The following is a 144,179-nucleotide window of genomic DNA, read 5'->3' on the forward strand; positions in this document are numbered from 1 at the left end:
GCCAGCATCCAGTCATGTACAGCTACATGTATGGTCGCCGGGGGTGGTAGAGGTGAATATGGGTCGCTAGAGGATATGTCGTAAGCCTCGTAGACCTGCGCATATATCCCATCCTTGTCATCATCATCAGTATAGGGCATAGGGCTCTGAATCCCTGAGGGTGGGGTAGGAGAGCGAATAGTCGGGTGAGAGTACATCTCTACATCCCTTCAGCCTACGCCATCTCCCTGGGTCATCTCAAAACCATTAGGTATGGGGACAGGAAGGTCAGTCTCCTCCTGTGGGACATCCTCAGTAGGGTCATCATCTGAATCCTCAATTGGTGGGTTCTCTGGCTCAGGAGTAGGGTCACGCTCAGGAACCATAACCTCCTCAACAGGGTCAACCTCCCTCAGAGGCTCTATTGGTACCTGACACAATAGGCAAGGTGTTACTAACTTAGAGTCAGAATTCCCTTCAGGGTAAAATTGTCAAGACTACCCGTGTAGCGCGATGACGAACTCGACTTGAGTTCTAATTGATTATTTTATTATTCCTATGTCTACTTATTTTATATCCTATCGTTTCCAAGATTTGATAACCTAAGGCTCTTATACCATTTCTGTGGCGCCCAAAATCCGGGGTCAGGAATCTCGGAGGCCATGCCATCTAAACTACTACGACCACATAACTCACACTATAATATATAAATACTCACGCTTCACGACCCCACACTTATCACACACAGACACACACTTACAGGTTATTATCTTGGAAACGAACCATTCATAACTAGAGTAATTCAACCATCAAGTGATAATTATTACAACCCAAAAGTGATTAAGTCTTATTGGGGAGTAACCTTTAAGTAAGGCTAGTCCGTCGGACATATATACGTTTCTTCTTTATTACCTTACATAAGTCATACTTATAAATAAGCCGAACTAAAAATAACTGAAAACTAATCCAGCTTATTCGGACTACCTGTGGTACAGCACCAAACAATCTACAGAACAGCTGGCCATTTCCTACCCATTTCCTGACTGTGGTTCTCATTGCAGGCATCTTGATTCACTATTGTGTTGTGTCAAATTTAAGAAAACAAGTGTGAGCTATAATGTACAGTATGAAAATGACTGTATGATAACTTACGTAAAACATCATATATGATAATTATGTTTTATTCGAAAATAGTTTTCCTTGGTGATACATACCTTCTTATGAAAATAATTCTTTAGGGGATTTTATTATCCTGCGAATACCTTAATAGTAAACCCAGCACTTAGGCTTGGATTATGGTATTGCATCACAATTCCAATTGGAAGAATTTGGACACTTGTTGGAGCCACCGTATACGATGATCAGTCATAATACGATAATAGTAACCTTTTCTACTAGCAGAAGGATGACACCTTCGTATCCCGGTTATCACCCTTTCCGCATTCGGGCTACGTGTCCCATTTTTGGGTATACACATACATCACAAGTTCCTGAGTACACAGAGTACCTTCTCCTGCGGTACCTTTGGTAGTCCATCTAGCACACATAGTACCAGAGTCTACCCCTCCCTTATCCTTTAAAAGAATTCAATCAATCTCGAGAACTTGAACCACATCGAAGTTCCCCAAGCATTTTGCTTGTTGATAGAAACAATTTATCTTACTAAGATATAAATATATATATATATATATACGTACTTCCGAGATTTTCGGAGGAAGTACTAAGGATGTGAGTTGACCGTTATCAACAGATAATTAGATAAGGGGGGAAAAAGTTTCTCCTTGAAACTATATTCAAAATATTAAATAAGTCGGGATAATATTTTCCGACAATCTAAAACATTCGAATGATTTTCCGAAGTCAGAAAGTATATTTTAAATCAGGATCTATGATTTTTAAATCAATAATAAACCCTTTAATGAATATTAAATAATTACACGATAATCGATAAATAATTAAACCTCGAATGAGTATACTTTCTAATAAAATATTTAAAATAATATTCCTCAACTAGTTTCTGTCGACGTAGTTAATAATCTTTAATGTTTAATCAGGTTTGAAATAAATAATCGTTGGAGTATACTACTCCCATAATAAAGGATTAGGTATATAGTATTTATTATTCGAGCCATAAAATATAGTTGAGGGAATATGATCGTTGGGAAATCGTTTTAATAAAAGTTCGAGGTATTTTAATGTTTCGTAAGTGGACGTTAAGTCCCTTTAAAACGTACTATTATGGACTTGTAATCGTCCTATAATATCATCGGAATGATTCCCGGGTTTTTATCTTAAAATCTCGACCGACTCTAGGTCTTATAATCATACGTCACACTTAAAGCGAAAATTAAATATTTTACGATATATCCTTATCGTACAACATCGCTACATTATGCGAAAAATTTAATTACTACGTATCATGACAAGCATGGTATTTATGCAATGATAGTAAAACAATCCTCTCACAACACAACAGTAAAATGGAATTGGTTTCGTAAACTTTCTTGGGTATCTCGAGGTGGAGGATGCTCTATGTTCCGCTCGAAAATCTATAATCATAAACACAATTCGTTTTGTTAGGTCCCATTCTAATTTACGGTGACTCGCACTCATGCGCTACTTATTATGCACCCTATCAACTTATATTACCCTTATTATTCTTTTAAGTCCTTATTCACATCATGGTCGCTTCATTTTTCTAAGTATCTTAGGTTCATTTTCATTATCCCCGTCGGCTCCGCTTATGGATTCTACGGTTTCTAATCGCGAGGTCTCGGCTCCGATATTTTTATAAAATTGAAAAATAATTATTTTCACTTGAAATTTTGATGGAAGTTAGAAAACTCAATATTTTAAGTTGTGTAAAAATTTCATGATTTATGAACACTTTTAAGTTGATCCTTTATATTTTCAAAGTACGTAACTCGTAGCAGTCTTTGTCGCATAAATCACTTTTAGTAAATCGGCCATAACTTTTGATCTGTAAATCGGAATCAAGAGATTCAAGTGCCTAAACGATCCTTATAACATTTACATCATAATCAAGAGTTATTTTTCAATAAACTACAGTTTACACCTTCGGGACTTTCTGCAGAAACTTAAAGTTATGATTTATTCATTTTAATGGAATTACGTTTACGATCGTGGTTTCGTTTATGCCCTAACTCTTAACACAACCACCCACAATAATCATCTCATCATCAACACACAAACGCCTCTCAAGAAAATCATGTTCTTGAGGCAACAACAATCAACCTCACATCTACTTATCTAAATATCAAGATTTCATCAATACCACTTCTAAAACTAGGTTTACAACTACATACTAAATGGATCTTGAAAATGAATCTTAAATAAAGTTGGGCCAATGATTTTTACCTTTCTTGAAATCTTGAGATGTGTTCTTGAGGATGGTGGATTCTTGGAAGTGCTTGGTATGATTTTTGGATTCTAAAACCACCATTGAAATCAAGAAACCAAAGAAGAGTTACTATTCCTACTATTCACTAGTAACTTTCTTGATTTTATTTCACCCATCAAACCTTGATAAAAAGAGATAAAAGAATTTTCTTACCTTATTTTGGTTGTTAGGAAGCTTGAGAATTAATGGGATGATTTTACCATGGCTAGAATTTGAGTTTGATTTTGAGTTTCTCCTTTTTTCTTGAAATAGCCGCATGGGAGAATGAAAGAGGGGGTGGGGTTTATGCTTGCTTCCTTGGGTGCTTCTAGGAAATGGGATGGTGATATCTTTATATTGATTGTTATTCTTCCTAATATATAATCCTAGGTTTATTCCTTGTTGCAAATCTTGGGGACAAATCCAAGTAGCTTGCTAGTTTACAAGCTAAACTACCTGTGCTAGCTTCCTAAGCACACTATTTGGCTAGCTTGCTTGATCATCCTATGTTTAGCTCACTATTTGATAAAGTAACCATGGTTACTTTCTTACCATGGTTAGTTAGTGCGTTATGTTTATTTAACCATTTACGCGTTCGCTCGGTCGCTTAAACGTTTTCGTAATACTTCCTCGTAAATGGTTCGCGACGTAATTCCTCTCGTATTTATTCCTTATATTTTAAATTATCATACTTGGATATAACTCTGTAGGGTTTTAATCTTATAATTATATTGGGATTCCCGTAATCCTTGATGAGTCGTAAATATGGTCGTTTTTCAAAGTTCGTTTTCTTCGAAAACTAATAGCGTTTACATACACTCATTTGGTACGTATAATTATAATATCAACTCTGAAACTCATTTTCTCATGCACTACATAGTGTGGGCTCAAAACTTTTTCCCGTTCGTCAGGGTTCCTATTTATTAAACATTTTACAAGTTCTCCAAAAATTCGAGTTATTACAATGTGAAGATTGGAGATATCGACAACTCATTTCTGCATATAGAGAACTCAGAGATATCGACAAGTCAAATGAAGATGTGAAGAATTGGAGATATTGTCAAGTCAATTTGTCATTAAAGATCTCAGAGATATCGACAAGTCAAAATGTGTATGTAGAGATCTCAGAGATCTAGACAAGTAATTTCTACATGTAGAGATCTCAGACATCTGGGCAAGTCATTTACCATGCAAGTATCAAGAGACCTCGATAAGTCAAATATACCTATAGAGAACTCAGAGATATCGACAAGTCATTATACTTATCGAGATGCCACTTCCCTATAGAACAAACTGGAGATCTCGATATGCCTCTCAAATACATAATACAAACAAGTTCAAGATTCAAGATTATCAGTCAACAAACATTCTATCAACTAGATTGAAATGTCTACAAAGTAGCTGGGAGAATACAAGATCAAGGGACACGATTAACTGGACAAAGGATGGTCACAGACCTGCAAGTTTCTGTGCAAATTTGCTAATCTAGAAATGGAAATAGAAAAATGTTGCTTTAGAAAGTAGTTTAGTACATTTTAGTGCAAGTCATGTAAACCCGTGCTGCTAGTGTATAAAGCATGCATTGATCCTTAGTTTAGTGGTAAAAACAGATTCATATTTTCTTATATTCTCTCAAGGAAGAAGCTGAGTTCTTACAATTTTAAGAACACATAATTCGTATCAAGACAAACTAAATTAATACAAATTAAGTGAATTTTGAAATATTGCGCTTGTTATTTATTTTGTTAACACAATATCTCTGCAAATTAGAAACTGCTTTGTTAACCAAATATCCAACTTTTTAAAAAGGCTAAAAATCAAAGAAACATATTCACCACCCCTTTATGTTGTACACAATATCTAAAAAAGTCTCTTCCTTTTCTCAGAAAGCACGCAAATGAATATGCTAGGTCTCTTGTCGAGTGTGTGGACATCCTTCACTTTGGCATTATCAGTTCTTTGCTCAGCTTGCCATCCTCGGGCATGTTTAAGCCCTCTCCGAGTTTTATAGAATCTCTTGTGCTGACTAATTCCCTCTTGAAGACCTTCTTGAGTATCTTTAATCCTCCGATAACCTTTTTCTTGCTCGTAATCGGATCTTATCGTAGAAGAGCATGCTTATCAGCACATAATTCCCCCCTCTTTTTAGGATACATATTGGTAAGTACACGAAGATATTCCTTGAATTGATCTTCATTTATCCGTGTTTTCACAATCAACATCCTTAGATCTTCATCGTCTAATTTCTTACCCAAACGGGATTTTATATGAGAATATGAATATTATTCTTGATTATTAGGAATATGTCATAGGCTTGATGATAAGTTCAGTAAAACACCTTAGTAGATTTAATTTAGTGTTTTTGTAGCTCTCAATGGATGATTTACTTTAACATCCATTGAGAGAGTAGCTTATGTCTTAATAAGTTTTGCAACACATTCCTGCATACTACAATACCTTAGAGATCTAGAAGTTGTAGGATATTCAAAGTCATGTTGACTACTAGATTTATATGCAAAATAAGTTGGCCAATTGTATATATTAGATGCCCTTGTAATTTTACATAAGTGAAATGGAGTTAACTGCTATGGAAGACTTTCAACGGATGATTCTGAAAGTGTTTGTCCTAAATCCAATCATGTATGATGAGTTAGGAAGAACTTTCTTGTATTCCTATTTGATTTCATTTTGAATTAATAAAAGACTTGTTATATTTTTATGGGATTTATCTATTTAAAGTGTATTAAATAAGATGTTCCATAGTTTAGAGTAAAGCTTCTAGAATTATAATGAGATTATAATAATGGGATCTAGAAGATGACAACTCTGGACTTAAACAGTTCCTGATCATAGGATAACTAATCGGATGTTAGTGGATCCGCAAAGATTGGTACATACTATGCTTGCTCCCTTCAGGAGGATGTCTGTTCTCATATGCATTTGTGTGGTGACATTATAGCTGGTATGTAGGTGCTTATTAGGGAATAAGTTTCACTGAACATGACTTGATAAGTTGAACAACTAATGGAGATTACTCACGTGTCAATAGTTATTCACTGAGTGATAGTTGTACAAGTGTCCTTAGACTTGAGATCGTTAAAGGTATCTTATATATAATGAACTGTGCTTTGGTTTAGTCCTTAGTCTCAAGGACATCCATTAGGTCTATTCTGGGCATAGGGATTTGTGTATAGAGATAGTTAACGTCAATAGAGGATCTACCCCTTCCAGTATAGGAAGAGAATATCCTATGTTATTTTTAGTATGCGAGTTCTCGAATCTCTGGCCAGAGTGTATGAAATTAGAAAGGAGTTTCTAATTTGAATTAATATGAACTTTGCATTATGAATAAGAAATCATTTGATTAAATTTGATAGGCTTGACACAAGATCCATGCCTTATATTTAATCGAGATATTATAAGGGTAGAAGGAATTCATTGTACGGTAACTAGTCACTGACAGGTTCTTGATATTCTAAGCAGTGAATTCATATTATCCGGATAGTCGCGATATGTTGAGAAGCATCACTCACGATGTAGAATAAATATAATTAATCAGTTAATTATATTTAGTGAATTTTAATATTCATATAAATAATTAATAAAAAGTTTATTATTATTTATTTCTACTACCGGCATAATATTGAACCTACAGGGTCACACCATAAAAGAATGTTTCCTTTGATGAATAATGAGAGAGAGAATTATTTTTCTAAATAGTTAAGAAAAAGAAATAATGATTAAAATAGTTTTAATTATTATTAAAGCATTTTATGAAGATAAAATGTGGGGGTTAAAATATATAAAGATATATTATAAAACCCTAGGAGAGTCCTATAAATAGAATGAGATGGATGGCTCATTTAGGACAAGATACACAACTTTGGTTTTGTGAAAACCCTAGCCTCCATCTTCTTCTTCTCTCTCTCTCCCAAAAACTCCATTTTATAAAAACTTAGTTTTTATAAAAAGGTTCATCGAAGCGGATTGTTCTTGGTGGATACCGGTAGAGTGCTTCACACACTGAGGAGCAACTGCTAGCACTCCAATTTTATAAAGCTTCAATTCACGAGGTATGGTTTCGATTCCTCAGTTTTTCCCTTTTATACGTTTTTCTATATGTGCGGTATATGGTTTTTACGGAATAAATGTTATTTCGCGCTTCCGCTCATCCGTAAATTCCATTATTGGCATCAGAGCTAGGTTCTGCATATAGAGATTCATATAAAAAATTTCAGATTTTTTAATGCATGTATGGATTTATTATGATTTTTTCAAGTTTATTTGGATTTAATTATGAATTAATTCGAAATAATTTTTGCATGAGATTTTGACTACTGATCTGGGTTCTACAAGTGTTGTAGATCATCTAGATATTTTTTTCATAATTTTGTGATGTGTAGATTATTTGTTATGAATTTTTTAAAATTTTTTTAATTAGAATTCATAAAATAATTATGCATGTGAATAATTATGATTAAAATTTGCACAAGGACCCATGGCTGATCTGGTATTTTTCTGCTACTCCCTGATTTGAGAAATCATATTATTTTGATTTTTGTTAATTTATTAATTAAATGTTAATTAATTTATTATTAATAAAATTAAAATAATAAATTAATAAGGAGTTATTAAGGGAGGGAGTAAAAGGAAAGGGGTTAAAAAAAATTTTGTAACAGCCGGATGGAAGCAAACAGACACGGCTGGTAGCAGGCAAAAAAAAAGGAGGCAAAAAACCTGCTGCGGCTGTGCGGGCGCGTGAGTCGCATGCGCGGGGTGTGTTACACATTCCGTGAATGCGTAACACACTGTTGCGCATTTACGGAATGCGTTACACGCGTAAATGGCTCAACAGTGTTGCAACGCATTACGTACATGCGTTACAGCCCGTATGTCCACATTAAATTTGATTTTTTGGGAGTTTCGTAACTCCGTTTTGGGCGTGCAATATATCGTTGGATTCGTTTTTCTGAGACGGATCTAATGGAGTGGTCAAATATTTTTTATATAAAAGTTTTGAACTGTTTATATACCCGAAAGTGTTTTAAAGCATGTTTTAATTGTTTTGATTGCTTTTAAATGCTATAATAAATCCATACATCATTATATCAATGTGTGACATGATATTACTTGCATGCTTACTTGTTTATTTAATTTTATATATGAGATATATGCCTGTGTTTACCATGCGATGATAGATTTTGGTGAACTTAAATCAATATAAGGCGTGCTCTAGAAAATCTAGAATAAGGAATCGTTTCTTGCCTTGACAATAATATTATGAATACAATCATGAGATTATTGTGTTTATGAAATACGTAATTAAATATGAATTTTCAATTTTGAGAGAAAGGATGATTCTGTCAACAACAGATTTCTATCTGTAAGAAAGGGTTATTAAGTGACGCCTCTTGACAATGCTCCACCCGATCTGGGAGTCATCTGATTATCGATTATTGATTTGAAATATTTAATTTAAAAGTAAGAATCTCTTTATAATATGATTATGATTGTAACGTAATATAATCCCTCTAAAATTAAATAATATCAAGTAGTAATTGGTTAATGACACAACGGGCTTCTATCGGTCATAGCCTTTCAACATGATAGAAAGTGGTTCTTATTTTTTAATTATTGTCATTTCGTGCTACAGCCGAGGGCTTTGATTTTGAAATAAGGAATACTTGTCTATTACATAGAGATGTGTACATTGAATTAGAATCTAAAGGTCGTTACGTGCCACAGCCGTGGGCCGATTGGAGACTGATTCAATTGTACGGAATGTTGGGTTAGACTTGACTTAGAATATTGAGTTTGTCGTGCCACAGCCGTGACTCAATTATTCAAGAGGCTAAAATTATATTAGGGAATAACATAAGATGTAATTGACAAGAGTTGTCTGCCTATTGAACATCACATGACGTTTCGTGCTACAGCCGAGGTTGTGTAATGGAATGTAGGATCCCTATTCCCACTAGCATTATGAATGCCTAATTTTCACTTAGGGGGTGTATAAATTAGATAAACTAGTGGGAGCCACTTATGAATAAAGACCCAATTCATATAGTGTTTTAAAATAAAATTGAATATTTGCTAAGTGTTGTTATGTGTTTATCATTTACAGAATTACTATATTCGTTATGTCTTCTGCACTATCACTCCGGAGTATACTAGATGCTCACAAGTTGACTGGTCCTAATTTTGCTGACTGGCTTCGAAACTTGAGAATTGTTCTCAGGGTGGAGAAGCTGGAATATGTGCTTGACTCACCTAAGCCTACTAAACCTGCTAACGATGCACATAATGATGAACATGTTGTGTATCGTAAGTGGATAGATGATGCAAATGTTGCTCAATGCATCATGCTAGCTTCCATGAACATTGAGCTACAAAAGCAGCATGAGCATATGGATGCTCACACTATCCTTATGCATCTACAAGAGTTGTATGATGTGGCAGGGAGGACAGCTCGATATGAGATATCGAAGGAGCTGTTCGGTTGTAGGATGTCTGAGGGATCATCCGTGAATGACCATGTACTTAAGATGATCAATTTGATTGAACGTCTTGGACAACTTGGTTTTGCCATGGATGGGGAGCTGAGCCAAGACTTGGTCTTGCAATCACTTCCGAGTTCGTTTTCGCAGTTTGTTGTGAACTTTCACATGCATAAGCTGGATGTCAGCCTGGCTGAACTCCACAACATGTTGAAGACTGCGGAATCGAATTTCCCCCCTAAGAAGAGCTCTATTCTTCTAATTGGTGAAGGTTCCAATCCTAAGAAAAGGAAGAAGAACCCTTCCAAGAAGAAGAAAGTAGGTGAGAAAAAGCCTGTTCCACCAAAAGCTGAAGACCCCAAGAGCAAAGCTGTTTGCTTTCACTGTAACAAGGTGGGGCACTGGAAGAGGAACTGCAAGGTTTACCTTGCAGAATTGAAGAAGAAGAAGGGTAGTGAGACTACCACTTCTGCTTCAGGTATGTTCATGATTGAAGTGAATATGTCATTAAATCAAATTTCTACTTGGGTATTAGATACCGCCTGTGGTTCTCATATTTGCAATTCGTTGCAGGGACTAAGGAGAAGTAGGACTCTTGAGGAAGAGGATGTGATTCTACAGATGGGAAATGGAGCAAGAGTTGCTGCTGAAGCTGTAGGATCATTTTATTTATATATGCCTACGGGAAAGACCATTGTTTTAAATAATTGTTATTTTGTTCCTTCGATTGTGAGGAATATTATTTCTATTCCCATGTTAGACTTGGATGGATTTTCGTTTGTTATTCAGAATAATAAATGTTCAATTCTTAGAGATAACGTTCTTTATGAAAGTGGTATTTTAAATAATGGTTTGTATATATGTGACATAGAGCATGATTTACTACAAATTGAACATACCAATAAAAGAAAAAGGATGATGAAAATATCACTTTTTTGTGGCACTGCAGACTTGGTCATATGAGTGGAAATAGACTGCGGACATTGCATAAGGAAGGGTTACTTGACCCATTTGATTTTGAATCATATCCTACATGCGAGTCTTGTCTATTGGGTAAAATGACCAAATCTCCATTTAGTGGACATGGAGAGAGGGCTGCAGATTTGCTAGGATTGGTACATACAGATGTATGTGGACCAATGTCTATGCAAGCCATGGGTGGATTTTCATACTTCATTACTTTCATAGATGATCGATCTAGATTCAGATATGTGTATTTGATGAAACACAAGTCTGAAGCCTTTGAAAAGTTCAAAGAATATAAGCATGAAGTGGAGAAACAAACCAAACATAGTATTATAACTCTTCGATCAGATCGAGGTGGTGAATACTTGAATGGAGAGTTTCTAGATTATCTCAAAGAAAATGGTATAGTCTCCCAATGGGCTCCTCCATATACTCCACAGTTGAATGGGGTATCTGAAAGGAGAAATCGAACTTTGTTAGACATGGTTCGGTCCATGATGAGCTATGCGAATCTTCCAGTATTCCTGTGGGGTTATGCATTGGAAACCTCAGCATATTTACTGAATAAGGTGCCTTCCAAATCTGTCCCTAAAACTCCATATGAGATATGGAAAGAAAGGAAACCGAGTCTTAAACATGTTAAGATTTGGGGATGTCCAGCTTATGTCAAGAAAGTTGACCCAGATAAGCTGGAATCTTGATCCGTAAAATGTAGTTTTGTGGGATATCCTAAAGAGACTTTAGGGTATTACTTTTACACCGATCATAAGGTGTTTGTCTCCAGACATGCTACCTTCTTGGAAAAGCAGTTTAGCCTTGAAGGAAACAGTGGGAGCAAAATTGAACTTGATGAAGTTCAAGAAGCACAAACTACTACGGATCAAATGGAAACACCTGTTCAGACTGAACAACCTTCTGTGGAACAGCCCATTCGTAGGTCAGGGAGAGTGTATCGCCAACCTGAGAGGTATTATGGCCTTGTCATTGAGAATGACAATGAGCTGTCAATCATTGATGATGACGACCCTATGACCTATAATGAGGCTATGAGTAGTGTTGACCTAGAGAAATGGCAAAGTGCCATGAAATCCAAAATGGAATCTATGTATACCAACCAAGTATGGACTTTGGTTGAAGCACCTGAGGGTGTGAAGCCTATTGAGTGCAACTGGGTATACAAAAGAAAGATTGGAGCAGATGGCCAGGTAGAGACCTATAAGGCCAGGCTCGTGGCAAAAGGATTCAAACAAAGACAAGGGATTGACTTTGATGAAACTTTTTTGCCTGTAGCCCTGTTAAAATCAATTCGGATTTTGCTTGCGATTGCTGCTTACTACGACTATGAGATCTGGCAAATGGACGTGAAAACGGCCTTCCTCAATGGGAAACTTAAAGAGGAAGTGTATATGACACAGCCAGAGGGTTTTCTTTCTAAGGGAAATGAACAGCTAGTGTGTAAGCTGCTTCGAACAATATATGGTTTAAAGCAAGCTTCTCGTAGATGGAACATCCGTTTTGATGAGACAATCAAAAAGTTTGGTTTTATCAAAAATATAGATGAAGCATGTGTCTACAAGAAGGTTAGTGAGAGCGCGGTAACATTTCTTGTATTGTATATGGATGACATACTTCTTATAGGAAATGATATACCGATGCTGCAATCAGTCAAAGTGTGGCTATCGAAGAACTTCACTATGAAGGACTTGGGAGAAGCATCCTACATTCTCGGTATGAAGATCTATAGAGATAGATCTAGAAGAATGATAGGTCTTACCCAGGGTACATACATCCAGAAAGTGCTTAAAAGGTTTAGCATGGAAAACTCCAAAAGAGGTCTCATACCGATGAGCCATGGAGTGTCCCTTTACGAAAAGATGTCTCCTAAGACACCTGAGGAAAGAGAACGTATGAGTAAGATTCCTTATGCTTCAGCAATAGGATCTATCATGTACGCGATGTTATGTACTAGGCCTGATGTTGTATATTCAATCAGTGTGACGAGCAGATATCAGTCCAATCCAGGTGAAGACCACTGGAAAGCAGTGAAGAACATCCTTAAGTACTTGCGAAGGACTAAGGATATTTTTCTTGTTTTTGGTGGCGGATCTGAGTTGAAAATAGAGGGTTATACTGACTCTAGTTTTCAATCAGAAAGTGATGATAGCAAATCCATATCAGGGTACGTGTTTACTCTAAACGGTGGTGCGATTAGTTGGAAGAGTTCCAACCAGTCTACAACGGCTGACTCCACAGCGGAAGAAGAATATATAGCTGCAAGTGAGGCTGCAAAAGAAGCCGTTTAGATGAGAAATTTGTTTCTGAGTTGGGAGTTGTTCCTAGCATTGAGGAGCCTATTGTGTTGTATTTTGATAACAACGCAGCAATAGCACAAGCCAAGGAACCTAGGTCTCATAAAAATTCCAAACATGTTTTACGACACTTTCATTTGATTAGGGAAATCATTGAAAGAGGAGATGTCAAGATTGAGAGAGTTGACACACATAACAACGTAGTAGACCCACTCACAAAGTCATTGTCTCAGATTCACTTTGATCATCATAAAGAAAAGATGGGTATTAGATACCAGGGTGATTGGCTTTAGTTCAAGTGGGAGATTGAAAGTGTTCGTCCTAAATCCAATCATGTATGATGAGTTAGGAAGAACTTTCTTGTATTCCTATTTGATTTCATTTTGAATTAATAAAAGACTTGTTATATTTTTATGGGCTTTATCTATTTAAAGTGTATTAAATAAGATGTTCCATAGTTTAGAGTAAAACTTCTAGAATTATAATGAGATTATAATAATGGGATCTAGAAGATGACAACTCTGGACTTAAACAGTTCTTGATCATAGGATAACTAATCGGATGTTAGTGGATCCGCAAAGATTGGTACATACTATGCTTGCTCCCTTCAGGAGGATGTCTGTTCTCATAGGCATTTGTGTGGTGACATTATAGATGGTATGTAGGTGCTTATTAGGGAATAAGTTCACTGAACATGACTTGATAAGTTGAACAACTAATGGAGATTACTCACGTGTCAATAGTTATTCACTGAGTGATAGTTGTACAAGTGTCCTTAGACTTGAGATCGTTAAAGGTATCTTATATATAATGAACTGTGCTTTGGTTTAGTCCTTAGTCTCAAGGACATCCATTAGGTCTATTCTGGGTATAGGGATTTGTGTATAGAGATAGTTAACGTCAATAAAGGATCTACCCCTTCCAGTATAGGAAGAGAATATCCTATGTTATTCTTAGTATGCGAGTTCTCGAATCTCTGGCCAGAGTGTATGAAATTAGAAATGAGTTTCTAATTTGAATTAATATGAACTTTGCATTATGAATAAGAAATCATTTGATTAAATTTGATAGGCTTGACACAAGATCCATGCCTTGTATTTAATCGAGATATTATAAGGGTGGAAGGAATTCATTGTACGGTAACTAGTCACTGACAGGTTCTTGATATTCTAAGTAGTGAATTCATATTATCCGGATAGTCGCGATATATTGAGAAGCATCACTCACGATGTAGAATAAATATAATTAATCAGTTAATTATATTTAGTGAATTTTAATATTCATATAAATAATTAATAAAAAGTTTATTATTATTTATTTCTACTACCGGCATAATATTGAACCTACAGGGTCACACCATAAAAGAATGTTTCCTTTGATGAATAATGAGAGAGAGAATTATTTTTCTAAATAGTTAAGAAAAAGAAATAATGATTAAAATAGTTTTAATTATTATTAAAGCATTTTATGAAGATAAAATGTGGGGGTTAAAATATATAAAGATATATTATAAAACCCTAGGAGAGTCCTATAAATAGAATGAGATGGATGGCTCATTTAGGACAAGATACACAACTTTGGTTTTGTGAAAACCCTAGCCTCCATCTTCTTCTTCTCTCTCTCTCCCAAAAACTCCATTTTATAAAAACTTAGTTTTTATAAAAAGGTTCATCGAAGCGGATTGTTCTTGGTGGATACTGGTAGAGTGCTTCACACACTGAGGAGCAACTGCTAGCACTCCAATTTTATAAAGCTTCAATTCACGAGGTATGGTTTCGATTCCTCAGTTTTTCCCTTTTATACATTTTTCTATATGTGCGGTATATGGTTTTTACGGAATAAATGTTATTTTGCGCTTCCGCTCATCCGTAAATTCCATCAGATGCTACAAGGTTTCAATGGATGATCTAAGTCATTCAACGGATGATCTAATGAAGTTTCAACGGGTGATCCAACATAGTTTCAACGGATGTTCCAATGAAGTTTCAACAGATGTTCTAATTCAAATTGCAGTTGATAGTGACTTGACAATCACATGGGTTGATTATATGCAAATAGAATGTGGTAGCCTATTTACAGGTTTTAGAGAACACAAAAGCATTTCCATTTCCATGCTTACTTGAAGAAAATCATAGATACTTGATGGAGAAATGAAGAAGCATGTGATTAGACAAAGACATATTTTATTTTATTAGTTTGTTTTATTCACTTGAATCTTGGTAATATATAAACCAAGAGTATCTAGTAGTAAAAAGTATTTGAATTATAGAAATAGAAAAGGTGTACTTCTGAATAATTTATGTGTTCTTGTAATTCTACTTGTAAGCCGCTGTGTGCAAACCTTGCATCACAGAGTTCTCAATCTTATATATATCTCTGGTGGAGAAGTTCAATCCACCAGAAAGTTTTTAAATACTTGTGTTTAATTACTTTGTGTTTAATTAGATCAATATTTTCATTCCGCACTTTTTCTTAATCAATCACTGTTATATATTTGAGATAGAGTAGTTCTTGAAATCGAAAAAGAACCAGAATTACATTCAACCCTCCTTCTGTAATTCTTTGTTAGATTTTTTGGGAATAACAATTGGTATCAGAGCAAGCTCTTGAAGTACAAAGAGTTTAAAGATCACAACAACTAACAAGATGAGCAAAAAAGATGCTAGAGTAAAAATTCCATTTCTGGACAAAGACAACTATCACCACTGGAAGGAGAAAATGCACTTGTATCTCCTCTCTCAAGATGAAGCATATGTGGATTGTATTGAGAAAATCTCTCATGTTCCTATAAGAGCTGCTACAGGTAATGAGCAGTCTATCCCAAAGCCTAGGGCAGAATGGTCTGATCCAGATGTTGAGGACAAGAAGGCCATGAACATTTTGTTTAATGGTGTTGATGGTGACATGTTTGACAACATCATCAATTGTAAAACTGCTAAGAATGTCTGGGATAAAATTCAAGTTATATGTGATGGAACTGAGAAAGTAAGGGAAAACAAGATGTAACTCTTGATTCAACAGTATGAGCACTTTCATTATGAAGATAGTGAAACATTAACTGATAATTTTAGTAGATTTCAAAAACTGCTAAATGCTCTAAAGCTGCGTGGAAGAATCTACCATACAAAGGATTCTAATCTCAAATTCCTTAGATCTCTGCCAAAGGAATGGAAGCCTTTAACATTCTCTCTTAGAAATTCCTAAGATTACAAGGAATTCACTTTGGATAGACTGTATGGAATTCTAAAGACCTATGAGGTTGAGATAGAACTTGATGAACAGCTGGAAAAAGGAAGGAAGAATGGAGGATCTATTGCATTGGTTGTGGAGCAAGAGACAGAAAGAGATAAAGGTAGCTAAGGAAAAGGGATAGTAGCTGAACATGAAGACCATCTTAGTCAAGATGATATGGATGACATAGATGAACATCTGGCTTTTCTATCCGGAAGGTTTGCCAAGCTCAAGTTCAAGAAGAATTTTGGAGCATCCAAGACAAACAGAAACATGGTTGACAAGTCAAAATTCAAATATTTCAAGTATGGATTGAGTGGTCATTTTGCAAGTGAATGCAGAAAGTCTGATTCTGATAGAAAGAAGTTTGAGCCTGTGGATTACAAGAAGAAATATTTTGAGTTGCTCAAACAAAAGGAAAGGGCTTTTCTAACTCAGGAAAATGACTGGGTTGCTAATAGATTAGATGAGGATGAGGATAAAAGCTATGTTAATCTAGCACTTATGGCCAAATCAGATGAAACAGAGGTCAGTTCATCCAGTGTTCAGGGAAATAGAAGGAATCTCTGGTATCTGGATAGTGGGTGCTCAAGGCACATGACTGGTGATTCCACCCTGCTCACTAAGTTCAAGGAGAATAGATCTCTTATTGAAGCTGCAAGGATAATGCTGGAAGAATCAAAGTTATCTACATATTTTTGGGCAGAAGCTGTTAATACTGCATGCTACACTCAAAACATTTCCTTGTTCAATCAAGCAAAATGTATGACTCCCTATCAATTGTTCAAGAATAGGAAGCCAACATTAAACTTTCTTCATGTCTTTGGCTGCAAATGCTATATTCTAAAGAATCAAACTGAGCAGCATGAAAAGTTTGATGCCAAAGCAGATGAGGGTATTTTTGTTGGTTATGCAGTTGGAAAAACATAAAGAGTCTACAATCTTAGAACCAACATTGTTATGGAATCTGTACATGTTGTGCTTAATGATAAGAAGATTGAAGGATTACAAGATGAAGGTTTCCATGAAAGCCTCAAATTTGACAATGTTGAGATAATTTGTGATGATAGTGAAGATGATCGTATGTGAAGGTCATGTGAACCCAGTCTATAACTTCGGTATGTCTCCCATCCTTTTTCTAAGTCCATTTTTTATAACATTATCCTCGCTTTGTCTTATGTTTTGTTATTGTTTCGGAACAATGCTTACTTCCAGGCAGCCGTTCGTCAAGCCGAATCTTGGAAGACGGCTTCGGAAAAATACAACAGGGCCTTAAAGAAGAAAAAGATCAAATACTCTTCCATGGAAAAGAAGCTGAAGCATAGGGATGGGGAGCTTTCAAAAGCTAATGCAGATTTGGTCAAGCTTAAAGCAGACCGGGACAGGACCATAGATTCCTATCTGGACACGGATGAGTTCGCTCAATCTATGCGAGTTAGGGATGACACGGTGTTCTCTATATTTTTCAGGACTCGATGGGGCTCGGCCCTTGGAACCGTAAACGATGCTTGTCCCGACATTAACCCGGAAGACTACACTTTCCCGTATGATGAGGCCCTCCTTCAGAGGTTCCGTGCCCGTGTGGTGGTTTCTGAGGACGTCCCTCATACCGAGCTCCTTCCTCTATCTGAGTCATCTTCCAGGGCTTCCATAGAGGAGTCCAGCTCTTCTTCTGGTGCGAGCGGCAGCGAGGGGCTGACCAATGAGAGCGAGGCAGATGATAACATGGATGTGGAGGGCTCTCCAGCTTATTGATATTTTTATTAATCCCTACGTGGCTATTTATTTATTTAGAACTGGCACTTCATATGCATTGAACTATTATCTATTGTCCATTTCTCATTAAATTTATCTTTATTTTTGCAGTTTTATTTTCTTATCACAGTTCCACGTTCCACAGAAACTTAATGTCATATAATGAAAATTTCATAAATCCTTGGGATCCATCCCTTACTTAGATTTTTATAAAACCAAACTTGAAATAGAAATCCTATTGAACTGTAATATAAAATCCTAAGGAGCCAAGGCTCATGATTTGTTTGAACATTATTACTAGTAAGTAAACCTTCCTTTTCTAAGGAACTATATATAATAAGTCTTCAGGTTTTGAGCATGCCAAGTCCTTGGTACTTCATCCACATCCATAGTTTCCAACTTGTAGGATCATCTTTCTTGAACACTTTTAATCTTGTACGGCCCTTCCCAATTTGGGGCTAGTTTTCCTTTCTGTCCTCCTCTAGAGGCTTCCACCTTCTTTAAGACCAAATCACCTTACTTAAAGAATCTTTCTTTCACCCTCAGGTTGTAATAAAAAAAGCTTTCTTTCGATATTCCACAATCTTTGCATGTGCTTCATCTCGCACTTCATCTATTAAATCCAGGGCTAATCTCTGTCCTTCTTCATTTTCCTTAGTATTGTAGGCATGGACTCTCGGAGACGAATGTTATATCTCCACAGGAACGACCGTTTCTGCCCCATATGCTAACATAAAGGGTGTTGCTCCTGTGGTGACTCTACATGTGGTCCTGTAAGCCCAAAATATTGGAAGTATTTCATCTACCTGGTTAATCCTGTACTTCTCAATCCTTTTCTTTAATCCATCTCAGATAATCTAATTTGCCACTTCTGATTGCCCATTGGCTTGAAGGTGGGCTTTGGAAGTGAATCGTAGTTCAATCTCATTCTCCTCACAATACTTCTTGAATTCCTCATTATTTAATTGTGTTCCCTTATCGGTTACTGAGATGCGAGGATTCCATATCTACACATGATATTTTTCTAAAAAAATTGTGCAATCTGCTTAGTCGTAATTTTGGCCAAACGCTTGGCTTCGATCCACTTAGTAAAGTAGTCAATATCCACAATAAAGAACTTCCTCTGCGTTGTGGCCATGGGAAATGGCCCAAGAATATCCACTCCCCTTATGGCAAAGGGAATGGGAGAATTTATGAAAGTTAGCATCTCGGGAGGCTGTCGAACAACTGGTGCATGCTTCTGACAATGATCACACTTCTTCAGATATTATTTAGCATCAACCATCATTTTTGGCCAATAGAAGCCTAAATGAGTTATCTTGTTTGCAAAGGCCCTGCCCCCCAAGTGTTGTTCATAAATACCTTCACGCACTTCTTCGAGGGCCAATCGCGCTTCATTGAACCTAAAGTACCTAAGGCCCACATAAAACCTTTTATATCAGATTATGTCGATCAAAGAGTATCTTAGTGCTTGCACAGCCAAATTTTACGGTTCTATCACATCATTTGGGAGCCAGCCGGTTTGGATATGGGCCTTAATGTGATCTATCCATGATCTCCCAAGCTCTATGGGGGCAACAAGTTTAATATCAATGCTCCGTGTTTTCAAGACACGAAAATACGTACGCCCGAAACTTTCTTCTACCTCCGAAGAAGCAAATTTGGATAACACATCCTCCTTAGCATTTTCTTCTCTCAAAATATGCTCGACATGGCACTCATCGAATTGAGTCATCACAGCTCTCACCAGGCATACATGCTTTACCATGGTTTCGTCTCTCGCTTCGAACTCTCCCTCAACCTGGGATACTACCAGTTTCGAGACTTCATATACTTTCAAATTCTTGACCCTCAATGTCCCAACTAGGCCTAGTCCAGCGATCAGAGCTTCATACTCATCTTCATTATTCGTGATAGGAAAATCTAACTTCATAGCATATTCAATTACTCATCTTCATTATTCGTGATAGGAAAATCTAACTTCATAGCATATTAAATTAGGAACCCGCCAAGGCTTTGTAAAAATAACCCTGCTCCACTTGAATTTGTTTGTGAGTTGGTTTGTGGGGTTTATTCAAACTCTATTTTAAGTTGTTGCATTCTTAGAGGCATTGACTTATTCATTTGGTTATGGTTATTCTAAGGGGATCGATTGCATTATCATTTAGTGGCATTTATGTAGTTATATTCATGCATTAGGTTGTTTTGTAGTTTTGAGTCTGTTTATACTTGGGGGACAAGCAATGATTCAAGTTTGGGGGTGTGATAAGTGGATTTTATATCTACTTAGAATGCTTCATTACAGGCTTAAGTTGGTATTTTGGACTCAATTTATTGGTATTTTTGATGTATTTTTGTGTAATTGCATTGCAGGCATTACTTGGATGAATAAATGAGCTTTTCAAAGAAATATGTTATAAAAAGATCAGAATTGGAAACCTAGGCCATGTTCAAGTTGTAGAGAATCTCGATAGCTTTGTGTGGACGGTTGAATCATCAAATTCCGAGGAATAGAGCTCAAGTTATGGCCAAAAGAAGAATTGCAGTCAAAAGACAAGAAGGCCCACGCGCCCGTGCTCAGAAGGCAGACAAGCCACGCGCCCGTGCCGCGTCCAGCGCTTGCGCCCTAACCCTGTGCCAGAATCCTGATTTGACTTGAAATCGAAGAATTTGAGGGCCCAGATCCACCAGAAGCCTATATAAACCCAGAATAATTTGTTTTTTAGAACAAGGAGCCAAGGGATAGCATTGAGAAGACCTAAAAAGCACAAGACGGCTACGGAGAAGAAGACTTTTGTATTCTTCAATTAGTTGATACTTTGGATTCTTGTTTTCGATTTGTCTTTGAACCCTAGTACTCTTATATTGTTTATTATCATGTTTTTATTGGAACTCATGGTGATGATTAGTTCGATTATGAACTAATCATTGTCATGGGGTTCTAACGGATTTATTTATAGATTTCAATAGTTAATTGTTTCATAATCCTTTATGTGTGGTGATTTATAATTTCCTAGTTTGGGTGTGCTAATTCGTCTTTGATGCGTAGCTAACATCTAAGATTATTTGTTAATCTCTATTAAAGTGATAGTGAATATAGAGGTTTAGAACTTGCCATGCTAGCATAGGTTTAAGTATGAATTGACATGCATAATTCGTAGTGTATTTTAACCATTTTACACACCCTATGTAATCATAATAGATAACTTGCTCTTAAACCATTACGTTTTCAATCTTTATAGACATATTGGGACTAAGCATAACTGGTGTCTATTCAACTTCTATGTTAATTGTGGATGTTTGATAGTATGGTATACGTATAACAAAAGTTAGCATATACTAGTCTCATGTTATCTGATTAGTTATCATCACCATCACATGCTATGGTTAAAGACATAACTTTGAATGAAGTATTTAATAAAGTTAAAATCCCATTTTTATTCTCATATAAGTAATTCAATCTTAATTCTCTTAGTTAATGTTATTTAGTATAATCTCTTAGTTAAATTAAAAGTTAAATTGTTATTTGTCTTAGCAGTGATTGATAACCAAACATTGTTGCATAAGTGCATAATCTGAACTTAACCTAAACCAGTCCCTGTGGGAACGAACTTGACTTATATCTTATACTACTTGTGATTACGTACGCTTGCGTGTATTTTCCCGTTTAAATTATAGCGAACAAGTTTTTGGAGCCGCTGCCGGGTACATTAGTGTTAAATTTTAGTTTATGTGCTACACATCAGTGGTATTTAAAGTTCATTGACTCAGATATTTTACTTATTTGTTTATTTTGTTTGTGTTTCAGGTACTCTAGAGAGCGTGTATGCGAACGTGTTCTCAATCTCGTAAGGAAACACTGGACGAAGTTGAAGAAGTTTTTGAAGAAGTTAAGAAATTTGAAGAAGAAGTTTTTATTACAGTGGGAGAACCAGCAACAAATCCGAAAGCTTTGATGGATTATTCTCAATCAAAGATCAATGACATTCAATCTAGCATTTTTAGACCAGCCATTGCGGTTAATACTTTTGAAATCAAGTCTAGCACGATTCAAATGGTGCAGAATTCAGTCCAGTTTGGGGGTTCTCCTACGGAAGATCCCAACATGCACATTAGAAATTTCATCGAGATCTGCGACACTTTCAAGTTCAACAATGTTTCTGAGGATGATGTGAAGTTGAGGCTTTTCCCATTCTCTCTGAGAGATAAAGCTAGGTGCTGGTTACATTCTCTACCAACAGTTTCTATCACTACTTGGGAGGATCTTTCTCAGAAGTTTCTTACTAAATTCTTCCCTATGGCAAATACATCTACAATCAGGAATGCTCTTACTTAATTTACGCAGCAATCGGGAGAATCTTTAAGTGAAGCTTGGGAGCGCTACAAGGAGATGCTTAGGAAGTGTCCTCTTCATGGAATGCCTGATTGGATGATTATCAATTGCTTTTATAATGGTTTTGGAGCACAGTCCAGACCCATGCTCGATGCAGCATCAGGTGGAGCATTATGGGCTAAGAGCTATGTTGAAGCTTATGAGCTAATTGAATTGATGGATGCTAGTGAATATCAGAACCTAACTCAGAGACTACCTCAAGGCAAGGTAGCAGGAATTCTGGAGGTGGATACAGCTACCACTATAGCTGCTCAGCTAAAGGTTTAAATGATGAAAGTGGATTCTTTGGCTAACTATGGAGTTAATCAGATTACAAGTGTTTTTGAGCTTTGTGCAGGTGCGCATGAGACGGAGCAATGTGTTATATCTAGTGAATCAGCTCAATTCGTGAGCAACTTTCAAAGGTCACAATAACCAGTTCCTGCCACTTATCATCCTAAAAACCGAAACCATCTTAACTTTAGTTGGAGCAACAACCAGAATGCAGTACAACAGCCTTATCAGCATTTTGGAGCAAAGCACTTCAACCCTCCTGGTTTTCAACAACAGTATGCACCATGACAACAACTCTAACTTCAGCAACAACCGCATGGAAGTGTTGGTCAATCTATTAATGAAAAATCTGAATTGGAGGAGTTGAGGCTTATGTGCAAAAGCCAAGCAGTTTCTATCAAGACTCTGGAGAATCCAATAGGGAAAATTGCCAATGCTTTGTTGAACCGTCAACCAGAAACTCTTCCTAGTGATATAGAAGCTAATTCAGGAAAGAGGGAAGTCAAGGAGAAGTTGAAGGCAATCACATTGAGGTTTTGAAGGGTCACGAACCCCCCAATTCAGCAAGATAAAGATTTTGAAAATTCTGTTCAGAATGCAGGTGCATCTGCACCTTTGCCAATTCCAGAAAATGAGATATTAGCTGAAAAAGTGGCGCAGAAGGATGCCGAGGTGGAACCGAAGAAGAAAGCTGTTGAAAAAAATCCTCCTGAGGGTAATACAGGGGATAAACAGGTCTACCCACCTCCGCCATATCCTAAAAGAATTCAGAAGCAGAAGTTCGATAAGCAATTTGCCAAGTTTTTGGAGGTTTTCAAGAAGTTGCACATTAACATACCTTTTGCTGAAGCTCTAGAATGGATGACGAGCTACGCTAAGTTTATGAAGGGTATTCTATCTCGGAAGCTAAAACTTGAGGAGTTGGAAACCGTTGCTATAACGGAAGAGTACAGTGTTGTGCTGCAACATAAACTACCTCCTAAGCTTAAAGATCCAGGAAGCTTCACGATACCTTGCACCATTGGAAATCTATCATTCGACAAGTGTTTGTGTGACTTAGGATCTAGCATAAATCTGATGCCATTGTCCGTTTTTAAGAAACTTGGACTACCTGATCCAAAACCTGTGAACATGTCTTTGCAACTGGCTGGCCATTCCATCACCAATCTGCGAGGAGTAGTGGAGGATCTCTTGGTTAAGGTGGATAAACTCATCTTCCCAGCTGATTTTGTCATTCTAGACTTTGAGGAGGATAAGAAGATTCCCATTATCTTGGGAAGACCATTCTTAGCTACGGGCCAAACTCTTATAGATGTGCAAAAGGGTGAATTAACCATAAGAGTTCAATGTTAGGATGTCACGTTCAATGTCTTCAATGCAATAAAATTCCCTACTGATGAAGAGGAGTGGTTTAAAGTGGAGTTGGTCGACTCCGTAGTGACTTCGGAGCTCGATCACTTGCTAAGGACTGATGCATTAGAAAGAGCCTTAACAGCGGATTTATATAGTGAAGATGAAGAAAGGAAAGAGCAGATGCAGTATTTGAATGCATTCCCATGGAAGAGGAAGTTGGACTTACCGCTCGAGTCTTTTGGATTGAAAAAGCTGAAAAATTCTCCAAAGCGTCTCAAGCCATCTATTGAAGAAGCTCTTACACTTGAGCTCAAACCACTGCCTGATCACTTGAGGTATGCATTTTTAGGTGATGCATCTACTTTGCCTGTTATTATTACATCTAACCTTTCAGGAAGTGATGAAGATAAGCTCTTGATAATTCTGAGAGAGTTTGAATCAACAATTGGATGGACTATAGCAGATATCAAGGGAATCAGCACTTCTTATTGCATGCATAAAATTCTGCTTGAGAAGGAAGCAAGCCAATTATGGAGCAACAAAGTAGGCTAAATCCTATCATGAAGGAGGTTGTGAAGAAAGAAATTCTTAAATGGCTAGATGCAGGAATCGTATATCCTATATCTGATAGTTCGTGGGTGAGCCCGGTGCAGTGTGTGACTAAGAAAGGAAGCATTACCGTTGTAGCAAATGAGAAAAATGAGCTCATCCCTACTCGGACAGTCACATGATGGAGAGTTTGCATGGATTATCGAAAGCTGAATAAAGCCACTAGGAAAGATTACTTTCCGCTTCCATTCATTGATCATATGCTTTACAGGTTGGCTGACCATGAGTACTATTGTCTTCTGGATTGATATTCGGGATATAATCTGATTTGTATTGACCTAGAAGATCAAGAGAAGACCACGTTTACTTGTCCATTTGGCACGTTCGCCTTCCATCGAGTCTCTTTCGGACTTTGTGGTGCGCCTGCTACTTTTCAGAGATGCATGATGGCCATTTTCTCAGACATAATTGGCACTAATATGGAGGTGTTCATGGATGACTTTTCTGTGTTCGGGACTCCTTATGAAGAATGCTTGCATAATCTTTGTTTGGTGCTGAAAAGATGTGTTGAGACCAATTGGGTGCTCAATTGGGAAAAATGTCACTTCATGGTGCAATCGGGTATCATTCTTGGGCACAAGGTATCTAACAAGGGTCTTGAGGTGGATAAGGCCAAGGTCGGGGTAGTTGAAAATCTTCCTCTTCCAATCTCAGTTAAAGGAGTCCGCAGTTTTCTTCGTCATGCGGGTTTTTATCGGCGTTTTATTAAAGACTTCTCCAAAATCTCTAAGCCTTTGTGCAATATGCTGGAAAAGGATATTCCATTTAAATTCGATGAAGAATGTCTAGCTGCTTTTGAAAGCTTGAAAAAGTGTTTGACTACAACATCTGTGATTATTGCACCTGATTGGAATGAGCCCTTCGAGATGATGTGTGATGCTAGTGACTATGTAGTTGGAGCAGTTCTTGGCCAGAGAAAGTAGAACATTTTCCATATAGTTTACTATGCTAGTAAGACCCTTAATGGTGCTCAGCTGAATTACACTACCACAGAGAAGGAGTTACTGGCAATTGTCTACGATTTTGAGAAATTTCAATCTTATTAGCTTGGGACAAAGGTGACAGTTTACACAAATCATGCTGCTATTCGATATATGGTCTCGAAGAAAGATTCAAAACCTCTCTTGATTCGATGAATTCTCTTACTTCAGGAATTCGAGCTAGAAATCAAGGATCAGAAAGGTAAAAAGAATGAGGTAGCTGATCATCTATCACGCTTGGAAGATCAAGGTAAAGCTTCATTGGACAAGACGTTGATCAATGAATCTTTTCCTAATGAGCAACTTTTTGGGGTGTAAGAAGAACCATGGTTTGAAGATGTTGTAAATTATCTTGTGAGTAATGTATTTCCCCCAGAACTCTCTTATGCTCAAAGGAAGAAGTTTCTACATGAGGCAAAGTGGTATCAATGGGATGAATCGTTCTTGTTTAGACAGAGAGCTGACCAGATTATCGGATGATGCATTCTGTATAGTGAGACGGAGGGAATCTTAAGAGACTGTCATTCTACTGTGTATGATGGAAAATCTGGTGGAGAGAAGACAATAGCCCGTATCCTTCAAGCAAGATTCTTCTGGCCTACTTTGTTTAGGGATGCTCATCAGTTTGTTTCAAGATATGATCGTTGCCAACGAATTGGTAATATATCCAAGAGAGATGAGATGCCTCTTAATGTGATGCTCGAAGTTGAGATTTTCAATATTTGGGGAATCGACTTCATGGGGCCATTTGTCTTGTCCTATAATAATCAGTATATTCTGTTGGCGGTGGATTATGTGTCCAAATGGGTCGAGGTGAAAGCGTAACCAACCAATGATGCTAAGGTGGTGATTCACTTCCTTCATAAGCAAATATTCACGCGTTTCGGCACTTCAAGAGTCATAATCAGTGACGAGGGATCGCATTTCTGTAATCAAAAGTTCACTAAACGATGGAGAAGTATCACGTGAATCATCGTATTACCACAGCTTACCATCCTCAAACTAATGGGCAAGCTGAAGTGTCTAATTGGGAGATTAAACTTATCTTGGAAAAGGTGGTGAGTCCATCAAGAAAAGATTGGTCTGTGAAGCTAGATAAAGCTGTATGGGCATATAGAACAACATTCAAGACTCCTCTTGGTATGTCTCCTTTCTAGTTGGTGTATGGGAAGGCGTGTCATTTTCCTGCGAAGTTAGAGCATAAAGCATATTTGTAATATCCCATATTTTCAATATTATTATTATAATTATTTGGAATTATTTATGTGATTTTACGTGAATTTTGGTGAATTATCTGATAAGTGGAATTGATGTTTGGGTGTTTATATGTGATATTATTTGAGTATTTGAATTTTTATATGTTCAGAATAAAATATAGATAATTGTGATATTTTCTGGTAATTTTTGGACTGTTATATGATTTTATATTGATTTATGAATTATTAATTATTTTCTGAGTAATTACCAAAATTATTTTATAAAGCCGGGAATCATTCAACTTCAACCGTTTTTGCGTTTTTACAAGCCGAAACTCTTCCGAAAACTCCTTCCTAACCTAATCTGGTAATTCCGGACATTTTTCGTGTTTTGACTTTTTCAATCCGGATTACGGTTTGACCCGTGCGCGGCCCGGCGCAAGATTTTCGATACGATAGTTATTTCGGTAATCAATAAAACCCGTATTTTCGAGAGACGGGATATTTTTATATTATTCTCGTATATAATGTTTTATAAAAAGCTCGGTTTTGATAATTATCCAATTTTGGTATCGAATCGGATCGTTATTGCAGTTACTTAGCGGCTAAGCAACTAATTTAATGATCCAAAATGATCCAAAACGATCCAGAACGATCTAATATTCCATAAATATAAATAGCCTATTTCTTATTTCGTTTATTCCGTTTATTCATTTGCAACCAGTTAAAACACCGTAAATACAGAGAAAAACCCGAGAAACCGATACGTACCCGAGAATCAAACACACGAACGAAGGCGTTATCGAACTCCGATTCGGGCGTGCAGCATATCAAAACGAAGCTCTCGAAATCTTCTTTCTGAATCAATCATCAATTTTTGTCCAGAAATCATGGTAATTTTCTTATTTATTTATTTATATTCGAATTATTTAATAATTAAATTATGAAAATTTGTTCTTGAGGTTGTTGATATGATTTGATGATTCCATGTTGTAGAGCATGTTTTTCTGGTCAATTTGGTATATTATACTTCCAAAATAGAGTTCAATATCATGTAGTAATTAAGGTTTGATTTTCTGAAAATTCTTTGAATATGTGTTCTTGGTGTTCTTGGAGAATTCCGAGAATCAAAGTCAATTTTTAAGGTGTTATTGAACACCAAATCACAAGTATGAATAACCAAAATGAATTGCAGATCACCCTCTATCATTTTATATCATCAAATCAATTCGAGGATAGATAATTTTTCAATTCATAATTTTAGGGTTTCTAGCTGATTTGGGATTTCTTGTTCTTGAATCGTTTGTTGATTCTGATGTTAGGGATAGCTTTATTACCTGATTTGCAGTTGATTGGTATATAAAATTTTTGATTTTAACCCCCGGAGTAGTATTAACGAGGTATTGAATTTTATTGGTTTTTACTTTTGATTTTCTGAGTTTAATTGTGTTTGTTGGCTTGTTTAAATCGTGGTGTTCGATTCTAAATGTTCTCAGCTTCGATTTAAGCTATCATACGTTGGGTTTAGCTTCGATTTTTGTCAAAATCAAATTTTCCGATCAATGCAATCGGGTTTTGCTTCGATTTGATCGGAATTTGCGATGCAGTGATTGTTTCAGATTTAGGATGTTAGAATCATGACTGGGAAGCTCTCTAGAACTGATTTGGATCAAAAACCGAATCAAACGGAGGTGATTTGACCCTGATTCAGGGCGGTGGTCGTCGCCGGGGTCGGAGTTCCGGTGGCCGGACTTCGATGGTCGGAGTCTGGGAAGTTCCGGCCGGTTTCTGATGGTTCTTCCCGACCCGGTTGACCCGAATCCTTACCCGGAAAATTACCCGACCTTGATCTATTTTTTTCCCAATTCCTTTCCTGAAAACTGTTTGTGCAGTTTTATTTTAAAAATAATTCAAAATTCAATTCTTTTAATTTTAAAAATTCCGAAATTCATTACTTATTATTCTAAAAATTATTTTTAATTCTAAAATAAATCATAATTTGATAATTAATTAATTTTAGTTGATAATTAATTATTTAATTAGTCAATTAATTTAAATAATAATTGATTAATTAATTTAATTAGTTATTAATTAATTTTAATTGATTATTTAATTAGATTTAATTATTTAAAATTGATTTAAAAATTCTGAAAAAATAGTTTCGAGCTTTAAGATATTATTTTAAATTATTTTCCAGGCTCGATAAATCTTATAAAATTATTTTAGGGTGTTCGAACCCTATTATTTTATGATTAAATGATTTGGAGATCGTTTTTATTCCGAAAAATGTTTAAAAATTCATATTAAATAAACCATTCATCTGTTTAATACGAAACGAACGCGTACAGACTCAGAAAAATATTCCGCTTTCATTAAAAATACTTTCGAGACCCAAATTCTTTTGTTTTGAAAGGTCGCTTGTTTTACGAATGATTCTGAGTCGATTATTCATAGATAAATCATATTTTTTTGACCCGATTTCAGTTTTAATCATATCGAGTCGACCCTTCTGATGAACCGAGTCTTATGTGATATGAATTATGTGATATATGAGTTATGTGCTTATGTGCTATGTGAATTACGTGTATATGTGGGTCATAAGTCTTGTGTTTGACTGTTTTCCTTGTGTGTGGGCTATCGTATGGGTAGACGATAGGCTTTTGACGCGTAGTTCGTCGAGTGGTTATCGATTAGACAATTAAAGTTCTATATTTTAATTATAGATGCGGATCATTCGAGTTGATCAAGACAAGATGTTGGATAAAGAGTGAGATGGAATGGAAGTGGATATCTGGCTTCTAGCAATCGCAGGAGCAACATATCAGTAAGGTGTTGAAAAGCAGGACGGAGATGTCTTGAGACAGAATGTCATAATAGATACATGTTTGCGAGTGTGCTAACTGCTAAAAACCCAAAGGCAAGTACCTCTGACTTCACTTATCATTCAAGTGACGTTTATTTCGAATTATATTATGCAAGTATCCCTATCATCACTTATTGTTCAAGTGATATTTATTTTGAAGCTTATTATACAAGTATTGCTTTCCCTACTCTCAGTTCGGAATAGATAAATGTTTTACATATCGCTGAATTAAATAATTCTGTTTATGCAAGTATTCTTCCGCTATTCTATATTCAGAGTAGCTAAGTGATTTTACTTATCCAATTATCGGATTTACAAATGTTTTGGATTTTGATAAAAGTGATTTGGTTGCGAATATTCCTACCCAAGAATTGGGCGAATAAAATTATGTCGGGTGTCGATTATTATGACCCCATTTCAATAAAAGGTTTTAAGATTGGATCATAATTGCGTAAGTGAACGGGACGGACGGTCCATCGGAGGGCTATTTCTAAGTGCCATATGAATATTATGACACCATTTTGCCACAGGCTAGTTATGCCTTTTTGTTTGAGTACTCGTGTTTTTGGGGTCACGTTTCTATGAATCATGACCTTGTGCTATCACACGGGCTGATCAGCATGTGATAGTACGTCCGTCGGAGAATGATCCTAATCTAAATTATGATATTGTTTTGATATTCATAGAATAAATGATTTATCAACTGTTTCTGTTTTGGATTAACGGTGAAATGCAATTTTGATTCAGATTCTGATTTATGCTGATACTTATGTTGTTGTTAAATATCAAATGTGGTATTAGTACAGATGATTGGGGTTGACTTCAGTATGGAATGTTGTTAGCATCAAAGTTCGTATTGATATCTAATTTGATATGACAACAAAATAAGTATTAATCTCAAGAGTTTGGTTTTGAGTAAAGTTTATGATTCAATCCATAATCATTGTTTCATGTTATTGTGGTTTACGATATTTCCGTAAACACTGTTTTACGAGTTTTTATTCTCGTTATGATTCAAAGTATTGCTGAAGCACGTCGCTGGAAAATATAAAAAGGGTTTTTGAATACAATTAAGGAATCAATTCTGGGGTTCCACTACTATAATTTTATGATTCAGCAATTATGATTTTTAAATGTTCTGCGCTGATGCAGATGTCGGTTTTATATCAAAACGACCCTATATATGTTATAATTAACTTGCTGAGCATTTCTTTCGCTCATACTTGCCTGTTTTCAAATTTAACCTCCAGTGAGGATTAGCTTGCGCTGTTTAGCTGCGTAATTCGAGGAAGCAAAGAAGAAGCTTTTGGAAGGTGGTTGGTCCAGGGTTTACGAACTAGTGTAAGTTTTATTGTATAAAGTTGTTTATATTATATTATATATAGTTATATATTTTATTTGGGCCTAGTATACTTCATTTCGAAGTTATACTAGTGGGTTTAGTTTTGAGTTGGAATTTATTGAAAAGAGTTTTAAAAGAAAGTGAAAAAAATTATTTGTGGAATTTGGATATCTTGTTTCTAAAACTGTAACCTTAAAAGATCTTGGATTAGTTTGGGGTCATTTATGCTAAATATCTTCTGCTGGCATTTGTTTATTGATTAAACAGATTGATTTAGATTGAAGTTTTATAGTGACGACCAAATCCCCTGACCCCGGATTTGGGGGCGTTACAATATTGGGCTTTGAAAAGCTAAATCTTGACATGAAAGCTGCTGGAGAGAAAAAAATGCTTCAACTAAATAAACTTGAGGAGTTTTGACTACAGGCTTATGAGAATAACAAAGTGTACAAGGAGAAAGTCAAGAGATGTCATGATAGGAGATTAGTGCGTAAGTCTTTTATGCCCGGTCAGAAGTAACTATTGAACAACTCTCGTCTCCGACTTTTTCCGGGAAAGCTTAAGTCGAGGTGGTCAGGGCCTTTCACGGTCAAAACTGTGTTTCCACATGGAGCTGTGGAGATTTTTGATACGCATCCAGATCAAGCGTTCAAAGTGAATGGGTAGAGATTGAAGCATTACTATGGAGATACGGTGAAACACGAGGTGGTTAGTGCCGTTTTATCAACAACTTGATTCGGAGATTCACGTCAAGCTAGCAACGTAAACTAAGCGCTTCGTGGGAGGTAACCCATGTTTGTTGTATAGTAGGTTCGACAAGGAAAAAAAGTAGTATTTTTTTCCAGAAGCCTGTCGCGCCCGCGCGAGAAGCGTAACGGCCCCGCGGAAGTGGTAGAATTACGGCACGCCCGCGCGGGAGAGCAAGGCGGCCGTGCGGCAGGTCTGGAAAAAGAAGAAGAAAAAAAATAGAAAAATCAAAATAAAACAAACCCCAACCCCAATTTAACCTTTTTTCTACCCTAAATCCAATTCCTGAACACTCCTAACCCAACCCCATATCTATCCTATATATACATACATCCTACATACAATTCTCTCACACATCTTGTTGTGCATATGTTATGTACTTGATGATTTCATAAACAAAACATCTAAGTAGATTTTACTTACTGAAATTATGTAGCACTCGACGGATAAGAATTTTAGTCCCGACGGATAACTCATTATAGTCCGGATGGATGATTAACTTATTATCCATCGAGTGAGTAGCTTATGTAATAATAAGTTTCTAGCACAGTTATGTATGCACCTTTGTATAGAATCTGTAGTAGCATATAAGTCATGTTGACTTTAACTAGATATGCAGAATAGGTTGATTAAGTGTACATAATTGATGTCTTGTAATTGTGCATAAGTGATATAGAGTCAAGTGCCAAAATAGCTACCGACGGATGATTAACAAAGCCATCGACGGATGATCAAATGACTATCAACGGATGTTTAATATAGCAGTCGACGAATGATCAATTAAATCATCAACAGATATTCTAAAAGTCGATGGATGATCATATGAAGAATTCAAACAGCAGTTGAACAATAAAAGCTGACACACAGCCGTCGAGATGGATACAAACACACTGTGGAAGCCCATTAACTGGGTAATAGAGGACGAAAAGCAGCAAAGCTTAAGACTGTTAGATTTTATATTTGTTTAGTCTTTTTGACTTTGTAATCTTGGTATTATATAAACCAAGAGAGTAGCAAATAGAAATATAACTGAGATAGCTGAAAAACACAAAAACAGAGAAATCTTTGTAAGCAGAATCTTTAGCATTTCCTGTATTCTCAGTAGTTCCATTTGTAAGCAGCTGTGAGCATTTCTGCACGCAGAGTCCTCTCGATATATCATATATATCTCTGGTGGAATTGTTTAAATCCACCAAAAAGTTTTTAAAGACTCTTGTTTTTAATTACTTATATTTTGATTCAATCAAGTTTACATTCCGCATTGTGCTAATCAAAATAAATATATCTATAATCGAGTTGAACATTTTTATTTCAAGAAAAAGGTTCAATAATTCCATTCAACCCCCCTTCTATAATTCTTGCTATATTGTTAAGGGACTAACAATTGGTATCAGAGCAAGCTCTTAATCTACAAAGAGTTTAAAGATCAAAACAATTCAGCAAGATGAACAAGAAAGATGTTGGAGTCAAGATTCCTTTTCTTGATAAAGATAATTACCATCATTGGAAGGTAAAGATGCATCTTCATATGCTTTCTCAAGATGAGGCCTATGTGGTCTGCATAGAAAGAGGCCCTCATGTTCCAATGAGAGCTGCTACAGGAAACGAGCCATATGTTCCAAAGCCAAGGCATGAATGGTTTGATCCTGATATTGAACAAGTCAGGAAGGATAAAAAGGCCATGAACATTCTGTTCAATGGTGTTGATGCAGACATGTTTAATAACATCATCAACTGCAAAACTACCAAGGAAGTTTGGGACACAATGCAGATAATTTGTGATGGCACTGAGCAAGTTAGAGAAAATAAATTGCAGCTCCTGATTCAGCAATATGAGCATTTTCACAATGAAGAAAGTGAGTCACTCACTGACATTTTTAGTAGATTCCAAAAACTACTAAATGCTCTTAAGTTGCATGGAAGAGTCTATCAGACTAAATACTCCAATCTGAAATTTCTCAGATCTCTTCCAAAGGAATGGAAACCAATGACAGTCTCATTGAGAAACTCACAAGATTATAAGGAGTTTACTTTGGAGAGACTGTATGGAATTCTGAAGACCTATGAGCTTGAGATAGAGCAGGATGAAAGAATGGAGAGAGGAAAGAAGAAAGGAGGATCCATTGCACTAGTTGCTGATCTGGAAAAGGAGAAGGAAGTAAAGATGAAAGCTGTAGAATCAACTTCAAAGGTCTGTGAGAATAAGGGTAAGGGGCTAGCTGCAGAAAGTGAAGATTCATTGAGCCAAGATGACATGGAGGACATTGATGAGCACCTAGCATTTCTTTCAAGAAGATTTGCCAAGCTCAAGTTCAAGAAGAACTTTGGAGCAGCCAAGCCAAATAGAAACATGGTGGATAAGTCAAAATTCAAATGTTTCAAATGTGGCTTGGCAGGGCATTTTGCAAATGAGTGTAGAAAGTCAGACTCCAGTAAGAAAAGGTTTGAGTCTGTGGATTATAAGCAAAAATACTTTGATCTACTCAAACAGAAGGAAAGGGCTTTTATTACACAAGAGAATGACTGGGCAGCTGATGGTTTGGATGAAGATGAAGATGTCAGCTATGTCAATCTAGCCCTAATGGCCAAGTCTGATGAAACAGATACAAGTTCCTCAAGCAATCAGGTAATCACTACAAATCTTGCGCATTTAGCTAAAGCTGAGTGTAATGATGCAATAAATGACATGTCTACAGAATTGTATCATTTGCGTGTTACACTTAAGTCTCTCACTAAAGAAAATGCTAAAATCAAAGAAAACAACTTGTTTTTAAGTGAGAGGAATAATGTGCTTGAGTCTCAGTTTGTTGAGTTTGTGAAACTAAAAATTGAGTGTAAGATTGCCAAGGAGGAATTAACTGAGTCCTTGAAAAAGGAAGAAATTCTGAAGAAGCAGCTCGAGCGTGAACAAGAGGTGATTAAAGCATGGAAAACATCCAGGGATGTTCATGCTCAAATCACTAAAGTTCAAGGAATTGAGTCTTTTTGTGATGAAGCCTGGAAAAAGAATAAAGAGAAACTATAACCTATTTTGGTAGATGGGTTGCTGACAGATGTAGACTCGACGGATGATGAGGACTATCCGTCGGATAACAAAAAGTGTTATCCGTCGAATGATAAAAATCCTCATCCGTCGGCTGTAAGCAAATCCATTAGCAAAGCCAAATTAATCAAGCTAAATGATAAGTATGGGTCTGTTTCCAAGAACTTTGTTTCAGGAGAGTCAAGTCAAGCTAAGAAAGGGAAAAAGGCTAATGTTGGTCACATGACTGTCAAACAGTTAAGTGACAGACTTGAGAAAATAGAGGTAAAAAAAGAGACTAAAAAGAAAAACAATAGGAATGGTAAAGTAGGGATTAGCAAACACAATAACTACACACGTGATAAATATGCTCCTAGAAAAATCTGTGTCAAGTGTGGTAGTGTAAATAATTTGTCTGTTAATTTTAAATCTGCCATGCCTACTCCCATGTCTATTCAGCCTCAATTTCCTAACATGAATTCCATGCCTCCCATGCCTGTTAATGCTATGCCTACACAGAATATGAATGCACAGTTTGCTAATATACCATTTGCACCTAATCCATATTATGCTGCATACAATATGCCTCAAATGCCATTTAGCATGCCTTACTGGAATAACATGTTTGCACCAAGCATGCCATTCCCTGTTAGCCATAACATGCATGATAATTCTGTTGCATTTAATGGTTTCAAAGGTACAACCCAATTGACTAAGGAAGAATCTGAAATTTCTAAGTCAAATGAGATAAAACCTAAGAAACAGAAGAAGAAAGCTAACAAGGCAGGACCCAAGGAAACTTGGGTACCAAAATCAACTTGATTTGATTTTGATGTGTGCAGGGAAACAGAAAGAATCTTTAGTACTTGGATAGTGGCTGTTCAAGACACATGACTGGTGATTTTACCATGCTCACAGAGTTTAAGGAGAGAGCTGGCCCAAGTATTACTTTTGGAGATGACAACAAGGGTTATACTGTGGGATATGGCTTGATTTCAAAGGATAATTTCATCATTGAAGAGGTTTCCTTAGTGGATGGTCTCAAACACAATCTGTTGAGTATCAGCCAGCTTTGTGATAAAGGCAACTCAGTAACCTTCAATAAAGAAGCCTGTGTTGTGACTAACAATCAAAACAACAAAGTGGTTCTCACTGGTGTGAGAAGAGGAAATGTGTACCTAGCTGACTTCAACTCAACCAAAGTAGAATCTGTAACTTGTCTTCTCAGCAAAGCAAGTCAAGATGAAAGTTGGCTATGGCACAAGAAGCTATCCCATTTAAACTTCAAGACCATGAATGAGCTGGTAAAGAAAGAACTAGTAAGAGGCATTCCTCTAGTGGAGTTTACAAAGGATGGACTGTGTGATGCCTGCCAAAAAGGGAAGCAGATCAAAGCATCATTCAGGAAGAAACTTGATTCAGCAATTGAAGAGCCTCTGCAACTGCTTCACATGGATTTGTTTGGACCTGTCAATGTATTGTCAATTTCAAAGAAAAGATTTTGCCTAGTAATTGTAGATGATTTCTCAAAGTTCTCTTGGACATATTTCCTAAAGTCTAAAGATGAGGCTAGTGAAATCATCATCAATCACATAAGGCAAGTTAACAATCATCCTGATTTCAAAGTTAGAAGAATTAGGAGTGGCAATGGAACTGAGTTCAAGAACTATGTCATGAGAGCATTTTGTGAGGAAAATGGGATCTTGCATGAGTTTTCAGCAGCAAGGACTCCACAACAGAATGGAGTAGTGGAAAGAAAGAACAGATCTCTTATTGAAGCTGCAAGGACAATGCTTGAAGAATCAAAATTACCAACATATTTCTGGGCTGAAGCTGTAAACACTGCATGCTACACTCAGAACATCTCTCTGATTAATCAAGCAAGATGCATGACTTCTTATCAATTATTCAAGAACAAGAAGCCAACTCTAAATTTTCTTCATGTCTTTGGCTGTAAATGCTATATTCTGAGAAATCAAACTGATCAAAATGGGAAGTTTGATGCTAAAGCAGATGAAGGAATTTTTGTTGAATATGCTGTTGGTAAAGCATATAGAGTCTACAATCTAAGAACCAACATTGTTGTGGAATCTATACATGTTGTGTTTGATGATAAAAAGATTGAAGGACTGAAAGATGGAGATTACCATGAGAGCCTCAAATTCGACAATGTTGAGATGGTCAGTGATGGAAGTGATGATGAAAGTGATCAAGAAACAGTGTCTAAGGATAATGCAGACAAATCTACCACCAATGAAGCACAAAACTCAACATCCGTCGAGTTACAAAATGCTTCATTTGTCGGTAGACAACCTGCCTCATCCGTCGGTACTCAAAATTCACCATCCGTCGGGTTATCAAAAGGAGCAGGAAGTCAAGGCAGATCACCCATAGAAAGTACCCCTTTCTCAAATCAAATATCCACAAACTCAGGGGGAGTTTCTAGCAATCAAAACTCAATCACACATCAAGACAACATTGAGGTCTCTTCATCTAGAGCTAATATACCTCAACCAAGGAAATGGACAAAAGATCACCCCTTTGAACTGATTATTAGTGATGTTTCTTCTAGAGTTCAAACCAGGAGAGCAACTCAAGAAGAATGTCTATACAGCAGCTTTATGTCAAAGGAAGAACCAAAGAAGGTAGAAGAAGCCTTGTTAGATCCTGATTGGATTTTAGCTATGCAGGAGGAGCTAAACAAATTAGAAAGGAATAAAATGTGGAAGCTGGTACCCAAGCCTAAAGGAAAGAATCCAATAGACACCAAATGGGTATTCAGAAACAAGATGGATGAAAATGGTATAGTAGTAAGGAACAAAGCCAGATTGGTTGCTAAAGGCTATTGCCAGCAAGAAGGAATAGATTTTGATGAAAAATTTGCTCATGTTGCAAGACTTGAAGCCATCAGAATCTTCTTAGCCTATGCAGCCTATGCCAATTTCAAGGTCTATCAAATGGATGTCAAAAGTGCCTTTCTGAATGGAGATTTGGAGGAAGAAGTGTATGTTAGTCAACCTCCTGGCTTTGAAGATCCAAATTTTGCAGAGTATGTCTATTTTCTACTGAAAGCACTTTATGGACTGAAGCAAGCACCTAGAGCCTGGTATGACACTTTATCAAAGTTCCTTTTGGAAAATCACTTCACAAGAGGTACTGTAGATAAAACTTTATTTTTCAGAAATGTTAATGGCTCTAGCATACTTGTTCAAATTTATGTAGATGATATTATTTTTGGCTCTACAGATGAGAAACTTTGTAAAAAGTTTGCCAAACTGATGCAAAGTAAGTATGAAATGAGTATGATGGGAGAACTAACTTACTTTCTTGGTTTACAAGTTAAGCAAGTTAGTGATGGAATATTCATTAGTCAAACTAAATATATTTTTGATCTCTAAAAGAAGTTTGATCTAATGGATTGCACATCTGCAAAAACTCCCATGGCCACTGCAACTAAGCTTGAACTAAACACTACTGAAAAGTCTGTGGATATTTCAAGCTATAGAGGCATCGTTGGCTCACTTCTGTACTTAACAGCTAGTAGGCCAGATATAATGTTTGCTACATGTTTATGTGCTAGATTTCAGACTGATCCTAGAGAGTCTTACTTGATAGCTATTAAGAGAATTTTCAGATATCTCAAGGAAACACCAAAACTTGGAATTTGGTATCCTAGAGATTCTGGTTTTGATCTAACTGGTTATTCAGATGCAGATTATGCAGGTTGCAGAATTGACAGAAAAAGCACAACAGAAACTTGTCAATTTCTAGGAAACAAGCTTGTGTCTTGGTTCAGTAAAAAGCAAAATTCAGTTTCTACTTCTACAGCTAAAGCTGAGTATATTGCTGCTGGCAGTTGCTGTGCACAGATTTTATGGATGAAAAATCAATTGCTAGACTATAGTTTGCAAGTTGAGAGGATTCCTATTTTCTGTGATAACACAAGTGCAATTTCCATCACTGAAAATCCAGTGCAACATTCAAGGACAAAGCACATAGACATCAAGTACCATTTCATAAGGGAACATGTAATGAATGGTACTGTAGAGTTACATTTTGTTCTAAGTGAGAAGCAACTTGCAGATATTTTTACCAAGCCACTGGATGAATCCACCTTTTCTAGGTTGGTAAGTGAGTTAGGTATGCTTAATTACTCTTGAATTTATCTGAGTTATTTTGCAAGTTGAAATGTAGCCAGAAATTTAACTGATTTTTAGTCATGGATGAAATTTTGGCTAAGTCAAAATTTGCATCTCGACAGATGACCATTATCCATCGAGTTGAGTCATCCGTCGATATACAATGTGCAAATAAAAATCAATTACTTTTCTGGAATCTTTTAAAACTCGACGGATAACAGTTTATCCTCATCCGTCGAATTGTCTAAATCTTAACCGTTAATTCCCTGAACATTATCCATCGAGTATACTTACAGCTTGTAAGTATTACACGACGGATAATGGGTGGAATTTTTACAGTTTATTTTTAAACGGCTATTTTAGGCAATTTCGATTGGGTAATTTACTTTTCTTTATTATTTTCATCCGCTGTTTTTCAGAAAGTATAAAAGCTTATTTCATTCCAATTATTTTCTTTTATCATTCTCAAATTCAACTGCTTTTATTTTATTCTCTCTCAAGCAAATATCCTCTTTCTCTTCAAACGTTTCATTCTCTAACAATGGCACCTGTAGTAAAGATCATGTCTCAGACTGGGTTCATTTATGAGAAGAACAACTTCACTGCTTTGGTCAATAAGAGTATTCAGCAATCAGAAGACTATCACAAGATGATGGACTTCGTGAAGAACTGCAAGTTAAGTTATGCCATGCTTGAATCACCCACAATTTACTGTGAAGTTGTTGAAGAGATGTGGACCACTGCAATCTACAACTCTATTGACAAAACCATCACTCTAACTATCAAAGGTAATGAGTTATGTATCAATAGTGATGTGATAAAAGCATGTTTCAAAATTCCTGATGATAATGTAACTTCACCACACACTGACACTGATATTATCAATATGCTTAATTCCATGCATTATGCACTTCCTACAACTAAGCTAAGTGAGATTAGAAGATTAGGTCTTAGGAAGGAATGGAGTTTCATGTGTGATGTTGTGACTAAAGTTTTCTCTAGAAAAGTCAGTAGTTTTGATTCTGTGAACATTTCCATGCTTAACATGCTTTACATGCTAGTCATAGATAAATTTTATAATTTCAGTGACCTTGTCTTGTATGAGTTAGGTTTTAAACTAGGTGAGTTAGCCAAAAGGGGAAAGAATGTATATTATGCTAGATTTTTCATGATATTGGCTAACCATCTTTGTCAAGAGATTGTACTTGAGAACCCAAACAATAAATTAGCTTGTTGGGTTCAAGAGAGAAGAATCATTGCAGATTTGAATAGAGCCAACCATCATAGGGATGTGCCAATGTTCTACTTCCCTGTAATGTAGACACCTCAGGTAAGTGAGGTAAGTTCATCCATACCCTCAACTATTCCAATCTCCTCAAATTCTTTGAGTTCAGGTGTAGCTATGGCAACTGTGACAATGACCAAAGAGCTGCCTACCAAAGCTGCCAAAACAACAGTAATTTCCAAATCCAAGTCAAAGAAAACCCCCCTGGTATCTCTCAAAAGGTACCAGTTGAAAAATCTACCAAAGCCAAAGAGGGGAGTGTGAAGGAGGGTCAGTTAGGTGAGGGTAGGGGTGAACATCAAAGAAACCCCAAGGATAAGGTTGGAGAGTTGAGTGAATCCCAGCCTAGCCACACTGCAGTTTCCCAATAAACTACAGTGCTTAAAAAGGACAAAAGCTCACTTCTAGCTGCATCCTCCCAAAAGGATGTGGCTATTGAACAAAGCTCTCAGCCAAGAGCACAGGCCAAAAGGGTTAGGGACACAAGCTCACCCCAAACTTACACAAGAAAGAAGAAATCCAAAATAACTGGGGATGCACAGGGCACACACACAGTGCAAACTGGTGCTAAAGACACAGTCCCTGTACTTTCTCAAATTCAGATTGATGTGGCTCCAATAAATGTGGAGTCACGGCCAAAATCTCTTATAATAGAAGCCTCTGAAACACCATACTCACCAACAAACTCTCTGGAAATGGATATGATAAACACTTCAATTCCTGATTCCCCTTCTTTAACTCTGTTGGGGAAGCCAAAATCTAGTGCAAGTGAGCATCATCTTTTAGATGATTTGTTGGCTCACTTGCCAATTCTTTCAGATACTATTGTGACATCTGTGCCTCAAATAACTTCAATCAACACAGAGTCAACAATAGTTTCTCTTCCCACCTCATTCATTTCTACTCTCTCGATGGATATTGCTCATCCGTCGAGTAGTGATTGTATCCCGACGGATAAGCTTAACAGTAGTTATCCGTCGGATAGCTTTACCACTCACCCGATGGATATCACTTATTCGTCGAGTGTCTCTGCACAACTTCAAACTTCAATTATTTCTAGTGCAGAAGATTTAGTGGTAATATAGTCACTCTTAGGACTGAGAGAGGAGAGTGCTTTGAGTGAGAGGCTGGGTTGCTCCCAGGGAAAAGGAGATTAAAAGAGTGAATCTCAGCAATCCATTTATTCAGGATTGGCAAAAGTGAGTGAGAGGAGTCCCACCTTAGTAGGTGAAGGTGAGAGTGTGAGGGTGGGGAGCCAGGGTGAGACCCTGATGCAACAAAAGAGAGATTATGAGAGAAAGGCAGGTACAGGAGAAATAAGGGTGGATCCAGCCATTGCTAGTGAGTCAACGATTGTGGATGATGCTGAAAAGGGAAGACAATTTCACCAACATTACAAAGCTGAAATTGATAACATTTCCTTGGATGCTGACACTTTTACGCATCCTGTGTCAGCCTATCAATTGTTGGCTGTTCAGGGCAATGTGGAGGCAAAATAGACTTTGAATTTAGTACACACCTCAGAATCTCTTCAAAGAGATAAAGTTGCTGTCAATAGGATGCCTTCTCAAGCTGGTGAGCCATCTGAAGAATTTGGAGTAAATTCTAATGATGATGACTCTGTTTCTTTGGATGGAAGCATGAACTTAGGGGGAGATGAAGGCCCAAGTTCTGTTTTAAATTTACCTGGATGGGCATGGACAAAGGAATTTACGCCAGGACAATTTGATGTGTCTTTGGTCAAGCAAGTGGTGGCTATTCAAAAGGCCCTTCAGGAGACTTCAGATGCTGGTACCAAGGCTATTCTTCAAGCTCACCTGGACTCTCTACATCTCATGAAGATCCAACACTTAAGACAGAATATGAGTGTGGATGAACTAAAAAGAGATATAGCTGACTTGAAGACATACAATTCTGAGAAGCTGGATTCTGTAATGCCATATGGTACCATGTAAGATCTACTACTGAGATTAAGGAGAGAATAAGATTTTGAAAAGAAGCTAGCCAAACTGGAAAATAGAGTTCAAGTTATTGAGAATTCAGTGGCTATCCTTCTTCAAAATCAACAGACTCAGACAAATCTTCTTATGCAACTAGTTAAAGCACAAGGCCTAACCCCTCAACTTGATGATAACAAAAAGGGGGAGAGAGAATCAAGTAAGGGGGAAAAAGGACCAGCTGAGGGGGAGAAACTTCAAGTACAAATCAGCAAAGTAATTGTACCTTCAATTACAATCTCCAAGCCAACAGTTGCAGATGGTATAGATCTAATTAATGCAGCAGCAGCAGCAAATTTGAAAGTTACTGAAAAAGGAAAGTTGAGTTTGATCAACTGGAATAAGATTGATGAGGAGATACAGAAAAAGTTTGAACTAGTCAAGTAGCCAGTTCAGTCAGCCATCCATCACTCTCATGTCAAGCCAATCAGTGTGAATAAGATGAGCATGAACTATCTGGAAAAAGAACAATCTTCCTGCATCAAGTCTACAAAGGCTGAAACAATTCTTAAACCAAGGGCAAATTATCCAAAGTCATCTTGGAAGAACCCTATGGACACTGTGTATGAGACACCCAAGCCTGATGAAAAGAAGCTTCTGTCAAGATCTATTGTCTTCTATAAAGATCCAGCTGATTCAACTTAAAAAGGAGAATTGCTAAGATATTCAGAAATGGAAAGGAAATTTGTGTGGTAGCTGGACATCCACAGTTTGCTCAAGTAAAGAAAGAAGAAAAAGCCAGATTAAAGCAGGGAAGGAGGCAAGCTGCTCTAGATACAAAGAAGTCTAAACAAAAGAAAGAACAGATTGCTATCCTGGCCAAGCTACAGGCTGTGAATTCTTCTCAACAAATTCCCTCTCAACCATCTGAAGCTGCTGAATTAAAGAAGAAGATTGAAGAACAGAAGAAATCCCCAAGGAAGAAAGAATTGGCTAGAAGAACAAAAAGGAAACTGGATGTTGTTGACAAGGAATTGGAAGATCAATTTCCTAAGGAATCCACACCAGCTACAACTCAAGCATCAAAGCCCTATATGGTATTTGAAGACATAAGGGTGGTGGATCCCTACAAGAACATACATGGTGAACCTATTGTGCCAAAGGATGAGCCAATAGAGTGGGATAACATACCAATTCCTGACTTCAACTTACCAATCCTTAGCAAGCCAAAAAGGACAAAGTCAAGGGCAGTCAAGAAAGTGAAGCTGTCACCTCTCAAATCCAAGTCAGTAGTTAAAGCTCAACCCAAGGTCAACAGGGGAGACTACTTGTACTTGTATGACATCAAAGAATTTTCAGATCTAAACCTTTATCTGGATGAACTGGATGAAGTAAGGGCAATTGATGCATACAGAAACCTACCTGAAAGGTTGGTATTCAAGTACAAAGGAGGAAGGGAGATTCAGTGGCCACTTCACAGGATTCTTCAAGAAAGCCAAGCTGTGCTGATTAAAGTTTATTCATCCTTCAAGAAAAACTTTGGGTTCAATGTAACTGCAAGAAGACTAGTATTGAAGAAGATTGAAGAGCTGAGGAATGTTAGAGCTAAAGATGCACTCCCAAAGACTCTAATCATCCCATACACAGGGAGAAGAGTGTATCTAAGGCCCTACTGGCTGATGGAATTCATGGATGACAAGGGTGTGAGAAGATTCTTCAGATTAGAAGACCAACTGAGTATCTCTAGCAAGGAGACTCTCTTGGAAATGCAAGAAAAGCTAGATCTCTCAGAATCTGATGAACTAGAATTCCATAGGCAGCTCCAGAATCAAATTGAAGAAAATAACAGAAAGCTTGGAAGAAGATCCAGACCTTCAAGGAACTAGAAAAATCTGCTCTGGCTAGAGGAGCATCTTGAATTGACTGTGAGCCAAACCTTGCACATTTTAATTAATTGAAGCACTTTCAGTTTATCTACTTATCTTTAAAGATATATGTTCAGGATGTTTTGTTATCATCAAGTATCTCTTAATTTATGGCTACAATTCCAGTAGATATAAATTGGGGGAGATTGTTGTGCATATGTTGTGTACTTGATGATTTCATAAACAAAACATCTAAGTAGATTTTACTTAGTGAAATTATGTAGCACTCGACGAATAAGAATTTTAGTCCCGACGGATAACTCATTATAGTCCCGACGGATGATTAACTTATTATCCATCGAGTGATTAGCTTATGTAATAATAAGTTTGTAGCACAGTTATGTATGCACCTTTGTATAGAATCTGTAGTAGCATATAAGTCATGTTGACTTTAACTAGATATGCAAAATAGGTTGATTAAGTGTACATAATTGATGTCTTGTAATTCTGCATAAGTGATATAGAGTCAAGTGCCAAAATAGCTACCGACGGATGATTAACAAAGCCATCGACGGATGATCAAATGACTATCAACGGATGTTTAATATAACAGTCGACGGATGATCAATTAAATCATCAACGGATATTCTGAAAGTCGACGGATGATCATATGAAGAATTCAAACAGCAGTTGAACAGTGAAAGCTGACACACAGCCGTCGAGATGGATACAAACACACTGTGGAAGCCCATTAACTGGGTAATAGAGGACGAAAAGCAGCAAAGCTTAAGACTGTTAGATTTTATATTTGTTCAGTCTTTTTGACTTTGTAATCTTGGTATTATATAAACCAAGAGAGTAGCAAATAGAAATATAACTGAGATAGCTGAAAAACACAAAAATAGAGAAATCTTTGTAAGCAGAATCTTTAGCATTTCCTGTATTCTCAGTAGTTCCATTTGTAAGCAGTTGTGAGCATTTCTGCACACAGAGTCCTCTCGATATATTATATATATCTCTGGTGGAATTGTTTAAATCCACCAGAAAGTTTTTAAAGACTCTTGTTTTTAATTACTTATGTTTTGATTCAATCAAGTTTACATTCCGCATTGTGCTAATCAAAACAAATATATCTATAATCGAGTTGAACATTTTTATTTTAAGAAAAAGGTTCAAGAATTCCATTCAACCCCCTTCTGTAATTCTTGCTATATTGTTAAGGGACTAACACATCTATTTCAATTGCAAAACCCTAGCTTCTCCTATACACTACTTACACACAACATCTCTCTCTATTGTTCTAATGGCACCCAAAAGAGCAAGAACCGATGGGAGTAGTAGCACTCATCCCTCGGATACCAGGGATTCTAGCATGGGTGGTGCAGTGGCTAGATTTTCTTCTCCGGAGACACAAGCTGAGTTTACGAGATTGATGTCCAAATCAAATGCTAAGGAGAGGGGTTTTTTACCCACAACGAAAGATGGAAAGCTCTTGGAGATGGTTACGGAGTTGGGATGGCAAACTTTCTGTGAGGTACCTACCGCAGTCCCGATGAGCATTGTTTGGGAGTTCTATGTAAATGTTAGAGCGGACATGAACGGGTTTTCTATGGTTCGTGGATTGACGGTGGATTACACACCCGCGGCTATTCGTCGGGTCATTAATCAACTAGCGAGAAAGCCGACGCAGGAGGACTGGGTGAACAAGTCTAGGGATGACTTGGATCTTGATTATATTGTGGCTGAGTTATGTGTTCCGGAATACAGTGGAGGTGCAAGAAGGACACGAATGAGCCGCTCACTTTTCCGGCTGCATACATGAACAGGTATGCTCGGGCATGAAATGCGTTTGTATGCGTCAATACTATGCCTTCTTTGCATCAGCATGATGTTACTGTTGATCGTGCTATTTTACTTTGGGGGATCTTGAATGAGGAGTATGTGGATCTCGACCATGTGATATATCAGAATATGTTGCGATTTCTGCAGAGCAAGACATCAGGGGCGATTCCTCATGCCTCTATTGTGATGAAGATTTTTGTTTCGGTTGGTGTTCGTTGGCCCGAGTTAGAGCAGTTACAGATGTCGAGCGCTCCTATTGATAGCTCCACGATCGCAGTGATGCAAAAATGGTATGGTTGAAAAGCTGATGAGAAGGGCATGGGTTACACTTATGACTATCTGCCAGAAGGCCATCCAGCCGATTATACTTATGCTTGTGGATCTTCTTCGGCTAGGCGTGGAGCTTGGAGAGTTGCTCGTGGAGAGGTTAGTTCCTCGCATGCTCAGCAGGAGTCAGGGGATGGTTCTGGGCTTGGTGATGCACAGTTTCGGAGATTGGCCAGACGCATGGATACGATACATGACATGCACAATCATTTTGTGGCTGACTTAACACAGGCTTTGGGTACTGCTTTCCGAGCCACTGGTGTTGAGGTTGATTGGCCGGTGTTTGGTGTTGATTCTGTGTATCCGCCACTTGATACTCCACCTGAGGAGGGTGATCTTTCTGATAACTAGGTATGCCTGAAATCCTCATTATTACCTTCAATGAGGACATTGAAAATTTTATGTTTAGGGGGTGATAATATAAAGATTATTTTATGTGTGTCCATATAGATTCATATAGATTCATGTTGCATATTTAGTTCTATTTATAGTTGCATGTTTAGTTCTATTTATAGTTGTATATTTGTATGATTGTTCATATAGGATATATTTGTTTGTGTTTTTATGTGAGTTCATATAGTTGCATTTGCATGCATATAACATGATCCCTTAGGTTGAGCTGTTTCTGATTGATAAGTTGATGTTAATTTGAGTGTGGTGATGACGAATAGAGGGATGTTTAAGTCTTAATGAATTGATTTGCATGCCCATAAAAAAATCACAAGTCATATAAGATTGCTTTTGATCTAGATCATATTTGTTTATTTGTTGAGATTTAATCACTTGTTTATATCTAGAATTTTTGGTATTCTCTTAATGGCAAAAGAACACTGAATTTTAATATGGAGAAAAGCTAGGATTTCAATGCTAGTTATGAATAAGGCTAGGCGTCAAATGGCTAGTAGCTGGCTCATACATTTATGAGTAGTTCATGGTTGAATGAGATTGAGCGAAACGCACTCATTCAGAAATTATTGAAAAAAAGAAAAAAAATAGTATGTGTTTATGCATAAATGATCAAGGGTAAGCTCTTTAATACTCGAGTTATTAAGTTCTAGGGAACTTTGTGCCTAGTGACCTAAGGCTTTGATAGTCTGGGATCCGCTAACCTAACGCTCGCTACATGTATATTTTTGAATAAGTCTTTTGGGACCTCATTCATTGCACGGTCAAGTAAACATATTTGTTATGTGTTCAATAATAGCGTGAATCCTTGTATAACTCTAGTAAAAATGAGGTGTTGTGAGTCATTATACGTTTAATGTTTATTCTATTTATAAACTTGTGATTATTTTGATGATAGATAAGTTATGGTTATTGATCTATTATCGAGAGTATATTTGTTAAGCTTCCACATACGCACGTTTCTAGTTTGTGAGTCGGTTTATGGGGTTTATTCAAACTCTACTTTAAGTCGTTGCATTCTTAGAGGCATTGACTTGTTCATTTGGTTATGGTTATTCTAAGGGGATCGATTGCATTATCATTTAGTGACATTCATGTAGTTGCATTCATGCATTAGGTTGTTTTGTAGTTTTGAGTCTGTTTATACTTGGGGACAATCAACAATTCAAGTTTGGGGGTGTGATAAGTGGATTTTATATCTACTTCGAATGCTTCATTACAGGCTTGGTTGGTATTTTGGACTCAAGTTATTGGTATTTTGATGTGTTTTGTGTAATTGCATTGCAGGCATTACTTGGATGAATAAATGAGCTTTTCAAAGAAATATGCTGAAAAGAGATCAAAATTGGAATCCTAGGCCATGTTCAAGTTGTAGAGAATCTCGATAGTTTCGCGTGGACTGTTGAATCGTCAAATTCCGATGAATAGATCTCAAGTTATGGCCAAAAGAAGAATTGCAGTCAAAAGACCAGAAGGCCCGTGCGCCCGCACCCAGAAGGCAGACAAGCCGCACGCCCGCGCCGCATCCCACGCTTGCGCCCTAACCATGTGCTAGAATCCTGATTTAACTTGAAATCGAAGAATTTGAGGGCCCAGATCCACCAGAAGCATATATAAACCCAGAATAATTCGTTTTAAGAACAAGGAGCCAAGGGAGAGCATTGAGAAGACCTAGAAAGCACAAGACAGCTACGGAGAAGAAGACTTTTGTATTCTTCAATATAGTTGATACTTTGGATGCCTGTTTTCAATTTATCTTTGAACCCTAGTACTCTTATATTGTTTATTATCATGTTTTCATTGGAACCCATGGTGACGATTAGTTTGATTATGAACTTATCGTTGTCATGGGGTTCTAACAGATTTATTTATAGATTTCAATAGTTAATTATTTTATAATCCTTTATGTGTGGTGATTTATGATTTCCTAGTTTGGGTGTGCTAATTCGTCTTTGATGCGTAGCTAACATCTAAGATTGTTTGTTAATCTCTATTGAAGTGATAGTGAATATAGAGGTTTAGAACTTGCCATGCTAGCATAGGTTTATGTATAAATTGACCTGCATAATTTGTAGTTTATTTTAACCATCTTACACACCCTATATAATCACAATAGATAACTTGCTCTTAAACCTTTATGTTTTCAAACTTTATAGACATATAGGGACTAAGCATAATTGGTGTCTATTCAACTTCTATCTTAGTTGTGGATGTTTGATAGTAGGGTGTATGTATAACGAAAGTTAACGTATACTAGTTTCGTCTTATCTAATTAGTTGTCATCACCATCAAATGCTAGGGTTAAAGACATAACTTTGAATGAAGTATTAAATGAAGTTAGAATCCCATGTTTATTCTCGTGTAAGTAATTCAATCTTAATTCTCTTAGTTAATGTTATTTGGTATAGTCTCTTAGCTAAATCAAAACTCAAATTGTTATTTGTCTTAGCAGTGATTGATAACCATACATTGTTGCATAAGTGCATAATCTGAACTTAACCTAAACCAGTCCCTGTGAGAACGAACTTGACTTATATCTTATACTACTTGTGATCGCGTACGCTTGCGTGTATTTTTGCGTTTAAATTATAGCGAACAGTGGCTGCGATTCAGATCAGGGATTCAAATGATTCGTTGTCCCTTGCGAGTAAGTTGAGTGAAGGGGAATCTCAATGGCAGATGAAATTATCTGGGTTGTCCCAGCGGGTGTTCCTTCAGGGGCTTTGTTTCTGCTCCATGTGTTCACCATGGTTGTTGTTAGTTTCCCACAGACGGCGCCAAATGTTATGAGTTAAAAATGAGGGTGTATTTAATACTAGGGTTCGTGAGCTCAATGCTCTATTTCACTGCTCTCGTATTTCCTAACTTAATCTGCCTTCGCAAGATGCCTACGTACCTTGCTGTGTGCTAAGGCTCAAGTCAAAAAATGTGGTTCTGATTTGTGGGGTGAGGCCTCTTATATTGGAATGGGATGCCCTTGAATTCTATTAGTGTTAGGAGACTTGTGGGCAAGTTATAACGACTCGTATATTTCCAATTATTTTAAAAGTGTAATAATTGAATAAATAATTAAATGAAATGTGTATATTGATTTTTGGCAGCAGTCTGTTGATTATTATTTATTTAATTGTGATCTATTGGTATATGGATTGGATTTTCTGATTTATTATTGAGATATGTGGTTTTGTTATGCTTTTAAAAGTGATTTTATTACAGTTTTAATTCCATAAATATTTGGATTGTCTCTAATTATTTATCTTTAAATGATTTTCTGAGTGTGTTTATTTGTAAATTACGTATCTAATTCTAGAATTCTTCAAAAATCACGAAACTCATATTTTATTAAGTTCATAATATTCTGAGAATTTCAATATTATTTCGGGAATTTTTGGGATTTATTTCACCCGCGCGGTGTTTCGTTTAATTGCTAAAAGCGGGTATAACTTGCATTTCAAAAATTGTTTTAAAATTACGAAACTTATGTTTTTATAAACTTCAAGATATTTATGACATTTTAATACTATTTTCATAATTTTTAAAGATTATTTTATGCGCACCTCGGTCCGATAATTTCAAATTTTCGGAGCAAATCGTTATTTCAGTACACGTGTTCATTTCTCGTTATTTGTTTGATACATGGCAGATGTACAAAAATTGAAAAAATAAATAAATAACAAAACAACCCCCCCCCTTTCTTCACCCCTGTGCTCGGTTGTTTCTCTCTTCTCTTATCTCGGTCTCTCTCTCTCTCGCGCGCGTTTTCTCTCGGTTCCTTGCTCCATCTGTTCCTGCTCTTCATTTTTCCTTCGTCCCGGTGAGCTTGGTAGTTCAATCAATTGTGTGTATTTATATATACATATGTGTGTGTGTCTCTGTGTGTGTGTGTTGTGTGAGCGCGTGTGTGTGTTTTTGTGCCGTGTGTGTGTGTCGATGGTCTGTGTTGTTGGTGGTGTTGTCGTCCCTGTATTTCCAGCTTTGGTTTCGGTTCTGTGTGTGCAGCGCGTGTATACGCGTGTGTTGGTGATGGAATTTTAATTAATTATTATTATTTTGCAGGAATTATTTTTGAATAATATTCATGATATGAATATTTCATGCAGAATATATTTCTAATAATCGGTAAAATTTTCGCGTTGGAATTCGAGTAATCGAGTGTCCCGAGAATTTTGCCGCCGTCCACGATGACTTTGTACGAGCAGACGGTGGACGGTGATGACGTTGTTCTGAGTGCTATTTTTTATAAATAAATAAAACGATTTACGTAAAATATTTTTGAACTTAAATAATTATTTATTTGTACTAGGAGTTGTATTGAGATGCAAGTGGTATGAAATTATGGATCGTTGGGATTGACGTCGATCGTAAGCGACGGGTAGGCTTATAAATAAAAGAGTTGCTGCCAAAATTGTCTAAAATATATTTTCAAACGTACTTTAGTATATTAAACGTTTACCCCTATTTGTATACAGACTATGTGACTACGTGATTGTGTGTATAACAACTATACGAGTCGGTTTATCGGATTGGGTTATTAGGGTTTGAGGATATCAAGCATGTCGGTATAACTGATGAGGGTATTCTGTATTTATAGATCCCAGTCGAGTTTCGCCATAAACAACAAAAGTAAATAAGGAATTATTAAGAAGAAGTTCACGTTGAACACGACCAATATCTTCCAGAACATCCTTGTTATCGTTTCCCAATTTAGGCAATAAAAGCGGATAACCGTTGTTATCTTTTGGAGGCCATATTGATTGACCTCATTTTGAATACAGATGTTATTGTGAAATTCAGCATATACTATCGAGGTGGGAATGATTGAATAAGACACCCTTATCAGGGATATATGACTTGATTATCCATAGAAGGATGCATGTACCTTCTTAAAGGTGGAATTAAGGATAGAACATCGGTAACTTAAAATGAATCCTAGGGGAATGCATAAAGGTTGGCATTTCACCCTTAATTGGGATAGTATGAGTTTTGACAAGTATGAATTGGAAAGGATCAAGGTAACAACAACCTTTAAAGATCAGTAAAGAAATTTTTCAGAAGTACATAGACAATGGTTCTAGTATTAGTAAATGGTATTTTGATATGCCCTGTATCTAGGGGATACAGGAGGAACGATTTAAAGATAACCTTAGAGGTTTTACAAGGAGAGAGGTAATATTAAAAATTCTCAAGAATAGAAATGTTGATAAAGGAAATATGACGTAATTATAATGATGCCAAGTGGGGCACGTGTTAAACCGCGAGAAAGTATAGATTGAACCCAACGAAGGTCAAGAATGGTGAAAACAAGAAGGACCCAAGATAAGAGACGTCCTAAGTATGATCGAGAGCCAGTCATGACAATGATTAACCTCAAAAAAACTGAGGCAATAACTTATGGAAAAATGGTGATATTTTTTTTTACTCATCAGATTTTAAGGAAAACATCTTCACACAAGCAGTGATGGGAAATGAGGTAGAAAATTTAGTGAAAGTGGTTAAGATGACATTGATTGTAAGGAAATTTTACTATCAGGAAAGGCCAAAGAGGTGGCCGACACTTTAAAGGTAAGAGGATAATTATAGGCGCTTGTGCCAAAGGAATACAGTGATGATGGTAAAAGCTGTGAAGGTTGTATTATGGTTTGGAAGATTGACATTCCTTCTGATGACTGTGCAATACCCAACCGTAATAGTAGTTTGGTAAAGGTTTAATTCATAAAAATTGCCATGAGCGGGCTATCTATCTTAGAAGAAACTATCCTGAGAATAATCCAGGACCATGTTTCAAAAAGGACTAAACAAACCTTCGAGTTAAGTTTTCTATTGAAGGTATATGATTAAGAATGGTATTAACCTGCTATCGGTGCTTTGATTGAAGCTCTTCTGCAATTTTATATGCTTCATGTCATGTATGTATGTCAGGATCAGGAGTGTTCTTCATGAATTATGAATGGTGATTATGTTAACTCCTTAGAAGAATTCTATACTACATGTATGGACTCCGTATGGTTAGATATTAAGATTTCATGGAAAGTGAATGACGGCAGTAGGTCAGTGGTGGACCATAGTAATGCAGCAATGATTCTGCGAGTAATGAGCTGATTACAACCGTGAGAGTTGTATTGGAATGGATGTTGAGATTGAGTACCACTAATCGCGTCGTGTTAACGTATAAGTTATCATTTGATAGACTAATTAAGTAGATTATCTACCTATTGAATACTTATTCCTTCTTATCAATAGAGAGTCATATTACTATACGAGGAAGGTTGCGGTGCAAGCATATAATTCTAGTAACGATGATGTATAAAATGAGATTCCAGATTCGATTTTCGATGTCGAGGGAGTTTCAAAGGTGATTGAGTATAAGCTCGAGGAAGAGCATGGGTCCATAGAATGATGGACGGAATATCAAAAATATTTAAGCATGTGAAATGTGATGCGATAATACTTGATATATATACATATATGTTTTGTTCTCCTATGACAAACCTCTATAGTTCAGAGGTAGGTTCCAAGCCAGATATTTTGTGGCAGTATATTTTTTTTCATATACATAATTCTCTTCATTTCGTTCTTTTCTCTCCTTTTCATTTTGTATAAGCTGAGAAGAACAACCCTTCCAGAAGGGGAGGTATTGCCGAATGACTATCTATCTGTGTGATAGAAGCCTAGTAGGATACCACATGTTGTTTAATTGCTTGTCAAGTACTAAAGGCTGGCCACCTTCTGTACTAACTATGCAATATAACAAGTGTTCATGATCATAGTGATCTCTCAACAAATTCCTTTACTTCTATATGATTGATCAAATTTTGGAAAACGGAAACAGCTGAAAAAGGAGTAGTAAAGTTATGGTGGTATTCAGAATGGAAACACATTCGTGATACTAAGGTTGGCGTGGTTATTAAAAGGTTATAGAATGCTAACGAGCAAAGGTGTAACCAGTATAATATTAGGAACGGAAGATAGTAGCGATTACGAACTGGAAAAGAATGGGTATTGAGAAGCAAGAGCTATAATGCTAAAAGCTATGATGAGAGTCTGTGCAATAGACTTGAAAGAATTTGGAATGATCACTTAACGCGGATTGAGTTTTCTCACGACAATAGATCATGTCATTATCGAGATGTCGCCTTATGAGATCCTTGAGGGAAGACAATGTCGATCTTCCTTATGATAGGATGAAGTTGTAGAGCACAAGATGCTCGGACCCGCAGTAGTCCAAAGGACCAAGGATATCATAGATCTAATCAGAGGATGGCTGGTATTAGCCCAAGATGGGACATAAGAAGTATGTTGATTTGACACGAAAGGACAAAGAATAGGAAGTAGGGGACCTAGTGTTTTTAAAGGTATCCCCTTGGAAACCCTTGGAAAGGATTGATGAGGTTCGGAAAGAAAGGAAAGCTAAGTCCGCAATTTGTCGGACCCTTGGATATACAAAAACATATTGGGAAGTTAGCATACGAGCTAGCCCTACCCCCGAACCTGTAGCAAGTTCATAACATGTTCCACGTATCAATGTTAAGGAAGTGTAATTCGGATGCCAGATAAATAGGGGCATATGAGCGCATAGACATGCAACCCGACGTAACCTATATGGAGCAACCAGGAAGGGTTATAGAGTGAAAAGGAACAAGTGCTTAGGAGTAGGGTTATCAAACTATTCAGAGTTTGATGCAAGAACCACAATGTGGGAAAATTTACTTGAGAGTTTGAAAGTGCAATGCTAAGAAAGTATCCCTATTCATTTTCTATCTGATTCCGGGATAGAATCCTTTTAAGGAGGGGAGACTGTAATAACCCCAATTTTTTTGGAATTTTTGAAACCCTTATGAATAGTGCTTTTTGTTGATTATGCTGAATAAGAAAACTTTTCATACCACACTATGTAGGGGTTCTTTTATTGATCTTCTGAGATCTTATTAGTACTCTATATGGTATATAAGTGTATGTAAAGATCGTCAGAATCCAAATTCGAACACTTTGATTTTTTCCCAAAAATCCACCAGATACCGAAAGAATTGAGTATAAGGTAACAGGATAAAAAGGATTTAAATTCAAGGATTATAAGAGAGGATCATAAAAGGAATATAATGTATTGAGAAAGGTTAAGGGAACCCAAGTAATAAGATCCCGGGTATGATCCCTCAGACGATAAACGAAAACGAAAATTAAGCGAACCGTATAACAGATCAGCGGTCATTAGCCAAGTAATTAGAAGCTAATCAAAGAGGTTAGTGAGGATGATGTCATCAAACCAATAAGAGGAGGACATGTGGGGGATGATGACATAACAAGGTGACATAAGCATGACTAAAGCAAAGTGTGTTGTTGGTTGATTAAGAACCACACAAAAGTTACCATGGTTAAAAGTAATAAATCAAAACAAAAGCCAAAAACAACCAACCAACAATTCATTTCACCAAAACACAAGTTGACTTCCCCTTTTTGCAAGCAAAGCTCTCGGCCTTTTGCATTATTTCAAGAAGGAAAATTCAAAATCTAATATCCAAGCCTTGTTAATTAGTGAGGTAATTATCTAATACTCCTTATGCATAGATATAGCTATCCTATAAGTTTGAGCTTCAAATTCATTCACAATCTCTTCCTAAAATTCATGGAAGAAGAGGGTGAATAGTGTTTTTCAAGAACTTAAATTTTTGTTCTTGAATTTTTGTTTAGATTAAGCTTGGATAAGGACTTTCAAGGGTGATTCCAAGCTAATTAGTTACTCCCACTCACAAGGAAGGTATAATCTCTTAACCTAGCTTTGTTATTGAATGTTAAGAACATAATATGAGTATTATAGTTCATGAGAGGCTTGATTATTGTGTATGTAGAGATTAGTTGGTTTTGTGGTGTTTTTGGAGTTGTAAATCTTGATAATTAGTTAAAGAACTTAAGTAAGCTTTTAGTTCATGATTGGGAAGTAGTATAAGTTGATAATATTGAGTTGTTGGGGCTGTTATGGTGAAGTATGGATGGATTTTGGTTGTGATGTTGATTGTGGGTTGATTGTGGGTTGATTTGGAGTGGTATAAATTTGGGTAATCGCGTAAACATAGCCGTCGTAATGCCCGATTTACCGTAGACTGTTTTTGTTCCTAACATCAGAACCCTTGAACTCACTGTTAGGTTTTGACCATTGCCATGATTAGATAGTTCATGTTACGAGCTTCGTTTTGATATGTGGTTCGTTTGAATCCGATCTACGGTTTAGGAGAAACGACCGTTTTAAGTAACGGCGTTTCGCGACCGAACCATTACCCCTCGCCTTACTTTGAAACCTTGGTTAAGGACTTTAAATGACTAATTGGGGTATGAAACAATAATTTTAAGTGGATTAGGCAGTTGGTAAGGTACCCGTGAAAGAATCGCTTTAAAACCCTTAATGGTTAATTTATTAAAAATGGTGGAGCCGAGGGTACTCGAGCGACTTAAGTAAATCGTTAAGCGCGAATGCGAAAGTTAGGACTCTAAATGGTTAAAGTCTAGTTTCTTAAGCGACCGGGGTTTAATTCCGACTTATGTTGTTGTTCATAGGTTATCGGACCCACTCTAAGCTTAAGTCTATCCGGGAGCACTCAGGCAAGTTTTCTACCCGTATAACTGTTGTTGTGATGTATATGTGTATATGCATGATCTTGTGATAAATCCATATTTGTTATTAGAAAATTCTTGCGATATATTGTAGCATGTGATATGGTATATATGCATGCCTGTTTCGTATTCTTGATTTATATATATGTTGGTTCAAATGCTTATTAGTTGCATAATACCTATGCTAGAGATAAGCGGTATTTGAGTATACCCTTAGTATAGGGGATCAAAAGGTGAACTTTTTCTAAAAACCGGGAGGCGAGGCTCCCGAGTATAATATATATATATATATATGCATAGTTTTTAAAACTATTAATCGAATAAGGTTTATTTGATAACTTTATATTATTTAATGAATATTACTTGAATATTCATTCGAGGACTTATGACTCAGTTTATATTATTTAATGAATATTAATTTGAATATTCATTCAAGGACTTATGACTCCGTTTATTTTATTAATGAATATTATTTTGAATATTTATTCGAGGGCTTATGACTCCGCTTATTTTATTAAATAATATTCTTTATTTTGTTAAAGAATAATGTTTCGATAATCAAACTTACTTTTGATTATTCAAATAAAGATAGTACTTTTGTATAAGTATATCTTTGGTTATTTAATATTCATTTCAAGTATGAGTTTTAACACTTCTACTTCGATTATTTTTATAAGGATTATCCTTATTTGAATATTATTTAAATGATAATATTCAAATATTTTCTAATATATCGGGACTGATTTACTTTATTAAATCAGCATTACTCCAAATATTCTTAAAAATGTTTTCGAGTCTTCAAAATGATTTTAAAAGTTAGAGCGGATCCCAAAACTCATTTTTATAGTTAAGATCTTCCTTTCGAAGGGGATTTAAATACTCGCTCAAAACTTGAGGGATCCGGCTCAGTGGTGTATTTTACATTCGCAACGAGGTTGCTGTTTTGATAAATGAATTAATTACTTACCCAACATTCGGGAAGTAAGTCCATCTATTGAGTCGGCATAAGCAATATGGGCTCAGTGGGCGTCCATGAAAGTGTAAGTGGTTGGGTGGCAGTCCATCAACGCGTAAGAGGCCGGGTGGCGGTCCAGCACAAGGTCCTTATGTGGCCAGGGTGATGACCGGTGGGGGATTCATCCATCTACTAGTTGGAAAAGGTTACTTATTGGTATCTTTGCCTGATCAGCAAGATATCAGGTTTATGCCAAGGTTTTCTCCTTTCCAAAATTCATTGGATATTGTAACTCTGTTTTTAATTTTCATAACAGAGGTTTTCAAGGAGAGTATGAAATGTATATATATATATAGGTGTATATATATATTGGGACTTAATGAAGTATCTCGTAACTTCATTATTTATAATGATATTTCAAGGATTGAATCTATTCAAGTCTTATCTTGTAGTCTCATCTGGGTGATGAACTTTTGAAACTGATTATAACTTGAACGGTGGTAGTTCAAGTAGTATTCGGATATAAGTATATTGGAGTATCTTGTAAATTCATCTTTTAAACTTACATCTTGCAAATGATTATCTTGTGCATGTCAAAGATTTTCAGAAAAACGTTGAGACAAGGTTAGATATATGAGATCACCTTGCAACGATATTTTATAAAGTTATAAACGGGAACTCTGTGTATATTATACATGTCAAAGGATTTCAAAGATTGTGAAAAGTATATATGTACATATATACTGAATATTTTACGACTTGGTCGCGGTAAGATATCAAACTTGGTTCATTTCTTCTTGACCAAGACTTTCATGAGTACTATGAGAATGCTCATATATTGTAAATCATTATACATATTATTTTGGTGGGCTTGTTGCTCACCCTTGCTTTCTTCTTTCATCACACAACATCAGATAGACAAGATGAATAGGACCAAGCTTCCAATTCGCAAGCGGTTAGTAAATGTTCCGCAGTTTTCTGGAAGCGTTGATGCCGCCGTAGCTGAGGTAAGAGCTACCAATAGGCTAGGTTTTCAACTATTGATGAACCAGACTTATGTATAATATGAATTGTAATAATGGCAAAGAAATATAAATTTATTCAACACCTTCTTGAGGTGTAATGGCTTATTATGTGGAATAAAATGACTTATGTTATTTTTTGGGTATTCATCTCTGAGACTATAACTTGCGGTGTGTGTGTGTATATTGCGGGGTCACAGTACGCAGTAATTGGTTGATTGTTAAGATTAAGTGTTGTTGATGGATATGGAACTCATGACAACCCGAATCCCCGACCCCGGATTTTGGGGTGTTACAGAAATGGTATCAGAGCTAAGCGTTATAAACCTCAGAGATGATGTGACGTTAAGATAATAAGTTCACTAAGATAATAAGAACTCTTGCCAAGTTCATAGTCGGGCTACCTAACGTAGTACTGACAGTTAAAACCCTTATGGGAACCCTTATACTCTTCCATATATCATAAAATAAAGCATTATGTCTTCTTTCAGCTTGGAATTGTAAACCATCTGTACAGACTCCAATTGATTTAGTCTTTCTGGAGTTGTCCCTACTCCTGGTTCAGAAAGAGATGTAGGATCTAAGGTAGAGTTGTTTACTTTCTTCTCATCAGTATTACCCAATCCTGTTTTATCTCTAGCTTCCTTCCCTTGGAACAATCTACCCTTAAAAACATTTGTTGAAGTCTTCATAGGTTGAGCAGATTGTTGAGCTTTAGTAAACCCAGGTAGTAGAATTTTTGAAGGTTTAACATGAGCAATGTCAGAGGTTTCCTTTTCTTCTCATATCAAGATAACTTGAGCTCTATCAGAGGTTGCTTGAATATTGCTTTTCTTCTTCAAAATCAGAGTTGCATCTTCATCAGATTTTGCTTCCAGATCCATGGTTGGCATATATATTTTTACAGGTTCATCAACTTTTGCCTTACCCTTGAATCTAGGATCAACTTCCACCTGTGATTTGTACTTGGCCTTAGATGCCTCAGTATCTATCCTTTCTTTGATCACAATGCCCTTAGGATTAGGTGGTTTCTTTGCTGTGACTTGAGCTTTAGACTTAGACTTAGATTTGTCATTTTCAGCTTTCAGTCTAATCACTTCTTCCTTCAGACTTTCAATATCCATGCCTGGATTGTCCTTTAGGAACAGCCTTTTGGAGATCTCTTCATCAAGTTTCAGAGTTTGTTCATCAGAACTCATCCTTTTACCAGTATCAGAACTTTTTCTTCTCCCAGCATCAGAACTTGTTCTTTGACTTGTAGTTCTGGCTTTGCTTGATAAAGAACCCTTGCTTTGACTTAGACCTCTACTCCTTTCAGAGTTTCACTTGTCTTCATTATCATCATCCTTACCCTTTAGTGGTTGATCAGTTCTGCATTTATACTTAATCACTTTCTCCCCCTTTTTGTAATCATCTGGTAGAAGCAGAGAGACAAGCAATTCCACAGAGTTTTGGATTTCATTGAGTTGGTCTTGTTGAGCAGCTTGATTCTTCAAAATATCAGATAGTTGAGCTTGCTATTTTTCTTGAGTCTTTTTTATATACCCAATGCGGTCAAAGGATGGCTTAAAAAATGTAATAACCCCAATTTTTGGGAAATTTTTGAAACCCTTATGAATAGTGTTTTTGCTGAATGAGAAAACTTTTCATGCCACACTATGTAGGGGTTCTGATATGGATATTCTGAGATTTTATTAGTACTTTATATGGGATATAAGTGTATGTAAAGATCGTCAGAATCCAAATCCGAACACTTTGATTTTTCCCGGAAATTCACAAGATACGGAGAGAATTGAGTATAAGGTAACAGGATAAAAAGGATTTAAATTAAAGGATTATAGGAGAGGATCATAAAAGGAATATAATATATTGAGAAAGGTTAAGGGAACCTAAGTAATAAGATCCCGGGTATGATCCCTCAAACGATAAACGAGAACGAAAGATAAGCGAACCGTAAAACAAATAAGTGATCAAGAGACAAGCTTGTACAAGAAGCCAGGGATTGTGACATCATCAAACCACAAGGTGTGGACAAGTGGGAGCATTATGACATGTGCAAGGTGACATAAGCATGACATGGGAAGGAAGGAGGTGTGGTGGCTTTGTAACCACACAAATTCAAGGGCAAGAAGGTAATTGACTAAAGCAAGCACAAAAACCAAGCAACCAAGCCAAGCAAATCATTTTTCATCAAAATCAAAAAGAAACCAAGGCATTGTTCTTCATGCTCTCGGCCAAAACAGAATCAGAACACTAAAACTGCTGTATCTCCTTCATTTCTCACTCAAATATTGTGTTCTATAGCTCATTGGAAAGGTATTGAGATGGCCTACAACTCTTGTTCACAAGTCTCGTCCAAATAATCATGGTAAGACCCTCATTTTTACAGTTCTTTAAATCGGACTTTTAGAAACTTCAAAGCCTAACTTTGTGTTCTTGATTTCTTTGGAAAGATCAAGCTTGTAGGAGGCTCCCTAAGGCTTCCTAGCAACTTAACACCTCCCAAGGAAGGTATAAACTTCAAACCCTAGCCTTTACTTTATTTGTTAGTAAGTTTAATGGTTGGTGTTGTGAAATGAGAAGCATGGATTGTGATTATTAGTAGTTTGGTTTGATTTGGAAGTGTTTTGGTAATTGAAGCTTGATTATAGTTCATAGGTCTTGATTGTGGTTGTTTGAGTTGAAAACCTTGGAGATTATGGACTGATGTGGTATGGTTTAGGTGAAGTTTTGTTGTATTGATGGTTATGAGTTGGTTGGTGGTTAATTGGAGTAGTTTAAACATTGGTAATCGCGTAAACATAGCCGTCGTAACGTCCGATTTTCTTTGGACTGTTTTTGTGCATAACATTAGGACCCGAGAACCCCCTGCTAGATTATGACCACTGCCATGATTAGATAGCTCATGTTACGAGCTTCGTTTTGATATGTAGTTCGTTCGATTCCGATGCACGGTTTAGGAGAAACGACCGTTTCAAGTAACGGCGTTTCGCGAACGAAACTTTTCCCCTCGCCTTACTTTGAAACATAGGTTAAAGACCAAAAAGGGTTAATTAATGTATGAAACATTTATGGTAAGTGTGTTAGGCAGTTGGTAAGACACTCGCGAAGGAATCGCTTTAAAACTCGTAAAGGTTAAATTATTAAAAATGGTGGAGCCGAGGGTACCCGAGTGGCTTAAGCGAATCAGTGAGCGCAAAACAAGCGTTAGAGTCTAAGTTAGTTAAAGTATAGATTTACAAGTGATTTTGGTTTAATTCCAACTTACTTGTTGTTTATAGGTTACCAGACTCGTCCCGAGCCATTCGTAACCCCAGTCGCTCAGGCAAGTTTTCTACCCGTTATACTGTTGTTGTGATGTAAATATATGTATATGCATTATCTTGTGATATTGCATGATTGTTATTAGCAAATTTTGCGATATATTGGAGCATGCTAATATGGTATATATGCATGTCTGTTTCGTAATCTGGTTATCTATCTGTTGATTTCAATGCTTATAGTTGCATAATATCTATGCTAGAAATAAGCAAGTAGTTGCGTATACCCTTAGTATAGGGGATAAAAGGTGAACATATTTCTAAACCGGGAGTCGATGTTCCCGAGTATATATATATATATATATATATATTTATATATATATATATATATATATGGATATAGTTTTTAAAACTATTAATCGAATAAGGTTTATTCGATAACTTTAACTTTATTTTATTATTGAATATTATTTCAAATATTATTCGAAGGCGTATGACTCCTTTACATTATTTATTGAATATTATTTGAATATTCATTTGAGGATGTATGACTCCTTTATTTTATTTAATGAATATTATTTATAATATTCATTCGAGGTATTATGACTCAGCTTATTTTATTTATTGAATATTATTTGAATATTCATTTGAGGATCTATGACTCCGATTATTTGCTGAGATATATTCTTTATTTTATTAAAGAATAAGGTGTCGATAATCAAACTTATTTTTGATTATTCAAATAAAGATATTACTTTCGTATAAGTATATCTTTGATTATTTGCTATTCATTTCAAGTATAAGTTTTAATACTTCTACTTCAATTATTTTATAAAGATTATCTTTTATGGGAATATTATTTAAATAATAATATTCAGACATTTTCTAAATATTCTGGGGACTGATTTACTTCATTAAATCAGTTTTACTCCAAACACTCTTTAAAGTGTTTTCGAGTCTTTAAAATGATTTTCAAAAGTTAGAGCGGATCCCAAAACTATTTTTATATTTAAGATCTTCCTTTTAAAAAGGGGATTTAAATACTCGCTCAAAACCTGGGGGATCCGGCTCGATGGTGTATTTTATATTCGCAACAAGGTTGCTGTCTTGGTAAAAGAGTTTTTGATTACTTACCCAATATTCGGGAAGTAAAATTCTTGGAACAAGTTAATCCATTAACAGGCATCGCTTGGGAAATATCGGTGAGTTTTCCTTTCCAACTAGGTACGACTTCTTGGTGGAGCCGTATCAACAAGTTTCTACTTGGGGAAAGGGGGAAACGAGCTTTACGTTTCAGAGTCATGGATTTCATCTGAACTAGGAGTGGCGTAAGTGGTCGAGTAGCGCCGGCCCAGCCTTATTATATTGGCCCAAATGGCCTGGAAGTTCCGCTAAGGCGGTCCATTCCTTAGGAGTTCAGTGTTCGGTTGACAAGTAAATCCGACAGGTTCTCCTCTACATGTAGAAAATGGTGGGGTTGTACTACTACGACTGATCATCGTAAGTGGTCTTCCTGGCGCGGTAAACTCCCGTAATGAGTTCATCATCCAATTGGATATTTCTGCAACACTACCCAAAGCACTTCGATAGAAAGGCTACGGTTGGGCGATTGTTGAGTGTTGGCAGGGTCAAGTTTTCAAAATAATGTTTGCATCAAATGAAGTATCTCATAACTTCATTTTATTTTGATGATATTTTAAAGGTTGAATCTATTCAAGTATTATCTTGTAGTCTCGTCTATGTGATGAACTTTTGAAACTGATTATAACTTGAACGGTGGTAGTTCAAGTAGTATTGGGAAAGATATAAGTATATTGGGGTATTTGGTAACCTCATCTTTTAAACTTATATCTAATTAATAATTGTCTTATGTATGACAAAGATTTTCAGAAAAACGTTGAGACAAGGTTAGATATATGAGATCACCTTGCAACGATAGTTTTTTCATACAGTTACACACTAGGACTTTGTGTATATTATGCATGGAAGAGGACTTCCAATATTTTGAAAAGTATATATGTATATATACTGAATATTTTGCGACTTCATCGCATTAAGTTATCAACTTGGTTCATTTCTTTTGACCAAGACTTTCATGAGTATTATGAGTAGGCTCATATATTGTAAATCATTATACATATTATTTTGGTGGGCTTGCTGCTCACCCTTGCTTTCTTCTTTCATCACACAACAACAGTTAGGAAAGATGGCCAGACTCCAGCAGACCCAGCGCAAGCGCGTGGGAAGCGTCCCGCGTCTTCCCGTTGATGTTGTAGCTGCTATAGCTGCAGAGGTAGATCTATTGTAGATCAGACCATCTACTTTTGAGAATCAATTATGTATAATTATAACTTGTGGCAGATAATGGCAATTAACTGTAAATTTATCAAGTAATCATTTTGGGTTGTAATAACTTTTAAATTGTGGATTCAAAGACTTGTACTTATTTAAATTTCATCTCTGAGACTATAACGGGTTGTGGTGTGTGTTAGTGTGGGGTCACAGCATAAGGTTATTTATTATTAATTAAGTGAAGTGATATTGTGGAAAGAAAGACCGTGACGACCCGGATCCCCGACCCCGGATCTGGGGGTGTTACAGAAATGGTATCAGAGCCAAGCGTTATAAACCTCAGAGATGATGGGACGTTAAGATAATAAGTTCACTAAGATAATAAGAACTCTTGCCAAGTTCATAGTCGGACTACCTAACGTAGTACTGACAGTTCAAACCCTTATGGGAACCCTTATAAATGTAGCGATAGAAGCGTAGTTCGTTATCGTATATGGTAGCGAGACTCTGAACCCTGAAGTTGAGGAACATCAACGCGATGATGTTTTATTACTAATTGGAGATCAGATTGTGGATCCAATAGAGCGTCCTAACGCAGGACCGGATGATGTTGATATTGAGGATGTAGCGGTTGAGGATGTTGTCCTAGAAGGGATAGTTGCTGAGGAGGATCCCATGGAGGATTCTGACGAGATTGGATAAAGGACCACTGATGAATTGATGACCCTGGTTGGGTCGACTACCAGAGGTAGGATTGGCCGGTCATTACCAGAGGTTCGTTCAAGTTTGTAAAGATAGTAGCCCCTTTAACGTGGCTTACTCATAAGACTGAGAAGTTCGAATAGACAGAGAAATGCGAGAACAGCTTTTAAGAACTGAAGCAAAGGTTGGTGACGGCCCCTATGTTGGCGTTGCCGGATGGAAAAAGGAGATTTTGTGATTTGTAAGTGACGCTTCGCATAAGGAATTAGGGTGCTTCTTAGCACAGCAAGATAATCACGTCTGCGTCAAGACAATTAAGGTAATATGAAATTTGATATCACCGCCCATGAGCTTAGGCTCGTGGCAATAGTTTTACCCTAAAGATTGGAGGCACTACTTGTATGGAGAGAAGTGCGAGAATTACCTAAGCCATAAGTGCTCTAGTACATTCTTACGTAGAAAGAGCTCAACATACGCCAGAGGAGGCGGTTAGAGCTAATCAAGAATTATGATTGGCAGATTCTTTATCATTCGGGGTAAGCCAATATGGTGGCTGATGCCCTTAGTAAAAAGGAGAGACTCAAGATGATAATGTCTTTTGGAGAGTTTATAAGAGATTTTGAGAAAATGGAAATAGTAGTGAAGGTAACCGGAGCCGGTACCGAAAAGCTGTTTGAGATAGCAATACAGCCCGAATTATTGGAAAAGATCATATTGTGCCAGAAAAAGTTATGAATGAAGGCAGAGAGCCAACAAATAGATAAAAGGTTAATATCGAGAAAGATGATAAGGGAATAATGAGGTATTCCTATAGAATTTGGGTTCCGAAAGTTCAAGAGCGTAAGGATGAGATCTTAGACGAAAGCTAGTTTGAGGAATAAGATTTAGAGCAAACCCTGAACGTGATAGTCAGGGAGGTCGCCATCAAGATAGAAGGAACCCATGACATAATGGAGTGGAAAATGAGGATTTTAAATTAAAAGATGACCCCAATTATGGGGAGTAGGATGAAACATTTCATACTAAGGAAATAGAAAGTCGAGTAAGGAAAGGAGACCCGAGACGGTACTCCTATACGGCAATTCATGGACCTGTCTAAAAAGAACTTAGACTATTATCCCCAACCACCACCCTGAGGAGACAGTGCGGTGGGAAATTCTTTCATGACCTTTAAGTCGCTAAGCTCTCAGAGTTCCAAGGAACAAGCTGACCCAGTCGAGGCAAGAGCCTGGCTAAAGGAAATAGATGAATCATTTGAGATTCTAAATGATTGACGAACCACAAAAGACTGTTTTGTCACTTACCCTCCTAAGAGAGAGACCACCCGCTGGTGAAAGGCCAAGGAAGGCACGGAGCAAGAGATTATAATAAACTGATTTAAGTTCAGTCAATTGTTTTCAGGAAAGTACTTCCCAAGGTTATGGAGATAGTGTAAAAGCTTAAGAGCCAGAACAAAGGCAGACGAGTATGATGAATTATGAATCTAAGTTGTAAAAGTTATCAAGATTCGTTCTGAAGACACGAATCCAGAATGACGGGATGTTTGAAATCAATGCTTATGTTGTGTTGGTTCATGAAATAACGATAAGAGAAAGGAATATAAAGGCAAGAGAGTTTGAGGAATGATAAGGGAGTTGGGTATGAGGAAACCCTAAAGACTCGTAGAAATAGAAATAGAAAAGTAGGTAATCGTCCGGATGAGAGTGATTTACCATGAGTTAAATTGATGGTTGAAGGTATAAGAGATACATATATTTTATCCCCTGTAAGTTGGGAAGATTCGAGGAAACCTTGAGATAATTCGAAGGATAAATAATGAGACGCGGATAGACTGAGGAGACAAGAAAGTAAGAAATTAAGAAAATTGGGTGAAGGAAGTGACCTTCAAGAAGGTAAAGTGTAAGACCGGTGGCATGATACCCAGAAAGGGAGACGCCGGATATGAAAGATATCCCAACATTGAGATGACTGTTGAGATAAACAACAAAAGTAAATAAGGAATTATTAAGAAGAAGTTCACGTTGAACATGACCAATATCTTCCAGAACATCCATGTTATCATTACCAAATCAAGAAAGAAAAGTGGATGACCATTGTTAACTTTTGGAGGCCATATGGATTGACCTCAATTTGAATAAGGATGCTATTATGAAGTTAGGTATAGACTATCGAGGTGGGAATGATTGAATAAGACACGCTTATCAGGGATATATGACTTGATTTATCCATGGAAGGATGCAGGTACCTTTTAAAGGTGGAATTAAGGATAGAACATCGGTAACTTAAAATGAATCCTAGGGGAATGCATAAAGGTTGGAATTTCACCCTTAATAGGGACAGTATGAGTTTTGCCAGTATGATTTGGAAAGGGTTAATGTAGCAACAACCTTTAAGAATCAGTGGAGAAATTTTTCAGAAGTATATAGACAATGGTTCTAGTAATAGTAAATGGTATTTTAATATGCCCTGTATCTAGGGAATACAGGAGGAACGATTGAAGGATAACCTTAGAGGTTTTACAAGGAGAAAGGTAATATTCAAAATTCTCAAGAATAGAAATGTTGATAAAGGAAATATGACGTAATTATAATGTTGCCAAGTGAGGCACGTGCTAAACCACGAGAAAGTATGGATCGAACCAGTAATGGTCGAAATTGTTCAGGGCAATTAGGACTTAAGATAAAAGATGTTCTAATTATGATTGTGCGTCAGTCATGACAGTGATTAACCTCTAAAGGCTGAGGCAATAACTTATGGAAAAATGGTGATTTTTTTTTTACTTATCAGATTTTAAGGAAAACATCTTCACATAAGCTGTGATTGAAATAAGGTAGAAATTTATTGGAGGTGGTTAATGTGACATTGACTGTAAGGAAATTTTACTATCAGGAAAGGCCAAAGAGGTGGCCGACACTTTAAAGGTAAGAGGATAATTATAGGCGCTCGTGCGAGAGGAATACAGTGATGATGGTTAAAGCTGTGAAGGTTGTATTATGGTTTGGAAGATTGACATTCCTTCTGATGACTGTGCAATACCCGACCGTAATAGTAGTTGGTAAAGGTTTAATTCGCGTAATCGCCATGAACGGGCTATCTATCTTATAAGGTCCTATCTTGAGATAAGCCAGAACCATGTTTCAAAAAGGACTAGATGAACCCTTGAGTTAATTCTTCTATTTAGGGCGTATGATTAAGAATGGTATTAACCTGCTATCGTTGCTTCGATTGAAACTCTTCTGCACTTTTATTTGCTTCATATCATGTATGTATGTCAGGATCACGAGTGTTCTTCATGAATCAGGAGTGGTGACTATGTTACCTCCTTAGAATGATTTGATACGACATGTATGGACTCCGTATGGTTAGCTATTAAGACTTCATGGAAAATGAATGACGACAGTAGGTCAGTGGTGGACCATAGTAAGGCAGCAATGATTCTGCGAGTATTGAGCTGATTACAACCGTGAGAGTTGTATTGGAATGGGTGTTGAGATTGAGTACCACTAATCGGGTCGTGGTAGTGTATAAGTTATCATTAATAGACTAATTAAGTAGAGTATCTACAAAGTGAATTATTATTCTTTCTTATCAATAGAGAGTCGTATTATTATACGAGGAAGGTTGCGGTGCAAGCATAGAATTCTAGTAACGATGATGTCTAGAATGAGATCCCAGGTTCGATTTTCGATGTCGAGGGAGTTTCAAAGGTAATTGTGTATAAGCTCGAGGAAGGGCATGGGTCCATAGAATGATGGACGGGATAGCGAAAATATTTAGGCACGTGAAATACGATGCTATAATACTTGATGTTGATATAAATACATATATGTTTTGTTCTCCTATGACAAACCTCTATAGTTCAGAGGTAGATTCCAAGCCAGATATTTTGTGGCAGTATATTTTTTTTTCATATATACAATTCTCTTCAGTTCGTTCTTTTCTCTTCTTTTCATTTCATGTAAGCTGAGAAGAACAACCCTTCCAGAAAGGGGAGGTATTGCCGAATGACTATCTATCTGTGTGATAGAAGCCTAGTAGGATACCAGCTATTGTTTAATTACTTGTCAAGTACTAAAGGCTGGCCACCTTCTGTACTAACTATGCGATATAACAAGTGTTCATGATCTTAGTGATCTCTCAACAAATTCCTTTACTTCTATTTGATTGATCAAATTTTGGAAAATAGAAGCAACTGAAAAAGGAGTAATAAAGTGGTGGTAGTATGCGGAATGGGAACACATTCGTGATACTAAGGTTGACGTGGTTATTAAAAGGTTATAGAACGCTAACGAGCAAAAGTATAACCAGTATAATATTAGGAACGGAAGGTAGTAGTGATTACGAACTGGAAAAGAATGGGTTTTGAGAAGCAGAAGCTCTAATGTTAAAAGCAATAATGAGAGTCTGTGCAATAGACTTGAAAGAATTTGGAATGATCACTTAATTCGGATTGAGTTATCTTACGACAATAGATCATATGTCATTATCGAGATGTCGCCTTATGAGATCATTGAGGGAAGACAATGTCGATCTCCCTTATGTTAGGATGAAGTTGTAGAGCGCAAGATGCTCGGACCCGCAGTAGTCCAAAGGACCAAGGATATGATAGATCTAATCAGAGGACGGCTGGTAGTAGCCCAAGATGGTCATGATAAGTATGTTGATTTGACACGAAAGGATAAAGAGTATGAAATAGGGGACCTAGTAATGTTATAGGTATCCCTTGGAAAGGATTGATGAGGTTCGGAAAGAAAGGAAAGCTAAGTCTACAATTTGTTGGACCCTTGGATATATTAAGACGTTTGGGAAGTTAGCATATGAGCTAGCCCTACCCCCGAACCTGTAGCAAGTTCATAACGTGTTCCACGTATCAATGTTATGGAAGTGTAATTCGGATGCCAGACAAATAGGGGCATATGAGCGCATAGACATGCAACCAGACGTAACCTATATGGAGCAACCAGGAAGGGTATAGAGTAAAAAGGAACGAGTGCTTAGGAGAAGGGTTATCAAACTAGTAAGAGTTTGATGGTAGAACCACAATGTGGGAAAATTTACTCGAGAGTTAGAAAGTGCAATGCTAAGAGAGTATCCCTATTCACTTTCTATCTGATTCCGGGACGGAATCCTTTTAAGGAGGGGAGACTGTAATAACCCCAATTTTTGGGAAATTTTTGAAACCCTTATGAATAGTGTTTTTGCTGAATGAGAAAACTTTTCATGCCACACTATGTAGGGGTTCTGATATGGATATTCTGAGATTTTATTAGTACTTTATATGGGATATAAGTGTATGTAAAGATCGTCAGAATCCAAATCCGAACACTTTGATTTTTCCCGGAAATTCACAAGATACGGAGAGAATTGAGTATAAGGTAACAGGATAAAAAGGATTTAAATTAAAGGATTATAGGAGAGGATCATAAAAGGAATATAATATATTGAGAAAGGTTAAGGGAACCTAAGTAATAAGATCCCGGGTATGATCCCTCAAACGATAAACGAGAACGAAAGATAAGCGAACCGTAAAACAAATAAGTGATCAAGAGACAAGCTTGTACAAGAAGCCAGGGATTGTGACATCATCAAACCACAAGGTGTGGACAAGTGGGAGCATTATGACATGTGCAAGGTGACATAAGCATGACATGGGAAGGAAGGAGGTGTGGTGGCTTTGTAACCACACAAATTCAAGGGCAAGAAGGTAATTGACTAAAGCAAGCACAAAAACCAAGCAACCAAGCCAAGCAAATCATTTTTCATCAAAATCAAAAAGAAACCAAGGCATTGTTCTTCATGCTCTCGGCCAAAACAGAATCAGAACACTAAAACTGCTGTATCTCCTTCATTTCTCACTCAAATATTGTGTTCTATAGCTCATTGGAAAGGTATTGAGATGGCCTACAACTCTTGTTCACAAGTCTCGTCCAAATAATCATGGTAAGACCCTCATTTTTACAGTTCTTTAAATCGGACTTTTAGAAACTTCAAAGCCTAACTTTGTGTTCTTGATTTCTTTGGAAAGATCAAGCTTGTAGGAGGCTCCCTAAGGCTTCCTAGCAACTTAACACCTCCCAAGGAAGGTATAAACTTCAAACCCTAGCCTTTACTTTATTTGTTAGTAAGTTTAATGGTTGGTGTTGTGAAATGAGAAGCATGGATTGTGATTATTAGTAGTTTGGTTTGATTTGGAAGTGTTTTGGTAATTGAAGCTTGATTATAGTTCATAGGTCTTGATTGTGGTTGTTTGAGTTGAAAACCTTGGAGATTATGGACTGATGTGGTATGGTTTAGGTGAAGTTTTGTTGTATTGATGGTTATGAGTTGGTTGGTGGTTAATTGGAGTAGTTTAAACATTGGTAATCGCGTAAACATAGCCGTCGTAACGTCCGATTTTCTTTGGACTGTTTTTGTGCATAACATTAGGACCCGAGAACCCCCTGCTAGATTATGACCACTGCCATGATTAGATAGCTCATGTTACGAGCTTCGTTTTGATATGTAGTTCGTTCGATTCCGATGCACGGTTTAGGAGAAACGACCGTTTCAAGTAACGGCGTTTCGCGAACGAAACTTTTCCCCTCGCCTTACTTTGAAACATAGGTTAAAGACCAAAAAGGGTTAATTAATGTATGAAACATTTATGGTAAGTGTGTTAGGCAGTTGGTAAGACACTCGCGAAGGAATCGCTTTAAAACTCGTAAAGGTTAAATTATTAAAAATGGTGGAGCCGAGGGTACCCGAGTGGCTTAAGCGAATCAGTGAGCGCAAAACAAGCGTTAGAGTCTAAGTTAGTTAAAGTATAGATTTACAAGTGATTTTGGTTTAATTCCAACTTACTTGTTGTTTATAGGTTACCAGACTCGTCCCGAGCCATTCGTAACCCCAGTCGCTCAGGCAAGTTTTCTACCCGTTATACTGTTGTTGTGATGTAAATATATGTATATGCATTATCTTGTGATATTGCATGATTGTTATTAGCAAATTTTGCGATATATTGGAGCATGCTAATATGGTATATATGCATGTCTGTTTCGTAATCTGGTTATCTATCTGTTGATTTCAATGCTTATAGTTGCATAATATCTATGCTAGAAATAAGCAAGTAGTTGCGTATACCCTTAGTATAGGGGATAAAAGGTGAACATATTTCTAAACCGGGAGTCGATGTTCCCGAGTATATATATATATATATATATATATTTATATATATATATATATATATGGATATAGTTTTTAAAACTATTAATCGAATAAGGTTTATTCGATAACTTTAACTTTATTTTATTATTGAATATTATTTCAAATATTATTCGAAGGCGTATGACTCCTTTACATTATTTATTGAATATTATTTGAATATTCATTTGAGGATGTATGACTCCTTTATTTTATTTAATGAATATTATTTATAATATTCATTCGAGGTATTATGACTCAGCTTATTTTATTTATTGAATATTATTTGAATATTCATTTGAGGATCTATGACTCCGATTATTTGCTGAGATATATTCTTTATTTTATTAAAGAATAAGGTGTCGATAATCAAACTTATTTTTGATTATTCAAATAAAGATATTACTTTCGTATAAGTATATCTTTGATTATTTGCTATTCATTTCAAGTATAAGTTTTAATACTTCTACTTCAATTATTTTATAAAGATTATCTTTTATGGGAATATTATTTAAATAATAATATTCAGACATTTTCTAAATATTCTGGGGACTGATTTACTTCATTAAATCAGTTTTACTCCAAACACTCTTTAAAGTGTTTTCGAGTCTTTAAAATGATTTTCAAAAGTTAGAGCGGATCCCAAAACTATTTTTATATTTAAGATCTTCCTTTTAAAAAGGGGATTTAAATACTCGCTCAAAACCTGGGGGATCCGGCTCGATGGTGTATTTTATATTCGCAACAAGGTTGCTGTCTTGGTAAAAGAGTTTTTGATTACTTACCCAATATTCGGGAAGTAAAATTCTTGGAACAAGTTAATCCATTAACAGGCATCGCTTGGGAAATATCGGTGAGTTTTCCTTTCCAACTAGGTACGACTTCTTGGTGGAGCCGTATCAACAAGTTTCTACTTGGGGAAAGGGGGAAACGAGCTTTACGTTTCAGAGTCATGGATTTCATCTGAACTAGGAGTGGCGTAAGTGGTCGAGTAGCGCCGGCCCAGCCTTATTATATTGGCCCAAATGGCCTGGAAGTTCCGCTAAGGCGGTCCATTCCTTAGGAGTTCAGTGTTCGGTTGACAAGTAAATCCGACAGGTTCTCCTCTACATGTAGAAAATGGTGGGGTTGTACTACTACGACTGATCATCGTAAGTGGTCTTCCTGGCGCGGTAAACTCCCGTAATGAGTTCATCATCCAATTGGATATTTCTGCAACACTACCCAAAGCACTTCGATAGAAAGGCTACGGTTGGGCGATTGTTGAGTGTTGGCAGGGTCAAGTTTTCAAAATAATGTTTGCATCAAATGAAGTATCTCATAACTTCATTTTATTTTGATGATATTTTAAAGGTTGAATCTATTCAAGTATTATCTTGTAGTCTCGTCTATGTGATGAACTTTTGAAACTGATTATAACTTGAACGGTGGTAGTTCAAGTAGTATTGGGAAAGATATAAGTATATTGGGGTATTTGGTAACCTCATCTTTTAAACTTATATCTAATTAATAATTGTCTTATGTATGACAAAGATTTTCAGAAAAACGTTGAGACAAGGTTAGATATATGAGATCACCTTGCAACGATAGTTTTTTCATACAGTTACACACTAGGACTTTGTGTATATTATGCATGGAAGAGGACTTCCAATATTTTGAAAAGTATATATGTATATATACTGAATATTTTGCGACTTCATCGCATTAAGTTATCAACTTGGTTCATTTCTTTTGACCAAGACTTTCATGAGTATTATGAGTAGGCTCATATATTGTAAATCATTATACATATTATTTTGGTGGGCTTGCTGCTCACCCTTGCTTTCTTCTTTCATCACACAACAACAGTTAGGAAAGATGGCCAGACTCCAGCAGACCCAGCGCAAGCGCGTGGGAAGCGTCCCGCGTCTTCCCGTTGATGTTGTAGCTGCTATAGCTGCAGAGGTAGATCTATTGTAGATCAGACCATCTACTTTTGAGAATCAATTATGTATAATTATAACTTGTGGCAGATAATGGCAATTAACTGTAAATTTATCAAGTAATCATTTTGGGTTGTAATAACTTTTAAATTGTGGATTCAAAGACTTGTACTTATTTAAATTTCATCTCTGAGACTATAACGGGTTGTGGTGTGTGTTAGTGTGGGGTCACAGCATAAGGTTATTTATTATTAATTAAGTGAAGTGATATTGTGGAAAGAAAGACCGTGACGACCCGGATCCCCGACCCCGGATCTGGGGGTGTTACAAAAAACCTTGTCTTTTCCAATTTGACATTCATGTCTTGCTGAATCAGTGTTTATTGAATTTTGTTCACCTTGGCTTGAGTTATTGAGTATTGACCTTGAACGTTCCTGGTACTCAATGCAGTAACTCTGAGTTATGCTTTGAAGTCATCATTCATTAGCATCTCATTAGCTTTAGCCAGGTGCTCAGCAAGAATATTTGTAGTAGGAACAAAATCAACTTTGTTCTACTCCTTGATCCACTCTCTTCCTCTGGAGGTTTCACTCCAAGGTACTGGTGCATCCTCTCTCACAAACTTTTTAATCAAATCAGCTTTATTAACTATTTGTAGAGGTGCATGTCCTGAAGGACCAACTATATCAGCATTTACATTTGTAGAAGCTTCACCAGTATTATCAGCATTTACTTCAACAGAACTTGCAGAATCTTCAGTATCAGCATCTTGTGATAGAATAACTGTATGTGAAGTAATAGAAGAGTCATCTGTATGAACATCAGCATCTAGCAGTGGAGTTGCTGGTGGAGTTTGCTGAGGAATGGTTGGAGCTTCCAAGTACAGGATCTCAGGCATATTCAAGTTGTAAATATCTATTTCAGCACTTGTACCTGGATTATCAGCATGTACTTGATCAACTATAGGAGACACAGGAGGTGTAGGCATGTATTCTTGAGTATTCTCTGGCTCTTAAATGGGAGATTTGTGAGCTTCAGTAAAGTCTGGTTCAATAGTGGGAAGAGATTCAATCACAATTGGGTCTTTTGAGATCAGAGATTCCTGACCTCCTTCCTCAGCTGCTGCTTCCATTCCTTCTTCAGAGATTGATGATTCTACAACCCTCCTTGCTCTTTGCTTTTTAAGTCTCTTAGCTGATGGAGAGACTCTGGGAGCTTGATCATCAGAGTTTAGCTTTCTAAGCCTTTTTAAGGGCCTAGAACTCCCAATTTCTTGTGCTGTCTGAGAAGAGACCTTCTCAGTTTCTTCAGCAACAGCTTCTGATGGTTGAACCTGTACCTCATCATCAGACTCATCTCTTAAAATCATCTTCCTTTTTTCTGCTGTGACTGAGGTACTGTCTTAGTCCTTTTTGCTCTAGAAGGAGAAGGCTTCACTTGATTATATGTTGATGGTTGGTTGGCATGTTCTGATGTGAGTTTTTGTTGAGTGACAGTAGTAGGTGCTAATGGCATTTGTGTGTTGGTGAGTTGGACATCAGGATATAGCCATGAATAGGTATCATAATCAGCATTTACCAGAGCTTGCTTTACTGATAAAGGAATCCTAAGGGGTCTCAAAACTCCCATCTTGTTATCAGCAGTTAAGAGATCAGTAAAAGCCCTCTTAGCTAACCTAAAAGGTTCTATTTGTTCACTTCCTGGTTGTGGTTCATTTATTGTACATTAGCTGTAAATTAACTGACAGAACCTAGCAAAGTAAACTACATTCCTGTCCTCTTTCATTCTATCTCCTATAAAATATAACACAGTCTTAGCATAATAAAAATGAGACTGGTTTAAGAGTGCATACCCAATTTGTTGTGTCAGAATAGGAATGGCATCAAAATTTAAGCACTTGTTGGCAAACGTCTTCGTGATGCAATCGAAGAAGAAGCTCCATTCCTTTTGAATATATGGGCATTTGAGTTGACCCAACTTAGCCAAACTCTGTTCATACCCAAGATTAGCCATTATTTGTTGTAGCAATGGCTTCTCAACAGCAGAACTGAATTGACAGTTTTAAGGTAGGTGTAGAGCTTTTCTAATTGTTGCCGGAGTAACAACATACTCAACCTCCTTTGCTGTAAACACGATGCTTGGAGTCCCATGCTTACCACCATCATCATTAAGTCTTGTACGCCAAAATGTTAGAACTTGAGTTCCAGATAAATAGGATGGCTGGGTCAAAGCGAACCCAATTTCACTATAAGATAAGAAATCCTGAATAAAATGAAGTTCCGAAGGAGCTTCACTCTTAGTGAGAATGGCAGCATAGTTGTTGGGGACGAACTTTGCTCCATTAAAGATTATCTCCTTGGGTGCCATTGAAAATGAGTGAGAATTTAGAGTGCCTGAAAGGTGTTTGATAAAATGTCTGTATAGAAAACCGTCATAGAATGTGAGAAAATAAGAAAAAGAGAGAGAGTATAGAATACAAAAGTAGATAAAAGATTTAAAATCTTTTCTCTCTTTTACTTATACACGCTCCACTTGACAGCAGTTATTGAGAAGTGGAACAGACTATACACCTGTCAGCCATGCAGTAATTAAGACAAAAGTTAATGGGCACAGGAAATAAGTAATGATTACTATGCACATGCAGTTTTTCAAAAAAAACTGTCCGCACTAAATAAATGATTATTACTTTCTTTATCTCATTTAAACCAATATTCTGATAAAATATAACCGTTCAAGTATTGACCCAAAAATAAATCAATGAAATAACTACTGCCACGTAAGCATCATAACTTGATTATTATCAGAATTTAAAAGTCATCAGAATATGGCTCCTTTACTCAAAAAGTGAATGTTTATTTCTGTAATTCTTCACACAAATACTGATATGGTTTCAACAGAACTTAATCATCCGAACTTTCAACAGAACCTGTCCTCAGAATTTATGCAACTGACACTTAAACTGTTCATCTAAAACAACATTGATCTCCACAGTAATTTTCATCATTCATATGGAGTGTAAGTGTGTGCATTAAGACAAATATCAGACAAAGAGTAAAGTCTGATTTACTTCAGTACATCTTAGAAATAAGGCATAACTAAGAACTTTGCTCAAAATCTGTCATTAGTCTGAAGTCTACTATAGAATGAGTTCATGCATGAGTCCACCTCAACTGTTTTGTGCTCATTTTATACATCTTTTGAAATTCCTTTTTACAGTGGCTTCTCAGTGTAAGTGAGTCATGACTGCTTATCAGAATTTATGCTATTATTAGAGTATTTCTCCAGTAATCAAAGAATGTGAAAAGTCGCCAAGAAAATTTTATTTTGCTTTTCTAATGCATATTACTTAATACCATCAATGCACTTGGGTCTTCCCTTCCACATACATTTTTCTCTAGATCTCAAATGAGTACCTGATATTTATTTCTTTTCTTTACTTTTTCTTTTGATAAGTGAGGCTTATCAGCACTTAGTACATCCATGAGATTTACCAACATCAGAACTTAACAGATAAGAAGCATTATTCTAGTTTTTGACTTAATAATAATATACACAAAGTAAACCTAACCACGCTCAATATCAGAATTTGCTTGTGTTAAAAGATTTCCACATAAACAATTACTTCAAACATGGGATCTTTAGTATATTAGAGACTACTAGGTCAACATCTAGCACAGTTATCCTCATTGGATTGAATAGTCACAGAAACATTCATATCACTATCAGAGTTTAAAAATTCACATCAGACAACAATCAGCACTTAGGTAAATTTCAATTTAAGCACATATTACATAAATAGAGTAATATCTGTAAATACTGTTCATAAAGTCTGATGTATCAGAACATAAACTAAACAGATTTAGAGAAAGAACCTGAAACCATTCCAAGTTCATTTACTAATCTTGTAAAAGTAGCTTCACACAGTGGTTTTGTGAAGATATCTGCTAGTTGTTGATCTGTTGGAACAAAATGCAATTCCACTGTACCTTCCATCACATATTCCCTTATGAAGTGGTACCTAATGTTGATGTGCTTTGTCATTGAGTGCTGAACTGGATTACATGTCATAGCAATAACACTTTGATTATCACAGTAAATAGGGATTTTAGAAAATTCTAACCCATAATCCAGTAACTGATTCTTCATCCAAAGAATTTATGCACAACAGCTTCCTGCAGTAATGTACTCTGCTTCTGTAGTTGATGTGCAAATTGGCTTTTGTTTCTTGCTAAACCAACAAACTAATCCGCCTCCAAGAAATTGGCAGCTTCCACTTGTGCTTTTCCTGTCAATTTTGCACCCTGTAAAATCTGCATCTGAGTAACCTATTAGCTTAAAGTCTTATTCCCTAGGATACCACAATCCCAGATCAGCTGTACCCTTAAGGTACTTGAAAATTCTTTTCACAGCTGTTAAGTGAGGTTCTCTTGGATCTGCTTGAAATCTTGCACAAAGACATGTAGCATACATAATATAAGGTCTACTTGCAGTTAGATAGAGTAGTGAGCCAATCATACTTTTGTAATCAGTAATATCTACTGATGTACCAGTATCCTTATCCAGTTTTGTTGCAGTGGCCATAGGAGTGGATGTACTTGAACAGTCTTGCATTCCAAATTTTTTCAACAATTTCTGGTGTACTTAGATTGACAAATAAACGTTCCTTCTTCATTCTACTTGATTGAAGGCCCATAAAATAGCTAAGTTCTACCATCATACTTATTTGATATCTTGACTGCATTAGCTTGGCAAACCTTTTACAAAGTTTATCATTTGTAGAACCAAAAATGATATCATCAACATATATCTGCACCAAAAGTAAGTCATTTCCATGGTTGAGATAGAATAGGATTTTGTCAATAGTCCCTCTGTTAAATCCACTTTCCAGAAGAAACTGAGCTAATGTCTCATACCATGCTCTTGGAGCTTGCTTAAGGCCATAAAGTGCTTTATCAAGTCTGTAGACATGATTAGGAAATTTTGAATCTACAAAAACTGGAGGTTGTTCAACATATACTTCTTCTTCCAATTCTCCATTAAGAAAAGCACTTTTTACATCCATTTGAAAGACTTTAAACTTTTTGTGAGCAGCATAAGCCAGAAATATCCTTAAGGCTTCTAATCTAGCAACTGGTGCAAATGTTTCATCATAATCAATTCCCTCATATTGAGAATATCCTTTTGCAACCAGCCTTGCCTTATTTCTTGTAATTATGCCATCACTATCAGTTTTGTTTCTGAACACCCATTTTGTACCAACAACTTATCTGTTGTTTGGTCTTGTCACTAGGGTCTAGACTTTATTTCTTTCAAATTCATTTAACTCTTCCTGCATTGCTTGCACCCAATCAGCATCTTGAAGAGCTTCTTCCACTTTCTTTGGTTCAGCCTGAGAAAGAAAAGAATGATAGAGACATTCATTTGATGTTGCTGTTCTAGTTCTAATACCTTCTTCAGGATCTCCAATAATCAAATCAGGTGTATGTGCTTTAGTCCACTTCCATGCAGATGGAAGGTGATCTCTAGAACTGGATGCTCCCCCATGATCCATGCTATCTCCATCAACATTTTTCTAATGCTCCCCCTGAAATTATGCTCTCTGAGTTGGATTCTTCAGAAATTGAATTTCCAGAATTATCAGAATTTGGCCCATCAGAACTTGATGGATCAGAATTTGAGTTTCCAGAATTATCAGAACTTGACCCATCAGAACTTAATGAATCAGAACTTGAAGAGCCTGTTCTAGGTTCTGATGCTTCATGAGATGTGGTTGGATCTTCAATATGCTCCCCCTGCACAGGTGTATTTTCCTTTGGCGTAGTCACCACAGTTTCAATAACATCAGAGTTTAACCCATCAGAGTTTGTAGCATCAGGATTTAGACTATCAGAATTTACAGAATCAGAATTTAAAACTTCATTCTCAAATCTCAGCTGATCATGATCATTGAAATCTTCAAGTCCGGTAATCTTCTTATCATCAAAAGAGACATTGATAGATTCCATGACAACCCTTATTCTTAAATTTTAGACTCTGAAGGCTTTTGTGGAAAGTGGATATCCAACAAAAATTCCTTCATCAGCTTTTAGATCAAATTTGGATAGCTGTTCAGGATGAGTCTTAAGAACAAAACACCTGTATCCAAATACATGAAAGTACTTCAAATTTGGCTTCTTTTTCTTCACCATCTCATATGGTGTCTTTCCATGCTTGTTGATAAGTGTTGCATTCTGAGTAAAACAAGCAGTCTGCATAGCTTCAACCCAAAAGTAGGTTGGTAACTTTGCTTCATCAAGCATAGTTCTTGCAGCTTCAATAAGAGTTCTATTCTTTCTTTCAACAACTCCATTTTGCTGTGGAGTTCCAGGAGCAGAGAATTCCTGCTTTATTCCATGGTCTTTGCAGAACTCTTCCATAATCATATTCTTGAACTCAATGCCATTATCACTTCTTATGATTTTCACAGAGTCTTTGACCAATTTATCCAGTTGTTTGACATGATCAATCAAGATAGATGTAGTTTCACTTTTTTGTGCAAGAAATACACCGATGTGTATCTGGTAAACTCATCTACTATGACCATAGCATATTTCTTCTTTGCAATAAACATGACATTCACTGGACCAAATAGATCAACATGTAGTAGGTGATAAGGCTCAAGAATTGAAGATTCAGTCTTGCTCTTGAATGAAGATTTTCTTTGTTTTACCTTTTCACATGAATCACAAAGGCTATCAGGAGCAAATACTGATTTTGGCAGTCCTCTCACAAGATCTTTCTTGACTAGTTCATTTATATTGTTAAAATTTAAATGAGAGAGTTTCTTGTGCCAATCCCAGCTTTCTTCAATTAATGCTCTGCTTAACAGAGAGATTGCAGAACCATCAGAACTTGTTGAAAGCTTGGCTTCATAAATGTTACCATGCCTGTATCCCTTTAGAACAACTGTGCCTGTAGATTTGCTTACAACTTCACAGTGTTCTTCAAAAATATCCACATGATAACCTCTGTCACAGATTTGACTAACACTCAGCAGATTGTGTTTAAGTCTTGAGACTAGAGCTACTTTTTCAATGATGACATTCCCAAGATTGATATTGCCATATCCCAGAGTTTTTCCCATGTTTCCATCTCCATAAGAAACTCCCGGGCCAGCTTTCTCCACAAAGTCTGATAGCAGGGCTTTATTTCTAGTCATATGTCCTGAACATCCACTGTCCAGAACCATGATGTTTTTCCTGTTGCCATGCAATCACAAAGACCACTAATAATTAGTTTTAACGACCCAGACTTACTTGGATCCTTTGGCCTTATTAAGTTTGTTAACATTTGCAGCGGATTTAACATCAGAGTTTATGTTAACATTTTTCTTATCAGAATTTACATTATCAGATTTTGCATCAGAATTTACACTAGAAGGAATAATGCTAATTTCTTTAAAGAAGGTTTTATTTGATAATAATCATAGTACAAACTATGATATTCCTTACAAGTATAAATGGAATGCCATAAACTACCACAATGAAAACAAGGATTTTGTGGTTTAAACCTAACAGACTTACTCTTACTCCTGATTTAGGAGGTAAAGAGTTGATATCCTTATTCTTCCTGCAAAAATAAGCAAGATGATTAGAGTTTCCACAGTTATAGCATTTCTTTCTAGGAGCATTATGAACAGGCTTATAATTGTTGCTTTTATTCACACCTTCCTTTCCATTCCTATTTTTCCTAGGTGGCTTGACCTTGTTTACATTCTTAATCTCTTTCAGCTTATACTTAAGCTGTTTCTTTGTCATTAAGCCTATGTTAACTTCAGCTGGTTTATCTTGTTTTAATTTGTCAGAAGTTGACTCTGCCTTAACTTTTGTATCAATATCTTTCATCTTTTCAGAATCAGACTTTACAGTTTTAGCTACAAACTTAACAGGATTTACCTTTGGCTTATTAGTATATTTAACAATAACTGGCTTAATTTGTTCAGTTCCTGTTTCACTTTTATCATCTCCATAACCTAAGCCCTCTTTCCAGTTTTCACTACTTAGTAAATTCTGAGTTGTACTACCAGAGTTAGTCCAAGTCCTGATAATCTTTCTTTCCTTTTCTAACTCAGTTTTTAGAGATTGATTCAATTTTAACACTTCATCTCTAACATAAAAAGCATCATCTCTTTCTTTCTGAGTTTGATGGAACATAACTAACTCTTTTTCTAAATAATCATTCCTTATCTTAAAAGCCAAACTTTCAGAAGTTAACCTATCACATGTTAAAGTCTGATCTCTATATCTAATGAATATGGTTTTAAGATAAGATCTCAACTCAGTAATATCATCAATATGAAAAGCATAAGTTGTTTGAGGTACCTTTAACTCAGCAGCATCAGAACTGCTATCAGCATTTGCCATCAAGGCATAATTCACCTTATCTTCAGAATCTGAAGTGTCTATCCAGTTTTTCTTCTTTGTGCAAGTGCCTTGCCTTTGTCACCTTTTACTTTCTTGCAATCAGGAGATATGTGTCCTTTCTCACCATAATTGTAGTATTTAACATTTGAGTAATCTCCTCTGTCAGACTTTCCTGCTTTGTCTTCAGATTTTATGAATCCCTTCTTATCAGAATTTCCACATTTCTTGGAAAACTTCTTTCCCCTTCTGAGTTTCCTGTAGGCTATCTTTATGATACCTTTCACCATAAGAGCACATAATTTCATCATCTCTTCATCAGCATCCATCTCAGATAGACTTTCAGTTTCTGAATCCTCATCATTATCAGAACTTGATGACTCAGTATCAGACTTTATGATGAGAGCCTTTCCTTTGCCTTTCTTTGAGACAACGACTTTGGGGGATTCCTCCTCAGCCTTAAGAGCAACTGTTCTTGACTTTCTTCTATGCCTCTTGCTTCTTTGTTCCATCTCAAGTTCATGAGTTTTAAGCATACCATAAATTTCATCAAGAGTAGTTTCATCAAGAGCATATTTGTCTCTTATAGAAGTTGCCTTCAAATCCGTTAATATAAATCAGTGAGTATAGTCCTCCTGTTCTTCTTAATTGCATCAGTTCCCTTGCATCTTGTCTCCAAGGCATCCCATATCTACTTTGCAGTCTTGCAGTTAATTACCCTGTTTGACATGATAATATCAATGGCACTATGCAGCAAATGCCTTACCTTTGCATCCTTGGCAATAGATGAGATATCTTCAGCTGTATATTCACTTTTCTCCTTTGGTACAGTCTTTGCTGGCTGATCTGCAACTACAACGGAGAGCTTGATAGGCTTATGTGGTCCTTCATTAATTCTGTCAAGGTATTCTGGATACGTAGCTTCCAGAAACATAGTCATCCTCACTTTCCATATGGAATACTCAGAAGGTCTCAGTATGGGAACCCTAATAGTCTCATATCGACTATGGATTTGAGTCTTTGGAGTTTTTTCAGTTTTAGTGGGCTTGGTTGGAGTTTGTTCTTCTTCAGACATGATTGTTTTGGATCTTTACTGTATATATGTAACAGATTAGCTCTGATACCACTTGTTAAGTCATACACACTGTAGAAGGGGGTTGAATACAATGTATACTACAATCAAATCGAATTAAGAACACAAGTATGAAACACAGAATAATCTTATTAATAAAACAGTATTGCAATGGAACCGTTCTCTCTCAGTGATGGAAAAATATCACGAGAGCTGCTAGAGTTACAATGAATAATATTCTCGATTACAATAACACATCTAGTGTAAACCCTATGTTGTGTTTATATACCACACGGTTAAAAGATAATCTTCTAATTGATATCAAATATAAGTCTGCATCCTAAAATATTTCAATTAGTTATCTTTTCCTCCAAGTCTTCTATTCTTCATAAAATTCTTCTCCATACATATCTCTTCTTGTGTTTGTCTTAATCTTCTTTCCTTCAATCAGCCACCTTCCTTATCAGAAAGTCTTCTTAAGTCATGATATTATCTCCTGATGAATATATTCTGATATCTTAAGTTCTGATAACTTAAGTTCTGATATCTTAAGTTCCGACTTCAGTATAAATACTGATTTTCAGTTAAGTCCTGATTTGTTCTGTTAGTCAAGATCTGAAAACTAAATACAAATTATTATTAGACATGACATCAAAAATATATCTAACACAAGTGATTCGAGTATCCAAATCGAAGGTTTTCATCTGTTCTTTCTATTTTAGCATCAATTTCATGTTTTAATTCGTAGTTTTTGATTTTCAATTTCTAGGGTTTATGTTCGAATTAGGACTTTTTGATTCTAGGGTTATTATGATGTTTTGATGATTGATATAGCTTCCTGATGTTATTTGCAATCGATTCATGGTGTTTAATTGAACAAACGATACCTGGATAGCGAAGTTCGATTATTAGGGTTTGTGTTCGATTTTCAAATCACAACTCTGTAATTTCTGTGAATATTCGGTTATTAAGATGTTAGGGCTTTGATTGTATGTGTTCTTAGCTTTAATTTGCACTATTAAACGTTAAGTTTCATGTATGATTCTGTGATTTCGATATCTGGATGGAGTTGAAGTCGGTTTTGATCTGAGATGAAGATTCTGAGATGTTTTTAGTTCGTTGTGGCCGGGAATAGGTTGCTGCAGTTGTGTGGAATTGAAACCCAGTGAAAAACACACCAAACGGTGTTGTTTTTGGCCTGAAATTGGCCCACCGGAATCTAATCCGAGGGCCGGTTTCTGGGAAAATTCCGGTCATGTTCTTCATGACCCGGAATCGACCCGTTTGACCCTTATAAAATACCCGAGTTTGATCTGTTTTTGTCAGGATTTTGTTTCCGACAAATGTTTCTGCAAATTATTTTTATTGTTATGTTATTTTAATTATAAAATCAGTTTTATTTATTTTATAAATTGATTAATTAATTGATTTATATTATAAATAATTCTAAATATTTTCTAAAAATCAGATTTAATTATTTTCTCAATTATTTATTATTTATTTATTTATTATTTATTAATTATTTAAAAATAATTAATTATTTTGATAATTAATCAAATAATTTTCAATAAATCATAATAAATTAATTTTAATTCCAAAAATTATAGAAAAATCATTTTTAGTTCTGATTTTTCTTGAATATTTATTTAAAAATTATTTTAGGGTTTAAAAAAAATTAGTAATAATTATTTATATTGAAAAATAAATTGATTTATTCGTGTTTAATTGATATTAATTAGACCGTTAGTCCGATTCGAGCGAACCGAAAGCCCTTTGACTCACAAAAATGAATTATTTTCATTAAAAATAATATTAAAGCCTAATTTCTTCTAAAAATTAGTTGAATTTGTTATTTGTTTGATTATCAGTCAAATTGCGTGCCGAAACAAGTCGGAAAAATTCTGAAAAATAGGAAACGAGTCAGATAATGATCAGTTGAGCGATCAACGAGTCGATTTTGATTCTAAAATTATTTTAACTATAAAAATGATTCTGTGCTTATGTGCTTATGTGTATTATGTGGTTAATCGAGTCTTACTCGTTAATATATATTATACGAGTCAGTCATAAGCGCCTGGGTAGACAATATGAACGATGTGAAGTTGGTTCAAGACGCAATTGAAGTACGAAATGACTAAACCAGTCTATTTCTCTAACAAAAGCTAAGCCAACAAGGCAAGTTGAGTCGGTGATAGACGAAGGTGACATAATTGCAATGAGTCAAACAAAAGGCAAGTTTTTCCCCAATTATAATTTTAGAATAGTGATATTTCTTCAGATTCTTATCACGCTTGCACTCTTTTGATTCTTGTTCATATTTCATTTCGATTCTTGATTTCTCCTTTTCATTTGAATTCATTGTTTATATTCCAATTGTTACTCACAAATATTGATATATTCTGGTGATTAGAATATATCGTGATTAGAATATATCAAAGTATATTGATTGTTTCCGTTGCTACTCCATGGACTGGATAGTGATACTTTTGGGGATTAAGTTTACTTAATCCTAAGGACCGGGACATAACCGAATCCTTGAGATGGGCCGTAGTGCCTGGGTGCCCGACGGGATCTATATAGTGGGATATAGATCTGCACTGTATCATGGCTGATCAGCAGGGTATAGATGCGAACTTGTGTCCAGTTTAGTTCATTTGTACTCGCCAGTAATGGCCTTCTATCTATTCTCGCGAGGTTATATCTTTGCAGATATACCCAGGTTACCGATTCATTTATACTGCTTTAACACTGATTATATTTTGCGGACTTGTTGAGCAATTTTTGGCTCACCCCTTTTTGTTGTTATTCACCTTATTATTTTTAGTTCAGAAGGAATATGAAACCCATCAGGACTCGAGTGGTAAAAAAGCGTGTCAAGCTTTAGGATCCTCTCATACCCAAGGTGTTGATCCCAATCCAGGAAGAAAGCTTTGAGTTTCCTGAACATGTGGAGTGTAGATAGTTAATATGTGTGTGTTTGAATAAAAGATTAAATTAGTTTAAAACTGGTTAGACAATGGTTTATAATAAACAGAGTTTGTAAGATTTTGAATTTGGTTTGTAATAAAGTAGTTAGTGGTTCTTGTTTTCATACTTCAACCTAAAAAGATCCTGGTTAGTGTTAAAGGGGTTTAGATTCATTTCTTTATTATTTTTTAATCAGATTGTATAGGTTTGGTGATTAGCTAGTAACCCCCAGACTTATACCCCGGGTCTGGAGGGCATTACAAAGAAGCTAAGAAAAATAGGAATGGAAAGGAAGGTGTGAATAAAAGCAATAATTATATGCCTATTCTTAATGCTCCTAGAAAGAAATGTTATAACTGTGGAAACTCTAACCATCTTGCTTCTTTTTGCAGGAAAAATAAAAATATAAACTCTTTACCCCCTAGATCAGGAATTAAGAGTCAGTCTATTAGGTTTAAACCATAAAATCCTTGTTTTCATTGTGGTAGTTTATGGCATTCCATTTATACTTGTAAGGATTATCATAGTTTGTACTATGATTATTATCAAATAAAATCTTCTTTGAAGAAATTAGTGTAATTCCTTCTAGTGTAAATTCTGATATAAAGTCTGATAAAAAGCAAGTTAGCATAAACTCTGAAATTAAATCCGCTGCAAATGCTAACAAACTTAAAAAGGCCAAAGGATCCAAGCAAGTCTGGGTCATTAAAACTAACCAATAGTGGTCTTTGTGATTGCAGGGCAACATGAAAAACATCCTTGTTCAGGATAGTGGATGTTCAGGACATATGAATGGAAATAAAGCCCTATTATCAGACTTTGTGGAGAAAGCTGGCCCAAGAGTTTCTTATAGAGATGGCAACATGGGAAAGACTCTGGGATATGGAAATATCAATCTTGGGAATGTCTTCATTGAAACAGTAGCTCTTGTCTCATGACTTAAACACAATCTGCTAAGTATGAGTCAAATCTGTGAAAGAGGTTATCATGTGGATTGCTTTGAAGAACACTGTGAAGTTGTAGGTAATTCTACAAGAAAAGTGGTTCTGAAAGGTTACAGACATGGTAACATTTATGAAGCCAGATTTTTAACAAACTCTGATGGTTCTGCAGTCTGTCTGTTAAGTAGAGCATCAATTGAAGAAAGCTGGAATTGGCACAAGAGACTCTCTCATTTAAATTTCAACAACATAAATGAGCTAGTAAAGAAAGATCTTGTGAGAGGACTGCTAAAATCTGTATTTGCTCCTGATGGCCATTGTGATTCATGTCAAAAGGAAAAACAAAGAAAATCTCCATTCAAGAGCAAAACTGAATCCTCAATTCTTGAGCCTTATCACTTATCGCATGTTGATCTATTTGGTCCAGTCAATGTCATGTCCATTGTAATGAAGAAATATGCTATGGTTATAGTGGATGAGTTCACAAGATACACTTGGGTGTATTTCTTGCACAAGAAGAATGAAACTGAATCTACTCTAACTGATCATGTCAGACAGCTGGATAAGTTGGTCAAAGATTCTGTTAAAATCATAAGAAGTGATAATGGCACCGAGTTCAAGAATTCAATCATGGAAGAGTTCAGCAAAGAACATGGAATAAATCAGGAATTTTCTGAACCAGGAACTCCACAGCAGAATGAAGTTGTAGAAAGAAAGAATAGGACTCTCATTGAAGCTGCACGAACTATGCTTTATGAAGCAAAGCTACCAACCTACTTTTGGGCTGAAGCTGCGCAGACTGCTTGTTTTACACAGAATGCTACACTCATAAACAAGCATGGAAAAACACCATATGAGATGGTGAAGAAAAAGAAGCCTAATCTGAAATACTTTCATGTATTTAGATGCAAGTGTTTTGTTCTTAAGACTCATATTGAACAGCTGTCAAAATTTGATCTAAAAGCTGATGAAGGAATTTTTGTTGGATATCCACTTTCCACAAAAGCCTTCAGAGTCTACAATTTAAGAATAAGGGTTGTCATAGAATCTATCAATATATCTTTTGATGATAAAAAGATTACTGGACTTGAAGATTTCAATGATCATGATCAGCTGAGATTTGAGAATGAAGATTTAAATTCTGATTCTATTAATTCTAATGACCTAAATCCTGATCCTGTAAGTTCTGATGGGTTAAATTCTGATGTCATTGAAACTGTGGTAATTACTCCAAGGGAAATTCTGGAAACTCGGATTTTTCAATTCCTGAAGGATCCAACTCAAATTCTGAAATTTCAGAGAGCATAACTTCAGGGGGAGCATCAGAAAATATTGATGGAGACAACATGGATCATGGGGGAGGATTCAGTTCTAGAGATCAATTTCCATCTGCAAGGAAGTGGACTAAATCACAAACACCTGACTTAATAATTGGAGATCCTGAAGCAGGTGTCAGACCTAGAACAACAACATCAAATGAGTGTCTCTATCATTCTTTTCTATCTCAGACTGAACCAAAGAAAGTGGAAGAAGCTCTTCGAGATGCTGATTGGGTGCAAGCAATGCAGGAAGAGTTTAATTAATTTGAAAGAAATAAAGTCTGGACCCTAGTGCCAAGACCAAAGAACAGATTAATTATTGGTACAAAATGGGTGTTCAGAAATAAAACTGACAGTGATGGCATAATTATAAGAAAAAAAGCAAGGCTGGTTGCTAAAGGTTACTCTCAATAAAAGGGCATTGACTATGATGAAACATTTTCTCCAGTTGCTAGATTGGAAGCCATAAGAATCTTTTTGGCTTATGCTACTCACAAGAAGTTTAAAGTCTTTCAAATGGATGTGAAAAGTTTTCTTCTCAATGGAGAATTAGAAGAAGAGGTTTAAGTTGAACAACCTCCAGGATTTGTAGATCCAAAATTTCCTAATCATATCTACAGACTTGATAAAGCACTTTATGGCCTTAAGCAAGCTCCAAGAGCATGGTATGAGACTTTAGCTCAATTCTTTCTGGAAAGTAGATTTCACAGAGGTACAATTGATAAAACACTGTTCTACCTCAACCATGGAAATGACTTACTTTTGGTAAATATATATGTTGATGATATCATAGTTGGTTCTATAAATGCCAAACTATGTGAAAGGTTTGCAAAGCTAATGCAGTCAAGATATAAAATGAATATGATGGGAGAACTTAGCTATTTTCTGGGACTTCAAGTCAAGTAAAATGAAGAAGGTACTTTTATCAATCAATCCAAGTACACCAGAAATTTACTCAAGAAATTTAGAATGCAAGACAGTTCAACTGTATCCACTCCAATGGCCACTGCAACCAAGTTAGATAAAGATACTGGAGCATTAGTAGATATTACTAACTACAGAGGTATGATTGGCTCTTTACTCTATTTAACTGCAAGTAGACCTGATATCATGTATGCTACCTGTCTTTGTGCAAGATTTCAGGCTGATCCAAGAGAACCTCATCTAATAGATGTGAAAAGAATTTTCAAGTACCTTAGGGGTACAGCTGATCTAGGATTGTGGTATTCTAGAGAATCAGATTTTAAGCTAATAGGTTACTCAGATGCAGATTTTGCAGGATGCAAAATAGACAGGAAAAGCACTAGTGGAAGCTGCCAATTTCTTGAAGGCAGATTGGTTTCTTGGTTTAGCAAGAAACATAAATCAATTTCCACATCAACTGCAGAAGCAGAATATATTGCTGCAGGAAGCTGTTGTGTACAGATTCTTTGGATGAAGAATCAGTTACTGGACTATGGGTTAGAATTTTCTAAAAATACCTATTTACTGTGATAATCAAAGTGCTATTGCTATGACAGGTAATCCAGTTAAACACTCAATGACAAAGCACATCAGCATTAGGTACCATATCATAAAGGAACATGTGATGGAAGGTATAGTGGAATTGCATTTTGTTCTAACAGATCAACAACTAGCAGATATCTTCACAAAACCACTATGTGAATCTACTTTAACAAGACTGGTAAATGAACTTGGAATGGTTTCAGGTTCTTTCACAAAATCTGTTTAGTTTTTGTTCTCATGCATCAGACTTTATGATCAGTATTTACAGATTGTCTTATCTCAATTTAATTTGTGCTTAAATTGTAATATATTAAATACTGATTGTTATCTGATATGATTCTATGTACTCTGATAGTGTTTTGAATGTTCGGTGACTATTAAATCTAATTAGGATTATTTGTTAGATGCTGACCTAGTAGTCTTTAACAAACTGTGTATCCCATATATGAATTAGTTGTTTATGTGGAAATCAATAACACAAGCAAATTCTGATTTTGATCTTAGTCAAATTTACTTTGTGTATCTTATTACTAAGTCACAAACTAGAATATTGCTTCTTATCTGTCAAATTCTGATGTCAGTAAATCTTAAGGATGAACTACATGCTTGATAAGCCTCACTTATCTGAAGAAAATAAAAGAAAAGAAATTGAAGTCAGGAACTCCTTTGAGATCTACAGTAAATATGTGAAAGGGAAGACCCAAGTGCATTGTTGGTATAAAGTTATATGCATTAGAAACGCAAATAAATTTTTCTTGGTGACTTTTCACATTCTCTGATTACTGGAGAAATACTTTGATAAAAGCATAAATTCTGATAGCAGTTGTGACTCACTTACACTGAGAAGCCACTATAAAAAGAATGTCAAAAGATGCATAAAATGAGCATAAACAGTTGAGGTGGACTCTTGCATAAACTTATTCTATAGTAGACTTCAAAATTAAAGACAGATTTTAAGCATTTTTCTTAGTTATGCCTTATTTCTAAGATATTTGAAGTTTATAAGACTTTAATCATTTTCTGATCATTTGCAAATGCACACACTCTCACTCCATATAAATGATGAAAATTACTATGGTGATTAAGTTGTTTTTGACAAACAGTTAAGTATTATTTGCATAAATTCCGAGGACAAGTTCTGATGAAAGTTCTGATGATTAAACTCTGAAGAAACCAGTCAGTATTTGTGTGAAGAATCACAGAAACAAACATTCACCTTTTGAGTACATAAGCCATTTTCTGATGACCATTAAATTCTAATAATAGTCAAGTTCTGATGCAAATTCTGCTGGAAACTCTGATGCTTACGTGACATTATTTATTTACTTGACTTATTTGTAGTATTTACTGTAACAATCATATTTATCAGAAAATAATTAAGTGAGATAAAACAGTGATAATCATTTGGTTAGTGGGAAACATGTTTTCCTTGACAACTGTATGTGCACAATTATTACTGTTTTTTTCTCGTTCCCACTAACTATTGTTTTGACTATTTATTGCGTGACAGGTGTCTAATGTCGGTTCTACTTCAATTATAACCATTGTCAAATAGAGAGTATATATATGGGAGTTAAAAGATTTTACAATCTTTTACCTACTTTTCTAATTCTCTGATTCTAATATTCTCTGAAGCTATTTTCTAACAGGCATTTTATCAAACACCTTCTATACACACATTTTCTCACTTGATTTTTCACAGAAATGGCACCAAAGGACATCATTTTTAATGGAACCAAGTTCGTTCCCAACAACTATCTGGACATACTTAGCAAGGACGAAGCTCCATCAGATCTTCACTTCATACAAGACTTTCTATCTCGAAGTGAGATTGGGTAAACTTTGACCCAACCAGAAGCACTCTCAGGAACTCAAGTAATGGAGTTTTGGAGGAGTGTTTATGATGATGGTGGAAAGATGGATCCTCAAGCATCATATTTACAACAGGGGAAGATGAACACTTGGTTACATTGTCAACTGTTTGACAGGCTTTACATTTTCCAGAAAACTGTGTTTACAGTTCACAAGTTGGGGAAACAGCCCTTGGTTATGAAAAATCTTTGTCGAAGTTGGGACAATTGAAGAGGGCCCACATCAGGAGGGAGTGGAGTTTCTTCTTCGACTGCATCACCAAGGCCTTTGCCAACAAGTGCTCCAACTTTGATGTTGTACCAATCTTGAGTCAGAAAATTGGGTATGCTCTAATTCATCAAACTCATTTTAATTATGCCAGTGTTATGCTAGGTTTCATAGGTGATAGGATGACAGAAGATAGAAACGCAGTTTATTTTGCTAGATTCTGTCAGCTTATATACAGTTTCTGTTGTACTGATGCACCTCAGAATTTTAGTGAGACAATTGAACCCTTTAAAATTGCTAAAAGGGCTTTCACCGACTTATTATCTACTGATAATAATAAGACTGTACTAAGACCCCTCCAAATTCCTCAATAGTCAAACAAGTCTTAGTAAACTCTGATGCAAACACCTATACTACCATATATCCTGATATAGAACCATTCCAACCTCCATTAGCACCTACAACCACTACACAAACAGCTCAACCATCTCAACCTCAACCACAACCTACCATCAGAAAATATTTCCAACCTGCAAAATCATCTCACCCACAACCATCCGCTACAACATCAAGACCCAAACCTACAAGGGAAAAATCTGTTCCTAAATTTCCACCAAGGAGAAGAAGGACGATTCTAAGGGATGAGTCTGATGATGAAGAGGAGCAAGTCCAGGTTTATGCATCAGAATCTGTGATAATAGAAGCTGAAAATGTGATTTTTCAGAAGGAAATAGAAGCTGAAGGGTCTGAAATTTAGAAAAAGAAAAGATCTGTAAATTCTGATGTAGATCACGTTTCTCCACCTTCTAGGAGATCTAAGAAACAGAGAGCAGGAAGGCATATGGCGCAACCTCCATCTAAGGATACTGATGAAGCAGAGGAAGGGGATCAGGAATCTCTGATCTCATCAAAGCCAATAGTGATTGAAGCTTTGCCACCTCGACCTCAGGCTGAAGACATTGTTCAGGATACAGTGATCACACCTCATGTCTCTCATATCAAAGAAAATGTTCAAGTTGAAGATTCAGGATTAAGTCCTGAAATTGACCTTCAAAGGCTGATCATTCCATCTGTCCTATTTTTGGAAGCTCCACAAGGACAGGTGACAACTCCACCTATTTCTCCACTACATGCCGAAGTTCCAAATACTCACATTCTTGATGTGGAGACAGATAAAGTTGTACCAGAATCTCCAACAGCCACACACACACTTGTGTTGTCAAAAGATGAAGAGTTTCTTGCAAATTCTAGAGAATCAGCTCCAGTTAACACTCCAGCTCAAGTTCTTGGAAAGGAGGCACTGATTAAAAAGTTTGTTGAACAAGATGCTCCTGTTCCTTGGGAAGAAAATCACAGAGGAGTTGAGTGGACCAAGAAGTGGAATGAATATGATTTCATTCCAAGCTCCAAAGTTCTGTCAGATCATATTGAAAAAGTTGATGAGCTGATGACAAATTCTGATTTCAAGCACCAACTCAAAGTCACAGCTCTAAGTACTAAAAATCTTCAAGGTCTACACTCCACAACTCAACAAAATGAAATTCAATCTGAAGTCATATCTAGCTTTTCAATTGCTTCAACTTTCTCATAAATAGGTCTAAGGTCATGCAGAATCAAGCCTCTCAACAAGTTCAACTAAATGAAATTCAATCTTCAGTAGAACTTTTGCTCTCTCTCCTACTACCAGATGATGCCAAAAAGGGGGAGAAGGTAGTTAAGTCCAAATGCTCAACTAGTCAAATACTGAAGATGAAGGATGATAACTGTGATGACCAGGGAAACTCTGATAAGAGTAGAGGTCAAAGTCAAGGGCAAGGAAAAGGTCAAGGAAAATCTTCACAGAAAGTAATTTCTGATGTTAGTAAATCTTCTACACAGAAGAAGTCAAGTTATGATGCTGTGTATGCTAAAAGTCTAATGTCAAGTTCTGATATCCTGATTCAGTCAGGATCTAAAGACTCTCAAAAGCTTTTACAAACTCTGAAGCTAAAGGGAAAGCAGACTACTGTCTACTACAAAGATCCTAAAATTCAGACACTTGATGAAGAAATTGCTAGAAGACTATTTCTCAAGGATAATCCTGGAATGGATTTAGAGAATCTAAAGGAGGAAGAAGCTAGATTTGTAGCTGAGAAGACAAATCTAAAGTCTAAAGCTTCTGATGCAAAGAAACCTCTTAGGCCTAAGGTAAAAGGCATTGTGATCAAGGAAAGCTCTGAGGCTTCAAAGCCCGAGACAAGATCACAAGTTGATCCCAAAGATAAAGGGAAAGGAAAAATTGATGAACCAACAAAGCCACAGGAGATGAAGATTCCTCAAATCCTGATGAAATCTGTATGCAAACTGGTTCAAGTATTTGATGATGCTGCTGCAGTAGATGAAACTGTTCAAACTTTGAAGAAAAGAAAGATAACTGAAGAATATAAGACAACCTCTGACAAAGCTCAAGTTGTTTAGAGTGAAGAACAGCAAGCTACAGAAGAAATAACAAATTCTTACCAAGTCATCAATATATCAACCTCTGACAGTGCTCAAGTTGATTTGAAAAAATTGACAGTTACTGATAAGAGAAAACTTCTATGGAAGAATGTTAATCCATCAGATCCTAAGAAAAGCCAGCTGCTATCTGATTTCATGATTGTTGGATTGAAAGCCAGAGAAGCAAGAGACAGAGCTGGATTAGGTTCTGAAGAAGCCAAGATCAAGACAGGAGTTGAAGTACTTACAAGAGATCCATTTTTATTGACTGACAAACCTCTTGAATAAGTTACACGGAAACACCTTGATAAGGTTATATATGTTCAAGTGGTACTGGATTCTCATGATAATAACAATGTCAAAGAAAATCTGATTATATTTCTTGAAGATGGAAGAACATATCAAATGTATGAATCAGATGTGCTGAACAAATCTCTGAAAGAACTTCAATTCTTTTATTATCTTTTGGAGATAAAGTCTGAGATTACTGGGAGATGGTCAAATTTCATCATGAAGACCATAAGGGATAAATCAATAATTTATGGATCAAGGGTTACAGAATTCATTCCAAACATTGTTGAAGATGATGGAAGTGAAATTCCAATGAAGAAAGATTCTGCTAAACTTGAAGTGATTCTGAAAGAGAAATGTCTATGTTATAATGAAGATTCATCTCACCCAAGGGTAATCAGACTTTGTGATGGTTTGGAAAGAAACCACATCTCAGCATTTAGGACTGCAGTCTACCAGATTGGAAGTCAAGATGAAGAATTGAAGCAAGTCAAAGCTATACTATCTCAAGTCCTGAGGAATGCAGAAGAAAAGCTGATATCAAACTTTGTCAAGAATCACTTTGGTTTCAGATTGACTCAGTAAAATTGGTAAAAGCTACAAGGACTGTAAGTTGTAGTTAGTTGTCTAATTAAACTCTCATTGCATTTGTACTTATATGTTTTTGACATCATCAAATCTATTAACTTGTATATTTTTCATAATTTACAAGTTGGGGGAGATTGTTAGATATATTTGAGATGTCATGTCTAATCTGTTGTGTTTAGTTTTCAGAACTTAATATCAAGACTTACTGGAAATCAGAACTTACTGAAGTCAGAACTTATATCAGAACTTAAGGCCATCAGGATTTATATCAGGACTTAAGTGCAATACTTCAGGTAAGGAAAGCAGCTGATTAACAGGAAAGGATCGTGACTAAAACAATAGAAGATATGCATGAAGAGTTAGAAGACTAGAAGACTTGTAGAAGATAATATCTGATTGATATATTTTAGGAGACAGAATTATATTCCATATCAATTAAAAGATATCTTGTAATTGTGTACTATATAAACACAGCTTAGGATTTACACTATATGTGTTATCATTCACGAGAAAGATTATACATTGTAACCTAGCAGCTCTTACTGATATTGTTCATCACTGAGAGAGAACAATTGTTCTATTGTAACAGAGTTTATTATGTTAAATATATTTGATTACTGTTACATAATTGTGTTGAAATCGATTTGATTGTATAAACACTATATTCAACCCCCTTCTATAGTGTTGTGTGACCTAACAATTAATGTTTATGTTCTATCGATTATTCCCTTTATAATTTATTAATTCTTAATTTACTGCGAGATAAATGTTAGATTAATAAATGTCCTTGGAATATGATATACAATTCTATATCTCTAAGTACATGACTTAGAAATGAGATTATGAGAATAGTATCAATATTCTTAAAGGTCCCTAGTCGAGTATTATTATTAAGGGACAATAATAATGCATTAAGACTGGTGTGTTTGTTGACTGATGATCACATCTCATTGATCATAGGTATGATGATACTAAAGTCAAAGACACAGGCAGATGTACATGTACATGGTGCTGGACAGACCCGATATGAGATTCTACATGTCTGTTGTGTCATAAGTAATTCTCACAGTGATAATGATGTAATGGTCCTTGGACCTGAAGTCATTATATTTCTATACGAGAATTAATATACATTGATTCCATTAAAAATTATCCTTGACCGGGTAATGATAAAAGTGGACATTGGGTATATTATGAATCGTATGAGAAATATGAATGATCTAGATGGGATTTAACCCTCATATTTTAGGAGTGATATTATTGGCCTCTTATGTGAGCTAGACTATGAAATGCGTGGCCACGCTCAAATGTTGATTTGATATGATAGTCTACTCATTGATCAAGGAAACTTGGATTAAACTATGATGAGGATGACACATTACATGCCTCTAGTTTAATCTATAATATTTGTTTAAAGGGATTATATTACGTTGTACATTATTCACAAAAGGTTTAATCGATCACCGATTCAATTATTATTACTTGGGTAGCAATGATGTATTACTAGATGCCGCTCATTGTTTACATTTTAAATTAGATTTAAAATTCGTTGCCAACGTAATAATAACCTATAGGGTCACACAGTAAGAATGCTTGAAGAATTATTTAATTTAAATTGGATTTAAATTATATTAAAGTAATTCAAATTATTTATAATATTAATTAAGTATGACTTAATTAATTAGATAAATATTGATATTCGAATTTACTAATATTAATAATGAAATTTATTTGTTAAATAATTAACTGAGACTTAATTATAATACAAATAGGAATTTTGAATTAATAATAACTCCTAATTAGTTAAGAGTTATAATTCATTTTTCTACTCTCTATATAATATCTCTTGTGTGGCGGATTTTGCAAGCAAGACTTTTACTAAAACCCTAGCCACCAAGGGAGAAAATGGAGAGAGCAAGAAGAAACGAGTTTGTACTAGTACACATTCAATCTTTGAGTTCAAGCATTCGTGTGGATACTGATAGAGCGTAGATTTTGAGAGTGGGATGCGTGGTGATTGAACTAACTGTGGATCTCCATTAGTCAACCAATTGGTAAAGCTTCTTAAGGTAAACAATCTGATCTACGAATTAAATATATGTTTTTCGCATAAATCCTGCGGTGGGTTTCGAAAATTCTCATTTTTTAACATTTTTAATTACTGTTTCCGTTGTGTTTATGTGCTCGAAACCCAACAATAGCATGGGAGCTACTTGCGAAAAGTGTTTAATTCATTTATGTGTTTACTGGTTTTATGATATAACATGTATACAATATTCCATGACTGTTATGTATGTGATTTTGTATGTTTTACATGTTATGTTTATATATGCGTATGTATATATATGTTTTGAATATATGATATTCATGAGAGTCGTATAATCATATGATGATTATATAATTTGTATATATACTGATATATACATGTTTTGTGTTTGTTCTTATTATAAGAATCGTATTTGATACGATTCTGAATAGGATGCAGCGGATTTGCTGAAATATGTGTCTGGTGTCTGGTTTTGGAAAACGAATACGCTATTTCATATGGAATCAAGCATCTGAACGTAATTGATAGCTAAAGCTATCAACGACTGATCTATAAGGTGTTTGACGTTGTTTAGGCCCTGTAATTTTTGATTTAATGTTATCAGATTTGGCTTGCTCTCAGCTTTCTCTTCGCTTTCACTTTAATTCCTTCATTCCTCTTGTTATAAGGTATTTCCTCATGTTCTCTTTTTTTTCCTAATTCATGCCATGTATATTGTTAGGTCCATGAAATGTAAGCTTCTTGAACTCCATGTTCTTGCCATATGCTTTTGCGTGTATATGTATGTATAGGTTGTATACGTCATCATTTGATCTTGTTGAATTTTCAATTTAGTCATCAATTATGTTTTTAAGTATTTTGCATTTGAAAACTACGACAAGTCCTTCACCTATTTTTGTTCATGGGGCGCGCTCAAGGCACGCTATAGAGCCTTTAGGTCGCGTCCCCTGTTTTTCCTTCACGGGGCGTGACCAAAGCCTTGGTAGCCTCCGCTATACGGGGCGCGATGGGTTAGCAACGGGTCAGAACCGGACCGAAATGAACCGGAACCGAAAGAACCGAGAACCGAATTAGGAATATTTCAAGAACCGAACCAGACCCGTTTATATGTAAGAACCGAACCAGAACCGAACCGTAAATTTCGATTCGGTTCGGTTCCAAACGAAAAGAATCGAATTTATATTTTATTTCATATTTATTTATTTTGCATATTATTTTATATTATAACTTTTTAAATTTTGACTAGTTTTGATTATTTATTAAGGGTAACTTACTAAAGAATATTTTTATTAGTGATGGATCATATTGAATTTGATTACTTTTTAAGAAGAAAAATATTTATAAAAATATTCACTCCATATATATTTAAAGAAATGAGTAATACAATAAAAATCAGATTTTTCTTAAAAATTTATTGTAATATTATAAATAAGAAAACATAATACGTAATATATATACATATTTTTGTATTTATTCATTTATACACTGTTCAGTTCGGTTCTTAGGGTTCTAGTATGTTAAGAACCGAACCGAACCGAGAACCGAACTTTCTAGAAAAATAAGAACCGAACCAGACCCGAATTAGTTAAGAACCGAACCGGAACCGTAATTTTTGACCAGTTCGGTTCTTGGTTCTGGACCGGAAAATGCTCACTCCTAGGTGCGCCCGAAGCTTATCCGAAGCATGGGTCACAACCTCATTTTTTTCATATGTCGTATTTTTCTTTTGTGAACCATATTAATTTGTTTCCTGTGGTTCTTTCAGGTATGGCTCCTCGTATTCCTAAGTGTTTCGAGTCTTGTCTAGCTCCTGAGAAGACGGTGCCCGAGAGGGATGTCACTAAGCCTTCTTCACAGCATGATGCGCACCCTAGTTTTTCTTTTATTGAGATTGTTCAAGCACTTCTGATCCCTCACCGAAGCGTACCGGAACTAGCGTGAGAGTTGGTACTCCGAAGAAGGTTAATGATTCTTCTTCTCCTTCCCAATTTGAATATCACTTGGGTCTTTTGGCTGTATCTTTTCTCAGGGCTTAGGAATTAATTTTTTGGAAGAATTTTTCACCGACTAAAAAAGATCATACAAGAGTCATAGCTGCTGTGCAGTTTCTATTCCTTTATTTGGAGGATGCTTCCATAGCTCCTAAGTTTAGGGCTCGTCTTGATAGTCTTGACACGGAGCGAGAGAAACTGATTTTTTATGCTAGTAATGCTGAAGAAGAGCTGAGAAAAATGTTAGATATATTTGAGAAGTCATGTCTAATATGATTTGTGTTTAGTTTTCAGAACTTAACAACAGGACATATCAGGACTTACTGAAATCAGGACATACTGAAGTCAGAACTTAACATCAGAACTTAAGTGTCAGAAGATACATATCAGAACTTAAGTGCGGGAAGACTTTTAGTTGAGGAATGAAGCTAATTTACAGGAGAAGATCGAGACTAAAACAATAGAAGATATGTATGGAAAGAGTTAGAGAACTAGAAGACTTGTAGAAGATATCTGATTCATATATTTTAGGAGACATAATTGTATTCCATATCAATTAGAATATATCTTGTAATTGTGTACTATATAAACACAGCTTAGGGTTTACATTATATGTGTTATCATTATTGAGAAGATTATACATTGTAACCTAGCAGCTCTTAGTGATATTTGTTCATCATTGAGAGAGAACAACAGTTCATATTGTAACAGAGTTTATTGAATATACTTGATCTTTGTTACATACTTATGTTAAATTGATTTGATTGTATAAACACTGTATTCAACCCCCTTCTACAGTGTTGTATGACCTAACAATTGGTATCAGAGCTTTTCTGTTAACATACATATAGTAAAGATACAAACAATCATGTCTGAAGAAACACAAATCCCAACTAAGCCCACCAAAACTCAAGAAACTCAAAACACCCAAACCCACAGTCGATATGAGACTATTAGGGTTCCCATACTAAGAACTTTTGAGTATCCCATATGGAAAGTGAAAATGGCTATGTTTCTGGAAGCTACAGATCCAGAATACCTTGAAAGGATTAATGAAGGACCATATATGCCTACCAAGCTCTCTGTTGCAGTTGCTGATCAACCAGCAAAGTTCATACCAAAGGAGAAAGGTGATTATACAGCAGAAGAAATTTCATCTATTGCCAAGGATGCAAGGTTAAGGCATTTGCTGCATAGTGCCATTGATAATGTCATGTCAAACAGGGTAATTAATTGCAAGACTGCAAAGGAGATATGGGATGCTTTGGAGACAAGAAGCCAGGGAACTGATGCAATCAAAAATAACAGGAGGACTATACTCACTCAAGAGTATGAGCAATTTGACTCAAAAGCTGATGAGTCATTAACTGACTTATATGACAGGTTTGCCAAACTCTTGAATGATCTGTCACTGGTGGACAAGGAATATGATCTTGAAGATTCAAATCTAAAATTCCTTTTAGCTCTTCCTGAAAATTAGGATTTGAAGTCTACTACCATAAGAGACAACTATGACCTTACTAAAACTACTCTTGATGAAATTTATGGTATGCTCAAGACTCATGAACTTGAGATGGATCAAAGGAGCAAGAGGCATGGAAGAAAGTCAAGGACAATTGCTCTTAAAGCTGAGGAGGAATCTCCTAAAGTGGTTGCCTCAAAGAGGGGCAAAGGAAAGGCTCTCATCATAAAGTCTGATCCAGAGTCATCATATTCTGATGATGATGATTCAGAAACTGAAAGTTTACCTGAAATAGATGTTGATGCAGAGATGATGCAACTATGTGCTCTTATGATGAAGGGTATCACAAAGATAGCCTACAGGAAATTCAGAAAGGGCAAGAAGTTTTCCAGGAAAGGTGGAAGTTCTGATAAGAAAGGGTTCAGAAAGTCTGAAGGCAAAGGAGGAAAGTCTTAGAGAGGAGACAACTCAAATGTCAAATGCTACAATTATGGTGAAATAGGCCACATATCTCCTGACTGCAAGAAAGGAAAAAGTGACAAAGTGTTAGTCCCTAACAATGCAACAAGAATTATAGAAGGGGGGTTGAATGGAATTCTTGAAAATTTTTCTTGGTTTAAAAGTGTTCTAACTTAAAATATATATCTGTGTGAATTGATTTGCAAAGTGCGGAATAATAACTTGGAATGAATCAAGACACAAGTAATTAAAAACACAAGTCTTTAAAAACTTTCTGGTGGATTTGAATGTATCAATCAGAGATATATATATTATATCAAGAGAACTCTGTGTAGCAAGATTTGCTCATAGCTGCTTTCAAATGTGAACAACTAAGTTTACAGAGAAATGCTAAGAATATAACTTACAAATGTTTCTCTGAGAAATTTCTTGCTCTGTGTTCTTTTTTTTTTCTATTTGCTACCTCTTGGTTTATATATCACCAAGATTACAAAGTAATAAGACAAGATAATAAAACAAAACCTATCAAGTCTAATACTATGCTGCTTCATTACTCTATTCCAGCATCTTTGAATATCTTCATAATAGCATGTAAATGGCAATGCTTCTTTGTTCTCTAAAACCCAGTTGAATAGGCTTCCACATTCCTTTTGCATACACTCGATGCATATGATTGTGTTGTCACTGTCAACTGATGTTTAAATTGATTATCCGTCGGGTACATGATCATCCGTTGGGTTGCCTTTTTGATCATCCGTCGAGTGGCATTGTTGTTTATCCGTCGGGTAGCTATCTGGCACTTGACTTCATTTCATTTATGCAGAATTACAAGACATCATCTATATACAATTAATCAACCTAGTATGCATATCTAATTAAAGTCAACATGCCTTGAGTGCTACTACAGAAACTAAACAAGTGTATGCAGAAATGTGCTACAGACTCATTATTACACAAGCTACTCACTCGATGGATAATTGATCATCATCCATCGGGACTATATTGAGTCATCCGTCGGGACTATATTCTTTATCCGTCGAGTGCTACATTTTTCACTAAGTAAAATCTACTAAGGTGTTTTGTTAATGAAATCATCAAGTTCACAACATATTCACAACAATCTCCCCCAATTTATGTCTACTGGAATTGTAGCCATAAATTAAGAGAAACTTGATGATAACAAAACACCCTAAAAATACAACTTTAAAAGTAAGTAGATAAAACTGTAAAGTGCTTCAGATAACAAAATGTACAAAGATTAGCTCACAGTCATTTTCAAGGTGCTCCTCTAGCCTGAGCAGATTAATCTAATTTCTTGAAGATCTGGATCTCTTTCCAAGCTTTCTGTTATTTTCTTCTATCTGATTTTGGAGCTGTCTGTGGAATTTCAGTTCATCAGATTCTGGGAGATTTATCTTTTCTTGCATCTCCAAAAGAGTCTCATTGCTAGAGATGCTCAATTGGTCTTCTAATCTGAAAAATCTTCCAAGTCCTTTGTCATCCATGAACTCCATATGCCAGTAGGGCCTTAGATGCACTCTACTTCCTGTGTAAGGAATAGTTAGAGTCTGTGGGAGTGCATCTTTAGCTCTAATACTCCTCAGTTCTTCAATCTTCTTTAGAACCAGTGTTCTTGCAGTTACATTGAAACGAAAGTTCTTCTTGAAAGATGAATAAAATTTTATCAGCACAGATTGGCTTTTTTAAAGGATCCTGTGAAGTGGCCATTGAATCTCCTTTCCTCCCTTATACTTGAAAACTAACCTTTTAAGTATATTTATGTAGGCATCAATACCTCTAACTTCTTCCAGTTCATCTAGATAGAGGTTTAGGTCAGAGAATTCCTTGATGTCACATAAGTACAAGTAATCTCCCTTGTTGACTTTAGATTGAGCTTTGACTAGAGATTTGGATTTGAGAGGTGACAGCTTCACTTTCTTGACTTCTCTTGACTTTGTTCTCTTGGCTTGTTAAGGATTGGCAAATTGAAGTCAGGAATTGGTAGACTCTCCCAGTCTATTGATTCATCCTTAGGCATAATAGGTTCACCATGAATGTTCCTGTTAGGATCCACCACCTTAATGTCTTCAAATACCACTGAGGGTTTTGGTGCTTCAGTTGTAGTTGTAGTGGATTCCTTGGGAAACAGATCCTCCAATTCCTTACCAACAAAGTTCAATTTCCTTTTGGTTCTTTTAGCCAATTCCTTGTATCTTTGAGATTTCTTCTTTTGTGGTTCAACTTGCTTCTTTGGATCTTTAGATTCAGTGATTTCAGATGGCTGAGCAGGAATTTGTTGTGTAGGTTTCACAGCTTGTAGCTTGGCCAAGATAGCAGCTTGCACTTTCTTTTGTTTAGCCTTTTTAGCATCTAGAGCAGCTTGCTTATTTTCTTGCTTCAATCTTGCCTTTTCTTCTCTCTTTGCTTCATCAAATTGAGGATGTCCAGCCACCACACAAATTTCTTTACCATTCCTGAAAACTTTAGCAATTCTCCTTTTTAAAGCTGAATCAGCTGGATCCTTGTAGAAGGCAATGGATCTTGTCAACAGTTTCTTCTCATCAGGCTTAGGTGTCTCATACACTGTGTCCAAAGGGTTCTTTAGTGAGGTTTTTGGATAATTCACCCTTGGCTTCAAAAGTACTACAGCCTTTGGATATTGGATGCGGGGTGGTTGTCCTCTTTCCAGATAGTTCATGCTCATTTCATTCACAGAGATTTTCCTGACTTGAGAGTGATGAATGGCTGACTTTTCTGGCTTCTTTTCTAGCCCAAACTTCTTCTGAATATCCTCATCAATCTTTTCCCAGTTGATTGGCTTCAACTGCTCCTTTTCAGCTGCTCTAAATTGGTTGCTGTTACATTTATCAAATCAATGCTATCTTTGGCTAGTAGCTTGGTAAAAGTAATTGAAGGCACAATTACTTTGCTAACTTCAATGTTGAACACTTTTTGCTCCCCCTCACTCCTAGAATTCTCTTTCTCCCCCTTTTTTTATCAGCAAGTTGAGTAGAGGAGGTCTGTGCAGCCACCAGTTTCTGAAGCAAGTCTGTCTGTTGAGCTTGGTGTAGATGAATTGATGTAAGAGATACTTCCATTGCTGTGATTCTTGTATCTAAGGCATCTATCTTTGTGGCAAGATCAGAGTTTTTCCTGAGTTGTCTCTTAATATCAAGCATTGTAGCTTCTGGAAGTTTAGAGTCCATCTTGTCAGAAATGGCCTTTTTCATCTCATCAATATCACCTTTGATAGTGTTGACATCTCGAGCATGTTGAAAACCTTGAATTTGTTATAGTTGCAGGGAAGCAAGATGTGCTTGAAGGAGCTTTTTGGTGTTGGCATTTGTGGTGATTTGAAGAGCAGAATTTGTCTGATTGATGAGTTGGATCAGGGTTGTCTTGAAGTAGTGTTCATCACAGTGCTTTGAAAATGCCCAAGATGGCATGTTTGATCTTGATCTTGAACTAGAGCCTACTTCTCCCCCTATGTCCAATGGCTCTTCTTCACTATCTCCACCTTCACCTCCAAAGAATTCTTCTGAACCACCAGTCTCATAATCAATATCACCAGCTGTAGAGGGAAAAGCTGTGATGGCATCCTTAGCTCTTAGCATTGACTTTATGGTGTGCACCAAGTTGAGCATCCTTTCTGCATTGTCATTGCCATGTTCAGCTAGAAGTTGATATGCTGAAACAGGGTGAGTAAATGTCTCAACATCAAGGGAGGTGGACTCTATAACAGCTTGAGGTTGCTGAGATAGTCCCTCCCTGTCGGCATCCTGGACATTCATTAACTCACTTACAATAACATCCATCCTTATATCTTCAGTACCTTCTTTTCTCTCATTTTCTCTCTTTTGTTGCATCAAGGTCTCACCTTGGCTCCCCACCCTCACACCCTCACCTTCACCATCTAAGGTGGGACTCCACACACTCTCTTTTGCCAATCCTGAAGAACTGGATTGCATATTTTCACTCTTTTCCTCTCCTTTTTCCTTGGAGCAACCCAGACTCTCACTCATAACACTCTTTTCCCTCAATCCCAGGAGTGATTGTACTACCACTAAGTCTTATGCACTTTAAATAATTGATGAAATTTGAAGCTGTGCAGATACACTTGACAAATAAGGGATATCCGTCGGGTTAGCAGTTTGACTATCTGATGGATAACTGTTGTTAAGCTTATCCGTCGGGATACAATCACTACTCGACGGATGAACAATATCCATCGAGAGAGTAGGAAACTATTGTGGACTCTGTGCAGATTGATGAAAATTTTGGCATAGATGTCTCAACAGTTCCTGAAAGAATTGGCAAGTGAGTCAACAAATCATCCAAAAGATGATGCACACTTGCACTAGATTTTGGCTTCCCCAACAGAGTTAATGAAGGGGTATTAGGAATTGATGTGTTGATCATATCCACATCCAGAGAGTTTGTGGGAGAATTTGGTGTTTGAGGTGCTTCTATAACTAAAGATTTTGGTTGTGACTTCATATTTATTGGAGCCACATCAAGCTGACTTTGAGAAGGTGCAGTGACTGTGTCTTTAGCACCAGTTTGCACAGTGTGTGAACCCTGTGCATCCCCAAGGGTTTTTGTTTTCTAATTTCTAGTATAGGTTTGGGGTGAGCTTGTGTCCCTTACCCTTTTGGCCTGTGCTCTTGGCTGAGAGCTTTGTTTAATAGTCACATCCTTTTGGGAGGATGCAACTAGTAATGAGCTTATTTCCTTATTAAGCACTGCAGTCTATTGGGAAACTGCAGTGTGGCTAGGCTAGGAAACACTCACCTCTCCAACCTTATCCTTAGGGTTTCTTTTATGTTCACCCTATCCCTCACCTACCTTACCCACCTTCACACTCCCCTCTTTAGATTTGGTGGATTTTGTAACTGGCATCATTTGAGAGATACCAGAGGGGGCTTTCTTTGACTTGGATTTAGAATTTTTTTTTGATGGTTTGGTAGCTTGGGTAGGCAACTGTTGGGTCATTGACACAGTTGCCATAGCTACATTAGAATGCAAAGAAATTTGTGAGGTTGGAATAGTAGAGACATATGAACTTACCTCACTTACCTGAGGTGCTTCCATTACAGGGAAATAGAAGAGTGGCACCTCTCTGTGATGGTTTTCCCTGTTCAAATCTGCAATAATTCTTCATTCTTGAACCCAACAATCTAGTTTGTGGGTTGGGTTCTCAAGAACAATTCCCTCAGAGAGGTGGTTAGCTAATATCATGAAAAATCTAGCATAATAAACATTTTTACCCCTCTTATTTAACTCACCTAACTTAAACCCCAACTCAAATAAAACAAGATCACTAAAGTTAAAGAACTTATCAGTTACAAGCATGTAAAGCATGTTAAGCATTGAGATATTGACAGAATCAAAATTACTGATTTTACCAGAGAATACCTTAGTAACTACATCACATAGATAACTCCATTCCTTCCTAAGACCTAATCTCCTAATTTCACTTAACTTAGAAGTAGGGAGTGCATAGTTCATGGAGTTAAGCATATTAACAATGTCAGTGTCTGTGTGTGGTGAAGTTACAGTGTTATCAGGAATTTTGAAACATGCTTTAACAACATCACTGTTAATACAAAATTCCTTACCTCTAATAGTGAGTATAATGGTTTTATCAGTTGAGTTGTACACAGCAGTTGACCACATTTCTTCAACAACCTCACAGAAGATGGTGGGTGATTTCAGCATGGCACGGTTGAGTTTGTAGTTCCTCATAAAATCCTTCATTTTGTGGTAGTCACCAGACTGTTGAATCCCCTTATTTACTAGAGCCGTGAAGTTGTTCTTCTCATAGATGAATACAGTTTATGACATGATCTTAACTACTGGTGCCATTGTTAGAGAGTGGAAATTGCAGAGATAGAGATAATAATTGCTTTTGAGAAAGAGAGAATTTAGAGCAGATGATTTGAGAATGATAAAAGAAAAGTAATGAAAGCGAATTATGCTTTTATACTATCTCAAAAATAACTGTCAAAAATAATAAAGTAAAATAAAGTAACCAATAAGAATTGCCCAAAATAGTCGTTTAAAAAAAACTGTAAAAATTCCTTCATTTATCCGTCGTGTTATACTTATAAATTGTAAGTATACTCGATGGATAATGTTCAGGGTATTAACGGCTAAGATTTAGACAATTCGACGGATGAGGATAAATCAGTTATCCGTCGAGTCATAAAATATTCCAGAAAAATAATTGATTTTATTAATAAAATGTATACCGACGGATGATCAAACTCGATGGATAGTGATCATCCGTCGAGATGTAAATTTTGACTTAGCCAAAATTTCATCCAAGACTGTAAAACCAATTAAATTTCTGGTTGCTATTCGACTTGCAAATTATCTGAAAAGATTTAAGAATAGTTTAGCATACCTAACTCACTCACCAACCTTTAAAAGGTGGATTCATCCAGTGGCTTGGTAAATATATCTGCAAGCTGCTTTTCACTTGGAACAAAATGTAGTTCCACAGTACCATTCATTACGTGTTCCCTTATGAAGTGGTACTTGATGTCTATGTGCTTTGTTCTTGAATGTTGCACTGGATTTTCAGTGATGGCAATTGCACTTGTGTTATCACAGAAAATGGGAATTCTTTCCACTTGCAGACCATAGTCTAGCAATTGGTTTTTCATCCATAAAATTTGTGCACTACAGCAACTGCCACCAGCAATATATTCAGCTTCGGCTGTAGAAGTAGAAACTGAATTTTGCTTTTTACTGAACCAGGACACAAGCTTGTTTCCTAGAAATTAACAGGTTCTTGTTGTACTTTTTCTATCAATTCTACAACCTGCATAATCTGCATCTGAATAACCAGTTAGATCAAAACCAGAATCTCTAGGGTACCAAATGCCAAGTTTTGGTGTTCCCTTGAGATATCTAATAATTCTCTTAATAGATACTAAGTGAGATTCTCTAGGATCATCCTGAAATTTAGCACACAAACATGTAGCAAACATTATATCTGGCCTACTAGCTGTTAAGTACAGAAGTGAGCCAACCATGCCCCTATAACTTGAAATATCCACAGACTTTTCAGTAGTGTTTAATTCAAGCTTAATTGCAGTGGCCATGGGAGTTTTTGCAGATGTGCAATCCATTAGATCAAACTTCTTTAAAAGATCATAAATGTATTTAGTTTGACTAATGAATATTCCATCACTAACTTGCTTAACTTGCAAACCAAGAAAGTAAGTTAGTTCTCCCATCATACTCATTTCATACTTAATTTGCATCAATTTGGCAAACATTTTGCAAAGTTTTTCATCTGTAGAGCCAAAAATATTGTCCTCTACATAAATTTGAAGAAGTATACTAGAGCCATTAACATTTTTAAAGAAAAGAGTTTTGTCTATAGTACCTCTAGTGAAGTGATTCTCTAAAAGAGACTTTGACAAGGTGTCATACCAGGCTCTAGGTGCTTGCTTGAGTCCATAAAGTGCTTTCAAAAGATAGTAAACATATTCTAGAAAATTTGGATCTTCAAAACCAAGAGGCTGACTAACATAGACTTCCTCCTCCAAATCTCCATTCAGAAAGGCACTTTTGACATCCATTTGATAGACTTTGAAATTGGCATGGGCTGCATAGGCTAAGAAGATTCTGATGGCTTCAAGTCTTGCAACAGGAGCAAATATTTCATCAAAATCTATTCCTTCTTGTTGACAATATCCCTTAGCAACCAATCTAGCTTTGTTCCTGACTACTATGCCATTTTCATCCATCTTGTTTCTGAATACCCATTTGGTGTCTATTGGATTCTTTCCTTTAGGTTTTGGCACCAGCTTCCATACTTTATTCCTCTCAAATTGGTTTAGCTCCTCCTGCATAGCTAAAATCCAATCAGGATCCAACAAAGCTTCTTTTACCTTCTTTGGTTCTTCCTTGGAAAGAAAGCTGATGTATAGACATTCTTCTTGAGTTACTTTCCTTGTTTGAACTCTAGAAGATACATCACCAATGATGAGCTCAAAGGGGTGATCCTTTGTCCATTTCCTTTGTTGAGGTAGATTGGCTCTAGATGAAGAGGCCTCATTGTTGTCTTGATGTGTGATTGAGTTTTGATTGTTAGAAACTCCCCCTGAGTTAATGGATCTTTGATTTGAGAAAGGGGAGCTTTCTGTAAGTGATCTATTCTGACTTCCAGCTTCTTTTGATAACCCGACGAATGGTGAATTTTGAGTATCGGCGGATGAGGCTGGTTGTCTTTCGACGGATAAAGCAGATTGTCTCCCGACAGATGAAGCATTTTGCAACTCGACAGATGTTGAATTTTGTGCTGCATTGGTAGTGGATTTTTCTGCATTATCCTTTGATACTGTTTCTTGATCACTTTCATCATCACTGTCATCACTAACCATCTCCACATTGTCAAATTTGAGGCTCTCATGGTAATCTCCATCCTGTAGTCCTTCAATCTTTTTAGCATCAAACACAACATGTATTGATTCCACAACAATGTTGGTTCTTAGATTGTAGACTCTATATGCTTTACCAACAGGATATCCAACAAAAATTCCTTCATCTGCTTTAGCATCAAACTTCCCATTCTGATCAGTTTGATTTCTCAAGATATAACATTTGCAGCCAAAGACATGAAGAAAATTTAGAGTTGGCTTCTTATTCTTGAACAATTGATAGGGAGTCATGCATTTTGCTTGATTAACCAGATAAATATTCTGAGTATAGCATGCAGTATTTACAGCTTCAGCTTAGAAATATGTTGGTAACTTAGACTCTTCAAGCATTGTCCTTGCAGCTTCAATAAGTGATATGTTCTTCCTTTCTACTACTCCATTTTGTTGTGGAGTTCTTGCTGCTGAAAACTCATGCAAAATCCCATTTTCTTCACAAAATGCTCTCATGACAGAATTCTTGAACTCAGTTCCATTGTCACTCCTGATTCCTCTCACTTTGAAATCAGGATGATTATTGACTTTCCTTATGTGATTGATGATGATTTCACTAGCCTCATCTTTAGACTTTAGGAAATATGTCCAAGAAAACTTTGAGAAATCATCTACAATTACTAGGCAAAATCTTTTCCTTGAGATGGACAACACATTGATTGGTCCAAACAAATCCATGTGTAGCAATTGCAAAGGTTCTTTAATTGTTGAATCAAGCTTCTTCCTGAATGATGCTTTGATCTGATTTCCTTTTTGGCAGGCATCACACAATCAATCCTGATAGGGATAAATAAATCCTGATTGTATAATTAAATATTGCAAGGTGTAGGGCTGCTAGGCCCAATAAGAAGATGTATGACATTCAGACCAAGAAGGTCAACACATTGATCAGGCCTGATGGTCTAGATCAGGCCTGATGGAACAAAGAAGGCCCAAAAGCCCTGATTATTTATTAATTTCGTAATTAATAAATAAAGGAGGAAAACAGCTATTAAGATAAGTCCTAGTGGGGATATAAATCCTTGTAGATTGGCCTCAAGGGGACCTAAAAGGATAAGGAATCAGTTTCCTACTATCTAGGACTCCAAAGTCCATTCTAATTATGAGACTTGCCCACCAAGTCTCCTATACCAAGTCCAAGTCAAGGACTCTCAACATCTATATAAGGGGTCTCGCCCCACAAATCAGAACTACATTTTTTGGCTTGATTCTCTAATTTACAGAGATACGTAGGCATCTCGTAAAGGCAGAATTAAGCTACGAAACACGAGAGCAACCATTAAAGGCCTTGAGCTCCCGAATCTTAGTAATAAATACATCAAATAATAACCTTAGTTTTTTATCCATAACATTTGGCGCCCACCGTGGGGCGTGAACAACAACCATGGCGAGAACACGGAGAACAACTAGCGCTCTGGAGGAGGGAACGCCATCAGGGACAACTCAGGTGATTTCGTCAACCGTGGAGATTCCTCCCCACTCAACTTATGCATCTACTCAAGCGAAAACCCTGATAGGGGCAACTCAACCTCAGCCACAAGGGACGGCTCCCCCGACTATTCAAGGTTGGAGGAAGTGGATATGCTGGGCGAAGTGAAGCACGAGGGCAATCGCCCCCTTATATACGAGGTTTGGCTCCTATCCCCGAGGATCGGGAATTTTCTGGTCCTTACACTGAGAGAGATTCCGAATCTTCGGATGATGAAGTGGCCCCAAGAAGGAGACGTCCAGGCAAGGAGCCGATGGCCGATGGAAGGCAACGCCCTCGAAGCACCCAAGGGGCGAATCCCCAGGAAGTGCAGGAAAGGAAAAGGGCTCATGAGGCTGAGATCCAAAGGCTGAGGCGTGACTTGGAAGCTCACCAGGCCACCAGACCCCAGATACCTCCTAGGGGGAGAAATCCTCCTCCTGTCATAGACCTGGATGGTCCGGTACGAAGAAGGGCTGTCTTCCCAAGAACTGATCCAAGCAATCTCCTTCCCCTTGGAGATCCTGATGATCCAACTCCACCATTCACAGAAAAAATAATGAATGCCCATATCTCAAGGAAATTCAAGATGCCCACTATCAAAGCCTATGATGGCACCGGAGACCCCGCTAACCATGTTAGGACATTCTCTAATGCACTGCTGCTGCAACCCGTGAATGACGCTATTAAGTGTCGGGCCTTCCCTCAAACCCTGTCGGGTATGGCTCAAAGATGGTACATCCGCTTACCCCCAAACTCTATTGGATTGTTCAGAGAGTTAAGTCAGGCTTTTATTAAGCAATTCATCAGCGGGAGAGTCCATGAGAAAAGTTCAGCATCTCTTATGAGTATTGTGCAGGGAGCTAAGGAATTCTTGAGAGATTACCTGAATCGTTTCACAAAAGAGGCTTTAAAAGTCCCGGACCTTGATGATAAGGTAGCAATGATAGCACTGCAACAAGGAACTAGGGACGAGTTTTTCAAGATGTCCTTGGCCAAACGTCCCCCTGAGAGCATGTTGCAGCTCCAAGAGAGGGCAGGGAAGTATATCAAGGTTGAAGAAAGTATGAGGAAGACCGTAATAAGTAATGAGCCCACTGGAGGCAAGAAGCGGAAAACTGATCTAGAATATATTGCAAAGGACAAATATCCTAGAACCGAATAAAACCCTGATTCAACCCCCAAGAAGGGAGGACCTGGGCAAAAGTTCACTGAATACGCTAAGCTGAATGCTCCTAGAAGTCAAATTTTGATGGAGATTGAGAAAGATAGAGATATTCGCTGGCCTAAGCCCATGAAGGCTGATCCCGCCAAGCTAGATAAGAGCAAGTATTGCAGGTTTCACAAGGATGTTGGCCATGACACCGATGAGTGTAGGCAATTGAAAGATGAAATTGAGTTTTTGATTCGAAAAGGAAGATTGAACAAGTATACTGGAGATGGAGGGGACAGAAATAATAGTGGAAGGAAGAATTTTGAAGATCATAGGAGGGACCAAGATGATCAGGGGCGGAATCCCTAACCTAGAGGGGCGGTTATAAATGCAATTTTTGGAGGACCACGACGCCCTCGAGGACCTGTGATAAACACGATCTTTGGAGGTCCGACTGCTGCTGGATTGTCCAAAAATTCAAGAAAGGCATATACTAGAGAGGTTATGCATATTGTTGGAGGAGCCCCGAAGAGGGCCAGGACAGAAGTAACATTAGCTTTTGATGATTCTGACCTAGAGGGCGTAAAGTTTCCTCATGATGACCCACCCGTTGGTCATAACACTAATAATAGGAAATAGCCCGGTAAAGAGGGTTCTTGTGGATAATGGTGCTTCCGTGGATATATTGCTCCACGACGCCTTTCTAAGGATGGGGTATAACGATTCCCAGTTGACACCAACCGACATGCCGATATATGGATTTGCTGGAGTAGAATGTCCTGTGGAAGGAATAATCAAACTGCCAACCACCATAGGTACGGAACCAAGACAAGCAATGCAGATGTTGGATTTCGTGGTAGTAAAGGCTAGTTCAATTTATAATGCTATCATGGGGAGAACAGGGATACATGCCTTTAAGGCAGTCCCCTCTTCCTACCATTCAGTTATGAAGTTTCCCACCCGAAACGGGATTGGAGAAGAGAAAGGAGATCAAAAAATGGCTAGAAGCTGTTATGTGGCCTCTTTGAGGGCAGATGGAGTCGGGGGGCAGGTTCTTCCTATTGAAGATATGGATGTCCGAGAAAATGACGAGAAGAGAGGAAAGCCAGTAGAAGACTTGGTTTAGGTTCCTTTAGACCCCGAGAATCCTGAGAGAATGACTTTCATTGGAGCCACACTAGAGGAGCCCCTTAGAGGGAAGTTGGTGAAATTTTTGCAAGAAAATAGTGATGTATTTGCATGGTCAGCAGCTGATATGCCAGGCATAGACCCGGAGTTGATTACTCACAAGCTGAACATGGATCCAAGCCGGAAGACAGTGAAACAAAAAAAAAGAAATTTTGCCCCGGAAAGATAAGAGGCTATAAAACAGGAAGTAGAGAAGCTCCTAGAGGCTGGTTTCATTGAAGAGATTCAATTTCCAGAGTGGTTAGCAAACCCTGTAATGGTGAAGAAGGCTAATGGAAAGTGGAGGATGTGTATAGACTTTACTGATCTGAATGATGCATGCCCTAAAGACTGTTTTCCATTGCCAAGGATTGATACTTTGATTGATGCCACTGCTGGGCATGGGATGCTGAGTTTCATGGATGGATTTAGCGGATATAATCAGATTAAGATGCACAAGGATGACATTCCAAAGGTATCATTTATCACTGACTTTGGTGTTTATTGTTATCTTGTTATGGCGTTTGGTCTTAAGAATGCGGGAGCCACCTATCAAAGGTTGGTAAATAAAATTTTTAAGGATCTTATTGGTAAGACTATGGAAGTCTATGTTGATGACATGTTAGTCAAGAGTCTAGTAAAGACTGATCATATAACCCATTTGAGGGAAGCTTTTGAGATCCTAAGGTACCCCAAGATGATGTTGAATCCTACGAAGTGCGCTTTCGGAGTAGGATCTGGAAAATTCTTGGGATTAATGGTCTCAAAGAGAGGAATTGAGGCTAACCCCGATAAAATAAAGGCAATCCTGGACATGGAACCACCAAAAACTGTCAAGGATGTTCAGAAGCTCACAGGAAGGGTCGCTGTGCTAGGACGATTCATCTCCAAGTCAGGAGACAAGTGCTTGTCATTCTTCAAGTCACTAAAGAATATCAAAGACTTTGTATGGAATGAGGAAAGCCAGAAGGCTTTCGAAGAGTTAAAGAAGTATATGGCTCAGGCCCCGTTGTTGGCTAAACCATCTTTGAATGAAGTTTTATTCTTATACTTGGTCGTTTCAGAGAGCGCCTTGAGCGCGGTGTTGGTTAAGGAGGAGCTAAAAGTCCAGAAACCCGTATATTACGTCAGCAAAATTCTGCATGGTGCTGAACTGAATTATTCAACTATTGAGAAATTTGCTCTAACCTTGGTAATGGCTTCGAAAAAACTGCGTCCTTACTTTCAGGCTCATCAGATTGAGGTGCTAACGAATCACCCACTGAGAAATATCATTCACAGTCCCAAGGCAATTGGGAGATTGATTAAGTGGGCAATAGAGTTAGGAGAGTTCGATCTCAAGTATAAGCCACGTACGGCCATAAAAGCCCAGGCACTAGCTGAATTCGTGGTGGAATGTAAGGTGTAGGGCTGCTAGGCCCAATGAGAAGATGTATGACATTCAGACCAAGAAGGTCAACACATTGATCAGGCCTGATGGACCAGATCAGGCCTGATGGAACAAAGAAGGCCCAGAAGCCCTAATTATTTATTAATTTCGTAATTAATAAATAAAGGAGGAAAACAGCTATTAAGATAAGTCCTAGTGGGGATATAAATCCTTGTAGATTGGCCTCAAGGGGACCTAAAAGGATAAGGAATCAGTTTCCTACTATCTAGGACTCCAAAGTCCATTCTAATTATGAGACTTGCCCACCAAGTCTCCTATACCAAGTCCAATTCAAGGACTCTCAACATCTATATAAGGGGTCTCGCCCCAAAAATCAGAACTACGTTTTTTGGCTTGATTCTCTAATTCACAGAGATACGTAGGCATCTCGTAAAGGCAGAATTAAGCTACGAAACACGAGAGCAGCCATTAAAGGCCTTGAGCTCCCGAATCTTAGTAATAAATATAGCAAATAATAACCTTAGTTTTTTATCCATAACACATCCTTAGAAAACTCCACTTGAGGAATGCCTCTAACCAGTTCTTTCTTTACAAGTTCATTCATGGTCTTGAAGTTTAAATGGGATAGCTTCTTGTGCCATAACCAACTTTCATCCTGACTTGCTTTGCTGAGAAGACAAGTAACAGATTCTGCATTTGATGAGTTGAAGTCAGCTAGGTACACATTTCCTTTTCTCACACCAGTGAGAATCACTTTGTTGCTTCTCTTGTTTGTCGCAACACAGGCTTCTGAGTTGAAGGTTACTGAATTGCCTTTATCACAAAGCTGGCTGATACTCAACAAATTGTGCTTGAGACCATCCACCAAGGCAACCTCCTCAATGATGACATTGTCTTTTGAAATCAAGCCATATCCCACAGTATAACCCTTGCTGTCATCTCCAAAGGTAATGCTTGGGCCAGCTCTCTCCTTGAACTCTGTGAGCAGGGTAGAATCACCAGTCATGTGTCTTGAACAACCACTATCCAAGTACCATAGATTCTTTCTGTTTCCCTGTATACATTAAAATCAAATCAAGTTAATTTTGGTACCCAAGTTTCCTTGGGTCCTGCCTTGTTAGCTTTCTTTTTCTGTTTCTTAGGCTTTATCTCATTTGACTTAGGGATATCAGATTCATCCTTAGTCATTTGAGTTCAACCTTTGAAACCATTTATTACAACAGAATTATCATGCATATTTTGATTAACAGGAAATGGCATGCTGTTAGTAAACATACTATTCCAGTAAGGCATGCTAAATGGCATTTGTGGCATACTAAATGCAGCATAATAAGGATTAGGTACAAATGGCATATTAGCAAAATATGCATTCATATTCTTTGTAGACATAGCATTCATAGGCATACAAGAGATGGCGTTTATGTTGGGAAAATGAGGTGGCACGGATATAGAAGCAGGCATGGCAGTTTTGCAATTAATAGACAAATGATTTACACTACCACACCTGACACAGATTTTTCTAGAAGTATATTTATCAGGTGTGTAGTTGTTATGCTTGTTAATTTCTACTTTACCATTTCTATTATTTTTCTTTTTAGCCTCTGTTTTAACCTTAATATTTTCCAGTCTGTCACTCAATTGCTTGACAGTCATATGACCAACATTAGCCTTTTTCTTCTTCACTTTACTAGATTCTCCTGGAACAAAATTCTTGGAAACTGATCCATACTTCTCATTTAACTTGACAAGTTTGGCTTTACTCACAGGTTTGCTCACAGTCGACGGATGAGGATTTATATCACTCGACGGATAACCCTTTTTGTTATCCGACGGATGACCCTCATCATTCATCGAGTCTACATCTGTTAGCAATCCTTCAACTAAATTAAATTCCAGCTTCTCCTTATTCTTCTTCCAGGATGCATCACAAAAGGACTCAATACCTTGAACTTTGGTAATTTAAGCATGAACATCTCTAGATGTTTTCCATGCCTTAATCACCTCCTATTCTCGTTCAAGCTGCTTCTTCAAGATCTCTTCTTTCTTCAAGGACTCAGTTAATTCATCCTTAGCAATTTTACACTCAATTCTTAATTTTTCAAATTCAATGAACTGAGACTCTAGCACATTATTCCTCTCACTTAAAAACAAATTATTTTCTTTGATTTTAGCATTTTCCTTAGTAAGAAACTTAAGTGTAACACGCAAATGATATAATTTTGTAGACATGTCATTTATTGCATCATTACACTCAGCTTTAGATAAATGTGCAAGGTTAGTGGTGATTATCTGATTACTTGAAGAACTTGTCTCTGTTTCATCAAACTTGGCCATTAGGGCTAGATTGACATAGCTGACATACTCATCCTCATCCAGACCATCTACTGCCCAGTCATTTTCTTGTGTAATGAAAGCCCTTTCCTTTTGTTTGAGAAACTTAAAGTATTTATGTTTATAATCCATAGGCTCAAACTTCTTTTTATTGGAATCTGACTTTCTACACTCATTGGCAAAGTGCCCTGCCAAGCCACATTTGAAACATTTGAATTTAGATTTATCCACCATGTTTCTATTTGGCTTGGTTGCTCCAAAGTTCTTCTTGAACTTTAGCTTGGCAAATCTTCTGGAAAGAAATGCTAGATGTTCATCAATATCTTCCATGTCATCTTGGCTCTAAAAATCTTCATTTTCTGCTACCAACCCCTTGCCCTTATTTTCACAGACCTTTGAAGTTGATTCAACAGCTTCCATCTTCATCTCCTTCTCTTTCTCTGACTCAGCAACTAGTGCAATGGATCCTCCTTTCTTCTTTCCTCTCTCCATCCTCTCATCTTGCTCTATTTCAAGCTCATAAGTTTTCAGGATGCCATATAGTCTCTCCAAAGTAAACTCCTTGTAATCTTGAGAGTTTCTCAATAAGACTGTCATAGGTTTTCATTCCGTTGGAAGAGATCTAAGGAACTTAAGATTGGAGTCTTTTGTCTGATAGACCCTTCCACGCAAATTCAGAGCATTTAGTAGTTTTTGAAACCTACTAAAGATGTCAGTGAAAGACTCACTTTCTTCACTATGAAAATGCTCATATTGCTGAATGAGTAGCTGCATCTTATTTTCCCGTACTTGCTTAGTGCCATCACAGATAATATGTATAGTATCCCAAAATTCCTTGGCATTTTTGCAATTGATGATGTTGTCAAACATGTCACCATCAACTCCATTGAACAGGATATTCATGGCCTTCTTATCTTTCCTGACTTGCTCAATATAAAGATCAGACCATTCATGCCTTGGCTTGGGGACTGATGGCTCATTTCCAGTTGCAGCTCTCATTGGTACATGAGGGCCTCTCTCTATGCAATCTACATAGGCCTCATCTTGTGAAAGTAAATGGAGATGCATTTTTACCTTTCAATGATGGTAATTATCTTTATCCAGGAAAGGAATCTTGGCTCCAACATCCTTCTTGTTCATCTTGCTATTTTATTATGATCTTTAAACTCTTTGTTTATCAAGAGCCTGCTCTGATACCAATTGTTAATCCCTAACAATGCAACAAGAATTACAGAAGGGGGGTTGAATGGAATTCTTGAAACTTTTTCTTGGTTTAAAAGTGTTCTAACTTAAAATATATATCTGTGTGAATTGATTTGCAAAGTGCAGAATAATAACTTGGAATGAATCAAGACACAAGTAATTAAAAACACAAGTATTTAAAAACTTTCTGGTGGATTTGCATGTATCCACCAGAGATATATATATTATATCAAGAGAACTCTGTGTAGCAAGATTTGCTCACGGCTGCTTACAAATGTGAACATCTAAGTTTACAGAGAAATGCTAAAAATACAGCTTACAAATGCTTCTCTGATAAATTTCTTGCTTTGTGTTTTTTTTTCTATTTGCTACTTCTTGGTTTATATATCACCAAGATTACAAAGTAATAAGACAAGATAATAAAACAAAACCTATCAAGTCTAATACTATGCTGCTTCATTACTCTATTCCAGCATCTTTGAATATCTTCATAATAGCATGGAAATGACAATGCTTTTTTATTTTCTAAAATGCAGTTGAATAGGCTTCCACATTCCTTTTGCATACACTCGATGCATGTGACTGTGTTGTCACTGTCAACTAATGTTTGAATTGATTATCTGTCAGGTACATGATCATCCATCGGGTTGCCTTTTTGATCATCCGTCGAGTGGCATTGTTGTTTATCCGTTGGGTAGCAATCTGGCACTTGACTTCATTTCATTTATGCAGAATTACAAGACATCATCTATATACAATTAATCAACCTATTCTGTATATCTAATTAAAGTCAACATGACTTGAGTCCTGCTACAGAAACTAAACAAGGTGTATGCAGAAATGTGCTACAGACTCATTATTACCCAAGCTACTCACTCGATGGATAATTGATCATCATCCGTCGGGACTATATTGAGTCATCCGTCGAGACTATATTCTTTATCCGTCGAGTGCTACATTTTTCACTAAGTAAAATCTACTAAGGTGTTTTGTTAATGAAATCATCAAGTTCACAACATATTCACAACACAAAGGCAAGGCACTTGTCACAAAGAAGAAAAGCTGGACAGACACTTCAGATTCTGAACATGAGGTGAACTATGCCTTGATGGCAAATGCTGATAGCAGTACTGAAACTGCTGAATTGAAGGTACCAAAAACAACTTATGCTTTTCATACTGATGATATTACTGACTTGAGATCATATATTAAAACCATGTTCATTAGTTATAGAGATCAGAGTTTGACATGTGAAAGATTAACATCTGAAAATCTTGCTTTTAAAAATAGAAATGAGTATTTAGAAAATGAGTTAGTTTTTCTTCATCAAACTAAGAAAGAAAGAGATGATGCTTTGTATGTTAGAGATCAAGTGTTAAAATTGAATGAATCTCTAAAAGCTGACTTAGAAAAGGGAAAAGAGATTATCAGAATTTGGACTAACTCTGGCAGAACAACTCAGAATTTACTAAGTAGTAGAAACTGGAAAGAGGGCTTAGGTTATGGATATGATAAAAGTGAGAAAGGAACTGTGCAAATTGAGCCAACTGTTGTTAAACATACTGCTAAGCCAAAGGTAAATCCTGTTAAGTTGGTAGCAAAAACTATAAAGTCTGATTCTGAAAAGATGAATGAATCTAGGACAGAAGTCAAAGAAAAGTCAACTTCTGACAAATTAAAATAGGATAAACCAGCTGAAGTAGACATAGGCTCAATGACAAAGAAGCAGCTTAAGCATAAGCTGAAAGAGATTAGAAATGTCAACAAGGTATAGGAAGCTAGGAAAAAGAGGAGGTAAGGAAGGTGTGAATAAAAGCAATAATTATATGCCTGTTCCTAATGCTCCTTGAAAGAAATGTTATAACTATGGAAACTCTAACCATCTTGCTTCTTTTTACAGGAAAAATAATGATATAAACTCTTTACCTCATAAATCAGGAATTAAGAGTCAGTCTGTTAGGTTTAAACCACAAAATCCTTGTTTTCATTGTGGTAGTTTATGGCATTCCATTTATACTTGTAAGGAATATCATAGTTTGTACTATGGTTATTATCAAATAAAACCTTCTTTAAAGAAAGTTAGTTTAATTTCTTCTAGTGTAAAGTGTGATATAAATTATGATAAATAGCATGTTAGCATAAACTCTGAAATTGAACCGGCTGCAAATGCTACCAAACTTAAAAAGGCCAAAGGATCCAAGAAAGTCCGGGTCCTTAAAACTAACCAATAGTGGTCTTTGTGATTGCAGGGCAATAGGAAAAACATCCTACTTCTGGACAGTGGATGTTCAGGACATATGACTGGAAATAAAGCCCTGATATCAGACTTTGTGGAGAAAGCTGGCCCGGGAGTTTCTTATGGAGATGGCAACATGGGAAAAACTATGGGATATGGCAATATCAATCTTGGGAATGTCATCATTGAATCAGTAGCTCTTGTGTGAGGACTTAAACACAATCTGCTAAGTATGAGTCAAATCTGTGACAGAGGTTATCATGTTGATTTCTTTGAAGAACACTGTGAAATTATAAGCAATTCGACAGACAAAGTGGTTCTGAAAGGTTACAGGTATGGTAACATTTATGAAGCCAGACTTTCAACAAACTCCGATGGTTCTGCAATCTGTCTGTTAAGTAGAGCATCAATTGAAGAAAGCTGGAATTAGCACAAAAGACTCTCTCATTAAAATTTCAACAACATAAATGAGCTAGTAAAGAAAGATCTTGTGAGAGGACTGCCAAAATCAGTATTTGCTCCTGATGGTCTTTGTGATTAATGTCAAAAGGCAAAACAAAGGAAATCTTCATTCAAGAGCAAAGCTGAATCTTCAATTCTTGAGCCTTATCACCTACTGCATGTTGATCTATTTGGTCCGGTCAATGTCATGTCCATTGCAAAGAAGAAATATGATATGGTTATAGTGGATGAGTTCACAAGGTACACTTGGTTGTATTACTTGCACAAGAAGAATGAGACTGTATCTACTCTAACAGATCATGTCAGACAGCTCAATAAATTAGTCAAAGATTCTGTCAAGTTTATAAGAAGTGATAATGGCACTGAGTTCAAGAATTCAATCATGGAAAAGTTCTGCAAAGAGCATGAAATTAAGAAGGAATTTTCTACACCTGGAACTCCATAACAAAATAGAGTTGTAGAAAGAAAGAACAGGACTCTCATTGAAGCTGCACGAACTATGCTTGATGAAGCAAAGCTACCAACCTACTTTTGGACTGAAGCCGTGCAGACTGCTTGTTTTACATAGAATGCTACACTCATAAACAAGCATGGAAAAACACCATATGAGATGGTTAAGAAAAAGAAGCCAAATCTAAAATACTTTCATGTATTTGGTTGCAAGTGTTTTGTTCTTAAGACTCATCCTGAACAGCTGTCAAAATTTGATCTAAAAGATGATGAAGGAATTTTTGTTAGATATCCACTTTCCACAAAAGCCTTCAGAGTCTACCATTTAAGAACAAGGGTTGTCATGGAAACTATCAATGTATCTTTTGATGATAAGAAGATTACTGGACTTGAAGATTTCAATGATCATGATCAGTTGAGATTTGAAAATGAAAATTTAAATTATGATTCTGCAAATTCTGATGACTTAAATCGTGATCCTGTAAGTTCTGAAGGGTTAAGTTCTGATGTCATTGAAATTGTGGTAACTACTCCAAGGGAAAATGCACCTGTCCAGGGGGAGCAAGCTGAATATCCTACCACAACTCAAGACTCTCAAGAAGCATCAAAACCTGTCACTGGCTCTTTAAGTTCTGATTCATCAAGTTCTGATGAGCCAAATTCTGAAAACTCTGATTCTTCAAATCCTGAAGGTTCCAACTCAAATTCTGAAGTCTCAGAGAGCATAACTATAGGGGGAGCATCAGAAAATGCTGATGGAGACAGCATGGATCATGGGGGAGGATCCAATTCTAGAAATCAACTTCCATCTGCAAGGAAGTGGACCAAATCACATACACCTGACTTAATAATTGGAGATCCTGAAGCAGGTGTCAATACTAGAACTGCAACATCAAATGAACGTCTCTATCATTCTTTTCTATCTCAGACTGAACCAAAGAAAGTGGAAGAAGCTCTTCAAAATGCTGATTGGGTGTAAGCAATGCAGGAAGAGTTAAATGAATTTGAAAGAAATAAAGTCTGAACCCTAGTGCCAAGACCAAAGAATAGATCAATTGTTGGCACAAAATGGGTGTTCAGAAACAAAACTGACAATGATGGCATAATTACAAGAAACAAAGCAAGGCTGGTTGGTAAAGGTTACTCTCAACATGAGGGTATTGATTATGATGAAACATTTGCACCAGTTGCTAGATTGTAAGCCATAAGAATCTTTTTGTCTTATGATGCTCATAAAAAGTTTAAAGTCTTTCAAATGGATGTGAAAAGTGCTTTTCTCAATGGAGAATTGGAAGAAGAGGTATATGTTGAACAATCTCCAGGCTTTGTAGATTCAAAATTTCTGAATCATGTCTACAGGCTTGATAAAGCACTTTATAGCCTTAAACAAGCTCCAAGAGCATGGTATGAGACTTTAGCTCAATTCTTTCTGGAAAGTGGATTTCACAGAGGTACAATTGATAAAACACTGTTCTACCTCAACCATGGAAAGGACTTACTTTTGGTACAGATATATGTTGATGATATCATATTTGGTTCTACAAATGCCAAACTATGTGAAAGGTTTGCAAAGCTAATGCAGTCAAGATATAAAATGAATATGATGGGAGAACTTAGCTATTTTCTGGGACTTCAAGTCAAGTAAAATGAAGAAGGTACTTTTATCAATCAATCCAAGTACACCAGAAATTTACTCAAGAAATTTAGAATGCAAGACAGTTCAACTGTATCCACTCCATTGGCCACTGCAACCAAGTTAGATAAAGATACTGGAGCATTAGTAGATATTACTAACTACAGAGGTATGATTGGCTCTTTACTCTATTTAACTGCAAGTAGACCTGATATCATGTATGCTACCTGTCTTTGTGTAAGATATCAGGCTGGTCCAAGAGAACCTCATCTAATAGCTATGAAAAGAATTTTCAAGTATCTCAAGAGTACAGCTGATATAGGATTGTGGTATCCTAGAGAATCAGATTTTAAGCTAATAGGTTACTCAGATGCATATTTTGCAGGATGCAAAATAGACAGGAAAAGCACTAGTGGAAGCTGCCAATTTCTTGGAGGCAGATTGGTTTCTGGGTTTAGCAAGAAACAAAAATCAATTTCCACATCAACTGCAGAAGCAAAATATATTGCTACAGGAAGCTGTTGTGCATAAATTCTTTGGATGAAGAATCAGTTACTGGATTATGGGTTAGAATTTTCTAAAATACCTATTTACTGTGATAATCAAAGTGCTATTGCTATGACAGGTAATCCAGTTCAACACTCAGTGACAAAGCACATCAACATAAGGTACCATTTCATAAGGGAACATATGATGGAAGGTACAGTGGAATTACATTTTGTTCCAATAGATCAACAATTAGCAGATATCTTCACAAAACCACTATATGAAGCTACTTTATAAGATTGGTAAATGAACTTGGAATGGTTTCAGGTTCTTTCTCTAAATCTGCTTAGTTTTTGTTCTCATGCATCAGACTTTATGATCAGTGTTTACAGATTGTCTTATCTTCATGTAATCCATGCTTAAATTGTAATACATTAAATACTGATTGTTATCTGATGTGGATCTATATACTCTGATAGTGTTTTGAATGTTCTGTGACTATTCAATCCAATGAGGATAACTGTGCTAGATGCTGACCTAGTAGTCTTTAACATACTAGAAATCCCGTGTTTGTATTAGTTGTTTATGTGGAAATTCATTAACACAAGCAAATTCTGATATTGAGCTTAGTCAAATTTACTTTGTGTATCTTATTACTAAGTCACAAACTAGATTCTTGCTTCTTATCTGTCAAATTCTGATGTCAGTAAATCTTAAGGATGAACCACATGCTTGATAAGCCTCACTTATCTAAAGAAAAGAAAAGAAAAGAAAATTGAAGTCATGTACTCCTTTGAGATCTAGAGTAAATATATGGAAGGGAAGACCCAAGTGCATTGCTGGTATTAAGTAATATGCATTAGAAAAGCAAATAAATTTTTCTTGGTGACTTTTCACATTCTCTGATTACTGGAGAAATAATCTGATGATAGCATAAATTCTGATAGCAATTGTGACTCACTTACACTGAGAAGCCACTGTAAAAAGGAATTTCAAAAGATGCATAAAATGAGCACAAATAGTTGAGGTGGATTCTTGCACATATTTATTCTATAATAGACTTCATTATTAATGACAGATTTTAAGCACTTTTCTTAGTTATGCCTTATTTCTAAGATGTACTGAAGTTTATCAGACTTTAATCTTTATCTGATATTTTACTAATGCACACACTGTCACTCCATATGAATGATGAAAATTACTGTGATGATTAAGTTGTTTTAGACAAATAATTAAGTGTCATATGCATAAATTCTAAGGACAAGTTCTGATGGCATTATTTATTTACTTGACTTATTTATGGTAAATACTGTAACGGTCATATTTTATCAGAATATAATTAGGTGAGATAAAAACAGTCATAATCATTTGGTTAGTAGGAAACGTGTTTTCCTAGAATCACTGCATATGCACATTTATTACTGCTTATTACCCGTGCCCACTAATAATGTTTTGACTAATGATATGCTGTCAGGTGTCTAAAGTATGTTCTGCTTCAATCATAATAGTTGTCAAAAAGAAAGTATATATGTGGGAGTTAAAAGATTTTATAATCTTTTACCTACTTTTCTTTCTCTAATCTCTCTTATTCTCTCTCACACTAATATTCTTTGAAGCTATTTTCTTACAGGCCTTTTATCAAACACCTTGTGTACACTCTATTTTCTCACTTATTTTTCACAGAAATGGCACCCAAAGACATCATTTTCAATGGAGCTAAGTTTGTTCCTAACAACTACTTGGCTATACTGAGCAAGGATGAAGCCCCATCAGAACTTCACTTCATCCAAGATTTTCTATCTGGAAGTGAGATTGGGTATGCTTTGACCCAACCTGAAGTAATCTCAGGGACTCAGGTGCTGAAGGTTTGGAGGTCAGGAGTTTATGATGATGGTGGTGCTAATGGGTCCCCAATCATCATATTTACAACAGGGGAGTATGCAAATGTGGTGACTTTGGCCACAGTTCGACAAGCACTCCATCTGCCAGAAAAATGCACTTTCTCCACAGTTGAGGAGCCAGCTCTTCAACAGCTAATGGCCAATCTGGGCTATGAAAAGACTTTGGAAAAGCTTGGACAACTAAAAAGACCCCACATCAGGAGGGAGTGGAGTTTCTTCTTTGACTGCATCACAAGAACCTTTGCAAACAAGTGTTCAAATTTTGATGCAATTCCTATCCTAAGTCAGCAAATTGGGTATGATCTGATTAATTAATCTCATTTTGATTATGCTACTGCTGTACTAGGATTCATAGGGGATAGGATGACAGAAGATAGAAATACTGTATATTTTGCTAGATTCTGTCAACTTATTTACAGCTTTTGTAACTCTGATGCACCCCAACTAGAAAGTGAGTTAATTTTACCATTTAACTTGCTAAGAGAACCTTTACTGACTTATTATCTACTAATAATAAGAAAACTGTTCTAAGACCCCTCCGAATTCCACAATCAGTCAAACAGTTTTTAGTAAACTCTGACCCAGCCACATACACTGCTCAATATCCTGATGTCCAACCAACCCAACCTCCATCAACACATCTAAACACTACACAACCAACCACCTCTCAACCTCAACCAACTCAACCTACCATCAGAACATACTTCCAACCAGCTCAATCCTCTCAACAACAACCATCGACCCCTAGCATCAGACCTTCATCTTCCAGGCCTAAGAGGGCAAAGTCTGTTCCTCAACCTCAACCAAAGAGAAGGAAGATGATTCTAAGGGATGAGTCAGATGATGAAGAAGCACAAGTTCATGCATCAGAACTTGGGACTGAAGAAGCTGAAGGGTCAACCCATCAGAATTTAGATAAAGTTGCGAGTTCAGGTAATTTGAAGAGGAAAACTGTAAGTTCTGATGCAGGTCAAGCAACTCTTTCACTATCAAGGAGATTAAAGAAAATGAGGGAAAAAAGACACATGGCTAAGCCTCCATCTTAGGATACTACTGAAGCTGAGGAAGGAGATCAGGAATCTCTGATCTCAAAGCCAATTATGATTGAATCTTTGCCACCTCCAACTCAAGCCAAAGACACTGTTAATGATACAGTGATCACTCCTACTGTCTCTCCAGTCAGAGAAACAACAGTTGAAGATTCAGGATTAAGTCCTGAAATTGATCTTCAAAGCCTGATTATTCCTACTATTTTATTTCTGGAAGCTCCAACCACAGCAGCTCAGCCATCTACAGTCAATTCTCCTATTCTACAGGCTGAGATACCAACAACTCCTATTCTGGAGATAAATTCTGATGATCATAATTTAGATGAAGTTGTTCCAGAATCTCCAGTTGCCTCACATACTCTTGTACTGTCAGAGGATAATGAGTCTTCTTCCAGTTCTGAAGACAGTGTTTCAGTACATACTTCAGCTCCTATTCTTGGAAATGAGGCATTGATCCAAAAATTTGTTAAATATGATGCACCTATTCCTTGGGAAGATACTCACAGAGGTATGGAGTGGACCAAGAAGTGGAATGAAACTGATTTCATTCCAAGCTCTAAAGTTCTAACAGAGCACATTGCTAAGGATGATGAGCTGATGACAAGTTCTGATTTTAAGACTCAACTCAAAGTCACAGCTCTAAGTGTCAAGTCTCTTCAAGGTCAACACTCTACAACTCATGAAAAGGTTGACAAACTTCTTGAAAAAGCTGAAAAGTTAGATATGGAGACCAAGCTTGATAAAAAGAGGTTTATCAGACCTATTTATGAGAAAGTTGAAGCATTTGAGAAGATTCAAGAACAGCAACCGGCCCAAATCACTGAGGTCCTGCGGAATCAAGCTTCTCAAAAGGCTCAACTGGATGAAATTCAATCTTCAGTAGAACTTCTTCTCACTCTCCTACTACCTGATGATGTCAAAAAGGGGGAGAAGGTAGTTAAGTCCAAATGCTCTAATACTCAGATACTGAAGAAAAGGGATAGTAATGAAGATGACAAGGGAAACCCTAGCAAGGGTCAAGGTCAAGGTCAAAGCAGCAAGGTTTCTTCTAGGAAACTAATTACTGATGCAAGCAAATCTTCTATTCAAAAGAAGACAAGTTCTGAAGCTGCTCAAACTCAAAATCTGATAGCAAGTGCTCAAACTCAAAATCTGATATCAAGTTCTGATGAGGAAAGTCTGATGACAAAGCCTGATGTTCTGATTTAAGGTGGAAGTCAAGACTCTTAGAAGTTTCTGCAAACTCTGAAGCTTAAGGGAAAGCAGACTATTGTCTACTACAAGGTTCCAAAGATTCAGACACTTGATGAAGAAATTGCTAGAAGATTATTTCTGAAGCATAATACTGGAATGGATTTAGAAAATCTCAAGGAGGAATAAGCTAGATTTAAAGCTGAAAAGACAAATCTAAAACCAAAAGCTTCTGTTGCAAAGAAACCTCTAAGGCCTAAGGAAAAAGGCATTGTGATCAAGGAGAAGTCAAGTACTGAGGCATCAAAGCCCAAGACTAGATCACAGACTCAGATTGATCCCAAAGACAAAGGGAAGGGAAAAGTTGATGAAACAATAAAGCGACAGGAGATGAAAATTCCTCAAATCCCAATGAAACCTGTGTGCAAACTGGTTCAAGTTCATGATGATACTCTTGTTGATGATGAAGATGTTCAAACTCTGAAAAGAAGGAAGATTTCTGAAGAATCAAAGACAACCTCTGACAGTGCTCAAGTTGTTCAGAGTGAAGAACTGCAAGCTACAACAGAAACAGCAAGTTCTGATAAAGTTATCAAGACATCAACCTCTGACAGAAAAGAAACTTCTATAGAAAAATGTCAAAACATCAGATCCACAAAAAATCCAATTGCTGTCTGATTTCATGACTATTGGGTTAAATGCTAGAGAACCAAGAGACAGGGCTGGACTAGGTTCTGATGAAGCTAAAATCAAGACAGGAGTTCAAGTTGCTACTAGAGATCCATTTTTGCTAACTGGAAAACCTCTTGAAGATGTTACACAGAAACACCTTGATAAGGTTATCTCTGTTCAAGTGGTACTGGATGCTCATGACAAGCATAATGTCAAGGAAAATCTGATTTTATTTCTTGAAGATGTGTTGGGGATATGTTGTGAACTTGATGATTTTATTAACAAAACACCTTAGTAGATTTTACTTAGTGAAAAATGTAGCCGACGGATAAGGAATATAGTCCAGGCGGATGACTCAATATAGTCCCGACGGATGATGATTTATTATCCATCGAGTGAGTAGCTTGGGTAATAATGAGTCTATAGCACATTTCTGCATACACCTTCTTTAGATTCTGTAGTAGCACTCAAGTCATGTTGACTTTAATTAGATATGCATAATAGGTTGATTAATTGTACATAGATGATGTCTTGTAATTCTGCATAAATGAAATGAAGTCAAGTGCCAGATAGCTACCCGACGGATAAACAACAATGCCACTCGACGGATGATCAACAAGGAAACCCGACGGATAATCAATTCAAACATCTGTTGACAGTGATAACACAGTCACATGCGTCGAGTGTATGCAAAAGGAATATGGAAGCCTATTCAAATGGGTTTTAGAGAACAAAGAAGCATTACCATTTCCATGCTATTATGAAGATATTCAAAGATGCTGGAATAGAGTAATGAAGCAGTATAGTATTAGACTTGATAGGTTTTGTTTTATTATCTTGTCTTATTACTTTGTAATTTTGGTGATATATAAACCAAGAAGTAGCAAATAGAACAAAAAGAACAAGACTAAGAACATTATCTCAGAGAAATAATTGTAAGCTGCATCCTTAGCATTTTTCTATAAACTTAGTTATTCATATTTGTAAGCAGCTGTGAGCTAATCTTGCTACACAGAGTTCTCTTGATATAATATATATCTCTGGTGGATACATTCAAATCCACCAGAAAGTTTTTAAAGACTCGTGTTTTTAATTACTTGTGTTTTGATTTTACTAACTTCTTATTCCGCACTTTGCAAATCAAACACTTATATATTATTAAGATAGAATATTTTATATTTTTGAAAAAGGTTCAAGAATTCTATTCAACCCCCCCTCTGTAATTCTTGTTGCATTGTTAGGGACTAACAATTAGTATCAGAGCAAGCTCTTGAAGAATAAAGAGTTTAAAGATCACAACATAGCAAGATGAACAAGAAGGATGTAGGAGTCAAGATTCCTTTTCTGGACAAAGATAATTACCATCACTGAAAGGTAAAAATGCATCTTCACTTACTTTCTCAAGATAAGGCTTATGTAGATTGCATAGAGAGAGGCCCTCATGTACCAATGAGAGCTGCAACTGGAAATGAGCCATCAGTTCCCAAGCCAAGGCATGAATGGTCAGATCCTGATATTGAACAAGTCAGGAAGGATAAGAAGGCCATGAATATTCTGTTCAATGGAGTTGATGGTGACATATTTGACAACATCATCAATTGCAAAACTGCCAAAGAATTTTGGGATACAATACAGATTATCTGTGATGGCACTGAACAAGTTAGGGAAAATAAGATGTAGCTGCTAATTCAGCAATATGAGCACTTTTATAGTGAAGATAGTGAGTCTCTCACTGACATTTTTAGTAGATTTTAAAAACTACTAAATGCTCTGAAGTTGCATGGAAGGGTCTATCCGACAAAAGACTCCAATCTTAAGTTCCCTAGATCTCTTCCAAAGGAATGGAAACCTATGACAGTCTCATTGAGAAACTCTCAAGATTACAAGGAGTTTACTTTGGAGAGACTGTATGGCATCCTGAAAACTTATGAGATTGAAATAGAGCAAGATGAGAGGATGGAGAGAGGAAAGAAGAAATGAGGATCCATTGCACTAGTTGCTGAGTTAGAGAAAGAGAAAGAGATGAAGATGGAAGCTGTTGAATCAACTTTAAAGGTCTGTGAAAACAAGGGCAAGTGGCTGGTAGCAAAAAATGAAGATTCTTTGAGCCAAGATGATATGGAGGATATTGATGAACATCTTGCATTTCTTTCCATAAGATTTTCCAAGCTCAAGTTCAAGAAGAACTTTGGAGTAGCTAAGCCAAATAGAAACATGGTGGATAAATCAAAATTCAAATATTTCGAATGTGGCTTAGCAGGGCACTTTGGCAGTGAGTGTAGAAAGTCAGATTCCAGCAAAAAGAAGTTTGAGCCTGTGGATTATAAATAGAAATACTTTGAGTTGCTCAAATAAAAGGAAAGGGCTTTCATTACACAAGAAAATGACTGGTCAGCTATGTCAATCTAGCCCTAATGGCCAAGTCTGATGAAACAGAGACAAGTTCTTCAAGTAATCAGGTAATCACCACTAACCTTCCACATTTATCTAAAGTTGAGTGTAATGATGCAATAAATTATATGTCTATAGAATTATATCATTTGCGTGTTACACTTAAGTCTCTTACTAAGGAAAATGCTAAAATCAAAGAAAATAATTTTTTTTAAGTGAGAGGAATAATGTGCTAGAGTCTCCATTCATTGAATTTGAAAATTGAGAATTGAGTGTAAAATTGCTAAGGATGAATTAACTGAGTCCTTGAAGAAATAAGAGATCTTGAAGAAGCAGCTTGAACGAGAACATGAGGTGATTAAGGCATGGAAAACATCTAGAGATGTTCATGCTCAAATCACCAAAGTTCAAGGTATTGAGTTCTTTTGTGATGCAGCCTGGAAGAAGAATAAGGAGAAGCTGGAATCTAATTTGGTTGAAGGATTGCTAACAGATGTAGACTCGATGGATGATGAGGGTCATCTGTCGGATAACAAAAAGGGTTATCCATCGAGTGATATAAATCCTCATCCGTCGACTGTGAGAAAACCTGTGAGTAAAGCCAAACTTGCCAAGTTAAATGAGAAATATGGATCAGTTTCCAAGAATTTTGTTCCAGGAGAATCCAGTCAAGTGAAGAAGGAGAAAAAAGGCTAATGTTGGTAATATGACTGTTAATCAATTGAGTGACAGACTGGAAAAGAGTAAGGTTAAAACAGAGGCTAAAAAGAAAAATAATAGAAATGGTAAAGTAGGAATTAACAAGCATAACAACTACACACCTGATAAATATGCTCCTACAAAAATCTGTGTCAACTGTGGTAGTGTAAATCATTTGTCTGTTAATTACAAAACTGCCATGCCTACTTCCATATCTGTGCCACCTCATTTTCCCAACATAAATGCCATGCCTTCTATGCCTATGAATGCTATGTCTACACAAAATATGAATACACAGTTTGCTAATATGCCATTTGCACCAAATCCTTATTATGCTGCATTTAGTATGCCACAAATTCCATAGCATGCCTTACTGGAATAACATGTTTACTAGTAGCATGCCATTTCCTGTTAATCAAAATATGCATGATAATTCTGCTGTAATGAATGGTTTCAAAGGTCCGACTCAAATGACTAAGGATGAATCTGATATCCCCAAGTCAATGAGATCAAACCAAAGAAACAGAAAAAGAAAGCTAACAAGGCAGGACCCAAGGAAACTTGGGTACCAAAATCAACTTGATTTGATTTTGATGTGTGCAAGGAAACATAAAGAATCTATGGTACTTGGATAGTGTCTGTTCAAGACACATGACTGGTGATTCTACCCTGCTCACAGAGTTCAAGGAGAGAGCTGGCCCAAGTATTACTTTTAGAGATGACAGCAAGGGTTATACTGTGGGATATGGATTGATTTCAAAAGACAATGTCATCATTGAGGAGGTTGCCTTAGTGGATGGTCTCAAGAACAATTTGTTGAGTATCAGCCAGCTATGTGATAAAGGCAATTCAATAAACTTCAACTCTGAAGCTTGTGTTGTGACAAACAAAAGGAGCAACAAAGTGGTTCTCACTGGAGTGAGAAAAGGAAATGTGTACCTAGCTGACTTTAACTCATCAAATGCAGAATCTGTTACTTGTCTTCTCAGTAAAGCAAGTCAGGATGAAAGTTGGTTATGGCACAAGAAGTTATCCCATTTAAACTTCAAGACCATAAATGAACTTGTAAAGAAGAACTGGTTAGAGGTATTCCTCAAGTGGAGTTTTCTAAGGATGGATTGTTTGATGCCTTCCAAAAAGGAAAGCAGGTCAAAGCATCAATCAGAAAGAAGCTTGATTCAACAATTGAAGAACCTTTGCAACTGCTACACATGGATTTGTTTGGACCAGTCAATGTGTTGTCCATCTCAAGGAAAAGATTTTGCCTAGTAATTATAGATGATTTCTCAAAGTTCTCTTGGACATATTTCCTAAAGTCTAAAGATGAGGATAGTGAAATCATCATCAATCATATAAGGCAAGTCAATAATCATCCTGATTTCAAAGTTAGAAGAATAAGGAGTGATGATGGAACTGAGTTCAAGAATTCTGTCATGAGAGCATTTTGTGAAGAAAATGGGATTTTGCATGAGTTTTCGGCAGCAAGAACTCCACAACAAAATAAAGTAGTAGAAAGGAAGAACAGATCACTTATTGAAGCTGCAAGGACAATGCTTGAAGAGTCTAAGTTACCAACATATTTCTAGGCTGAACCTGTAAATACTGCATGCTACACTCAGAATATTTATCTGGTTAATCAAGCAAAATGCATGACTCCCTATCAATTGTTCAAGAACAAGAAGCCAACTCTAAATTTTCTTCATGTCTTTGGCTGCAAATGTTATATCTTGAGAAATCAAACTGATCAGAATGGGAAGTTTGATGCTAAAGCAGATGAAGCAATTTTTGTTGGATATCATGTTGGTAAAGCATATAGAGTCTACAATCTAAGAACCAACATTGTTGTGGAATCAATACATGTTGTGTTTGATGATAAAAAGATTGAAGGACTATAAGATGGAGATTACCATGAAAGCCTCAAATTTGATAATGTGGAGATGGTTAGTGATGACAGTGATGATGAAAGTGATCAAGAAACAGTATCAAAGGATAATGCAGAAAAATCCACTACCAACGAAGCACAAAATTCAACATCTGTCGAGTTGCAAAATGTTTCATCTGTCGGGAGACAATCTGCTTTATCCGTCGGGAGACAACCAGCCTCATCCGTCGGTACTCAAAATTCACCATCCGTCGGGTCATCAAAAGAAGCTGGAAGTTAGAATAGATCACTTACAGAAAGCTCCCCTTTCTTAAATCAAAGATCCATTAACTCAGGGGGAGTTTCTAACAATCAAAACTTAATCACACATCAAGACAACAACGAGGCCTCTTCATCTAAGGCCAATCTACCTCAACAAAGGAAATGGACAAAGGATCACCCTTTTGAGCTCATCATTGGTGATGTATCTTCTAGAGTTTAAACAAGGAGAGCAACTCAAGAAGAATGTTTATATAGTAGCTTTCTTTCTAAGGAAGAACCAAAGAAGGTAGAAGAAGCTTTGTTGGATCCTGATTGGATTTTAGCTATGCAGGAGGAGCTAAACCAATTTGAGAGGAATAAGGTATGGAAGCTGGTGCCCAAGCCTAAAGGAAAGAATCCAATAGACACCAAATGGGTATTTAGAAACAAGAAGGAATAGATTTTGATGAAACATTTGCTCCTGTTGCAAGACTTGAAGCCATCAGAATCTTCTTAGCCTATGCAGCCCATGCCAATTTCAAAGTATATCAAATGGATGTCAAAAGTGCCTTTATGAATGGAGATTTGGAGGAGGAAGTCTATGTCAGTCAGCCCCCTGGTTTTGAAGATCCAAATTTTCCAAAATGTGTTTACTATCTTTTGAAAGCACTTAATGGACTGAAGCAAACACCTAGAGCCTGGTATGACACTTTGTCAAAGTTTCTTTTAGAAAATCACTTCACTAGAGGTACTGTATACAAAACTCTTTTCTTTAGAAATGTTAATGGCTCTAGTATACTTGTTCAAATTTATGTAGATGACATTATTTTTGGCTCTACAGATGAAAAACTTTGCAAAAAGTTTGCCAAATTGATGCAAAGTAAGTATGAAATGAGTATGATGGGAGAACTAACTTACTTTCTTCGTTTGCAAGTTAAGCAAGTTAGTGATGGAATATTCCTTAGTCAAACTAAATACATTTATGATCTTTTAAAGAATTTTTATCTAATGGATTGCATATCTGCAAAAACTCCCATGGCCACTGCAACTAAGCTTGAATTAAACACTACTGAAAAGTCTGTGGATATTTCAAGTTATAGGGGCACGGTTGGCTCACTTCTGTACTTAACAGCTAGTAGGCCAGATATAATGTTTGCTATATATTTGTGTGCTAGATTTCAGGCTGATCCTAGAGAATCTCACTTAGTAGCTATTAAGAGAATTTTCAGATATCTCAAGGGAACACCAAAACTTGGCATTTGGTACCCTAGAGATTCTAGTTTTGATCTAACTGGTTATTCAGATGCAGATTATGCAGGTTGTAGAATTGATAGAAAAAGTACAACATGAACCTGACAATTTCTTGGAAATAAGCTTGTATCCTGGTTCAGTAAAAAGCAAAATTCAGTTTTTACTTCCACAGCTGAAGCTGAATATATTGCTGCTGGCAGTTGTTGTGCATAGATTTTGTGGATGAAAAACCAATTGCTAGACTATGGTTTGCAAGTTAAAAGGATTCCCATTTTCTGTGATAACACAAGTGCAATTGCCATCACTAAAAATCCAGTACATCATTCAAGGACAAAGTACATAGACATCAAGTACCACTTCATAAGGGAACATGTAATGAACGGTACTGTGGAACTACATTTTGTTCCAAGTGAAAAGCAGCTTGCAGATATATTTACCAAACCACTGGATGAATCCACCTTTTCAAGGTTGGTAAGTGAGTTAGGTATGCTAAATTACTCTTGAATCTTTATAGATTGTTTGCAAGTTGTAATGCAGCCAAAAATTTAATTGATTTTTCAGTCATGGATGAAATTTTAGCTAAGTCAAAATTTACATCTCGACGGATGATCACTATCCATCGAGTTTGATCATCCGTCGGTATACTATTTTTTAATAAAATCAATTACTTTTCTGGAATATTTTATGACTCGACGGATAACTGATTTATCCTTATCTGTCGAATTATCTTATTCTTAGCCGTTGATTCTCTAATCATTATCCATCGAGTATACTTACAGTTTGTAAGCATAACACGAAGGATAATTGATGGAATTTTGACAGTTTATTTTTTTTAAACGGCTACTTTGGGAAATTCTTATTGGTTACTTTATTTTACTTTATTATTTTTTACAGTTATTTTTGAGATAGTATAAAAGCTTAATTCATTTTCATTACTTTACTTTTATCATTCTTAAATCATCTGCTCTAATTTCTTTCTTTCTCAAAAGCACTTACTCTCTCTCTGCAAGTTTTTACTCTCTAACAATGGCACATGTCGTCAAGATAATGTCTCAAACTGGATTTATTTATGAGAAGAACAACTTCACTGCTCTTGTGAACAAGGGGATTCAATAGTCTGGTGACTACCACAAGATGATGGATTTTGTGAAGAACTGCAAACTTAACTATGCCATGCTGGAATCACCCACCATCTACTGTGAGGTTGTTGAAGAGATGTGGACAACTGCTACATACAACTCAGATGATAAGACTATCACTTTCACTATTAAAGGTAAGGAATTCCGTGTTAATAGTGACATTGTTAAAGCATGTTTCAAGACTCCTGATAATACTGTAACTTCACCACACACAGACACTGACATTATTAACATGCTTAACTCAATGAACTATGCACTCTCTACTTCTAAATTAAGTGAAATCAGGAGGTTGGGTCTTAGGAAGAAATGGAGTTATCTTTGTGATGTAGTTACCAAGGTCTTTTATGGTAAAATCAGTAATTTTAATTCTGTCAATATCTTTATGCTTAACATGCTTTACATGCTTGTTACTGATAAATTTTTCAACTTTAGTGATCTTATCATAATTGAGTTGGGGTTTAAGTTAGGGGAGTTAAATAGAGGGGTAAAAATATTTATTATGCTAGATTTTTAATGATGACTGCTAACCACCTCTCTGAGGATATTGTGCTTGAGAACCCAACCAACAAATTATATTGTTGGGTACAAGAGAGAAGGATTATTGCAGATTTGAACAGGGCAAACCATCACAAAGAGGTGACACTCTTCTATTTTCCTATTATGGAGGCACCTCAGGTAAGTGAGGTAAGTTCAGTTGTCCCTACTCTTCCAACCTCACAAATTTCTTTGCCTTCTAGTGTAGCTCTGGAAACTGTGTCAATGACCCAACAGTTGCCTACCCAAGCTACCAAACCATCAAAAATTTCTAAATCCAAGTCAAAGAAAGCCCCCTCTGGTATCTCTCAAAAGATACTAGTTGCAAAATCCACCAAACCAAAAGAGGGGAGTGTGAAGGTGGGTAAGAAAGGTGAGGGACAGGGTGAACATCAAAGAAACCCTAAGGATAAGGTTGGAGAGATGAGTGTTTCCCAGCCTAGCCATAATACAGTTTCCCAACAAACTGCAGTGCTTAATAAGTACATAAGCTCATTGCTAGTTGCATCCTCCCAAAAGGATGTGACTATTGAACAAAGCTCTCAGCCAAGAGCACAGGCCAAAAGGGTAAGGGACACAAGCTCACCCCAAACCTATACTAGAAAGAAGAAATCAAAAACCATTGGGGATGCACAGGGTTCACACACTGTGTAAACTGGTGCTGAAGACACAATCACTGCACCTTTTTAAAGTCAGTTTGATGTGGCTCCAATAAATGTGGAGTTACAGCCAAAATCTTTAGTTATAGAAGCACCTCAAACACCAAATTCTCTCACAAACTCTCTGGATGTGGATATGATCAACACATCAATTCCTGATTCCCCTTCTTTAACTCTGTTGGGGAAGCCAAAATCTAGTGCAAGTGAGCATCATCTTTTGGATGATTTGTTGGCTCACTTGCCAATTCTTTCAGGAACTGTTGAGACATCTGTGCCAAAATTCTCATCAATCTGCACAGAGTCCATAATAGTTTCCACTCCAAACACATTCATTTCTACTAAGTCGATGGATACTGCTCATCCGTTGAGTAGTGATTGTATCCCGACGGATAAGCTTAACAGTAGTTATCCGTCGGATAGTCAAACTGCTGACCCGACGAATATCCCTTATATGTCGAGTGTCTCTGCACAATTTTAAATTTCATTAATTATCTCAAGTGCAGAAGACTTAGTGGTAGTACAATCACTCCTAGGATTGAGGGAAGGGAGTGAACTGAGTGAGAGTCTGGGTTGCTCCCAGGAAAAAGGAGAGGAAAAGAGTGAAAATATGCAATCCAGTTCTTCAGGATTGGCAAAAGAGAGTGTGAGGAGTCCCACGTTAGATTGTGAAGGTGAGGGTGTGAGGGTGGTGAGCTAAGGTGAGACCTTAATGCAAGAAAATAGAGAAAATGAGAGAAAAGTAGGTACTGAAGATATAAGGGTGGATGTTATTGTAAGTGAGTTAATGAATGTCCAGGATGCAGACAGGGAGGGACTATCTCAGCAAACTCAAGCTGTTATAGATTCCACCTCCTTAGATGCTGAGACATTTACTCACCCTGTTCCAGCCTACCAACTTCTAGCTGGACAGGGGAAGGACAATGCAGAAAGGATGCTAAACTTGGTGCACACCACACAGTCCATGCAAAGACATAAGGATGTCATCTCAGCTTTGCCTTATACAGCTGGTGATGTTGATTATGAGACTGGTGGTTCAGAAGAATTCTTTGGAGGTGAAGGTGGAGATAGTGAAGAAGAGCCATTGGACATAGGGGGAGAAGTAGGCTCTAGTTCAAGATCAGGCATGCCATCTTGGGCATTTTCAAAGAAATGTGATGAACACTACTTCAAGACAACCCTGGTTCAACTCATAAATCAGACAAATTCTGCTCTTCAAACCACCACAAATGTCAACACCAAAAAGCTCCTTCAAGCACATCTTGCTTCTCTGCAACTATAAAAAATCCAAGGTTTTCAACATGCACAAGATGTCAACACTATCAAAGGTGATATTGATGAGATGAAAAAGGCCATTTCTAACAAGATGGACTCTAAACTTCTAGAAGCTACAATGCTTGACATTAAGAGATAACTCAGGAAAAAATCTGATCTTACCACAAAGATAGATGCCTTGGATACAAGAATGACAACAATGGAAGCATCTCTTACAGCAATTCATCTACACCAAGCTCAACAAACAGACTTCCTTCAGACTCTGGTGGCTGCACAAACCTCATCCTCTACTCAGCTTGATGATAACAAAAAGGGGGAGAAAGAGAGTTCTAGAAGTGAGGGGGAGCAAAAAGTGCTCAACATTCAAGTTAGCAAAGTAATTATGCCTACAATTACTATCTCAAAGCCACCAGCTAAGGACAATATTGATCTGATAAAGGAAGCAACAGCTACTTTGAAAGCAGCTGAAAAGGAGCAGTTGAATCCAATCAACTGGGAGAAAATTGATGAGGATATTCAAAGGAAGTTTGGGCTAGCAAAGAAGCCAGAAAAGTTAGCCATTCATCACTCTCAATTCAAGCAAATCTTTGTGAATGAAATGAGCATGAACTATCTGGAAAAAGGACAGCCATCCTGCATCAAATCTCCAAAGGCTGAAGTACTTTTGAAGCCAAGGGTGAACTATCCAAAATCATCACTAAAGAACCCTTTGGATACAGTATATGAGACACCAAAGCCTGATGAGAAGAATCTGTTGTCAAGATCCATTGCCTTCTACAAGGATCCAGCTGATTCAGCTTTGAAAAGGAGAATTGCTAAAGTTTTCAGGAATGGTAAAGAAATTTGTGTGGTGGCTAGACATCCTCAATTTGCTGAAGCAAAGAGTGAAGAAAAGGCAAGATTGAAGCAAGAAAAGAAGCAAGCTGCTCTAGATGCTAAAAAGGTTAAACAAAAGAAAGAGCAAGATGTTATCTTGGCCAAGCTACAAGTTATGAAACCAACACAACAAATTCCTGCTCAGCCATCTAAAATCACTGAATCTCAAGACCAAAAGAAGCAAGTTGAACCATAACAGAAGAAATCTCACAGATACAAGGAACTGGCCAAAAGAACCAAAAGAAAATTGAACTTTGTTGATAAGGAATTGGAGGATCAGTTTCCCAAGGAACCCATTCCAATTAAAACTCAAGCATCAAAACCCTCAGTAGTATTTGAAGACATTAAGGTGGTAGATCCTTATAGGAACATTCATGGTGAACCTATTGTGCCTAAGGATGAACCATTAGACTGGGAAAGTCTACCAATTCCTGACTTCAATTTGCCAATCCTTAACAAGCCAAATAGAACAAAGTCAAGAGCAGTCAAGAAAGTGAAGCTGTCATCTTTCAAATCCAAATCTCTAACCAAAGCTCAATCCAAAGTCAACAAGGGAGATTACATGTACTTAAGTGACATCAAGGAATTCTCTGATCTAAACCTCTATCTAGATGAACTGGAAGAATTAGAGGGATTGATGCCTACAGGAATCTACCTGAAAGGTTAGTTTTCAAGTACAAGGGAGGAAAGAAGATTCAATGGCCACTTCATAGGATCCTTCAAGAAATCCAATATGTGCAGATAAAGGTTTATTCATCATTCAAGAAGAACTTTGGATTTAATATAACTGCAAGAAGACTTGTTCTAAAGAAGATTGAAGAACTGAGGAGTATTAGAGCTAAAGATGCACTCCCGAAGACTCTAAATATTCCTTACACACGGAGTAGAGTACATTTAAGGCCTTACTGGCTGATGGAGTTCATGGATGACAAAGGAGTTAGAAGATTTTTCAGGTTAGAAGACCAATTGAGCATCTCTAGTAATGAGACTCTTTTGGAAATGCAAGAAAAGCTAAATCTCTCAGAATCTGATGAACTGGAAATATACAGACAACTCCAAAATCAGATAGAAGAAAACAACAGAAAGATTGGAAAGTGATCCAGATCTTCAAGGAATTAGATTAATCTGCTCAGGCTAGAGGAGCACCTTAAAAATGACTGTGAGCTAATCTTTGTGCATTTTTTTAATTGAAGCACTTTACAGTTTTATCTACTTACTTTTAAAGTTGTATTTTTAGGGTGTTTTGTTATCATCAAGTTTCTCTTAATTTATGGCTACAATTCCAGTAGACATAAATTGGGGGAGATTGTTGTGGATATGTTGTGAACTTGATGATTTCATTAACAAAACACCTTAGTAGATTTTACTTAGTGAAAAATATAGCACTCGACGGATAAGGAATATAGTCCCGACGGATGACTCAATATAGTCCCGACGGATGATGATTTATTATCCATCGAGTGAGTAGCTTGTGTAATAATGAGTTTGTAGCACATTTCTGCATACACCTTGTTTAGATTATGTAGTAGCACTCAAGTCATGTTGACTTTAATTTGATATGCAGAATAGGTTGATTAATTGTACATAGATGATGTCTTGTAATTCTGCATAAAAGAAATGAAGTCAAGTGCCAGATAGCTACCCGACGGATAAACAACAATGCCACTCGACGGATAATCAACAAGGCAACCTGACGGATGATCATGTACCCGACGGATAATCAATTCAAACATCTATTGACAGTGACAACACAGTCACATGCGTCCAGTGTATGCAAAAAGAATGTGGAAGCCTATTCAACTGGGTTTTAGAGAACAAAGAATCATTGCCATTTCCATGCTATTATGAAGATATTCAAAGATGCTAGAATAGAGTAATGAAGCAGCATAGTATTAGACTTGATAGGTTTTGTTTTATTATCTTGTCTTATTACTTTGTAATCTTGGTGATATATAAACCAAGAAGTAGTAAATAGAACAACAAGAACAAGACTAAGAACATTATCTCAGAGAAATAATTGTAAGCTGCATCCTTAGCATTTCTCTGTAAACTTAGTTGTTCATATTTGTAAGCAGTTGTGAGCTAATCTTGCTACACAGAGTTCTCTTGATATAATATATATCTCTGGTGGATACATTCAAATCCACCAGAAAGTTTTTAAAGACTCGTGTTTTTAATTACTTGTGTTTTGATTTTACTAACTTCTTATTCCGTACTTTACAAATCAAACACTTATATATTATTAAGATAGAGCATTTTATATTTTTGAAAAAGGTTCAAGAATTCCATTCAACCTCCCTTCTGTAATTCTTGTTGTATTGTTAGGGACTAACAAGATGGAAGGACATATCAAATGTCAGAATCAGATGTGCTGAACAAATTTTTGAAAGAACTTCAATTCTTTCATTATTTTTTAGAGATAAAGTATGATATTACCAGGAAATGGTCAAATTTCATATTGAAGACCATAAGAGATAAAGCTAGAATTTCTGGTTCAAGGGTTACAGAAGTCATTCCTAATATTGTTGAAGATGATGTAAGTGATATTCCAATGAAGAAGAATTCTGCTAAACTTGAAGTGATTCTGAAAGAGAAATATCTATGCTACAATGAAGATTCTTCTCATCCAAGGGTAATAAGACTGGATGATGGTTTAGAAAGAAACCATATTTCTGCTTTAAGCACTGCAATCTACCATATTAGAATTCAGAATAAAGAGATGAAGCAAGTCAAGACTACAATATCTCAAGTCCTGAGGATTAAAGAAGAAAAGCTGATATCAAACTTTGTCAAGAATCATTTTGGATTCAGATTGACTCAGTGAGATTGGTAAAAGCTACAAGGACTGTAAATTATAGTTAGTCATCTAGTTAAACTCTTTTTTGCATTTATACTTAAATGTTTTTGACATCATCAAATCTATTAACTTGTATATTTTGCATAATTTACAAGTTGGGGGAGATTGTTAGATATATTTGAGATATCATGTCTAATATGATTTGTGTTTAGTTTTCAGAACTTAACAACAGGACATATCAGGACTTACTGAAGTCATAACTTAATATCAGAACTTAAGTGTCAGAAGATACATATCAGAACTTAAGTGCGGGAAGACTTTCAGTTAAGGAATGAAGCCGATTTACAGGAGAAGATCGAGACTAAAACAATAGAAGATATGCATGAAAAGAGTTAGAGAACTAGAAGACTTATAGAAGATATCTTATTGATATATTTTAGGAGACAGAATTGTATTCCATATCAATTAGAATATATCTTGTAACTATGTACTATATAAACATAGCTTAGGGTTTACACTATATTTGTTATCATTATCGAGAAGATTATACATTATAACCTAGCAGCTCTTAGTAATATTTGTTCATCAATAAGAGAGAACAACAGTTCATATTGTAACAGAGTTTATTGAATATACTTGATCTTTGTTACATACTTGTGTTAAATCGATTTGACTGTAAAAATACCATTTTCAACCCCCTTCTACAGTGTTGTGTGACCTAACAGAAAACAAGAAAGGATAAGGACATTACCATTGCTGAACATGCACACAGATCGAAATGGCAGGGTTAGATTATTTATGATTTGCATGATTCTTGGGATGTATCCCGTATTGAGAGGGTGAGTTTCGAGCTCAGGTCAACAAACTCTGAGAGGATCAGTAGAACGGATCAAAGAAAGAGAAAGAAGTAATTTATGATACGGGTATTAAGAATGGCTTTGTTATGCTTCTTACTACCTTCTTGGACAACGATCCTGCCTATGACTTTAGCTCCTTCGATGTGGAGACATTGTCCTATATTATTGACTTCAAGAGGGACAATGCCTATGATATAGCCACTGGGTGGGTTTCCTTAGGACTTGATCACCGCTCTTCTGCCACAACAGAAAGCTTAGTAGGGGTCATAACTGAGATGACTGATGTCCTCATTCCTTAGGATGGTGTTGCTGTGAGCGATATTATTTCAATTACGGCTTCCCCTCACACAAATTCTCTTATGTCTACCCCCGAGAGGAGAGGTGTACTTTGCAGGTCCTCTATTTTTATGAAGGTGCGCCTGTTAGGCCTTCCACGTCTTGCGCTTTTTATATATGTTTTCTTATTACCTCTTATATACTATGATTTCATTCGAGGTGCGGGCTTCTGTAAAATTTATGCAGCTTGTACGAACCTATTTTATTTATCATATTTCGCATCTAGATTCCATAGTGCGTACCTTGTTGTATTTTTCTGCTTCACTTTTTATTTAGAATATTTCTATCTTACAAAAATCAACAACCAAGGAACTTGTAACTAAATGAAACAACTCCAAAAGTTTTTTCTTTGAGAGAAAATTCACATTGGGCACGCCCTAGGAAGTAAGCGGCTCCTTTAGGATGCTTTTGCTTCTTCTGGCATTTCCGAGAGCTATTCTTAGTACTTTTGGAATATGAAACTAGAACAAGATGATGAATGAATTCATATCTCTAAAAATATAAACTCAACAATTTTATTATCGGAGGAAGACCTCTTAGGGCGCGCCCTAAGAGGGGTAGGCTCCCTTTGGGAGTTCTCCATTCTCCATCTTTTCTTGTAGGTTATTTTTCTTGAGTTATTTCTAATCTTCCAAAAGTTAGGATTAAGATAATGATCAACCAATTACTAACATGAGTATCTTGCCTTTCCTCCTAGGGAAAATCCCCTTTAGGACGTGCCCTAAGAGGCTTTCAGCTTCATCGACAAACTTTGCATCTTT

At 36.6% G+C, this 144,179-nt stretch overlaps 1 non-coding gene across 1 annotated transcript; it reads right to left on the reverse strand.

The window, feature by feature from the left end:
* Positions 1-22,449: 22,449 nt before the first annotated feature.
* On the reverse strand, positions 22,450-22,556 carry LOC141663115 (small nucleolar RNA R71). Its single transcript, XR_012551200.1, has one exon. It is a non-coding gene; the product is annotated as a small nucleolar RNA R71 (small nucleolar RNA).
* Positions 22,557-144,179: the final 121,623 nt, after the last annotated feature.

Source organism: Apium graveolens, chromosome 5 (genome assembly GCF_009905375.1).
Source record: "Apium graveolens cultivar Ventura chromosome 5, ASM990537v1, whole genome shotgun sequence".
Taxonomy (NCBI): domain Eukaryota; kingdom Viridiplantae; phylum Streptophyta; class Magnoliopsida; order Apiales; family Apiaceae; genus Apium; species Apium graveolens.